Source organism: Phyllobates terribilis, unplaced genomic scaffold (assembly GCF_046119375.1).
Source record: "Phyllobates terribilis strain yellow unplaced genomic scaffold, ASM4611937v1 Scaffold_1__5_contigs__length_1240528914, whole genome shotgun sequence".
In the NCBI taxonomy this organism is placed as follows: domain Eukaryota; kingdom Metazoa; phylum Chordata; class Amphibia; order Anura; family Dendrobatidae; genus Phyllobates; species Phyllobates terribilis.
Window position 1 is genome coordinate 354,013,461 of NW_027362761.1, and position 121,896 is coordinate 354,135,356.

Here is a 121,896-nt window from a genome sequence, read left to right on the forward strand (position 1 = left end):
CAGTGATGCGGCTCCTGGCACAGCACATTATGTGGGGCTCCTGGCGGGGACCTGGTCTACACTATATGATAAGTATGCACTAAACTCCAAATCCCTCCATTACCCCGCCCCCATATGACCAAAGCCCCGCCCACCCCACCCCCTCCTTGCTGGGCCATGGAAAAATGATCTTGCTTCAAGCCGGTCCCTGGTGCAAAAAAGGTTGGGGACCACTGCTCTACACCACCACCGCAAGTATCTGGTAAGGTTCGGACCATAAGACGCACCCCCCATTTTCCTCCTAAATTTGGAGGGAAAAAAGTGTGTCTTATGGTCCAAAAAATACGGTAATTGCGGGCTGCCGATGGTAGTCATGTCAACCGGAAGTCAAATGACAACTTCCGAGTCTGCCAGCTACCGTGGCCTGTTAGACAATGCCAAGAGCTTGGTCTAAAAGGCGGAGTGTAACACTGAAAGGTGTAATGCAATTTCAGTACATAAGCATTGAAATACTTTATACCAGTGATCAGAGTAATAAAAGTTCAAGTGAAAAAGTTTTAAAAAAAAGGTTAAAAACTTGTAAACATATTATAAAAAAACACAAAATAAAGACCAAAAACAAATGAAAAAATATTCTACCAATAAATCCATATATTTATGTAAAGAAATAAACAAAAAAAGTACACATTTTTGGTATCGCGGCATCCAGAACAACCTGACCTATAAAACTGTCACACTAGTTACCCCCTTCAGTGAACAATTCTTTTTGATATAAAATTGTTCATATTGTGTAAAAGTAGCAAAACATTAAAAAACTATATAAATGAGGTATCACTGTAATCGTACTGACCCAAACAATAAAGCTGCTTTTCCACTTTTACCACATGGTGAACGGCATAAAAAGAAAAAATAAAACAATTCCATACTTGCTAGTTTTTGTTCATTCTTCCTCCAAAAAGCTGGAATAGAAAGCGATCAAAAAATATTATATGCCCAAAAATGGTACCAATAAAAACTTCAATTCATCATGCCAACTCTGTTGGCAGAAATATAGAAAAATTACAGCTCTCAAACTATGGCTTTCCAAAAACTTTTTGAGGTAAAAAAAGTGTTTTTTAGTGTGTGTGATAGTAGCCAAACATAATAAAATTAGATAAATCTGGTATCGCTGTAATTGTACTGACCCAAAGACTGAAGTCATCTAATCACTTATACTGCACCAGGAATGGCGCAAAAAATAAATAAAACCAATTCTTCACCTGCTGTTGACTTGTTAATTCCGCCTCCCAAAGATCGCAATAAGGCTCGGTTCACATTTATCCTGCGCTCTACGCTGAGCAATTACACCAGGGTTTCCATGTAAATCTCTGAAATATGTGATGGAACCCTCAACAGAAGATTCTCTAAAATGAGGCAGATGGAGTCACTGTGGATGCCGTCTGGCCTACGATCCGGCAGTATCCGTTTCTTTAAGCATGTGTGGCACCCCAGGGGTCTGGTTGCCACAGTAATAGAAATATTATGTCTGAGAGCAAGTGGGAGGTTTCACTGGTCAGGAGCCCTAAGCATGCAACACTGCCCGCCCAGACCTGGGAGGGAAGGAATCTGACCTTATAAACTGGGTCTGGGGCGGGATTAGGGGAGTCAGAGTCTGGGAGTCAGAGCCTGAAGAGGGAAAGCAAGAACTAGGAGCTCTGTAGGAGCAGGAGCGAGTGCCAGAGGCTGGAAGCTAGAAAGCTCGCCTTGGCTGAAGACACTAAACCCGGACACGGAGTCTGAGGCTGTGGGGACATCCAGGTCCAGCAGCAGAATCCAACCAGAATCCTCTGGCCATAGAAGCCCGGAGGCACGGTCACAAGCAAGGGACCAGCACCGCCATCGTGAAGCGGAGGCTAACGGAAGGCCCCAAGTCACCGGCCATACGGGTGAGCACCACACGGTATACTCAGGGACGTGGGCTACTTCTACCCGCATACAGCAAGGTAGCCAGGAAAGAGTGCAGATAGACGGGGAGGCCAATAACTCCACCTGGCCAGGGGAGATCCTACTTGCTCACAGACTGACCAGGCCCCTACTGCTAACCAGTACTCCCGGGAGGGTCTGCCTTATAACACCAGTAAAGACCCTGAACTGCACTGCACGGACTCTGAGTTATTCCTGCTGCGCTCGTGCACCATCACTCCCATCATCCACACTAACTGCCCTGAGGCTATACTCCTCCCGTGGGGAGTCATCCCATTCTAAGCTGCACACATAATACCAGCCTCAGCGGTCTGCCCTGCAGCGGCGGTCCCCACTGACCGCAATCCACGGGTGGCGTAGTCGGACAATTATCACAATACTAAAACTGTCACTGAATTGACCACCCTGGGCACGGACCGGGTCAGCACCACGGAGACTTCAACTCCCAGCGATCCGGCTCCGGGTATCCCATGCACAACACAGGCCCTGGGGGCGCGTCAACTTTGGCTTGGTCGGGAGGATTCAAAACAACCCGCCCCAACGGGTATTGCGTGCCTGAAAAAAGACTTTTGCGCTTACCTGAGAGAAGTTTCCCGCCGTCTGGAGCCGTTTTCCGCCATCGGACGCCATCTTGGGTCGTTTCCCGCCGTCTTCTGCCGTCTTCCCGCCATCCGCAGCTGCTTCCCGCCATCGGACGCCATCTTCAGGATGCCGCACGGGAAGAAGAGGGGCGTGGACACCGAAAGCGCGCGAGATCCGAAGCTCCGCCCCATGCACTGACGCTGCGCAAGGTCCTGGAAGGGAGGAAGAGCGACGCTGACGTCATCGGAGCGTGACGCCAGGTCCTCTACCCCGACGATTGACTGCGGAGCCGCGGCCTATGGAAGAAGAGCATCGCAAGGTAGGCCACGGTCCACTAGGGGGGTAGAAGGATGTCGGACACCGAGGGGAGCTCCACCGCCACACCGGCCGCCAGCGCAACCGCTGCAGCGGTCATGCCATTCACCATGCCCTATATCCCGGGGGCAACCTGGCTACCCCAGTACTCAGGGGAGTCACATACTCTGAGTGACTTTAGGGAAAAACTGGATAGCCTCTTCCAGGTATACCCCCTCACGGAAGAGCAAAAAGTAAGCATCCTGGTGGCCCAGTTAATCGGGGCAGCCCAAAGGGAGGTAAAGTCCTGGTCACCTGGGAAGAAGAGGACTGTCAGAGAAATACTAGCCCGGCTGAAAGACACATTTGACACCCGCACCTCAGCCGAGACAAAAATTAAGATTTTACGGGTGCAAACAACGGGCACACGAAAGTATAAGAGACTATGCTCTAAACCTACAAGAGGCCCTGAGAGCCATTAAGCAGGCAAACCCTGACAGCGTGGGAAATGAAGACAAGCTGTTGACCGAACAATTTATTGAGGGTCTACTGTGCAATGCCCACCGAACCCAGTTGTGAGCAATGGCCTTACAGGACCCTGACCTGGACTTTGCACAGTTCAAGGACAGAGCCATCCGGGTGCTCCGAGAACCGGCACCAGGTGGCGTTGTGACCCACAGGCGCCCTGCTATCACTTATCACCAGGACGCGGCGCCCTTGTCTGCAGGGCCTGTGGGAGCTGATGCGCAGGCTTTGAACAATAACCCGGCTACAGACCTGCACCATCAGGTCCAAGAGCAGACTAAGAGCGTTGCCGCGCTAACCAGAACTGTGCAGTCTTTACAGGTCTCTTCTCCAGGAAAGATCCAGCTGGCATCCGGACCGGAGGACGTCCCGTGGCGCCGACTGAGGAGGACCCCACCGGCCAGAGGGAGACCCAGCGACAGATACAACAAGGACGGACGACCCATCTGCCGCCGCTGCAATCAACCCGGACATATGGCAAGGTACTGTCATTTAAACAGGCACAACCTGGGGTAGAGGGCCAACCCCTAGGCATAAGATCATCAGGCCCATCGAACTGGCGTGATAAATACGTAGGGGGACATCCGGTCTTGCCTGTGGTACTGGACGGCATTCCTTTGAGTGCCCTACTTGACACCGGGTCACAGGTCACCACCATCCCGTACGTGCTCTTTAAGCGGTACTGGAATGACTCGGACATAACCCGCTACCCAGATGACGACCTGAGCATTATCGCCAGCAATGGTCAGCCCATCCCACAGATAGGATTTAAGGAGGTGACCATCAAGGTCGGTAAACTGCCGGCACAAGGACTGATCATTGTGGACATTGACCGTCGCGAGAGTCACCCAAAAATAACCCTACGTACTAACGTAATCGAAAACTGTCTTGCAGAGGTGATTTTTATTTTGCAGCAGGTTGCCAAGAACGCCAGTTCCAGCCAGCAGCGTGTGCTCCAAAAAGAGGTCCGGGCACTGATGAAGCGGCAACAAGTGGAACTATCTGGTGGTGAGATAGGTAGCGTGAGAATGTGTGACCCGTTCCCTATTGCCATGCCCCCAAAAAGTGAGATGATGATTTGGTGCCGGGCAGCTATTGGTCTAAGAGGTAGAGACTACCAAGCAATGGTAGAACCCGTCTACCCAGACAGTAGGCCCACCATTTTGACAGCACGGGGGGTGGTCGATGTACGTCATGGGAGGGTGCCCGTCCGCATCATAAATATCGGGGAGAGAGAAGTATACCTGCCCCGGTATGCCACGCTAGCCAAATTGTTCACCATCAGCCAGAACTCTGTACAGGCCGTGGAACCCTTGCCTCCATCTCAACCAGAGGAAGGTAACGGCTCTAAGAAACCAATGGAGGACTGGTGTCAGCAACTGCATTTGGGTACTGACTCCACTCCCTCACACCAAAAACAGGGAGTCTATCGGGTGGTCCAAGAGTACGAGAGAGTGTTTAGTAAACACCCGCTGGACTTCGGGCGAGTAAAGGGGGTAGAACATCACATCCCCATGGGAGACCATCCTCCCATAAAGGAGAGATACCGACCCGTACCCCCGGCACACTATCAGCACGCCAAGGGGATGTTAAAAGACATGAAGGAGGCTGGGGTAATCAGGGACAGCTGTAGCCCCTGGGCAGCTCCACTAGTCTTAGTGAAAGAGAAAGACAACACCATGAGAATGTGTGTAGACTACAGGAAGGTCAACCGTATCACACACAAAGATGGGTACCCGTTACCAAGGATATAAGAGTCCTTAGCTGCATTGAAATCTGCTAACTTCTTCTCTACTTTGGATCTCACTAGCGGGTACTGGCAGGTTCCTGTAGCAGAGGCGGACCGGGAGAAGACCGCATTCACCACCCCGATGGGACTCAGCGAATTTAACTGTATGCCGTTCGGGCTCTGCAATGCACCAGGAACCTTCCAACGGTTGATGGAATGCTGTCTGGGACACCGGAACTTCGAGACGGTCCTATTATACCTGGACGATGTCATCGTCTATTCCAAGACCTATGAGGACCATCTGGAACACCTGGCAGAAGTGTTTGAAGCCCTGGCACACTATGGCCTAAAGGTAAAATCCTCAAAGTGTCATCTACTGAAGCCAAAGGTACAGTACCTGGGACACGTGGTGAGTGCTGACGGAGTAGCCCCCGACCCTGACAAGATCACCGTGATTAAGGACTGGCCAAGACCATCCAGCATAAAGGAAGTGCGGCAGTTCCTCGGGTTGGTAGGCTACTACCGAAGATTCATTCCCGGTTTTACCAAGAAGGCAGCTCCTATGCAGGACCTCCTGATAGGCCAGTCCAGGAAGGCCAAAAACCAGAAGCCACCCTTCAGATGGGAAAAGCTGGAAGAGGAGTCATTCCGCCAGCTGAAGATGGCCCTCACGGGGGATGAAATCCTGGCGTACCCTGATTACAGCCAGCCCTTTATCCTCCACACGGACGCAAGCAACATCGGGCTAGGAGCCGTACTGTCCCAGATCCAGCAGGGGAGAGAACGGATAATTGCTTACGCCAGCCGAAAACTGCAACCCACGGAAAGAAACCCTGAGAATTTCAGCTCGTTCAAGCTAGAGTTCCTGGCAGTGGTGTGGGCGGTAACCGAATGTTTTAAGCATTACCTTGCCTCTTCCAGGTTCACCGTGTACACGGACAACAACCCGTTGACACACCTGGACACTGCAAGACTGGGTGCCCTGGAGCAGAGATGGATGGCCCGCCTGTCCAATTATGAGTTCACGATCAAATACCGGGCAGGACGCTCCAATACCAACGCGGACGCCCTGTCCAGGATGCCAAACCTACCGGACGGAGGGGAAGATCCAGAAGAACTGGAAGAGGTCGAACTCCCTGCGTTCCACCGTCATGGGATTACCCAGTATTCCCACCGTGTGAGGGGCCAGCGATCCGCTACGTTCAACCCCTTACCCCACTACAACTGGGTGGAGACGCAAGACAGTGACCCCGCAGTCCGTCTGGTGAAGGAGATGCTGACCCAGGCTGACGCCCGCCTGGACCCAGACGCTCCGGAAGAGACCAAGCAACTGTGGACGGAGAAAAGCAGACTGTTTCTCTACAAGGAGAAGTTGTGCCGCAGAATGGTCAATTCCCGGACACATGAACTGATCTGGCAGGTTGTGGTACCGAGACGGGACGCAGCTATGGTGCTGGAGGCCTACCACAATGGGGCAGGGCACTTCGGATGGAAGAAGCTGGAGTTCCTGCTGCGTGAACGGTTCTACTGGATAGGCATGAGAGGAGCCATTGAGCGATGGTGTAGAGACTGTGGCCCGAGCAATCTAAGAAGAAGGGACCGCGCCAGCCAGAGGACTCCCCTGCAGCTCATCATCACCAGGCAGCCGCTGGAACTGGTCGCTCTGGACCATGTTAAATTGGCTCCAAGCAGAAGCGGGTATGTCTACGCCCTAACCATCGTGGATCACTACTCCCGGTTCCTGGTGGTGGTCCCTGTCAAAGACTTGACGGCTCAGACAGCAGCCAGAGCCTTCCAGCTGCACTTCTGCCGCCCACACACGGGTACCCGGACCAAGTGCTGACGGACCAAGGACCAGCCTTCGAAGTGGAGGTCTTCCAGGAGTTCTGCAACCTGTATGGCTGCAAGAAGATAAGAACAACGCCCTATCACCCCCAAACCAATGGACTCTGCGAGAAGATGAACCAGGTGGTGATACATCTGCTAAAAACATTGCCCCTGGAAGAACGCAGTCTGTGGCCTGAGAAACTGCCCGATCTGGTGGACCTGTATAACCACATCCCGGTAGGTTCCACCAACTGTACCCCAGCTTACCTAATGCAAGCAAGACCTGGTAAGCTGCCTGTTGACCTGGATATGGGAGTCCTGACCCCCGAGGACACCTCGCCAGAGGCAGACTGGGATACAGAACGGCAGCAGCAGTACCGGAAAGTACAGGAGAGCGTCGAGCAAAGTCTCTGTCAATCAAGAGAAAGGCAGGAGAGGACTTATAACCAACATGCTCCCGCTGTTCCCCTGGTACCTGGAGAGCAGGTCTTGAAGAGAAAAAGGCGGCTCCATAAGTTGGACAACCAATGGGAAAAGGACCCGTACATCGTACTGCCCTCAAGCCACAATAATCCAAAGGTGTAAGTCATCAGCAAGGATGGAGGAGAGACCACAGCCACTGTCTCCAGAGACCACCTGAAAAAGTGCCCCGAGAAGTTGCAAAGCACGGATGAAGATCAGGAAGACCCTCAACCCGTAGAGGAAAAAGAGGAAATGATCAGCACCGTACTCGGAGACTTTCCCCGGTCCTGGACACAAGTAAACAACGCTATCGTGGTGCCCGTCCTCACCTTTCTCCAGCCAGCCCCTCAAGTGCCTCCAGAAGACCAGGTAGAGCTGGAAGAGCAGCCGGCCCAGGAGGCAGAAGAGTCCACACCAGCAGCGCAGGAGGATCAACCCTCTGCTAGTAGTGAGCCAGCCGTGCCCCTAGTGAGCCAAAGAGTGCGCAGACAGCTGCCCAGCTTACCCATAACACCTCCTATACCCTGTAGTGCAGGACCAGTTAGTGAGCTCCGTAGGTCCACTAGAGTCACTAGAGGTCAGATGCCCGCTCGCTGGAAAATATAAAGTAATGCACTGTAAATTTACCTGTTTCTTGAAAATGTTTGCGTTTTTTGTTGTTGCCTGTTATTAATTATGTTTCTCAGTTACCCTGCAGATTTATTTGGACTAACAGGTTATGGACGATGGATAGCCAGAACAATCTTGTAGATAGTTGCACATTGTGCCTCTTGTGAAGACGGCCTCGGAAGAGAAAACCTGTCTGGCGTGGCCTCCTTGCGGCCCAAAGTAGCTAGCTTCAGCCTTGCAGCCACGCCCAAGGCCAACGCAAGGGGTTTTCTTTGGACAGGTCCCCTACCTCGCTTAAGACTTCACCTTGGGTGACATGGACGCCCTCTTGTTTCACAAACTTCACCTTGGGTGATATGGACACCCGGTTACGGAAACGCCGTGACCACAAAATGTACTTTTTTCATGTTGACTTGTTATTGTTATGCCCTGCATTTATGTTTCTTTAAAAATGTGCTTAGTCCCGGAGTACTAAATTTTACTAGGGGGGAATGTGGCACCCCAGGGGTCTGGTTGCCACAGTAATAGAAATATTATGTCTGAGAGCAAGTGGGAGGTTTCTCTGGTCAGGAGCCCTAAGCATGCAACACTGCCCGCCCAGACCTGGGAGGGGAGGAATCTGCCCTTATAAACTGGGTCTGGGGCGGGATTAGGGGAGTCAGAGTCTGGGAGTCAGAGCCTGAAGAGGGAAAGCAAGAACTAGGAGCTCTGTAGGAGCAGGAGCGAGTGCCAGAGGCTGGAAGCTAGAAAGCTCGCCTTGGCTGAAGACACTAAATCCGGACACGGAGTCCGAGGCTGTGGGGACATCCAGGTCCAGCAGCAGAATCCAACCAGCAGGGGATTCCATGTCCTCTGGCCATAGAAACCCGGAGGCACGGTCACAAGCAAGGGACCAGCACCGCCGTCATGAAGCGGAGGCTAACGGAAGGCCCCAAGTCACCGGCCATACGGGTGAGCACCACACGGTATACTCAGGGACGTGGGCTACTTCTACCCGCATACAGCAAGGTAGCCAGGAAAGAGTGCAGATAGATATCCCCTGGACAACACAGGCCCTGGGGGCGCGTCACATGCATAAAACCGCGGACGACCACAGTTTTGTGCACATCCGAAAAGACATCATTCAGAGATTTAGAAGAAAACCCCGATGTAAGTGCTCAGCGCAGACCACAGGATATATGTGATCCAAAATGTTATGTAAAATGTTCCCAATTTAAGCTTCAACTCAATCCACAAAAAACAAGTCCATCATCTATCAATAGAAATATTGGGGTCTTACTGGTAGCACAAAGGCTCTGGAAAAGTGAAATGGCTCCTCGTCCCCCAAAAGAAATCCAGCAAATTCAGATCCAAATGCCCCCCTCCCTTCTGAGCCCCACAGTGTGCCTAAACCACATTTAGCGTCCACATGTTTGGCATTTCTGTAGCGTTGAGAGTCCGCTTAATTTATGGGTACGTGTCTCCAGAAGCATGAGCTGGGTACAATATATGAGCACTTCAATGTACGGGGCACTACAATGGCAGATTCACACAGTAACATCCATTCCTGCTTGTCCCTCGAAAACATCAATGGAGTCAGCAAAATTATCACTACAGCTGTAGATAAATTCCCAGAGAAGTGTAATTTTCAAAATGGGCTCACCTAAGGAGGGTTTCTGCTCTTCTGGCAATTAGGGGATCTGGATATGTCGTCCTCAAACTATTCTCCGAAAAATTGTTCTTCAGGAGTCAAATAGAGCTCCGTCCCTCCCGAGTCTCGCCGTGTGGCTAAGCAGTACTGTACAGCCACATATGGGGTATTGTCACATTCAGCAGAAATTGTGTGACAAACTTTGGTGCCATTTTTAGCCATTTGCCTGTGTGAAAATGTAAACTCTGGGGCTAAAACAAAATTTTTGTGGTAAAAATGGGATTATTTTTACTTCACTGCCCAATGGTATAAACTTCTGTGACACATCCGTGTCAATATTGTCACTGCACCCTTAGGTGAATTTATTGAGAGGTGTAGTTTGTATAATATGGTCACTTATGGGTTTTTCTGCTTTTCTATCACCTCAGGGGCTCTGCCAATGCATCATAGAACCCGCAAACCATAACAGCAAAATCTGCACTATAAAATGGCGCTCCTTCCAAGAAATTGGTTTTGTATATTTTATTGGAGAAATGAAAAATTGCTGAGAAATTTTAATCCTTCGTCCTAACAAAAAAAAAAATTATGTTTAAAAAATTATGCTGATGTAATATAGACATGTGGTAAATGTTATTTAATTATCTATTTTGTGTGGTAAAAAATATCTGGTTTTGAAGTTTGAAAATTGAGAAATTTTCACATCTTTTGTCAAATTTTGGATATTTTCGTAAATAAACACAAATCATATCAACCAAAGTATAACATTACCATGAAGTACAAAAGAAAAAACATTCTAAGAATCACTTTGATATGTTGAAGCGTTCCAGAGTTATTACCACATAAAGTGACACTGGTGAGAATTGTAAAATTTGGCTTGGTCAGAAAGGTGAAACCAGGCTTGGGAGTGAAAAGGTTAAAAGAAACCACATCTATCCTTTACAGCAAAACTAGACCATACTGAACAGTTGATGTTGTCACCACTACTTTCTTATCTGACAATACTCTCACAAGCATCAATAAGGAGACGTCACACATTAGATACATTTCTGGTGACAATTTAATGTGCAATGTGACATTTCAGTAGCAGACACTAAGGAAACAAGAATCCAACATGATCATATTATCATCTCCTCAGTAAAAAAAAAAACATGCAGGCTTATTTGGGTGGATCATGCATGTTTATGTAAAGGTGCTTACCAATTATTATGGTCACACTGTTTTACAGTTTTCTCACATTTTAAATTAAAAAACTGATTTTTTGGGGGTTATAGACCCTGGACAATGTGTCCCCAGCTCAGGAAGACCATAAAAAGTTCTCAGTTCCTGGGACAACACCACTACTTCCTTCAAAATCTTCACGTGAAATCTGAAGAAGTTTGTACCTTAGAGCAGTGATTTTCAACCTTTTTTGAGCCGCGGCACACTTTTTATACTTAGAAAATCCTGGCGCACACCACCAACCAAAATAGCACAAAATGACACTAAAACAGTCATATTATACATATAGTTTATAATATAGATTCTAAATTTATTTTACTCACTCAGTGTGAAACCTGGGCCTGTTTCGATAAACACAAAAGGGATATCCTGGCAGGAATGGTGGAAAGACACACACGAAGCTCTTCCTCAACAGTTCTCAGTTTCTCCCTGTTTTTAGTTTTTATCGCAGTCAAGCTTGAGAAGCCCAGCTCACATAGATATGTGGTTGAAAATGGGAGCAATGTCAAAATAGCTTTGTTGGCCAGAATGGGGAACTCCTTGGCAACAGATAACCAAAAACTGTCCAAAGGAAGATCAGCAAACTTTATCTTTAAACCGCGATCTTGCTTCAGTTCAACGAGTTCCTCTTGCTCCTTTAAAGTCATGTCCTTTCCAGCAACGGATAATGAGCTGTATGGGTCCCTAACCCAGTCAAGGCATTCTGTGAAGGCTGAAGAGAAATAGAACGATAACTTCTCCTCAAGAGTTTTCAAATGTCTGCCAATCGCTTCGCACATTGCAGCAGTATTGTCATCATGCAGTTTCTCGGTGAGTGAGAACATCTGAAGGTTGCCACCCTGCACATGTTGTTCCAGAGCTGCACCTTTAAACGGAATCCGTTCATTTTATCAGTGCTTGTAAGCAGGTTTTCATTTCGACCTTGCATCCGTGTGTTTAGTTCATTCAGATATTGAAATATATCAGCCAGGTATGCCAGCTTTGCACACCACTCAATACTTGCAAGCAGCTTTGAATAATCGGACCACTCGTTTGTAAGAAATATTTTAAGTTCCTCTCGCAACTCATACACACGGGCCAGCACTTTGCAGCGTGACAGCCACCTGACCTCCATGTGGAGCAATAAGATTTTATGTTCCACTCCCATTTCTGTACACAAAGACGCAAATAAGCGACATCTCAAAGGTCGCATCTTCACAAAGTTCACTATGCGCACAACATCATCCAACACAGGAGCTAGAGCTGCTGGTAAGGTCTTTGCAACGAGGGCCTCACGGTGCAAGAAACAGTGGGTAGCAAGAACATCTGGGTTTCTTTCTTTAACCCTACTTACAAAGCCTTTGATGCGCCCGACCATGGCTGCGGCTCCATCAGTGCAGACACCTGTGCAGTTTTCCCATGTAAGTCCACTTTTATCAAGATATTCCGATGTGACTTGGAATATTGCCTCTCCTGTTGATTTTTCTGTCAGTGCCTTGCAAAATAGGAAGTTTTCTCTAATGGCTTCACCATCCACAAAACGCACAATGGCTAACAACTGACAATGTCCACTGATATCCGTCGACTCATCAAGTTGCAAGGCAAATTTCTTACTGATGCGCACCTTTTCCAAAACAACTGTTTCAATGTCCGCAGACAAGTCATCAATCCGTCTGGCAATTGTGTTATCAGAGAGAGGCACTTTAGCTATCTCTTTAGCTGCTTCAGGGCCAAGCATCTCATTTACAATAGCTTTACAAGCTGGTAGTATTAATGTTTCTGCCACAGTGTGGGACTTTTTTGATTTAGCTATGAGTTCAGAAACAAGGTAGCTAGCTTTGAGGGCTCTCTCATTTACCTTTGTGCTTTTTCTCAAAAAAGCTGCCCCTTTCTCATTGTTTGTACGTAAGCGTACAAAATACTCCATCGGTTTATTTTGAACGGAAGGGTGTTTCGTTTGGAGATGGCGTTTAAGTTTGCTTGGCACCATAGCGCTATTGGAAAGCTTCTCACCACACACCAAGCACAGTGGTGTTGGTGCTGTCACATCCCCAGTGGAAGTAAATCCAAATGAAAGATAGCTTTCACTGTATTGCCTTGAGCTCACCGTCTTGTCTTTTTTCTTTTGTCGAACTCTCATACTAGGGCCTTCATTTGGGTTAGAATTGTGTCCAGGGTCCTGTTCGGCATTTGCCTTTTCCATTCTCAAATACTTCTCCATCACTGCTGAGATAGTGTGCGCAGCCACACACTAAAATAGAAGAGTATTACATTATCTGCCACACTTAAAGGACCTCTGCTAGGCATATTTCATTCATGAGGGCTTAAAAAGCAGCTCTCGTGGTGACAAGAAGCTGATTTAAACCCCCCAAGAGTGAACTTCGCGAGAGCTGTATGTGTGTGATAATAACTTATATTACTACGGTCTGCATTTCCTGCTTGAATTGACACTAGTGACGTAGCACTCAGCTTTCTCTATAAGTAGAATAGAGCCGGCTGCCAAGTGCTACGCCGCTAGAGTCAATTCAAGCAGGACATGACTGCTGAAGAACGGTACTAATATCATTTATTATTCCATACATACAACTCTCACGGAGTTCACTCTTGGGGGTTTTAAATCAGCTTCTTACCACCACAAGAGCTACTTTTTTAGCCCTCAAGAGTGAAATCTGCCTGGCAGAGGTCCTTTCAATAAATTATTTATTTTAAAAAAGTGAAATAAAAAAGGATAACCCCCTCATATATTCAATCCCATGTAACCTCATAAATACAGTCCCACGTATATGAGCACATGATTATCAGCATCATATACTGTGGTGATGCGCACTGTACAGCGCCACAGTATATGGTGCTGATTATTATGTGGCTCATATACTGCAATATAAAGGGGTACAATGAGAAGTACTATGGCCATGAGGCCAGAGTACAAGTGCCAGCTCATATGCTCAGCATATGAGCTGGTACTTGTAGTACTCCAGCCTCATGACTATAGTATTTCTCATTTTACATTTCTCATTGTTATATGCAGTATACTGCTGGAGTACTAAAAGTACCAGCTCATATGCTGAGTATTCTGCCAACAGTTCATATACTCAGGCAAAAGCTCATATAGTCAGCATTATTGGCGGGCATTACCTTGGTGGCGGGCAAATGCAAGAGTCTCTCCGCTCTCAGGATGACGCGCCGGCCTCGGTGACGTCATTAAGTCGCGCGAGGTTCAAAGCTTGCGCATGTGTTATTGTACACGTCTCCTACATTGTAAGAAGGCGTGACTGTGCATCGAGCGCATTGCGGGGAAACAAAACACAGGGGGCACCATAGTTTGGGGAACTTTCCCCGCGGCACACCCGACCATGTGTCGCGGCACACTAGTGTGCCGCAGAACACTGGTTGAAAATCACTGCCTTAGAGGATTGACTTAAATATAGATTGTATATGAGATCAGAAAAGCCATGTGTTTTGCTTTGTATTTTGCCTGTTGTCACCTTATTTAGTGCACATACTGATAGCAATCATCTCAGCAGCTGTGACTATGTATTCTCTAGAACCACTTTACACAGTAATGTACTTTGAAATACTGGTATATTTTAAAGCAGATTTAGTTTTATTTTATTCATGGTTGTTTGGGTGCTGTGCATTTTTAGGCTCTGTTCACATGTGCATGTAGAAATTCTGTTTTTCTGTTGCATTTTAGAAACCTCATCTGTTTAATCAGTTATGCAAATTGAAACAGAGGGACCCAATTGATTATTATTGGGTTTATTTTCGCGTCTGTTTTTTAGAACGGAAAATAAAAGTCTTTCATGCAGAACTTTTTCCTCTATTCTAAAAACAGAATCCAGATGAATCCCATAATAATTAATGGGGCCACTCTGCTTCCATATGTATAGCTGATGAAACGGATCACTTATTCTATTTGTTCCTAAAAGCTGATATGTGAACACAGCCTTATTTTTTTTTTGCTTTTTAAGTATAAAAATGTAGTTGTGTCACAGATACAGGAACTTTGAATTTCAATTTAACTTTATACTTGGTAGCTCATATTGTTCAGTGCGGATACAATAACATTGTGCTTCTACAATTAAAACATAACATGTCAATGACATTCTGATCAAGACAAAGGGATCCACAACAGTAAGAGTGTTGTCTCATCACAGAAAATGTTTTTAATATGAAAGATGCCACAGTGATCAGCAGATTGCTGCAGGTCCGGATTCTGAGACTCAAAGATGAAGGCTCATTTGTAATACCACATGGCGGCTATAAATACACCATATTTTGTGGATTATAAAATGCACCGGATTATAAAATGCACCTCAAATTGTGGGGACAAAAATAGGGAAAACATTTTTTTTTTAAAAATGGTGGTGCGTCTTATAGTCCGCTTTTACGGTAGCTTACCTTGGGAGAGGTGGCGGTGGAGCGGGATCCCAGGAGGCAGGGTTGCTGCTGCAGAAAGCTGACGGCGAACACTGAAGTGGGGCGATGCTGCAGGCACAAAGCTGGTAGGAGGGGTTGTTCGGAGGTGCGATGCCGTGGCTCCCAGACTGGTAGGAGGGGGTGTTTGGTGGTGCGATGCTGCGGCTCCCATGCTGGTTGGAGGGAGTCTTTAGCGGTGTGGGGGCTTCGCTGACATTTTTTTAAATGTCGCAGCGCATGCGCAGATTGAGATCTCGGCACCGAGATGTTGTCTCCCGAGATCTTGGCTTCCGAGATCTCAATCTGCGCATGCACCGCCTCCGGCGACCATTTACCTGGAGTCTGCCACATTAAAAACCATGGAAAGTGCGGGGACTCTGGCTTTTCACAAAATGTCGGCGGAGTCCCCGCACCAGCCTGGGAGCCGCATCATCGCCCCACTACTGCTGCTGCCGCCACCGCCAGCAGCTTCCTGCAGCAGTGACCCTGGGACCCGCTCCACCCCAGCCGGTAAGCTACATTTGGATTATAAGACACACACCCATTTTCCCCCCAAATTTGGGGGGGGGGGTGTATTTTATGATCCGAAAAATACGGTATGTCATGAAATATAGATTGGCAGTTGGAGTATTCCAAAAGTAAGAGCAGCTGCTTGTTATTGGCCTTCATTAAAAGGGTGCAAAGCAGGAGATGCTCTTCTATGATGTCCATATAATAAAATGATATATGAGCAGGGGTTGTTCTAATTCAACAACACTTTACACACCATTCTAAAATGCATTAAAAAATTCACAGCAGTATTGTGCCCATGTTTCACAGAAGTATGGCAAGCTCCCACCTGCTATAACTAATGTGTAAGTACAGAGTACCATGCTCAGGATACATAGTCGTAAAAATAGTGGGAATATGTCCTGCTGATTCACTATTTATTTGTGGGGTGGAGGGTATTTCCTCTACATACTAATATAATGGCATATGGCATGTCTATGGAACAGGAGAACTTAAGGTAAGATTTTGGTATTTGGAGAGGGTCCTTTAAACATATGAGCAAGGCTGAATTTACACTAGCGAAGTGTTTTTTATGTATTCCTTTATTTCTTTTTAATTAAGCGAGAAAGGTTGAGCTCGATGCCTTTGCCTTTTCTCATCCTTTGTAAATGTGTACAAATGTATCTGTTTCTCTTGGAGTTTTACATTATTTGCATCTTGTGGAAATACCATACAATAAGGCCTTCTTGTTTTTGTGTTGTAAAATACAATGTAGAATAAAAAGACATTATAGTAAATAAAAAAATGCCAATGTGACCCAAACCTATTATATTTGCCTGAGATGAATGGAAGAGCAGAGCAGAATACACAAGAAGTTCTGGGAGATAGTAAAATAGGATTTGGTTGGCTCAGAATACAACACCAGTGTTAATAAAGAACCCAGTTGGAGAGATTCAGATTCTCGCTCATTAAAATTCCAGTTATATGAACCACTGTCTTAAATGAAGACAAAAATGTACATTGAGGTAAAGGTCCCGTTTTCCTTGATGTTTCCATAGAATGGATGAGTCTCAGACTGCCTTTTATAAGCAATTAATGGAGGATAAAACAGGATGCTTTGAAGTAACCACTTTCCCTTTGAGAGTCAGCCAGTAGCATGGAAATAATTAATTGAGAAGAAGTTGGTCATTTGTGTTCCCTATCTTGGTGTGACTAATGTGTTGGTGCATATCAATGCCAGTTACTCAAATCCAAGTTAGACACAACAGAACTGTGCCTGTTTACTTTTATTCAATCTGACCGGAGGACAATATGCTCTGAATTGTAGAACCCGAAAATTCAAGCATTCCTTTTAAGCACTTCCATGTTTTACTCAGGAGAGTGATAGCATCACTGGAAGTTACATATGGTCTCACTTATCCTTTAAATGGTTTGCTTTTTGTCTTTTTTTAACAACACAAATGTTAATTTAATTAAAACATTATTTTCAAAAAACAAGTTATGCTGCCCTTTCCGTAGGAGAGAGTATAACTTGTTGATCGCTGGGGCTCCAACTGCTGGAATCCCCAGCAATCCTGAAGTCAGGGTTCTGGGACTCAAGGAGGGGGCTGTGCAGGACCCTCCTGAATAGACAGGAGGTGTGCATGCCTCTGATCCACTTATTGTCAATGCCAAGCCTATAGACAATGAATTTAAAAGAAACCAAGCATGCACATATCCGCTTCATTTAGGATGGGCTGCAGGGGGTTCCAAAGTGCCGATCTTGGGATCACTGGGGCCACTGAATTCTGTAGAAAAACATATTTAGGCCAGATTCACACATCCGACATTCACAGTCACAGTGAGTATCACAATGTATACATTAATCACAGGTCTCCTGACCCAAATGGAATGGCCTTATATATGTCTATGAGGCTGTAAAATTTGGGTAATGTTCAACTTCGATTTACTGAATGTCAACTAACAAAAATCTGACATTGCTTTTGAAATGTCGTTCAACAGAAAAATGTAAAAAAAACATATTAATGAAAATGGCTTGGGCAAAAATGATAGCACCCCCAAGCAAAATTGCAAATAATTTAATCATAGGGACATATTAAACTATCATGTGACCTGTAATTAACATCACAGGTGTCTACAAACTTGTAATCAGGAAGTCTGCCTATCTAAGGGTTGAAAAGTAGTCACTGAGCTGTTTGGTATCATGGTGTGTTCCACACTGAACATGGACTAACGATAGGTAAGGAGAAAGTTTTCTCAGGAGATTCGAAAGAAAATTATAGAGAAACATGTTAAAGGTAAAGGCTATAAGACGATCTCCAAACAGCTTGATATTCCTGTTGCTACATTTGCGCACATTATTCAGAAGTTTTAGATCCAACCTCACTAGAGGTGGTCACAAGAGGAAAATTGATGACAAATTGAAGAGATAATACAAATGGTAACCAAAGAGCCCAAAAGAACTTCTTGTCATGCTTCTGGGTTCAAACCCTTGAGCCTGTATTTTGTGGTCGGCTTCTCTGTCTGCCGAGCCACAACAGACACACCTTTTCTCCGGGTGTTTAGATTCTGTTATACTGTATTGGCTGCAGTCTGTTTAGTATAACACAGGTCTTTTCATTTGTCTGCCCTATCACCTCTCGGGTTTTCTCCCTGCTGGTGTGGCGCCCCTGCGGGTCCAGTTGCGGGTACTGCATCTCAGCCAGAGGTGTGGTACCCCACTCTCAGGTAAGGAGGGAGCACTACCCGGGACCCAACCACTCACATCCAACACTACGTCACTCCTTAGGGAAGGTCCAGATAGCTCCTAAGGGAGAGCACAGGCCCGGTCCCTGTCAGGAAGGTGGAACTAAGTGGAGGAGGTGGGTGGAGGAAGTAGTTCAGGGGAGCACTGAGAGAATAGTATAAAAAGAAGGGTGGAATCATCTAGAGGGGTCCATTCCTGCTTCCAGTCCATGGAGCAGGAGTTCAGTTCAGTCTGGTCCTAGGAGTGAGAGAGGAAGGGAGGACCATGGAGGAGTAAGGGGCCCAGTAAAAGGGGCCCAGGAGGAGAGTGAGGAGAGAACATCGGAGAAGTGGGAAAGGCTCCAGAGATAGAAGGGATCCTAGGGGTACGGCGAGTGCGGGATGCCACCTGTGCACCCGAATTCACGCTGAAGTGGAGGGATCAGGCCGCAGTAGGGGACCGGCCCCAGCCTAGTGGAGTGCTTTAGGTCTAGCTAGCAAACCAGTGGTTGCAGCATTTCAGGTGCTGCATCCACACTCCACACTTAATCGCCGAAAAGGTGGCGATAGAGGACCAAGGGGACAAAGAGGACGTCGCCCGACAAGGCCCGCGGCCACTGGCTTGGGACACTGAGTGTGAGGCGCAGGGCAGGAGGGTGAGAACCAGCGCAGAGAGACAACCGGGAGAGGTACACAGAAAGGGGTCCCATTCGAGTGCACCTAAGTTATCTGGGAGTTGGCTGGGTCACTTCCCCGGAGGACACAGGATGACATGGGCGGTTATAATCTGGCAGTTGTAACCTGGAGCAGCTTGATAACTGTGAGTAAATACTTGAAGACTGCACCCCACTGTGTCCTTGACTAATTGCTGCGCCACCTGCCTTGCACTACACCAGCAACATCTACCTCATCAATCCTATATACTGCCCTGGGGCTTAGCTCTGCCCGTGGAGAGCTGCACTATCTCTGCTGCGTCACCATCAGTCCCAATAGATCTGCACCGCAGCGGCGGCCCCCTATAGCCGCATACCACGGGTGGCGTCGCAAGCTTTATCCCCAAACACTTTATTCACCAAATTGATACTTTTCTTTATTTGACCGCCCTGGGCCACGGACCGGGTCACTGCCACCGTGACTACCCTAATAGAAGAGGACCGGCCCGGCTACCGAGTACCCCATGGCCCCAGGGGGCGCATCACTGGCATTTCCTGCTGGTGGTAGTCTAATTTATATGTTCAGCCATTCTACTGTAATTTAAAGCCAGTCAGTGAAATTCCAGCTAGGGTTTATCTCTTTGCTGTTTCTGTTTTTTTACTCTGTTTCTTTTTGGGAAGTAGACGGCACATTATCTAAATGTTCGTACTTTATACTTTATTTTGTATTTAGTGGGTTATTTTACTCACTCTGGGTTCTCTACTTTTTTCAGCACACTTTCCCTTTTGTCTCTTCTGCCCTGGGGCTCGACAGCCTTTAAGGCAGCGTAGGTCCGAGTTGCCATCGTCTAGACTGTGGTTACGGCTATCTCAGCTCACGCAGGCACCACTAGGGAATGCTGGGTCAGGATCTCTAGCCTGTACAGGAACCGGCAGGTTCACTTGTAGTTTTTAGCTTTAACTTTTATCCCGAGTGAGTTGCTACACTAGCATAACACTTCCAAAGAGATTAGAGTTGATCTCCAAGGTGAAGGAACATCAGAGTCAGATTGCACCATCCGTCGCTGCCTAGGCCAAAGTTGATTTCATGTATGATGACATAGGTGGAATCCACTGTTGAAAGCAAATCATAAAAATGTGAGACCGGAATTTGCCAAATGCATATTGACTAAACACAAAGCTCCTGGGAGAATGTTCTTTGGACAGATGTGACAAAACTGGAGCAATTTGGCAAGTCACTTCAGCACTATGCTTACAGAGTCAAAAATGAAGCTAAGAAAGAAAAAACATTGTACCTAATGGGAAACATGAAGAAGGCTTAGTTATGTTTTGGACCTCCTTTGCTGCTTCTAGCAGGATGTCTTGAATCTGTGCAGGATACAATGAAATCTGAAGTCTATCAAGTCATTCTGGAGCAAAATGTGCAGCGCAGTGTCAGAAAGCTTGGTCTGAGTTGCATATCCTGGGTATTAAAACGGAACAATGATGCAAAACAACAGCTAAAATTGATTAAGTTCCAGTCAGTAGGACCTGCTAAATCAAAATGGAAACATTCATTTCTGCACATAGTTAAGTTAAACCCGACTCTTTTCTAAGGGTGACATGCCTGAAATTGCTGGGAACAATTGCTAAAAATTCTGGATAGATTTGGGACTAAAGCAGTGTCCATTTTCTAAAACAGGCTTCTGTACCTACTGTCCAGCAACTCAAAACAAAACATAGTCCCTACCAAACCCTTAGGTATTGATGACTCCCACAGGCCTTGGCACAGCTTTCCTTAGAAAGATGGCATTGTGTGATTAAATCAGACTCAAATGACTGCTAATGAGCCTAATTAGAAAGCTCAAAACATGGATGGGTGGAGTGGGAGCCCGCCCTTCTCAGGCCCAGTTCCAACAAGGTCCTATTCTGGACTTTAGACTAAACCCATTTTAGAGAAAGGCGTCCTTTTCTGCTGAACACACCCTGTTTGCCTGTAATATTACACTTAAAGGGAACCTGTCACTAGAAATAACGCTGTTAACCTGCAGATATGCGGTTAATCTGCAGGTTAAAAGCGTTATTATGCTGCCCGGCGCCTGCAGGGGGAGAAAATTAACTTTATTCTCCCCGCCAGCATTCGTCATTCAGTCATGTGGGCGGGGAAGCGCCAGTTCAGTCACTGCTCTGACTATACAGAGTGGCCGCTGTAACCGCGCCCATGGCCCTGACTGACACTCCCTCTGCCACATCCCTCTGTCAGTCAGGGACAGGAGCGCGGTTACAGGGGCCGCTCTGTATTCTCAGTGACTGAACTGACACCGCACCCGCCTCCATGACAGAATGCCGAATGCTATTCAGAAGAATAAAGTTAATTTTCTCCCCACTGCATTCGGCTGCGTGCAGGCGCCGGGCAGCATAATAACACTGTTAACCTGCAGATTAACCGCATATCTGCAGCTTAACAGCATTATTTCTGGTGACAGGTTCCCTATAAATGGTATAAGATGCCCCTCCAGCAGCTGCATTGCTATCCCAGCAAGCAAAGAAGCAGCAGGGATTTATATTACACACTGCTTTTCTGAAAGCCCATCACCAGCTTCATCGTTCAATAAGTATCTCTGGATAAATAGTACATAGTTAATGTATACCTGTTACTTTACCCAAAACCATAGTAAAAACATGTTCTGCCCTCATGACTGAAGTTAAACCCGCTTTTAGTAGCTTAACTACATCTACTCTTTTCAGTGTGCCCCTTAATGCTCCAGTGGGTGGGGATTCCGGAGACTGGACTCAAAAGTGATGGTGACAAACCAGAACTTTAAAAGAGGATAAAACCTCTTGAATAGCAATTATATTTTCAGCTATAGCATGTGCTAGTATTGTCATTATATTTTAAAATAGGAATATTAATGCAACATTGTATGGTATTTGAGCAGAGCTTTAGTTTAAAAAGAACCTGTCACCATGAGGCTGCGTGCACACTATGCGTTTTTCAAGCATTTTTGCCACGGAATTTCCGCAGCAAAAACGCTTAAAAAACGCTTGTTAATAAATGCCCCATGGTCCCCAATGATAATCCGCATTGCGGAAAAATAAGCAGCATGTCCATTAATTTTGCGGACACGTAATTGGCGCCATTGAATTGCATTGAAACGCTTGATATCCGCATCACTACATGTGCACACGCGGATATGAAGCGATTCAATGTGCGGATGGTACCCAGGCCTGGAGAAGAAGAGACTCTCATCCAGACTTCGGGTACCATAGAAACTGTAAAAAAAAGAATTTAAAATAAAAAATAAAGATTATACTTACCTTCCGATGGCCCCCGGTCTCCATAGCGATGCGTGCGGTGTGTTGGGCGGCTCGCGGTGGTGTGAGGACCTGACATGACGTCATTGAGTCATGTGACAAGTCATGTGACCGCTGACGTCGGCGGTCGCGTGACCTGTCAAATGACTCAATGACATCATCGCAGGTCCTTCAAACCACTGCGAGGCACCGGGTAGACTGGACGGAGCGGAGAAGGAGACTGGGGACCATCAGAAGGTAAGTATAATCTTTATTTTTTATTTTTCACCATTCTTATACTTTTTTTTTTTAACTATTACTTGGTCACACTATATAAATCCATGCCGGTTGCATGGATTTATAGAGTGTGACCAAGTTGTCAAGCACTTTTCCAAGTGATGCTAAAATCACTTGGAAAAGCGCTTGATAACCCGCATGCAGAAATGCATGCAAAAACGCTTGACAAACGCTTCTACCTGGCGGGAAAAACGCATGTAAAATCCACATGCGCTTTTCCGGCCAGGGAGAAGCGGAAAAAATATGCAGCATTTCTGCATCGTGGGCACATAGCCTGAAACTGGAGTGCAATCTGTAAGTCCCATGTTATAGAGCAGGAGGAGCTGAGTAGATTGATATATGGTTGTGTGAGAAAAGCTTCAATATAACCTGTATTTTATTCATTTAATCCTCTGTTCTTTCTATGATATTGGTCCAGTTGGCGGTCCTATCAGTGGCTGACAGCTTTGTTTTATAAGTGTATATATAGACAGCTGTCAATCACTGATAGGACCGCCAACTGGTCTGAAAATCTCAGAAAGAACTTTTTTTTCCCAAAGCTATACATCAATCTGTTCAGCTCCCCAGGCTCTATAACATGGTGCCTGCAGATTAGACTGCATTTTCATGGTGACAGATTCCTTTTAAGACCAAAGATTGATATCTGAGGCGCAAAAAATGTAGCGTGTTACAGTTCCAGCAAAGTGAATGGGATTTATAGAAATCTCATGCCCACTGTGCTTTTTTTAAGTAACGTGACCTGCAGTGCATATATAAATTGCACAACATGTCAATTACTCTTGCAATAAATATGTGTTTTATTTGCAGATTTCTGCCATAGACTTGAATGAGATGAGAAAAATCTGCAGATAAAAAACTCATATGTATTATTATTGCGTTTCCGTGGCAGAAATGCAATAAAAATGCAAGTCATCTGCACCTAACTTTATCAATAAAGATTTAATAAATAGAAAGGATCAGAAACACTGCAGTTTTATTTAAGACATGACATACCTAATGGAGACAAAAAACGAAAGCATTAAAAAAGCAATAAAAACACATGTAAAACACTCAAACACGCAAGTTACCTAATGTAACTAATTGGTGCAGAAAGGCTGCAGAAAATCTGCAACATCATAAATGCACTTTGTGTTTTGGGGCATTTTGTGTATATATAGCTTTCCATGGGAAGGTGTCTGAACATTCAGGTCAGGGTCCTGCTCTGCTCACATCTATTTTGAGCTCTGCTGACACATAGTGACTGGTAAACTACAAGAGTTAGGGTCTGTCCCAATTGGGTACACCTTGTCTCAGTGGGATGGCCTTTACGCTTTTTTGATCAAAATAGTGTCAACTAAGTCCCCTATATTATTTATATGTACTATTACTATTTATTTACTTACTGCAGGGTATTTGCTCATTTTGTTTTTATCTCTGTTTTTTTCTAATACATTGGCCACAGTGTGAATATGCTCGTTCATTGAACTTATACCAGCATATGTGTAGTAAAGTGCAATAAAGGAGGATTCTTGCAGGATGTGTTAGAGATGAGGAAAGGTTGCCATCTGCTGGCCAGAAGAAATAAAGCAGAACCAAGTTATGCCAGAAGAGTTGGAGGGGGAAGAGATTCAGATGCTGCACCTGATCAGGTGACCTCCAGGAAGGATTTCCTGGATATAAAAGCCCAGCACGCCAAGACGCAGGGAGATTTGGCGCCAGGCTGCAGAGTGGAGCAGACGGGTTCCAGAGGGATCCCAGCGCGGCAGGCCCCAGCCAGAGGCCTGCGCTGCATCAGAGTCAGACGCCGCCTGAGAAGTTCTGGACTCCTCACTGAGCCCTGCACGTGTGGCCCAGAGTCAGGACCTGTGCCCCACACAGAGTAAGTTCCTGGGACCCGACGCCGCCTGTCAAGAGCCAAGGTCTGGATCCCCGCTCCCCAAGCATGAGAGACTACCGTCGACGGTCAAGCCGAGAAGAGCTGAGGACTGCAACAGGAGAGATGCGCCAGCAGTAGCGGAGGAATGGCACAAGTGAACAGGGCAGTCACTTCCAATTTCCACTCATGGAAACGGGGACAGTTGGGATTAGGATTTCAGGTTGGGAGGGAGCCGTTTGATGCGTGGGAGGCTAAATGGGAGCTGATAGACGTTATCCGGAAGAGACTTGCGGCCTAGTGGAAAGAGCCGGTGACCCCCGCTAGGGCCATACAAAGAGAACTCACGTGGTGACTCCCACGACTGGGTGCATCACATTTATGCAGAGAACTTGACCTCTATTCGCTGAAACTGTTTCTCATTGTTATTCCAAGTTGTTGTTTATTACCCCTGTTACTAACCCCCTTGCATAATACTTGTTATACATATAAAGTGGTTTTATCAATCCCTGACTGTTCCCGCCTTCTGTCTCTGTGCGTTGCATCAGGTCACCTGCATTACATATGTTCCGGCTCATTTCTTTGGTTTTGCTTTAATTTTTTGTGCTTTGTACAAACAGGGGTGTGTCTCTCCCTTTTTTGGGCTGGGCATTTTGTATATATATAGCTTTCCAAGGACAGGTGTCTGAATAGTCGGGTCTGGATCTTGCTCTTCCCCCATCTGTTTTGATGTCTGCAGAACTAGTGAGGTGAACTACATGAGTTAGGGACCATCCTGATTGGTACACTTTGTTGCGTTGGGATGGCTTCTATGCTTTCTTCATCAAAATAGTGTCTACCAAATACCCTATGTTATTTACATGTACTATTACTATTTATTTACTTACTACAGGGTATTTGTTCTTTTTTTGTTTTTATGGCTGTATGCCCACGATGTGTTTTTTAAGCGTTTCCGCAGTGGCAAAACGCTGCAGAAAAGCTTAAAAAACGCTTGGTAGAAGGCCTGTCATGTTCCCCAATGATAATCCGCATGTGCTGTGCACATGCTGTGGAAATTTCCGCTGCGGATTATCATTGCGGAAAAATACGCAGCATGTCCATTAATTTTGTGGACACGCAGCGTAATTGCCGCCATTGACTTGCATTGAAACGCATATTATCCGTGTCAGCACATTTGCACACACAGATATTATGCGTTTCTATGTGCGGATGGTACCCGGGTGTGGAGGAGAGCAGACTCTCCTCCGGATCCGGGTACCATAGTACCTGTAAAAAAAAGAATAAAATAAAAAATAAATATTATATTTACCTTCTGATGGCCCTCGGTCTTCTTGTCTTCACTTGCCGGCAGATCGCGGTGGACTGAAGGACCTGCGCTGACGTCATAGTCCTGTGACAGCAGGTCCTTCAGTGTAGTGTACCGCAAGCTGCCGGCAGCCAGGACGGAGCGAAGCAAGACTGCGGGGGCCATCGGAAGGTAAGTATACATTTATTTATTTATTTTTTTACATTCTTTGGGGTCACACTATATAAATCCATGCCGTTTGCATGGATTTATATAGTGTGACCAAGTTGTCAAGCACTTTCCAAGTGATGCTAAAATCGCTTCACTTCCGCATATCCCTGGCAGGAAAAACGCATGTACAATCCGCATGCGTTTTTTCTGCCAGGGAGATGCAGAAGTGCTCAGGAAAAAATCCTGAGCATTTCTGCATCGTGGGCACATAGCCTATCCTACATTTACGATATTGCAGAACGATCTGGATAAGATGTCTGAATGGGCACACATTTGGCAGATGAGGTTTAATGTGGATAAATGTAGAGTAATGCACCTAGGATGGAGTAATCCTGTTGCTGCATGCACATTAAATGGGAGTATACTCGGGACTACAGAGCAGGAGAAGGACTTGGGTATTCTGGTTACAAGTAAGCTGAGCAGCAGTACTCAATGTCAAGCAGCAGCCACAAAAGCAAACAAGATTTTAGGATGTATAAAAAGAGAAATAAAATTCTGCGATCCCAACGTATTGTTACCCCTTTAAAGATCACTGGTGAGGCCACATCTGGAAAATGGAATCCAGTTTTGGGCTCCACATTTTAAAAAGGATATTCAGAAGTTGGAGTCAGTTCAAAGTTGGCCAACTAGATTATTACAAGGGATGGAAGGCCTCTCATATGATGCGAGGTTGAAAAAGTTGAGCTTGTTTAGCTTAGAAAAAAGACGTCTCAGGGGAGATCACATTTACACGTATACATTTACACGTATAAGTATATGTGTGGTCAGTACAAAGGACTTGCACATGACTTATTCCTTCCAAAGACCATACTAAGGACCAGGGGGCACTCATTACGGGTGGAAGAAAGGCGATTCCGGCACCTAAACAGGAAAGAGTTCTTTACAGTCAGAGCAGTCAGAATGTGGAATGTCGACCACTAGAGGTAGTAATGACCGACACTATAACAGCTTTCAAAAAAGGGCTGGATGATTTCCTCAATACACATAACATTGTGGGCTACAGTTAAAAGGGTTTTCCCACGAAAAAAAGTTCATTTTAAAAACTGTCTGTGTCTGACCGTGTACGGAATATACCACAGCTCCTGGGCAGGGGAGGAAGCAAAAGACAATACAGATATTACATCAGGGGATCACAGAGGATTCATTTTGTGAGGTAAAATATTGTTTAAAAACAGGCAGTGAAATGTTTTACCTCACAAAATGAATCCTCTGTGATCCTCTGATGTAATGTCTGTATTGTCTATTGCGTCCTCCCCTGCCCAGGAGATGTGGTATGTTCTGTACATGGTCAGACACAGACAATTTTTAAAATGAACTTTTGTTCGTGGGAAAACCCCTTTAAATTAGACAAAGTGTTACACCTATAGTAGTACATTTAGTACGGAAATAGTAATTACATAACCAGTATTATAATTAGGCTTGATCCAGGGTTCTAGGACTGATCGCCTTTTCTCGGGGTCAAGAAGGAATTTTTCCCCTGTGATGCAAATTGTCTGAATGTATCCTGTTTTTTTTGCCTTCTTCTGGATCAACAGATTTAGGCATAGGGATTTTAGTAATACGATTACAATCACAAGAGTAATACAAAATCTAAAACTAATTTAAAAAATTAAATTATAAAGGGGTACATTTTTAATTGTAATAGTGCATAAATAATAAAAATGGTAATAATAATAATAATAATAATACATTGGTGAGGCCTAGTCCCAGTTAGTTAGTAAGTTAGTGTAGTGTTAATGTAGGGAGTACAATTGGGGGAGGAAGGTTGAACTTGATGGACGTAGGTCTTTATGCAACCTACGTTATTATGTTACTATGTATTTTAATATCATAAACGCACCAAATACTTATTGTGGGAACTTAGCCTAAGGAAACATTTTTTGCAGTTGTTCAGTGATGCGAGTCCCTCTATAAAGAATCTACTGATGAACTGATTTGTGAGGTTAATGATTAGAGAGAAGACACATTTTCACTGCTGAAATGGAATATTTTCTTGAGATTCCTAGCAAGCAGAGACAGGCCCGGCCTAGCTTCTACAGGAAAATACTATGCAAAGAATTTATTTTATCTACCGAGGATGAGCTGCTCGGCATTAGGTGTGAATGAACGCTTTTCTGCCAAAAGCATCAGTTAATCGCAGCCAACTGGAAAATGATACTGTGGAACAAGCCATTTATTACCTTTTCAGGTTTCTAGAGTTCTTTTCTATTTTCCATCCTTTTTCCAAGTACAGTGGAATATTCTATATGGGTTTCACTTTAATCAATCCATTGCACTGAGCAGCCAGTTTAACAGACTGTGAAATATCTATATTGCATTGCAGCCTTGAATAATGCATGTCATTTTCTTCTGTGCAATATGTGGTTTAAAAAATCTAGAGTGCCCCCATCTGGTGAAAGTAAGACATACAATCATGAAAGCCATCATGTACCTTACAGTACTAGTAATACATGAACTCAAGCAAAAATAATTAATGTGTTCTCCATTGTTAATGAATGTTCAGATATAGCTTTCTCAATGAATTTTTTTTTTTGCATGAAAAATGCAGACTATGACCAGAAATTTTACTTTTTATGCATTTTTATGCGTTTTTGGTACATTTGTGGGTGTTTAGTTATTTTAATCTCATTAAGAAAGTCGCTGAAAGAACAGGACTGCTATACTTGAAGAAGGAAACATTCCACAGGAAAAAAAGACAAGGAAAAAACTGCACCGTGTGAATGATACTTAAAGGGAATCTGTTAGCAGGACTTCATACCACAAACTATTTATATGCGTAGATCTTTCAAACACAAGTCCACCAATATCTTTACATGGCCAGTCTGTTCCTCAGTTACTGCGAAATCAGCATTTGAATTGATATGCAAATGAGTCTGCAGTTTTATATACTCTGTCACTCCAGCTCTATTCCTTGCCCAGAGATGCCGTTTGACTAACAGCTCTGTCAGTCAAGCAGGAGGAGTTGGCGCTGGGAGGGCAATAGAGCTGGAGTGACAGAGGCTTCAAATCTACAGCCTCATTTGCATATCAATTCGAATGCTGATTTCTCCATAGTGGAGTAATAGACTGGCCATGTAAATAGATTGCTGGACTTGTGTTTGAAAGAATTATATGCACACACAAATAGTTTTGGTGGTGAAATCCTGCTGACAGACTCTTTAAAAAAAATCTTATTAATTTTATTGCTACAGCATGAAAAAACACAAGGGAAAAATTCATAAAAATTCTGTGTGTGAAAAACATTTGTTCAGCTACTGCTAATGACCTCTTTATAATGGTATTTTTTAAGCAAGTAGACTATCAAAAATTAGATGCTCGTGGGCTCTAATCAAAATTGACACCGCATAACTGGTACTTGCCTATTAATATTGACTATAGCAACCCCTATAGTTACCATCTCTTATTAATTAACAATTCACAATATTGGCTTATTAAAAAAATATATATATTACATTTTCAGCAACTTACGTAAAAAAAAAAAAATCCAATATGTAAAGAAAGACTAAAACTACAAAAAAAATTAATAACAATTATGGCTTGCCTTTTTCACTTAGCAGGAAAACACTTTCAGCAGTGGGGGCTAAAGAAAATTATATGTGACGTCAGCGCCCTCTGGAGTTTATTTTTCAAATTGACCCACAGTCACTGACAGATCAAGCCTTTAATCTGATAAAGCACTTTTCTACATGGGCTATGATTAAAAACTTCATCAGGGGAACTGAAGCTGGCCATCTTCAGAGCGCTAAAGCACACAGATTGCCAGTAGCGTACGCTCCTTACCTAGGTAACAAGCCTCACTATGTCTGCAGGGTGGCTGTTAACTTAGGTATCGAGCTGTATACTTTTAAGATTAAAAATCCCTACTTTCTTGAGAGTAGAGAGGATATTAATAGATGGCAAATTGGAAAGTTGCTTGTTTTTACCAGTACTTTGCAAGTTTACCCACTTAAGAACTTGAGACATCTCCTTTAATGAGGTTTTCCCAAGATGAATCTTCAGGAGCACAGCGCTCCCAGACAACGACTTCCTCCTTTTGTGGGGAGAGGCACACTGCAGAAGATTGACAGTTCAGACCAGGGACATGGTGGCACTATGCTCTCTTCTAGGCTGCCAGCAACGGCAGCTTTAGCAAACCTGAAATTTACACGCAGCAAAATGGCCACCGCTGCCCGCGCATGCGCAGTAGCATCTTTCTGTTGCCGAGAGATGCTACTGCGCAAGCGCAGCAGGCGGTGCCATATTGTTGCAGGCAAATTTCTTTTTCCTCCAGTAAAATGGCAGCGGCGCTTGCGTATAGCATCTAAGAGCAAGCGCGGGCGCCATTTTGCTGGAGGAAAAAGAAATTTGCCTGCAACAATATGGCACCGCCTGCTGCGCTTGCGCAGTAGCACCTCAGAGAGATGCTACTGCGCATGCGCGGGCGGTGGTGGCCGTTTTGCTGCATGCAAATTTCAGGTTTGGAACACAATTACACATGCAGCATTTAAAATAGGAGGCATTCACTGAAGGCACAGTGACCTGTCAGAAGGCAGACATAGGAATACATATAATATTCTAATTTAGTGAGATGCACCTGTACCACAATATTACTAATGGCTGTTGCTACATCTTCCTTTCCGTGCATTTACCTACCCACCAAGGTAGCTTTCTTGGTTACGGCTTTTTGTCATGGGTGGAAAATTATATTTAAAATAAAATAAAAATATGATAGATGCATTTTACTGTTTGTATCCTTGTCTGTATACTCCAATTTCGCAACTGTACACCCCACAACTATACTGTCGGTTCTTGCCACATTTGGAAGCCATGTACCATGCATTTGTTTTTACGTCATACTTTTTGGGCATGTGGAATTCATTTGTTTAAGAAAAAAACATTTTAAAAAATTATTTGAGTAAATTGAGAAATTGACTGTGCCGGTTTCATAGAATCATAGAATGTTAGAGTTGGAAGGGACCTTCAGGGTCATCGTGTCCACCCCCCTTCTCAATGCAGGATTCACTAAACCATCTCTGACAGATGTCTGTCCAGCCTCTGTTTAAAGACTTCCATGGAAGGAGAACTCACCACCTCTCGTGCAGCCTGTTCCACTCATTGATCATCCTCACTGTGGAAAAAAAAAATTTCTAATATCTAATCTGTATGTTTTTCCTTTCAGATTCATTCCATTGTTTCTAGTCTTTCTTTGTGCAAATGAGAATAAGGATGATCCCTCTACAGTGTGACAGCCCTTGAGATATATGTAGGCAGCTATTAAGTCTCCTCTTAGCCTTCTTTTTTGCAAGCTAAACATTCCCAGATCCTTTAACCGTTTCTCGTAGGACATAGTTTGCAGTGTGCTCACCATCCTGGTAGCTTTTCTCTGAACTTGCTCCAGTTTTTCAATGTCTTTTTTAAAATGTGGTACCCAGAACTGGACACAGTATTTCAGATGGGGCCTGACCAAGGAGTAGAGGGGGATAATTACTTCACATGATCTAGACTCTATGATTTTCTTAATACATCCCAGAACTGTGTTTGTCTTTTTGCTGCTATTTCACACTGTTGACTCATGTGCAGTCTGTGATCTATCAGTCTTTTTCACACGTGCTGTTGCTTAGTTCTATTCCTTTCATTCTGTAAATGTAATTTCCATTGTTCTTGCGCAGATGTAGAATCTTGCATTTCTCCATTAAATACCATTATATTAGTGGCTGCCCATTGTTCAAGCTTATCTAGATCCTTCTGAATTCTTTCTCTCTTCTCTAGTGTTCTATCCCTCCTAGCTTAGCATCGTCTGCAAATTTGATTAGTTTACCTTCAGTTCCCTTATCTAGATCATTTATAAAAATGTTGAACAACACTGGGGCAGGACAGAGCCTTGTGGTACCCCACTTGAAACACATCCAATTGGTTGTGCAACCATTTATTACCAATCTTTGGGTATGATCACTGAGCCAGTTATGAGTCCACCATGATAGTATGAGATACTTTATTAAATGCTTTGCTGAAGTCGAGATATACTATATCTACTGCATTTGCCTGATCCACCCAGTCAGTAATTCCTTCAAAGAAGGAAATTAGATTAGTCTGGCATGACTTGTTTGCTACAAACTCATGGCATAACTTGTTTGCTACAAACCCATGCTGGCTCTGGTTCATTACTGTATTCTTATCCAAGAACTTACATACATGCTGTTTAATAATTTGTTCAAAGATCTTTCCTGGTATAAAAGTAAGGCTCACTGGCCTGTAATTTCCTAGCTCAATTTTATTTCCTTTTTTGAAGATAGGGGCAACATTTGCCCTTCTCCAATATTCTGGGACTTCTCCTGTTCTCCAGGATTTTTCAAAGATTCTGGCTAGTGCTTCTGCAATTTCCTCTGCTATCCTCAGTACCCTAGGATGTAACTCATCTGGACAAGGAGATTTAAATTCATTTAAATTAGCTAAGTCTTCCCTCACCATCTCTCATGGTATGATATCGACTAAATGTTAGACACCACTACAAATTCAAGTAGACACACAGACCAACACTTTTCAGCAATAAACCTTAATCATGGTATGATACCGACATGGTATGATATCGACGCTTTTCAGTAATAAACCTTAATTATGGTATGATACCATGATTAAGGCTTATTGCTGAATCTCGTCGGTCTATGTTTCTACTTGGATTTCTAGTGGTGTCTAACATGTTTTAATCTATTCTGACTTGGACCAATAAAGTTTATTTTTCGATTTTATACATTTTTTCGCTGGAGGATTTTCCCCTTTTTTTTGCTTCAATTGATAAGAACTGGTCCATTGCAATGGGTGTATGGTCATTTGCAGCCTCCAGTGTTCTGTCAGAGATGATATTCAGTGCAATCTGTGGCTTTGTTGCACCCAAGCAGACCAGGTTGTTCTCTGTAAGCATGGAAAACCTTACATGTGTCAAAATTAATCATGGACTACTTCTGACTTTCAATTTCTCTACGACTGATGCCAATGATTAGATCGGCTATACCATTTGCTTGCCTGTCCATGGTCTTTCACATATTTCGGCCGGTGCCAATGCAGTTAGGCCATGCCAAGCTGGGCATCTAAGCCCTGTTTATCATGTTATCTGTACAAGACTGCTGGCTCCATACTGCTAGACATCCTTGCTTGCCCTATGATGTTTATTTTATGCTGCTCCTGTCACTGTTACTAGACAGCCACGCTAGATACACATGCCCTGGCTGCCCTCTGTGTTTTATAGTGCTGCTGCTGCCACTGATGGCCCTACACTGTCAAACATCTCCTTCCCTCTTCATCATATTTTTTACCGTGTGGCTTCAGGCACTGCCACTGCAGCTAGACAGCCATGCAAACCACACATTTTCGGCTTTCCCACTGTGTCTTGTAGTGCTATATAGTGCTGTGTCTTATACTGTACTGCTGCTGTGAGGGGTGTGTGAAGAATGTCTACTCCACTCCCCTATAGAACTGTACTTTTTAGTAATTATATGTACAGTGGGTACGGAAAGTATTCAGACCCCTTTAAATTTTTCACTCTTTGTTTCATTGCAGCCATCTGGTAAATTCTAAAAATTTCATTTTTTTTCTCATTAAAGTACACTCTGCACCCTATCTTGACTGAAAAAAAAACAGAAATGTAGAAATTTTTGCAAATTTATTAAAAAAGAAAAACTGAAATATCACATAGTCATAAGTATTCAGACCCTTTGCTCAGACACTTATATTTAAGTCACATGCTGTCCATTTCCTTGTGATCCTCCTTGAGATGGTTCTACTCCTTGGAGTCCAGCTGTGTTTAATTAAACTGATAGGACTTGATATAGAAAGGCACACACCTGTCTACATAAGACCTCACAGCTCACAGTGCATGTCAGACCAAATGAGAATCATGAGCTCAAAGGAACTGCCCAAGGAGCTCAGAAACAGAATTGTGGCAAGGCACAGATCTGGCCAAGGTTACAAAAGAATTTATGCATTACTCAAGGTTCCTAAGAGCACAGTGGTCTCCATAATCCTTAAATGGAAGAAGTTTGGGACCACCAGAAGTCTTCCCAGACCTGGCCGTCCAGCCAAACAGAGTAATCGTGGGCGAAGAGCCTTGGTGAGAGAGGTAAAGAAGAACCCCAAGATCACTGTGGGTGAGCTCCAGAGATGCAGTAGGGAGATGGGAGAAAGTTCCACAAAGTCAACTATCACTGCAGCCCTCCACCAGTTGGGCCTTTATGGCAGAGTGGCCCGACGGAAGCCTCTCCTCAGTGCAAGACATATGAAAGCCTGCATAGAGTTTGCTCAAAAACACATGAAGGACCTCCAGACTATGACAAATAAGATTCTCTGGTCTGATGAGACGAAGATAGAACTTTTTGGTGATAATTCTAAGCGGTATGTGTGGAGAAAACCAGGCACTGCTCATCACCTGCCCAATACAATCCCAAAAGTGAAAAATGGTGGTGGCAGCATCATGCTATGGGGGTGTTTTTCAGCTGCAGGGACAGGACGACTGGTTGCAATTGAAGGAAACAAGAATGCGGCCAAGTACAGAGATATCCTGGATGAAAACCTCTTCCAGAGTGCTCTGAACCTCAGACTTGGCCGAACGTTCATCTTCCAACAAGATAATGACCCTAAGCACACAGCTAAAATAACAAAGGAGTGGCTTTAGAACAATTCTGTGACCATTCTTGACTGGCCCAGTGAGAGCCCTGACCTAAACCCAATTGAGCATCTCTGGAGAGACCTGAAAATGGCTGTCCACCAACGTTCACCATCCAACCTGACGGAACTGGAGAGGATCTACAAGGAAGAATGGCAGAGGATCCCCAAATCCAGGTGTGAAAAACTGCATCATTCCCAACCCAACAAGACTCATGGCTGTACTAGCTCAAAAGGGTGCTTCTACTCAATACTGAGCAAAGGGTCTGAATACTTATGACCATGTGATATTTCAGCTTTTCTTTTTTAATAAATTTGCAAAAATTTCTACATTTCTGTTTTTTTTTCAATCAAGATGGGGTGCAGAGTGTACTTTAATGAGAAAAAAATGAACTTTTTAGAATTTACCAAATGGCTGCAATGAAACAAAGAGTGAAAAATGTAAAGGGCTCTGAATACTTTCCGTACCCACTGTATGTTTTAGTCATCTGAAAATCTGTTCTTTTCAGGTACGGCCATTAGATGGCAGCAGAGATACTGTTTGAGATTACATTACCCTTATGTCATTGCGACACAGGGTTAACTAGTTTGGGGGCCGCCCTCAGTGACAAGCTAGGGAATGAGGGATCTCTGGTAGATTAGATTCGGCCATCTTAGTTAAGAAGTAGCAGTGAGTCAGGAAGGACAGAGAAGAAGAGAGACAGGTGTGTGTAGGAGAAACCAGGAGGATTAACAGGAACGGGCACACCACAGTATAATCTATACTCTAAAGGTCAATTTGTGGATCCTGGCCTCTTCCAGACGATAGGCAGTAACGGACGTGCCTGGACTTGGGAGCGTCAGAAGCGAGGTAGTACCTGCTAGAGTCAGGTATTGGGAGCCGTGGGTAGAAGCAGGAACTTCCCCACGAGAAAGTCCAAAGGCAGTTTCCTCTAGGTCCGAGTCACACTGTGATTAGCACCGTGTGGGGATTGAGACTGTGCTTTATCATCTGTGAATGCCGTGTTTTGCAACAAGTGTTGTACCTGTAATTCCCTGTATCTAAAGCCGTGCTGAACAAGTAAACTGGACTGTTGTGTTTTTAAAGAACTGTGTCGTCTTTCATTTAAAGCACAGAAGATCTGCATCTGTCTGAACCGAGAATGAAAGTGAGTAAAGACTCCCACAGCAAACAGCCCCAAGTACAGCACACCACACACACCCAGGGACAAGCACGTCCCCATATTTCTGTAGCGGGCCGGGGTGATGAAGAAAATACTGCGACACTCGCCCATGACTACCACCCTCCCTCCGTTACATTGCTGCCAGGATTTTCAGAGCTGGTCCAATATTGCCAAATATCTCTTTGCCTGTCATGTCCTATTCTATACTGTACAAGTGCTGCCGCTGTCAATTCCACTGCTACTACCCGTAGATGACTATGCACATCTCTTGTGCTTGTCCAGTGTATAGATATACAGTACTGCTGCTGGGAAGCATGCCCTCTTAAGGGTACACAAACATGAACCTGATCCCAAAATTGGGTACATTTTATAAAGGGTTACTGACAACCTATTGCTTCTTAACTTTGAAAACAGTTAGCCTGTTTCTGCTCCCTAAATAAAGGGATACTTTTTAAATAGCTTGATAAAAAGCTATTGTAGTTGTTTAGTGGCCTAAAGAATAGCACACCAAAAAAAGGATAATTTTTTCACTCTTAGTTGAGAAGCCATTACTTTTTCACTTTCAAGACAGTGAACCTATTTATGCTCTCTAAATAAAAGGATCAGTTTTGGATGGTTTGTGAAAATGCTATTGCGTCTTCATTTAGCAAAGAAAAAGCTCTTGGTACTCCGCAAACAGGGATAATTCTTGGATAACCCACTGTGAAAAAGCCACAGCTTCTTTTGTTTGCACCACCTGTGTATAAACATCAGCAAGGCAGGCAACTGCCACAAAAAGTGATAATTTTTTAACCATTTTTACAATTTTTAAGAAGTCTAAAAAGTCGGTTAGTGCTGTGTATTGTTAGTTATCACTAGTCCTAGCCAGATATGTGGAGATCACTTGAACATTTATAAAGCAATTGTTTGCATTAATGAGCTTGAAAATTGTGTTATACAGTCCGAGACTATGTGCACACAGAGTCTTTGATGATTAAAAAGCTGAAACTGCAGTTTTGAGATTTGAAGGAACATTTAGAGCGTTTCTGCTGAGTTTTTACTCCAAAACCTTCTAAAAAAGAAAAAACTCAGCAGACCTCAGAGTGTTGCCTGGCTTTTCCAGGCAATTAGAGGATTTACAATATTGTGATTTGCTGCAAATTGATTCGCTGGTGACTTTTAAATTCAAAAGATTCGATCAACTCTAGTAACACCCCATACGATTCAATGAACACATTATTTACAGTGATAAATACATTTTGTAAAAAAAATGTTGTGATTGTTGTTGTTTTTCTCCACTAAACTAAAAAAAAAAGTTACCACAAATCTAACACATGCTCATCTTGCAAAAAAAAGCAATAACTTACTGTATGTAAAAATTAAAAAGTTATTATAAATGTTACAACAATAAATGTACAATCAAAAAATAAATTGTCTTAGTGCATCACAAAAATGTCACTGTTTATGTGCAGGTGTTTTTCACTGGTGCATATTTTATAAATGTTTGTATATTTTAGATATGTTTGTAGGAATGTGTTTTATATGTATATGTATTTGTTTCGTGTATGTGCTTATTTTATGTACACATGTGTGCATGTGTTTACTATGTACAGTATATACGTCCACAACGTGTTAATGTGTGTAATGTATTACACAATCTACACACAGCGAAGGGTTGAAATGTTATTATCACTGTTGCATTTCTCCCTGCATCTTGATGTCTACTTACATGTCTGCTACACGTCTGCATATGGAATAAAAAACTTTTTTGCATCTTTGAAATAAGAGTGTGCAGTGAATTACTCAATACGTGTGCCTGGGATTCTGTATCCCGTTCCACCAGTACCTCGAAATACCGACTGTGTGCACACCAATCTTCTCTCTTCACGTGATAAATGTAAGGTTGTCGAGGTTTTGCCAAAAATAATAAAGTCAATTATGCACACCTGTTGTCACTACATCATCACTGACACCAGATGTAATACCATTTCCATGCCACAAGACCACTGTGGCCTCTGATTGGATGCAGCAGACAGTTAGCTTGAACGGCGCATCATCAGAAAAACATCCGATGATGCCGCTATTCGATTCACTTGAATGCTTCAGGTGAGGTGTTTTTGGATGTTTAGACAAAAATGGAGCGGAGGAGCCATCAAAAATTCTCACCTCAGATAACAGAAAACAATATTCCCCTCTATTGCTTCCATGAAGTATATTATCCCCCCTTCTGGTCCCAATATAGTAATAATTTCCCCCATTGTGGCCACTATACAGCATAATGTCCCCCATTATAGACCCCACACAGTTATAATGTACCCCTCTGTGGCCCAAATTTATCAATATGCCCCACTCTGTGGCCCTTTCACAGCATAATGTTTCCCATTTTGGCCCTAAAGAGTATACTGCTCTCTATTCTGGCCACCAGGAAGTATAATGTCCAACTATGTGTCCCCCATACAGTATAATGTCCCCTATTATTACCACCATACAGTATAATGTTCCTCTTGATGACCACCATAGAGTATCATGTCCCATCTGTGGTTCCCATTCAGTATAATGTCCCCTCTGTGCCCCCCCCCACAGTATAATATCTCTCTCTGGGCACACATACAGTGTAATTTTCCCTCTCCGGCCTCCATAAAATATAATGTATCCCTCTGTGGCCTCCTTACAGTATAATGTCTATATCTGTGGTGCTCTTTACATAGTAATTAAAAGAAGGATTAATCTCACCTGTCACCACTCCCATGATGAGCAGCAGCTTCTTCTTCCTTCTCCATTGGCTGTCCGATGTGGCAGAATACATCCGAGTACACACATGCAGCTGAAAATAGCACTGGAACCAGCGGGCCTGGTCACGGTCACATAATACTGTGTGGATGAGTAATTACTTATTATTGTGATATACATACAGTACAGACCAAAAGTTTGGACACACCTTCTCATTTAAAGATTTTTCTGTATTTTCATGACTATGGAAATTGTACATTCACACTGAAGGCATCAAAACTATGAATTAACACATGTGGAATTATATACTTAACAAAAAAGTGTGAAACAACTGAAAATATGTCTTATATTCTAGGTTCTTCAAAGTAACCACCTTTTGCTTTGATGACTGCTTTGCACACTCATGGCATTCTCTTGATGAGCTTCAAGAGGTAGTCACCGGAAATGGTCTTCCAACAATCTTGAAGGAGTTGCCAGAGATGCTTAGCACTCGTTGGCCCTTTTGCCTTCACTCTAAGGTCCAGCTCACCCCAAACCATCTCGATTGGGTTCAGGTCTGGTGACTGTGGAGGCCAGGTCATCTGGCGTAGCACTCCATCACTCTCCTTCCTGGTCAAATAGCCCTTACACAGCTTGGAGGTGTGTTTGGGGTCATTGTCTTGTTGAAAAATAAATGATGGTCCAACTAAACGCAAACCGGATGGAATAGCATGCCGCTGTAAGATGCTGTGGTAGCCATGCTGGTTCAGTATGCCTTCAATTTTGAATAAATCCCCAACAGTGTCACCAGCAAAGCACCTCCACACTATCACACCTCCTCCTCCATGCTACACGATGGGAACCAGGAATGTAGAGTTCATTCGTTCACCTTTTCTGCGTCGCACAAAGACACGGTGGTTGGAACCAAAGATCTAAAATTTGGACTCATCAGACCAAAGCACAGATTTCCACTAGTCTAATGTCCATTCCTTGTGTTCTTTAGCCCAAGCAAGTCTCTTCTGCTTGTTGTCTGTCCTTAGCAGTGGTTTCCTAGCAGCTATTATACCATGAAGGCCTGCTGCACAAAGTCTCCTCTTAACTGTTATTGTAGAGATGTGCCTGCTGCTAGAACTCTGTGTGGCATTGACCTGGTCTCTAATCTGAGCTGCTGTTAACCTGCGATTTCTGAGGCTGGTGACTCGGATAAACTTATCCTAAGAAGCAGAGGTGACTCTTGGTCTTCCTTTCCTGGGGCGGTCCTCATGTGAGCCAGTTTCTTTGTAGCGCTTGATGTTTTTTGCAACTGCACTTGGGGACACTTTCAAAGTTTGCCCAATTTTTGACCTTCATTTCTTAAAGTAATGATGGCCAGTTGTTTTTCTTTACTTAGCTGCTTTTTTCTTGCCATAATACAAATTCTAACAGTCTATTCAGTAGGACTATCAGCTGTGTATCCACCTGACTTCTACACAACACAACTGATGGTCCCAACCCCAATTATAAGGCAAGAAATCCCACTTATTAAACCTGACAGGGCACACCTGTGAAGTGAAAACCATTTCCGGTGACTACCTCTTGAAGCTCATCATGAGAATGCCAAGAGTGTGCAAAGCAGTCATCAAAGCAAAAGGTGGCTACTTTGAAGAACCTAGAATATAAGACATATTTTCAGTTGTTTCACACTTTTTGGTTAAATATATAATTCCACATGTGTTAATTCATAGTTTTGATGCCTTTAGTGTGAATGTACAATTTTCAAAGTCATGAAAATACAGAAAAATCTTTAAATGAGAAGGTGTGTCCAAACTTTTGGTCTGTACTGTATATATATTTTTTTTTCATTATTCCTGATAAGCAAAACTAACACACATTATTGGATAGCGTTCCAATCCTCTGACAACTCCTGTTGGTTAAATGTAGGGAAATGTATTTGTACATGTATTTTACTGTATTGTATCCAATAGTTATCCTTCTGTGGCTGCAGTTCCTGTTAGTAGGGAGGACAGGGTTAACTGTAGGGCCAGCCCATATTGGAGAGAAGGATTCAGGATTGTGGGTTAGTGACAAAAATATTAAGTTCAGTTGAGAATCTAGTTTTGGCAAGAAAAGAAGTAAGGACACCCTATGGTTAAGGTGAACTTCACCAGAATGTGCGTGTGAAGAAGACAGCAGTGAAAGAGAGAAAAGAAGAACTCCATTTGTGTCAAGAGGAATACTCTCAGCAGGCGAGTTGGGAAAGGGAACGTGTCGTCAGCACCTTTGTAGAGTCCCTAAGGGTCTCCGGGAATGGGAAAATGTCAGCCATGTCCTGAGAGCTGCGGGTCTGAGAAGAGACGAGTCAGCAAGGATGGGACAGAGACAGTAAAAGTAGTAGCCACAGGTGCTTCATTTGCATGGTTCCCGAAAAGTGGGCTAAAGATAGTGGTCACTGGATGGCTCAGCTAAATTGTTATTTTAGCTATGAAGACTGGAAGTCCCTAACTCTGATCTGCAGATTTCACAAACTGTGACGCTGAAGATGTTTGCTGGAGACGTCACTGTTTTGTAACTTAAAGAACAATGTCAGCAACTTCCACTGTTTGCTATTACAACTGTTAGTAAAGAAGAGTTTGTTTTTAAGGACTGTTGTGGTTTCCCGTTTGTGGGATCGCGGGGAATCACGGCTACGCCAAGCTTGGTGGACCAGTGGAGCTGGGAAGTGTCCACAGTAACAACACCAACACACACACACACACACACACAAAATGGACCGCATTTTTCTGTAGCATGGCGAGGCACAGAAACTGTAGTGCTCGCCCATGGCTACCACCTCGGGCACCGCTACATTTGGGGTAGTCGGCAGGATGTGAGTTCCTCGCATGAAGAAAGAGGGGGAAAAGAAGGCCCTTGGCAGGGATGGGAGAGCGCCGGAATATATGCGGCCCAGGGTAGCGGCCAGAAACATGGATTCTAATATGGTGACGGCGGCGGTGAAGAGAAAGAGAGCAGCCTATCGTGGGCGCAGATGGCGCGAAAATTTGTCCAGCACCACAGGGATGTCGGCCCGGATTAAGATGTGCCCTACAGCCAGGATCCGGCCCAGAGTTGGAGGTGTGTTTTTGAGAAGACGGCGAAGGTTGGAGGCATGGCCATTTGTTGAGTCTCTTATTGTAAAGCGTGACGCAGCAGTCACTTCAGAAGACCAGCTCAGGAAGAAGCAAAGCAAAGGCTACAGGAAGAACGCGGTGAGAGAGAGGCCGGTGCCATTTTCTTTGCAGCACGCATGGTGTGAGGAGCTGGCAGATGAAGCTCAAAAGAGGATGGCATATAGCGGCTGAGAGGCAAGTGAGAGGCAGGACTGGCATATGGACACTAGTGAAGAGGATATGGGGACGGAGCAGATGCCACAGATCGTCACTCCAGGGACCGCGGCGAGAAGTTACTGTTCAGCAGGCGCTACTTCTGGATAGCCACTCCCCACGAATGAAGATGCAGTGGTCAACGACCTCGCAGCCCTAGGTAGGCCCCCTAGTCCATGAGCTGTGGGTGTGGTGCTGGAGTCCGATGCCAGAGGAGAGGGTGTCCGCTGGTGAAGCAGAGGTGCCAGTAACAGCCACATAAGAGGCGCCACCTCCCCGAAGAGACCGAATAGGCCTCAATGTCCGTGGAACCAGCCATAGCGGCAGAGGTCGGGGCACCAGGAAAGGAGGTGAGGGCAGAAGGTCCAAAAGTGCTGGATATAAATTGGTGGAGGATGGAATTTGACTTGCTCAATTCCCCACCACTAAAGGGTCCCTCTAGTACTCCCATGAGAAAACTGTGGAAGCGACCAGCCAAGATGGAAGATGTGGCAGAAGAGAGAAAGTGGGCCGACACTTATCTGAGAGGGTGGCTGGAAGGCTCCAAAATTCCCTGACGTATGGCCGTAGAGGATGCCCAGACAAATGGGCAGGTCCTCAAATTTTACATAAAGGACAGGTTCTGTTTTTGGAAGAAGAGGGGACCAAGGACCGGGTCTACGTTAATAAGAGCGCTGTTAAGAGAAAGTACATTCCCCCATGGTTTCAGAGTCTGTACCCAGGGGAAATAGTGGAGTTCATCAAGTGCTGGTGCCGCAAGAGATGGTATGTGGCAGCGTTGGTCCGGCTCTTCAAGAACACTGATGTGGAACAGTGGGAAGAAGAGAAATCCATAATAAGTGGGGGGAAAATGCCCCAAAGGGGTTCATCTGGTCTTCCAGGGCCAGTGACATGGAGCGGAGAGAGAAGAAGATGGCCCGGGAAAGGCTCATCAGAAGTGGGCTGAAGAGGCCCCTAATGGGTCCAAGCGGGTAAAACCACTCCTAAGAGAGCAGTACCAACAACACCACAGGCAATGTCAAGTCCAGTGGTAGAGGGGGATTGCAAGGGACAGTCCGGACAGGTGATGGGGGGAGAGGCAGCTGGGTGGTCGGGACAGTTGCAGGACAAATTCAACACCATTTCCAGGTGACGAGTTATGGGCTGACTCATATTAGTTGTGGTGGATCATCATCCGGGGCAGTGGATCTGGGCCCAGTTTTCTACCCAGACCAGCCCTGGAAATGGAAGCAGCCATCCTCCCCGAGAGCGTGAATAGAATTTATGAAGGCAAAAAAGAATTCCCTTGAAAGGCCATAAGGGAAGATAAGACAGACATTAAAAGTCTGAGCATAGTGGGTTCTGGAAGGCTCAGCTAAAGTGTCATTTTAGCTAGGAAGTTTGGAAGTCCCCAAAATTGGGGATGTAGCTCAGTGGTAGAGCGCACGCTTTGCATGTTTGAGGCTCTGGGTTCAATCCCTGGCATCTCTATGGCTTGCATTTATCTATGATTCTATAGTGAGGGTGATCAATAAGTGAAACAAGCTTCCACGAGAGGTGGTTCTCCTTCAATGGAAGTCTTCAAACAGAGGCTGGACAGACATTTGTCTGAGATGGTTTAGTGAATTCTGCATTGAGCAGGGGGTTGGACATGATGACCCTGGAGGTCCCTTCCAACTCTAACATTCTATGATTCTAACTCTGTTCAGCAGATTTCACTAACTGTGCGGATGAAGATGTTTACTGGAGACATGTCACTGTCTTGTAACTTGAAGAATGATGTCAGCATCTCCTGCTGCTTGCTGTGTTCTACTACAACTGTTAGTAAAAATAAGTTTGTTTTTGTGGGGCTGCGGGAAATTACGGCCACGCCAAGCGGGAAATGTCCACGGTAACAACGGTAACAACAGCAACATAGGAGCATTGCACGGCAAATAAGCCTCCTTACCTTGACATACCAGCGCTGGTATGTCACTCTCCAGAAGGAGAAACGTTACCCCTTAGACCTCAGTCCAGAGTCTCTCATCTAGCCAAATCAGTTCTCATACTTTGCACTGATGAGAGCCAACAGCTCAAAACACCATGTCTGCAAATTGAGATTCTGATTTGGCTTTTATCCTAAGTCATATTGCACGACTCGTTAAAGGGTTGATTGTGACTTGTAGGATTACTGCTTCCAATAGGTGGCGCTGTAGAGTTCAAGTCCTCTTTTTCTCTGAAGAGGCAATTTGCATATTGAACAGCAACACACACACTGAAAAAGGACCCTGTTTTTCTGTAGTGTGTTAGGGCGCAGAAACTGTAGTACTCGCTCATGGCTACTGTTACATGCACATAACCTTAGGAAAGTTTTAGAGTATGTTCACACTGAGATTTTTAAGGAGTTTTTGGAACAGAAACTGAGCAAAATCTTCTCAAAATATTTCTCATAAACTTGAACATTCTGCTCTGTTTCTGCTGCAGAAACATTCCCTTACAGGAGTTTTTCTTTTCCTAAAGCATTTCCTGAAGTGATTTTGAAGAGGATTTGAAGTCTTTTTCCCCTGAAGAGTTTTTTTCAGCCTTTAATTTGGAGATTTTTCATTCAAGATCAGCTTCAAAAAAGTGACATGCCATTGTTTTTTCCCTAGGAGTTTTTCATACCCACTTCAGGAAAAAAAAGTTCCAAAAACTCCTTGAGGGTATGTGCACACAACATTTTTCACAACAAAGATTTAGCCTAGAATCCGCCTGTAAAAGCGCCATAAAAAATTAATACAGTGCAGAACAATGTTAAAACAAACATAGCCTTACCCTATGTTCACACTGAATTTTATTTTTGATGATTTTTTTTGAGTGTACAGTTAGGTCCATATATATTTGGACACAGACAACATCTTTCTAATTTTGGTTCTAGACATTACCACAATGAATTTTAAACAAAACAATTCAGATGCAGTTGAAGTTCAGACTTTCAGCTTTCATTTGAGGGTATACACATTAAAACTGGATGAAGGGTTTAGGAGTTTCAGCTCCTTAACACGTGCCACCCTGTTTTTAAAGGGACCAAAAGTAATTGGACAGATTAAATAATTGTAAATAAAATGTTCATTTCTAGTACTTGGTTGAAAACCCTTTGTTGGCAGTGACTGCCTGAAGTCTTGAACTCATGGACATCACCAGACGCTGTGTTTCCTCCTTTTTGATGCTCTGCCAGGCCTTCACTGCGGTGGTTTTCAGTTGCTGTTTGTTTGTGGGCCTTTCTGTCTGAAGTTTAGTCTTTAACAAGTGAAATGCATGCTCAATTGGGTTGAGATCAGGTGACTGACTTGGCCATTCAAGAATATTCCACTTCTTTGCTTCAATAAACTCCTGGCTTGCTTTGGCTTTATGTTTTGGGTCATTGTCCATCTGCATTATGAAACGACGACCAATCAGTTTGGCTGCATTTGGCTGGATCTGAGCACACAGTATGGCTCTGAATACATCAGAATTCATTCGGCTGCTTCTGTCCTGTGTCACATCATCAATAAACACTAGTGACCCAGTGCCACTGGCAGCCATGCATGCCCAAGCCATCACATTGCCTCCGCCGTGTTTTACAGATGATGTGGTATGCTTTGGATCATGAGCTGTACCACGCCTTCGCCATACTTTTCTCTTTCCATCATTCTGGTAGAGGTTGATCTTGGTTTCATCTGTCCAAAGAATGTTCTTCCAGAACTGTTCTGGCTTTTTTAGATGTTTTTTAGCAAAGTCCAGCCTAGCCTTTTTATTCTTGATGCTTATGAGTGGCTTGCACCATGCAGTAAACCCTCTGTATTTACTTTTATGCAGTCTTCTCTTTATGGTAGCTTTGGATATTGATACGCCTACCTCCTGGAGAGTGTTGTTCACTTGGTTGGCTGTTGGGAAGGGGTTTCTCTTCATCATGGAGATTATTCTGCGATCATCCACCACTGTTGTCTTCTGTGGGCGCTAAGGTCTTTTTGCATTGATGAGTTCACCAGTGCTTTCGTTCTTTCTCAGGATGTACCAAACTGTAGATTTTGCCACTCCTAATATTGTAGCAATTTCTCGGATGGGTTTTTTCTGTTTATGCAGCTTAAGGATGGCTTGTTTCACCTGCATGGAGAGCTCCTTTGACCGCATGTTTACTTCTCACCAAAATATTCCAAATGCAAGCACCACACCTCAAATCAACTCCAGGCGTTTTATCTGCTTAATTGAGAATGACATAAGAAAGAGATTGCCCACACCTGTCCATGAAATAGCCTTGGAGTCAATTGTCCAATTACTTTTGGTCCCTTTAAAAACAGGGCGGCACATGTTAAGGAGCTGAAACTCCTAAACCCTTCATCCAATTTTAATGTGGATACCCTCAAATGAAAGCTGAAAGTCTAAACTTCAACTGCATCTGAATTGTTTTGTTTAAAATTCATTGTGGTAATGTCTAGAACCAAAATTAGAAAAATGTTGTCTCTGTCCAAATATATATGGACCTAACTGTGTATATAGGTTGAAATCTGTCAATCAAGTGTAGCAGGTAGAGGACAAGCCGGCCGGGAACCCTTCTCGGACTAGTCATCTAACACATATTGTCCATTGACCAGCTGATCAAAGCAGTTTACTCTGAAACAACGCATAATTTCAGAGTAAAACGTATCTGGCAACACTCATATAGCCAATGTTCTGTTTCATGCTGCCTGTGCTTCAGACAGAATTAATAAGGGACAATTGGGTACGGACATGATTCTTTTCCCTAACAGCCATCTGTGTACCCTCCTAGTTTAGCCCCTGACTTTGCAATATAATGTGCGCACTGTAGAGTTTACCGTACATATTTCCAATATTTTCATTTTTTCAGAGTTCTATAACCCTGCTGTGTAATATTACAATGTCTCTGATGCTCCCCTCCACCTAATAAAAATGACCCTGATTATAGCTGTAGCCAGAGGCATCAGTTTTGTCTCTACAGTAAAATCCCAAACTAATCCTATTATAAACCTGCAGTATACCTTTCTATTACCAATGTAATATATTTCATGTGTACACTTCTCAATGGAGTTATGAGATCTGTTCAACACTATATCAGATGCAGGTTGTAGGACTAGCTTATGTTTCACAAGAGTGAAGTAGTAAAGTTTCTAACAGAATTTACCCCTTGTCAGAAGCTTGTTTGCAGCTGGTCATACAGAGACCAGTGCGCAGCAAAGCTGCCATGTGCCTCTTTATTATTGCCATTTGTTTCCATATTTATAAAGATTTTTCTCGCCTTATGCAATGCTTCTAAGGGAGAAAATTTGATGGAGCATGTCTCAATTTTTTTTCTGTTGGATTCCTTATAATAAAAAAAAACACTACAAAACTCAAATATTGCCTAATAGACTTGGATCTATTATGACCATTATGCTGTAATTTATGTTACTTTGGATGCACTAAAATGAATGTAAATTTTGCACCACAGCCTTCTATTATTTGTGATCACAACACTTGTCAATGTACGCATACATATTTATATAGTTAAATAGATCAAGTATCCCAGCTTGGGGTTTAGAATCCAAAGTATCCAATATACTAAGCATGTGTAAACAGGTTCTCATTTTCTTCTGTTACCATAGCTACTGACATCTTACTCCCTAATTTGGTTACAATGTATTGTGTGACAGGCCCTTCCTGCACTGCAGGTCTTACACACCTCTCAGCACTGAGAACGCTCTGCATGGGACCAGCGCTGAACACAAAGGTGACATTGAAGCAAGAGAACAATGACAGCATTAGACTTCCTAGTCTGGATAAGGCTGTGTGCCCACGATGCGTTTTTTAAGCATTTCCGCAGGGGCAAAAACGCTGCAGAAACGCTTAAAAAACGCATGGTAGAAGCCCTGCCATGTTCCCCAATGATAATCCACATGTGCTGTGCACATGCTGCGGAAATTTCCGCTGCGGATTATCATTGCGGAAAAAAACGCAGCACTACCAATTATTTTGCGGAAGCGCTGTGTTTTTGCCGCCATTGACTTGCATTAGAACGCGTGCATTCCGCTTCACTAGATGAGGACATGCGGAATGCACGCATTCCAATGTGCGGATGGTACCCAGGTCTAGAGGAGAGGAGAGTCTCCTCCGGACCCGGGTACCATATAAACTGTGAAAAAAAAGAATAAAATAAAAAATAAAGATTATATTCACCTTCTGGCGGCCCCCGCTCTCCTTGTCTTCACTTGTCGGCAGCTAGCGATGGACTGAAGGACCTGCGCTGACGTCATATTCATGTGACGGGTCACGCGACGCTGACGTCGGCAGGTGCTTCAGTCTACCGCTGCCGGCAAGGGAGAAGGGAGGGAATCAAGACACCGGGGGCCATCAGAGGGTAAGTATAGATTTATTTTTTTATTTTTAACCATTCTTTTCGGTCACACTATATAAATCCATGCCGTTTGCATGTATTTATATAGTGTGACCAAGTTGACAAGCACTTTCCAAGTAATGCCAAAATCGCTTGGAAAGCGCTTGTCAACCCGCATGCAGAAATGCAAGTGAAGAACGCTTCACTTCTGCATGTCCCTGGCAAGAAAACCCATGTACAATCCGCATTAATTTTTTTCTGCCAGGGAGATGCAGAAACGCTCAGGAAAAAATCCTGAGCATTTCTGCATCGTGGGCACATAGCCTAATTTTGCTTTACATGGCTCTGCTATAATTTAACTTACCATACACATAAGATTAGAATCTGGACAATCAGCCATACCGTACTTCTGATTCAGATATGAACAATCTGACCATCGAAATCCCAGATTCAATTAATAACGTTGCAGAGACTGAAACAGAGATGGCTGTGCACTTTGAACCAATTATTGTTTTTCAGTTGCAAATTTGATAACAACTCCCGTAGGTACTAGCCATAGACCTCTTCATTCACAGCTACCCCGAAAATGCATATCACCATGTCAGTCACCAACTGTGAGACACAGATGGGAAAAAGCATAGCCCTCGTGATTTATTAGGCAGTGGGCCTTTTTCTTCATGGCTCCTGTGCAGCATCACAGGTTGCACACATGGTACGTTTGCCTCTGTACAAACGTCTCCCAAAAAAGTGATCTGTGATGTGGAATTTTTTCAGCAATTGTTGGCTAAAACTTGGCAGTGTATTGCATAATTGGCTAATTATCGCTGTGCAATTTATCTTGCAGCTTTCCTGCGCTATCTCATTCCATTGTCCGGTGAGTAAAGCTGAGAGCGGAGGGGGTGTACCAATGTGAACTGCTGAGGGGCTTGTCCTGAGATGATCTTCAAAGGGGCCTTAGGCTACAAAGCTGCAGTCACTCTATGTGACTGTAGACTTGTGAATCCTTACAATTCGCGCACAACGCGAGGATTCTTCGGTGCCAGCACCAGGCGGTCATGTGACCACAGGTATGCGATTTGCATACTTCTGGCCACATTCTGACTAGACTTGTCCGGCCTTACTCAGTACTCTGTCATTGAGCGAAGCTGTACCTATCTAGTTGGCACCTGACCGCATATGTAAATCACAAATCAGAGTGACTGCAGACTTGTACTTCAAAGTCGGACAACCCCTTTAACCTTTCCTCTTCTGTTGGGCAGCACGCTTGCACCCAGTTGTCCACTCATATGCCCAGGATCGGACTGGGGAACCGGGAGACCGGAGAATTCTCTGGTGGGCCCGGGTACTCAGCGGGCCCCCGAGCAGGACGCACAGGGCCCCTGGTTAACATGGCCGCCGGTGCTCTGCACTGCAAGGGTCCGGAGGGTCAGGAGGGCCCTTGCAGTGTGGCTGATGAAGGCAATCTGGCCTGCTTCTAGGACCCCCAGCCTCCGGGGGGCCCATGGCCAGATTCCCCTCATCCTGTGCGGCGGGCAGGGAGCGATCCCTCCAGCTCCGCTGCTGACAGGAGGAAAGTGGCAGCGAAGCTGGAGGGATCCATCCTCACCTCTGCTTCCTGCTCGGCGCTTCCTCCCTGACACAGACTTGCGCTGCTTGATGACGTCATCATGCAGCGCGAGCCTGTGTCAGGGAGAACAATGCCGGGTAGGAAGCAAAGGACGATGCTCCGGGGGAGCGTGCTGAGAGGTACAGTTAGGTCCATATATATTTGTAGAGACAACATTTTTCTAATTTTGGTTCTAGACATTACCACAATGAATTTTAAACAAAACAATTAAGATACAGTTGAAGTTCAGACTTTCAGCTTTCATTTGAGGGTATCCACATTAAAATTGGATGAAGGGTTTAGGAGTTTCAGCTCCTTAACATGTGCCACCCTGTTTTTAAAGGGACCAAAAGTAACTGGACAATTGACTCCAAGGCTATTTCATGGACAGGTGTGGGCAATCCCTTTCTTATGTCATTCTCAATTAAGCAGATAAAAGGCCTGGAGTTGATTTGAGGTGTGGTGCTTGCATTTGGAAGGTTTTGGTGTGAAGTAAACATGCGGTCAAAGGAGCTCTCCATGCAGGTGAAACAAGCCATCCTTAAGCTGCAAAAACAGAAAAAACCCATCCGAGAAATTGCTACAATATTAGGAGTGGCAAAATCTACAGTTTGGTACATCCTGAGAAAGAAACAAAGCACTGGTGAACTCATCAATGCAAAAAGACCTTGGCGCCTACGGAAGACAACAGTGGTGGATGATGGCAGAATAATCTCCATGGTGAAGAGAAACCCCTTCACAACAGCCAACCAAGTGAACAACACTCTCCAGGAGGTAGGCGTATCAATATCCAAATCTACCATAAAGAGAAGACTGCATGAAAGTAAATACAGAGGGTTCACTGCATATGGTGCAAGCCACTCATAAGCATCAAGAATAAAAAGGCTAGACTGGACTTTGCTAAAAAACATCTAAAAAAGCCAGCACAGTTCTGGAAGAACATTCTTTGGACAGATGAAACCAAGATCAACCTCTACCAGAATGATGGAAAGAGAAAAGTATGGCGAAGGCTTGGTACAGCTCATGATCCAAAGCATACCACATCATCTGTAAAACACGGCGGAGGCAGTGTGATGGCTTGGGCATGCATGGCTGCCAGTGGCACTGGGTCACTAGTGTTTATTGATGATGTGACACAGGACAGAAGCAGCCGAACAAATTCTGATGTATTCAGAGCCATACTGTGTGCTCAGATCCAGCCAAATGCAGCCAAACTGATTGGTCGTCGTTTCATACTACAGATGGACAATGACCCAAAAAATAAAGCCAAAGCAACCCAGGAGTTTATTAAAGCAAAGAAGTGGAATATTCTTGAATGGCCAAGTCAGTCACCTGATCTCAACCCAATTCAGCATGCATTTCACTTGTTAAAGACTAAACTTCAGACAGAAAGGCCCACAAACAAACAGCAACTGAAAACCACCGCAGTGAAGGCCTGGCAGAGCATCAAAAAGGAGGAAACACAGCATCTGGAGATATCCATGAGTTCAAGACTTCAGGCACTCTTGCCAACAAAGGGTTTTCAACCAAGTACTAGAAATTAACATTTTATTTCAAATATTTCATCTGTCCAATTTCTTTTGGTCCCTTTAAAAACAGGGTGGCACATGTTTAGGAACTGAAACTCCTAAACCCTTCATCCAATTTTAATGTGGATACCCTCAAATGAAAGCTGAAAGTCTGAACTTCAACTGCATCTGAATTGTTTTGTTTAAAATTCATTGTGGTAATGTCTAGAACCAAAATTTGAAAAATGTTGTCTCTGTCCAAATATATATGGACCTAACTGTATGTGTTTTTTTTTTTTAACTAATACACTGGACTGGAACTGGGGGGAAATGGGGACAGCAATGGTGATGGAGGAGATGGAGGGAGATGAGGTAGAGCATTGGTGATGGTGGGGGGAGATGAGGGAGAGCAATGGTGAAGGTGGGGGGAGATGAGGGAGAGCAATGCTGATGGTGGGGGGAGATGAGGGAGAGCAATGGTGATGGTGGGGGAGATAAGGGAGAGCAATGGTGATGGAGGAGGCGGGGAGGAGAAGAGGGAGAGCAATGGTGATGGAGGAGGCGGGAGGGAGAAGAGGGAGAGCAATGGTGATGGAGGAGGTGGGGGGAGATGAGGGAAAGCAATGGTGATGGAGGAGGTGGGGGGGAGATGAGGGAGAGCAATGGTGATGGAGGAGGGGGGAAGATATGGCATGGCAATGGGGGAGGTGGGGGGAGATATGCATGGCATGGTGATGGAGGAGGTGGGGGGAGATATACATGGCATGGTGATGGAGGAGGTGGGGGGAGGTATGACATGGCACTGGTGATAGGGGAGGTGGGGGATATATGGCAATGATGATGGAGCAGGTGGGGGAGATATGGCAATGATGATGGAGCAGGTGGGGAGATATGGCAATGATGGTGGAGCAGGTGGGGGAGATATGGCAATGATGATGGAGCAGGTGGGGGGAGATATGGCAATGATGACAGCAGATGGGGGAGATAAGGCAATGATGATGGGAGCAGGTGGGGGAGATATGGCGATGATGGAGGAGGTGGTGGGGGGAGATATGGCAATGATGGAGGAAGTGGTGGGAGAGATATGGCAATGATGATGGATGAGGTGGTGGGCGGAGATATGGCAATGATGATGGAGGAGTTGGGGGATGTATGGCAATGATGATGGGAGAGGTGGGGGAGATATGGCAATAATGGAGGAGATATGACAATGATAGAGGAGGTGAGGAGATATGACAGTGTTGGAGAAGGTGGGGGAGAACAATGATGGAGAAGGTGGGGGAGAGCAATGATGGGGATTTTGAGGGAGCAATGATGGAGGAGGTGGGGGGAGAGAAATGATGGGGATGGGGGAGAGCAATGATGGAGGTGGGGGAGAGAAATGATGGGGAATTATTTGGATGCTATATGCTGTTAATATCTGGTCTGGTCACAGTGTGGTGGTATTTCTCCCTTGTATGTGGTATTATTCGGTAAATATGTTGTGGTAATATGTGGTCTGGTCATGGTGTGGTGGTATTTCTCCCTTGTATGTGGTATTATTCAGTCACTATGTGATGGTAATATGTGGTCTGATCATGGTGTTGTTGTATTTCTCCCTTGTATGTGTTATTATTCAGTCACTATGTGGTGGTAATATGTGGTCTGGTCATGGTGTGGTGGTATTTCTCCCTTGTATGTAGTATTATTCGGTCACTATGTGGTGGTAATATGTGGTCTGGTCGTGGTGGTAATATGTGGTCTGGTCATGGTGTGGTGGTATTTCTGCCTTGTATGTGGTATTATTCAGTCACCATGTGGTGGTAATATGTGGTCTGGTCATGGTGTGGTGGTATTTCTCCCTTGTATGTAGTATTATTCAGTCACTATGTGGTGGTAATATGTGGCCTGGTCATGGTGTGGTGGTATTTCTCCCTTGTATGTAGTATTATTCGGTCACTATGTGGTGGTAATATGTGGTCTGGTCATGGTGTGGTGGTATTTCTCCCTTGTATGTAGTATTATTCAGTCACTATGTGGTGGTAATATGTGGCCTGGTCACGGTGTGGTGGTATTTCTCCCTTGTATGTAGTATTATTCGGTCACTATGTGGTGGTAATATGTGGTCTCGTCATGGTGTGGTGGTATTTCTCCCTTGTATGTAGTATTATTCAGTCACTATGTGGTGGTAATATGTGGTCTGGTCATGGTGTGGTGGTATTTCTCCCTTGTATGTAGTATTATCCGGTCACTATGTGGTGGTAATATGTGGTCTGGTCATGGTGTGGCAGTATTTCTTCCTTGTATGTGGTACTATTGGTGTTGCTATAGTGGATTTTGTTGTGTATGGCGGTCATTTGTTCTCTCTGATATTAATTAGGAGAAGATTCTTTATTTCCATTAGTGATTAAATACCTGTAGTAAAGATGCACTTACAGGGGTTCTCCGGGGAAAACAAGTAATCACCTCCCCACATGATAAGTGATAAATTATTGATTAGTGGGGGTCTGACTCCTGGGACCCGCACCAATTGGTAGAGTGCGGAGCTTTTATCCCCATTAGACTGGAGCTAATGTGCGACTTGACCACTGATCCATTCATTCCCTCAGTGGCTGTTCTTGGTTTTTTTCTGGAAGCCCTAAAGAGAATGAATGAGGCTGCGGTCAGACGTCTCACCTGCTGCTGCATTTTAAAATAGGGATAAGTGTCCTGTCAGGGATAAAACGTCCCCATTTTTCCGATAGGTGCGTTCTCCAATGTTCGGACCCAAACGATCAATCAGTGATCACCGATCCTGTGGATCCCATGGATCGGTGATAACTTGTTTTAACCAAAGAACCCCTTTAATGCAAACTACCGTAATTCTACATCACAGTTATAGTATGTGCACAGTAGATGTGCAGGAGCCGCCTGTGATTTACAGTCGGCGCTCCACTATAACGGGGATATCGACTAACAGTTATTTGCATATTGCTGTAGGGTGGGCCCTGAGGATCAATTCCTCCTGTGGGCCCCAGACACCCCAGTCCGACACTGCATAGGCCCGTCTAGCTGGGGATTTTGCACTTAAAAATGCGACTGCATTTCAGGTTCCTCATAGAGAAAAGAAAGCCTCAAAACCGCACAGTTCAGCAGCGTCTTTAGACGCACAATGGGCAGGAGATTTCATGAAATCACGTCCTCTTTGCTTTGGATAAACACAAAAATAAACTGAATGTTGGAAAGGACAATTGAACCAAGTAAAGAGAGAACTGGAAAGACACAAAGCGCAAAAATAGGGTCTTATCTGGGTAACAATATTGAGAAAATAACTTAATAGTGCTCACTTGGTCGGGTTGTGTGCACACAACCACTAATAACGCTAACGCTTAGGCTGCTGCAGACCCACGAGGGGATGAAAATGCAGGTAATGGAGAAACAAATGGGTTAATTCTGTGCTGCCATGTAGGAAGGATGAAGGATGCCAATCCGAGTGTAGTAAGTGGTTTATTTAGTCAACGCGTTTCAAAGTGTACAAACTTCTTCCTCAAGACAACCACAATGGCAGCGCAGAATTAACCCATTTGTTTCTCCATTACCTGGAAAGGACAATTGAACAGAGCCTACTAGGTTGCTTGTCGGACAGTCTTCCTAGTGATCAGACTGTCATGTCCTAGTGTCAGATAAAAAGAAACGAACAATAAATAAACGTAATTTAAAAAAAGAATAAAAAACACATTTTCCTAAGTAAAAAAATACATGTGGCGCAAAAATAGAATTGAAAAATTATAAAATCATATTTTTGTAAAAGGTGCAAAGTAAAGCTGTAAAAAAAGAACACTTGAAAACAATTGCTGCTTTGCACCACTAATTGCAAAAACAAGAAAAGCTAATAAATTACTAATATGTTCCTCAAAATGGTACCATTAAAAAATGTATTTCTTCTCCTGCAAAAAAACAGCCCTTAAGAAGCCATGACATTGGACAAAGTAAGGAGTTTTACTTCTGTGCTACAACATAATTTTTTTTCTATAAAAAAGCTTTTACTGTCGAAAATCTTAAACTATATAAAAATAAAACCTATATGTAAACGTAATGATTTCTAAAATAAAATTAAAATACGTTTTTCTCCAAAGACATACTGATAGGGAATTTAGATTGTGAGTCCCAGTAGAGACAGTGATAATAATGTCTGTAAAGCGCTGCAGAATATAATGGCGCTATATGCAGTAAATCAATAGTCAGACAGCCGTACAACTCAGGCGAGGACCGCAACGCAAAGCACGGACTGGCATGTATTCCTATGCAGCTGTCACCGTCGAGTCAGGAGTGCCGTCACCCAGTCCGAGCATTACGTTGCGATCCTCATCCGAGTTGTACGCCGTCTGACTGCGCCTTAAGTGAGGAAAATAACTAAAAAAAATAAATATATAAAATATTACTTATACCAGACAATAAATGGCTTAAAAATGGATTGCAGAAGAAGTAGTTATATTCCCTCCCCCAAAACAATAAATAAAAAGTAATCAATTATGTATAGCTCCCCACTAATGCTTCCACTGAAAAAAGTACCATGTTCTGAAAGAAAAAACCTCATACAGCCATATTGAAAAGTTATGGTTCTTGAATGGGAAAATGAACAAAATATGTTTTTTGGGTCAATTTATGCCGTGTCCTAAAGGGCTAAAAATTCAAAGGTTAAATAATAATAAATAAAATAACACATAGTATTACATTTCTGGCGCTTGGGAGCACATCACGTGACACACTGCTCGGTTCTATGTTGTGCTGACGGCTGCAGATAACGCTAGTGAGCCCCTAGCGGCTGCAGGGGTTACTGCAGCGCCTGGCCTCTTCCTGTGTGACCTCGTTTCTATGGTGACCGCAGTGCACCTGAGCCCTGTGCCGTTGTGTTCCACGGTAGGCTGCAGAGAACCCGCTCCAACCGGAAATACTCACCGGCCGGCCTATTGTCGCTTGTCACCAAGACGGCCTGAGCGGCGGGATACCCGCAGACCAGTGTTTGCCGCATCTCCGGAGGCCTCCCGTCATGCATTGCTTTATTGTGGTCGGTAGCTCTGGGAGATAGGAGTGAGGGCAGCTGGACAGGAGCAGGCCGGCGGACATGACCCTGTAGTCGCCTCCTCTAGGTATGTGTGCCCCTCGTGTATGTACTGCAGCCTCCAGTGCCATACTGGGCTGGCATGGGGCAACCTCGTGCATCCAGGTGACAGGATTGTATGTGACCCCCACAGCATACAATGGGCGATAAGTGTGCTTGTCCATGTGATATGCCCGCCGTGTGATGTACCCGGTGTCGTGCCCGCCGTGTGATGTACCCGGTGTCGTGCCCACCGTGTGATGCACCCGGTGTCGTGCCCACCGTGGGATGTACCCGGTGTCGTGCCCGCCGTGTGGTGTACCCGGTGTCGTGCCCGCCGTGGGATGTACCCGGTGTCGTGCCCGCCGTGGGATGTACCCGGTGTCGTGCCCGCCGTGGGATGTACCCGGTGTCGTGCCCGCCGTGGGATGTACCCGGTGTCATGTCCTCCGTGTGGTGTACCCGGTGTCGTGGCCGCCGTGGGATGTACCCGGTGTTGTGCCCGCCGTGGGATGTACCCAGTGTCGTGCCCGCTGTAGGATGTACCCGGTGTTGTGCATAATAAAAGCTTCTGAGTAAGAAAGCGGATTGCACACAGATGTCAAGTGAGAAAAAAAATGGCACCAGAATTGGATGGGAAATTGCTGGGCTGTCATGCACGTGCACTTTTGATACAGTGACCTGTTGTCCAGGTTATTTTGGCTGCTGTCACACATTCTCAGTATGTAATAGAATAACTGTGACTGAGATAGTTACAATTTATCTTTGCGATATAAAATTGCCCAGACATTCACTTACCCTTATCATTACAAAGTGATATATTGGGACTGCGCAATTATAATATTCTATGCTACCTAGGAAACTGTAGGACAATGTACCTTTTAGATATGTGGGTGGCATTTATTTAAAGGGTAAAGTGTTGTGGTCATTCTAATATTTTATCATTGATCACTTATGAACAATACCCGTTGTTCACTCTACCATGCCCCTTCTATGTCTCTGCTCAGCATAGATTGGATTATTGGCCTGTATATATTTATTGGTGACCAGCAAAATTATTGTTGTCGTACACATTAACACTTGGCACTTTGTGTTAATTTTTTTTAATTATCTATAAAAAGTTAGATTTTAATTACCTGATTTTTCGCTATACCGTAGAAACTGTAACTGGTCCCGTAATTGAGTAATAGCTGCTGTAATAAGCAGCTTGCATATGGGCAGCGCACGGATGACAGGTGAGAAAAAAATTGTCCCACTTTTCTGGATGAAACTGAACAATTTTTTTATACGCTCATGTGAACCTGCCCTTATGCTGCTACTGTATACCGCTATGGTGGGTTATGGGAGGTGCTGCGCATTACAGGATCTCCTTCCCAAGAAGTTCTGACTGACTACCTTGGTGAGATTTGTTAGTGACATGTAGGTGCACAACCTGTATTTTATTTAGTTAACTGTCCACTTAGGATAAATTCACACAATGCTTATTTGGTGTGAAGCTACACTTGAAAAAACACGCACGATTTTGAAATCCTCATCATGTCCATTTTTTCTGTGGATTTTCATTGTGTAATTGTAATACATGTATATTTTTCTGCGACAACTCTGTGGAAAATCTGCATCAAATTAATTGTGTGCAAGTATCCACATGACATATGGTTCTGCATCGAATTTACATCAACATCCACATGTTTTACACCACGTATCTAACCCTATCCATTGCAAAGGTTGAAGACCTCTGTGAACATTCACAGAGGGAATTGACATGCTACAGATTTAAAATCCCCACCATATGTCCATTTCTGCACAGTATTTTTTTTACCACAGCATTTGGATGACATTTGTCAAAATCCCATCTATTTTGCTGCTATTGTAACACTTTGAGGATTTTCTGACCGCAAATATAAATTGAAAATCTGCAGTATATCCGACACATGAACATAGAATAATGATAGAAATGCAACATAGAGATGCAATAAACTTTTGGGTGCAAAAATACATCTTATGATGCACCCTACATGGCAGTTCTCTTAGATGAGGGGGTGCAAAACTTTTTTTCTGCCAAGGGCCATTTGCATAATTTGGGGGTCGTACAAAATTATCAGCCCCTAATGTGTCGGCTGAAACTTCTTTTGTTTGGTTTGGCTGTGATGTTAGGTGGTATTGATGATGTTGCTACTTGTAACCGTTTCTCCAGGTTTACGTTGCACTGGAGCTCAGGTGACTCTTTGCAATGATAAGTTTTGTGAAGAACTCACAGCAGTAAATTATCCCAAACACACATGCATGTTACACTGCAGGTCTCTTCACAGTGGGAAATTAATCACTGCTCATGCTACATTTATAGGACTCAAGTCGTGGGAGATCTGCAGTATACATAACATAGGAGACCTGAAACTGTTGTATATACATCACATATGAGACACCGCGACTGCTGTGTATAACATTACAGAAGACATGGGGCTGCGGCATATACAGTGAAGGAAATAAGTATTTGATCCCTTGCTGTTTTTGTAAGTTTGCCCACGGACAAAGACATGAACAGTCTGTAATTTTAAGGGGAGGTTAATTTTAACATTGAGAATATCCAAAAAAATCAAGAAAATCACATTGTATAAATTAGATAAATTTATTTGCATTTTGCAGTGAGAAATAAGTATTTGATTCCTCTGGAAAACAACACTTAATACTTGGTGGCAAAACCCTTGTTGACAAGCACAGCAATCACATGTTTTTTGTAGTTGATGATGAGGTTTGCGCACATGTCAGGAGGAATTTTGGTCCACTCCTCTTTGCAGATCATCTCTAAATCATCCAGATTTTGAGGCTGTCGCTTGGCAACTCGGAGCTTCAACTCACTCCATAAGATTTCTATGGGATTAAGGTCTGGAGACCGGCTAGGCTACTCCATGACCTTAATGTGCTTCTTTTTGAGCCACTCCTTTGTTGCCTTGACTGTATGTTTTGGGTCATTGTCTTGCTGGAAGACCCAGCCACGACCCATTTTTAATGTCCTGGCGGAGGGAAGGAGGTTGTCACTCAGGATTTTACGGTACATGGCTCCATCTATTCTCCCATTGATGCGGTGAAGTAGTCCTGTGCCCTTAGCAGAGAAACACCCCCAAAACATAATGTTTCCACCTCGATGCTTGACAGCGGGGACGGTGTTCTTTGGATCATAGGCAGCATTTCTCTTCCTCCAAACACGGCGAGTTGAGTTAATGCCAAAGAGCTCAATTTTGTCTCATCTGACCACAGCACCTTCTCCCAATAACTCACAGAATCATCCAGGTTTCATTGGCAGATTTCAGACGGCCTGCACGTGTGCCTTCTTGAGCAGGGGGACCTTGCGGGCACTGCAGGATTTTAAACCTTTAAGGCGTAATGTGTTACCAATGGTTTTCTTGGTGACTGTGGTCCCAGCTGCTTTGAGATCATTAACAAGTTCCCCCCCGTGTAGTTTTAGGTTGATCTCTCATCTCCCTCATGATCAAGGATACCCCACGAGGTGAGATTTTGCATGGTGCCCCAGATCGATGTTGATTGACCGTCATTTTGTATTTCTTCCATTTTCTTACTATTGCACCAACAGTTGTCTCCTTCTCACCCAGCGTCTTACTTATGGTTTTGTAGCCCATTCCAGCTTTGTGCAGGTCTATGATCTTGTCCCTGACATCCTTAGAAAGCTCTTTGGTCTTGCCCATGTTGTAGAGGCTAGAGCCTGACTAATTAATTGAATCTGTGGACAGGAGACTTTTATAAAGGTAACTATGTAAGACAGCTGTCTTTAATGCAGGTAACGCATTGATTAGAAGCGTCTAACTGGTCTGTAGGAGCCAGAACTCATATTGGTTTGTAGGGGATCAAATACTTATTTCTCACTGCAAAATGCAAATAAATGTATCTAATTTATACAATGTGATTTTCTTGATTTTTTTTTTTTTTTTTGGATATTCTATCTCTCTCAATGTTAAAATTAACCTACCCTTAAAATTATAGACTGTTCATGTCTTTGTCAGTGGGCAAACTTACAAAAACAGCAAGCGATCAAATAATTATTTCCTTCACTCCATCACAGGAGACAGAGGCTGCGGCATAGACATCACAGGAGACATGGGGCTGGAGCATATACAGTCATAGCCAAAAGTGTTGGCACCCTTGAAATTGTTCCAGAAAATGAAGTATTTCACACACAACCCCAAAAATGAGCTGGACAAAATTGTTGGCACCCTCATCTTGATATTTGGTTACACACCCTTTGGAATAAATAACTGCAATTAATCGCTTCTTATAACCATCAACAAGCTTCTTGCACCTCTCAACTGGAATTTTGGACCATTTGAAAACTGCTCCAGGTCTCTCATATTTGAAGCGTGCCTTCACCCAACAGCAATTTTAAGATCTCTCCACAGGTGTTCAATGGGATTTATATCTAGACTCATTGCTGGCCACTTCAGAACTTTCCAGTGCTTTGTTTCCATCCATTTCGGGGGCTTCTTAAAGGATTTGGGTTCATTGTCCTGCTAGAAGACCCATGACCTAGGACACAAACCCAGCTTTCTGACACTGGGCACTACATTGCTACCCAAAGTCCTTTGGTAATCTTCAGATTTCATGATGCCTTGCACACAGTCAAGGCACCCAGAGGCAGCAAAACAACCCCAAAACATTTTTGAACCTCCACCATATTTGACTGTAGGTACTGTGTTCTTTTCTTTGTAGACCTCATTCCGTTTTCGGTAAACAGTAGAATGATGTGTTTTACCAAAAAGCTCTATCTTGGCCTCTTCTGTCCACAAGACGCTTTCCCAGAAGGATTTTGGCTTACTCACGTACATTTTGGCAAACTGCAGTCTAGCTTTTTTACGTCAGCAGTCGAGTCCTCTTGGGTCTCCTGCCATAGCGTTTCATTTCATTCAAATGTCGACAGATAGTTCACGCTGACTCTTATGCACCCTGAGCTTCCATGACAGATTGAATTTCTTTGGATCTTGATTGGGACTACTTATCCACCATCCGGACTAGCCTGCATTGCAACCTTTCATCAATTTTTCTCTGCCGTCTACGTCCAGGGAGATTAGCTACAATTCCATAGGTTGTAAACTTCTTGATTATGTTGCGCACTGTGGACAAAGGAACATCAAGATCTCTGGAGATGGACTTGTAACCTTGAGATTGTTGATATTGTTCAACAATTTTGATTCTCAAGTCCTCAGACTGTTCTTTTCTCCTTTTTCTGTTCTCCATGCTTAGTGTGGCACACACAGACACACAATGAAAAGATTGAATCAACTTCTCCCCTTTTTATATGGTTTCAGGTATGATTTTCATATTGCCCACACTTGTTACTTGCCATAGGTGAGTTTGAGCGAGCATCACATGCTTGAAATTAAGTTGTTTACCTACAATTTTGGAAAGGTGCGAACAGTTATGTCCAGCCCCTTTTGGAAATAAACGTGTATAACAAAACGTGTGTACCGTATATTCCAGCGTATAAGACGACCTGGTGTATAAGACGACCCCCCTACTTTCCTGTTAAAATATAGAGTTTAGGATATATTTACCGTATAAGACTACCCCTTTTCCAACGCATACCAAACACCGGTAAAAATTAAAAAAAAACAGATTTGAATTTAACATGGTCCTTTTTTAATTTAAATTCTTATGACATGCAGGTATATAGCAGGAAAACTGTCACTCATAAACATATTAAAATAGGGGGGACCCCACGTCATTTTTTGGGGGGGGTCCCCCATTCTAATAGCTAGTAAAGGCTAGGTATTCAGCTGGGGGCTGATATTAGTAGCCTGGGAAGCTCCGTGGGTATTACCCCCTTCCCAGACTTCAAACATCTGCCCCAGCCGTCTGCTTAACCTCCGCTAGAGACTATAATGATGGTGGATCCCACGCCAATTTTCTTTTTAAAAATCCTTTATTTTAACACTAAATGACAATTGAGGGGTTAATAAAGATGCAGTCCCTAAATTATTATTAATTTTGTAATTAATTTTTCCCAAAAATGTTGACGTGGGCTTCGCCATATTTTTGTGTCCAGCCAGGTACAGCAGGCAGGAACGGGCTGCCCCCAACCACCAGCTGCCTATTTGTACCTGGCCGGACACAACAATATAGGGAAGCCCTTTTTTTTTTAATTATTTCATGAAATAATTTAAAAAAAAAGACGTGGGGCTTCGCCCTATTTTTGTGTCCAGCCAGGTACAACTAGGCAGCTGGGGGCTGGAATCTGCAGCGCAGGGAGACCCAAGCTTTCTGGGCCCCCCCCCGCTGCAAATTGCAGTCCGCAGCCACCCCGGAAAATGGCGCGTTCATAGAAGCGCCATCTTCTGGCGCTGTACCCAACTCATCCAGGGCCCTGGTGCGGTGGCTCACTGGGTAATAAAGGGGTTAGGGCCAGCTTGGCATTATCAGCTGGCCCTAAGCCCGAAATTCATGGGGTCACGCCAATATTAGACATGACCACCATGAATTTCTAGTAAAGTAATTAAAAAAAACACAACACCCAGAATAAAGTCCTTTAATTGAAATAAAGACACAATTTTTTAATGTTCTAAATTAAACCATACTTACCGTCACGCCCATTCCAGCTGAAGCCAACGATCTCCTGCAATAAAAGTAAAATAATAAAGCAACCTCATCCTTACCTTTCCATGGTTCCCAGGACCGGTCCAGCTCTGCTACATTCACATGACAGGCTGCACCGCAGCAGAACGCTGCCGTTCAGCTTGCCATGCGGCAGACACTGAGAAGCGTAGGCATGCTTGTGCTCCTCAGTGTCTGACTGTGACGGCATCCAGATGAGCCGAGATCATGTCCAATGAACTCGGCTCACCTCATGCACGTCACTGACAGCGTGGGAAAATTCTCCTGCTCCCCGCATGCGCAGTAGAAGTTTCCCACGCTGTCAGTGACGGACGTCCAGGAGGTGAGCTGAGTTCATTGTCGGCTCATCTGGATGCCGTCACAGCCAGACACTGCAGAGCGCAAGCATGCCTGCGCTTCTCAGTGTCTGCGGGATGACAGACTGGATGGCGGCGTTCTGCTGCGGTCCAGCCTGTCATCTCGATGTAGCAGAGCTGAAGCTGTCGTGGGAACCATGGAAAGGTAAGGATGATGTTGGTTTATTATTTTTCTTTTATTGCAGGAGATCGTTGGCTTCAGCTGGAATGGGCGTGATGGTAAGTATGGTTTAATTTAGAACAATAAAGGATTGTGTCTTTATTTCAATTAAAGGACTTTATTCTGGGTGTTTGTGTTTTTTTTAACTTTTACTATGGGGTTAGTAATGGGGGTGTCTTATAGACGCCTCTCCATTACTAACCTGGGCTTGATGTCAGCTGGCATTATAAGCTGACATCAACCCCAACCCTATTACCCCCTGCCACCGCACCAGGGCAGCGTGGAAGAGCGAGGCTAAGTGCCAGAATTGGCGCATCCTATGGATGCGCCATTTCTGGGGCGGCTGACGGCTGGTGTTTCTAGCCTGGGAGGGGGCCAATATTCATGGCTCCCTTCCTGGGCTATTAATATCAGCCCCCAGCTGTCTGCCTAGCCTTTGCTAGCTATTAAATTAGGGGGGACCCCACATCATTTTTTTTGGGGCGTCCCCCGTTTTAATAGCTAGTAAAGGCTAGGTATTCAGCTGGGGGCTGATATTAGTAGCCTGGGAAGCTCCGTGGGTATTACCCCCTTCCCAGGCTTCAAACATCTGCCCCAGCTGTCTGCTTAACCTCCGCTAGAGCCTAAAATTAAGGGGAACCCCACGCCAATTTTTTTTTAAATAAATCCTTTATTTTAACACTAGATGACAAGTACAGTAACCAACACTATCACTGTACTTCATATATATGTGACTGACATGTTTCTATCTATCTAATCTATGTGTGAAGCTCTATTCTGTCTGTTATAAATTGTCGGGTACCGCTGCTGAATTGCCGGCCGGCTTTTTTAAAGAGACGGTGCATGAAAACACTATTATTTGTTTTAATAAATCCTTTACACTAAATGACAAGTACAGTAAGCAATACTGTCACTGTACTTCATATATATGTGACTGACATGTTTCTATCTATCTAATCTATGTGTGAAGCTCTATTCTTTCTATTCTAAATTGTCGGGTGCCGGCTTATGCCGCTGCTGAATTGCCGGCTTTTCATATATTGTCACAGAAGCGATGCGAACTTCCCAGCTCCGGACACAGCGCAGCGCTTCTGTGACAAGTGAAAGCTGTCGGCACAGAAGCCCTGCGCTGTGTCCGGAGCTGGGAATACGCAGCGATGTGTCAGTTTCAGCACAGAAGCGCTGACTGTCTGGACCTACCGCCGCCGTATTTTAACTCCCTCCACCTTATATTAACTCCGACATGGCAGGGATACGGCCACGGCAGCTTATTAACACCCCCAGAGTATCCCCGCATGTCAATTTCTGAAAGTTCAAAAGCATTACCGGCGTATAAGACGACCCCAGACTAGACAGAAGATTTTTCAGTCTTCAAAAGTTGTCTTATACGCCGGAATATACGGTAATTGCCATAATCTTCTGGGGGAAATACTTCATTTTCTGAAACATTTGCAAGGTTGCCAACACTTTCAGGCATAACTGTACATTGCTGGAGATTTGGGGCTGCCGCATAGACATCGCAGGAGATGCTGCTGTTTTCTACAGTGGGACAGGAGCGCATTGCTTGCTAACTCAGCCAACCAGGATCGTCCTGACACTTGGCAATGTGAGGACGTAATCTTTGATTGCACACACCACAGCATTGGACACTACGTGTGCGTACTCGCAGAGTAAGAAAAAATTAAAGGGGCGGCAGCCATCAAAACACAGCTGCTGGCCCGAGCACTGTGGTCTTCGGTAATCTGCCCGGGGGCTGGAGAAAAGGTCATCTGAGGTTCCCCACCCCTGCCCTATATAGTAAACAGTATTTTTATGGTAGTGTTCAGACTTTATGTAGTGCCTTCAGAGTTTCTCTCTGAATCCATAAGTTCAAATGGACTCTGCTTTTTTATGGAAGTGTTCATTTGCTACATTTTTGTGCCTTTCTGGAAAAACTGACAGTGCTGTAAAAAAGAACAAATTGAGTCCATTTGAACTTTATTTGTGTCATGGTGAATCGGTTGGTGATAGCATAAATTCCCTCAATAGAAAGTCTTTAATGTCAGTAAATAGACATAGGGGAATTATCATTGGAGATTTCATTTAATTAATATTATCTACTGTATTTGTCCTGGTGGACTGTCATATATAGGGCACACTGGATGCAAATTATCACTGACATCATGTTAGAATCGGCCACAATACACACAGCCTATCGACACAAAACCGCACATAATGGCAACCCCTCGGGGTTTTTTTTTTTGGGGGGGGGGGTATAGAAGTTGTTGGGTCCCTTGGAGGAATAGTGATATTGGTAGCAATTTGGATACAATTTTGGGATTTTCTGACTGTGAACTTTGGCTCCCAAAGGTCTCATTTTGGATTTTGATATGAAGTGTTTTCTTAGAACATTATTCACACTTCATTGCTGGGACACATATATAAACAAAATGAATGGGTAGGCATTCTTCACTATCTTTCTATTTTATTTTTGCCTTTATTTTATCATTTTTCAGTGTTTATCCTATTTGTAAATACGAGATCATGTGACCCATCTACAGATTATGTGACATTGATATTTTCCTTATTCCACGTATCTGCTGGGCCGGCTCTATTTTTATATTGCATTATTTCTGGTAGATCGAGATCTCCGCTTGAGATGGGGTTATTACACTGTTACACTGCAATATAATATACAATATGATCATTTTTACTTACTCAGATTCACTATTTTTTACCCAACATTAGGGCCTTGTGCTAATGACGCATCGGCTTCTCATGCGGTTTTTCTATATTCTATGGTTTTAGGTACAATTTTTTTTTTTACTTATATTGTTGTCACATGCTGCATCGTCTTAAATCTTTACATGTCTCCTACATGTAAATGGGGCTAAATTTTTCTTACAAATTAAAGGTTTTTTTTTCCCCACCATGGAATGGGGGGTTGTTACAGAGGAATCATACAACTTCTACCGATTTTGTTGTGTTATGTTTATATTCAGTGTCTATATTGCGCGGTAGCATACTGGCTTTTTAGACACATTTCAGATTACCCCTCCTATAGTATTATTGCTGGCAGATTGAGATCTCCATATAAGATTGGGTTCTTACACGGCACTATAATTTATATTATTTTTTTCTTACATTCACAATTTTTGATATGTGAATTTTTTTTTTTTATCTAATATTAGGGGCTTGTGTCAATGCTGTGTTGGCGCATTGACTTCCCACACAATTTTCATACATCTTATGGTTTTAGGTGCAATTTCTTTTTCCACTTATATATCATCTTCACATGCTGCATCCTCTTAGTCTTTTGCATGCCCCCTTCCCCTACATCCTGAGGTCTTATACCTTTAATTTAGGATCTACAGTGGCTTGCGAATATATTCACCCCCTTGGCTTTTTTACCAATCTTGTTACATTACAACCTGTGTTTTAAATATTTTTGTAATCCGATTTTTGTGTGATGCATCAGCACTAAATAGTCTAAGTTGGTGAAGTGAGAAAAATATAGGCCTAAATTTAATTTATGGGATCAAATAACTAAACATTGGCATGCGCATGTATATTCACCCCTTTTGCTATGAAGCCCCTAAAAATTTCTGATGAAAGCAATTACCTTCATAAGTGACATGCTTAGTGAAAAGAAATCAAGCTGTGTGCATTCTGTGTCAGATGATCTGTCAGTATATACTCACCTTTTCTGAAAGGCCACAGAGGCTGCAACACCATGAAGCAAGAGGCACCACTAACCAAACAACGCCATGAAGACCAAGGATATCTCCAAACAAGTCAGGAACAAAGTTTTTGAGAAGTACAAGTCTTGGTTGGGTTATAAAATATATATATATATATATATATCCCAGTCTCTGATGATCCCCTGGTGCACCGTCAAATCCATTATCATCAAATGGAAAGAACATGGTACCACAACAAACCTGTGAAGAGAGGGCCGCCCACATAAACTCTCAGCTCGGGCAAGGAGGGCATTAATCAGAGAGGCAGCACATAGACCAAAGGTGACCCTGAAGGAGCTGCAGAGTTCCCAAGGCTTGTTTTCAGTTTTCTAAAAGACATGTGGAAGACTCCCCAAATGTATGGAGAAAGGTGCTGTTGTCAGATGAGACCTAAATGTAACTTTTTGGCCACCAAGGTAAGTACTATATCTGGTGCCAGACAACACAGCTTATCATCACTCAGTGAAACATGGTGGTGGCAGCATCTTGCTGTGGGGATGTTTTTCATCAGCAGGGACAGGGAAAATGGTCCGAGCCGAGGGGAAGATTGATGGTGAGAAATACAGGAATATTCTTGAGCAAAACTGGTTTTAGTCTGTCAGTTATTTGAGACTGGGATGGAGGTTCACCTTCCAAGGAGACAATGACCCAAAGCATACTGGTAAAGCAACACTCGAGTGGTTTAAGGGAAACGTGTAAATGTTTTGGAGTGGCCTAGTCAAAGCCCATACCTTAATCCAATAGAGAATCTGTGGTCAGACTTGAAGATTGCTTTTCACCAGAGGAAACCATCTAACTTGAAGAAGCTGGAGCAGTTTTGCCTTGAGGAATGGGCAAAAATCCCAATGGCAAGATGCGGAAAGCTCATAGAGACTTATCCAAAGCAACTTGCAGCTGTAATCGTCGCAAAAGGAGAATCTACAAAATACTGACTTTAGGGAGTGAATAGTTATGCACACTGAAGTGTTCATTTATTTGTACTATTTGTTGTTTGCTTCACAATAAAAAGAAAACCCAATGTTCACAGTTGTAGGCATGTTCCTTACATGAACTGATGCAAACCCTCAAAAAACACAGTGAAATTCCAGGTTATGAGGTAGCAAAACACAAAAAATGTCAGGAGGGTGAATACTTTTGCAAGCCACTGTATATCATAGTTATGCTCCCTTTTCCCATCTCACCGTCTTTCTTGTATTTTGAGGCCACATAACGTTGTTTGTGGCTACGTATTTTTGTACAAAATAACGGATTTTTCTCCACTAAAGTTATTAGGGAGGATTCATTCCAATTTACACTTGTTCTATTGTCACATCAGATTTTGTAGTGTTAGGTTTATACTCAATGCATAATATAATGGCAGGGAAGTTGAATTGGATCTATCTTGTGATTGTGGCTGCGCCTAGTAGTAGACCGTGATTTACCTGGAATTATATTCCCTGGATGGTAAAATGGTGGTAAGTGTTAGGCTGTGTGCCCACGATGCATTTTTTAAGCATTTCTGCAGTGGCAAAAACGCTGCAGAAAAGCTTAAAAAATGCATGGTAGAAGGCCTGCCATGTTCCCCAATGATAATCCGCATGTGCTGTGCACATGCTGCGGAAATTTCCGCTGCGGGTTATCATTGCGGAAAAACACGCAGCACTACCAATTATTTTGCGGAAGTGCTGCGTTTTCACCGCCATTGACTTGAATTGGAACGCATGGATTCCGCATCACTGCATCTGTACATGCGGAATCTAAACGTTTCAATGTGCGGATGGTACCCGGGTCTAGGGGAGAGGAGACTCTCCTCCGGACCCGGGTACCAGAGAACCTGTAAAAAAAAAGAATGAAATAAAAAAATAAATATTATACACTGCTCAAAAAAATAAAGGGAACACTCAAATAACACATCCTAGATCTGAATGAATGAAATATTCTCATTGAATACTTTGTTCTGTACAAAGTTGGATGTGCTGACAACAAAATCACACAAAAATAATCAATGGAAATCAAATTTATTAACCAATAGAGGCCTGGATTTGGAGTCACCCCCAAAATTAAAGTGGAAAAACACACTACAGGCTGATCCAACTTTGATGTAATGTCCTTAAAACAAGTCAAAATGAGGCTCAGTATTGTGTGTGGCCTCCACGTGCCTGTATGACCTCCCTACAACGCCTGGGCATGCTCCTGATGAGGTTGCGGATGGTCTCATGTTGGATCTCCTCCCAGACCTGGAATAAAGCATCCGCCAACTCCTGGACAGTCTGTGGTGCAACGTGACGTTGGTGGATGGAGCGAGACATGATGTCCCAGATGTGCTCAATCGGATTCAGGTCTGGGGAACAGACGGGCCAGTCCATAGCTTCAATGCCTTCATCTTGCAGGAACTGCTGACACACTCCAGCCACATGAGGTCTGGCATTGTCCTGCATTAAGAGGAACCCAGGGCCAACCGCACCAGTATATGGTCTCACAAGGGGTCTGAGGCTCTCATCTCGGTACCTAATGGAAGTCAGGCTGCCTTTGGCGAGCACATGGAGGGCTGTACAGCAATCCAAAAAAATGCCATCCCACACCATTACAGACCCACTGCCAGACCGGTCATGCTGAAGGATGTTGCAGGCAGCAGATTGTTCTCCACGGCGTCTCCAGGCTCTTTCACGTCTGTCACATGTGCTCAATGTTAACCTGCTTTCATCTGTGAAGAGCACAGGGCGCCAGTTCCGACTTTGCCAATTCTGGTGTTCTGTGGCAAATGCAAAGATTCCTGCACGGTGTTTGGCTGTGAGGACAACCCCCATCTGTGGACATCGGGCCCATATACCACCCTCATGGAGTCAGTTTCTAACCGTTTGTGCAGACACATGCACATTTGTGGCCTGCTGGAGGTCATTTTGCAGGGCTCTGGCAGTGTTCCTCCTTGCACAAAGGTGGAGGTAGCGGTCCTGCTGCTGGGTTGTTTCCCTCCTACGGCCCCCTCTCCTGGTGTACTGGCCTGTCTCCTGGTAGTGCCTCCAGCCTCTGGACACTACGCTGACAGACACAGCAAACCTTCTTGCCACAGCTCGCATTGATGTGCCATCCTGGATGAGCTGCACTACCTGAGAAACTTCTGTGGGTTGTAGAGTCCGTCTCATACTACCACGAGTGTGAAAGCACAACCAACATTCAAAAGTGACCAAAACATCTGCCAGAAAGCATTGGTCCTGAGATGTGGTCTGTGGTCCCCACCTGCAGAACCACTCCTTTTTTTGAGGGTGTCTTGATAATTGCCAATAATTTCCATCTATTGTCTATTCCATTTGCACAACAGCATGTGAAATTGATTGTCAATCAGTGTTGCTTCCTAAGTGGACAGTTTCATTTCACAGGAGTTTGACTTACTTGGAGTTATATTCTGTTGTTTAAGTGTTCCCTTTATTTTTTTGAGCAGTGTATTTACCTTTTGATGGCCCGCGGTGCGCTTGTCTTCGCTTGCCAGCAGCTCGCGGTGGACTGAAGGACCTGCGCTGACGTCATTTAGTCATGTGACGGCAGGTCCTTCAGTGTACCGCGACCTGCTGGCAAGCCAGGACGGAGCGAATAAAGACTCCGGGGGCCATCAGAAGGTAAGTATAGATTTATTTTTTACCATTCTTTCGGTCACAGTATATAAATCCATGCCATTTGCATGGATTTATATAGTGTGACCAAGTTGTCAAGCACTTTCCAAGTGATGCTAAAATCGCTTGGAAAGCACTTGTCAACCCGCATGCGGAAATGCATGTGAAGAACGCTTCACATCCGCATGTCCCTGGCAGGAAAAAGGCATGTACAATCCGCATGTACAATCCACATGCTTTTTTCTGCCAGGGAAATGCAGAAACTCTCAGGAAAAAATCCAGAGCATTTCTGCATCGTGGGCACATAGCCTTAGTAGTCATCACCAGACTTTGATATTCCTTCACAGGTTGGTGCTAAAGCTGCAGACTTTTGTAATTCTTTGTATTGACTTTAGGATTTGGGGTCTTATCTCATTTAAATTCACTCTCAGTAGCTCCACTAAAGCTAATGGACTGATGCAACATAACATCTATCTGTAAATCTGATTTATCAGTTTCTACACAGATTTTTTTCCCACAGCACGTGGATGACATTTGACAAAATCCTATCCATTTTGCTGCTATTGTAACACATTCAGGATTTTCTGATCATAAATATAAGTAGAAAATCTGCAGTATATCCGACACGTGTGAACATACCCTTAAAGCAACTCAAATCATGTAGAGGTGCAAAAATAACTTTTATGGTGCACCCCACTTGGTAGTTACTCTAGATCAGGGATGTCAAACTCAAATACACAGAGGGCCAAAATTAAAAACTTGGACAAAGTCACGGGCCAACCTTGAAATCTATTAAAAAAATGTCTACAATTGAGGACGTTTTTCTTTATCAAATATAAAGATGAACCTTTTCATATGGAAGCAAACTTAAAGGGGTTGTCCCATGAAAACAAAAGTACATTTTAATTAATAGATCTTAGAATAACAAATAAATAATCACAAATGGGACATACTGGAATAATATGTTATGTAAGAGCAGCATATGGCCCAATGGACTAATTTAAATATGGATAAAGGATAAAAAACCTTGAATTAATAAATAATACAGATAATACAAGTTTGATGCCAACAAAAGTGCCCCCCAAACACCGTATGATACCCCCACAGTGAATTCCTCCACACACACGGTATGATGACCCTACTGTACCTCCCTAACAAAGTATGGTGACTCCAACACAGTATGATGCCCTAACTGTGATCCCCACACAGACCTCCATAGAGTATAATGGGCCCCACATAGTCCTTCATACAGTATAATGGGCTCCCCATAGTCCCCCATACCGTATAAAGGGCCCCACATACAGTGGAGAAAATAAGTATTTGATACACTGCCAATTTTGCAAGTTTTCCCACCTACAATGAATGGAGAGGTCTGTAATTTTTATCATAGGTACACTTCAACTGTAAGAGACAGAATCTTGAAAAAAATCCAGAATAACACATTGTATGATTTTTACATAATTTGCATTTTATTTAATGAAATAAGTATTTGATGAAATAGAAAAACAGAACTTAATATTTGGTACAGAAGCCTTTGTTTGCAATTACAGAGGTCAGACGTTTCCTGTAGCTCTTGACCAAGTTTGCACACACTGCAGCAGGGATTTTGACCCACTCCTCCATACAGATCTTCTCCAGATCTTTCAGCTCCCTCACAGATTTTCTATTGGGTTCAGGTCTGGAGGCTGGCTCCAGGACCTTGAAATGCTTCTTACGGAGACACTATTTAGTTGCGTGCTTTGGGTCATTGTCATGCTGGAAGTCCCAGCCACGACTCATCTTCAACGCTCTTACTGAGGGAAGGAGGTTGTTGGCCAAAATCTCGCTATACATGACCCTATCCATCCTCCCTTCAATACGGTGCAGTCGTCATGTCCCCTTTTCAGAAATGCACCCCCAAAGTATAACCTTATTTTTCGGACTATAAGACGCACCGGACCATAAGACGTACCTCGGTTTTAGAGGAGGAAAATATAAAAAAAAATGTAAGCAACAAATGTAGTCATGATGCACTGTTAAGGGGGAGTGGGTCTGCTGCTGACACTGTTGTAGGGGTAATGTCCCCCAATTCTGTTAATATCCCCCATCCTGGTATATATCCCCCCCCTTCCTATTATATGTGGCCCCCATCCTGGTATGCATGGCACCCCTCATCCCCATCCTGGTATGCATGGCACCCCTCATCCCCATCCTGGTATGCATGACACTCCTCATCCACATCCTGGTATGCATGGCACTCCTCATCCACATCCTGGTATGAATGGCACCCCTGATCTCCATCCTGGTATGCATGACACCCCTCATCCTGGTATGCGTGGCACCCCTCATCCTGGTATGCGTGGCACCCCTCATCCTGGTATGCGTGGTACCCCTCATCCTGGTATGCAAGGCACCCCTCATCCAGGTATGCATGGCACCCCTCATCCTGGTATGCATGTGACTCGCCCAGGGGGATGGGGATTACTCGGTACCCGGGCCTTTGCCTTGGGGATTTCACGGTGGTCGGCTCTTTAAAAAGGATTGATGCGTTTGTTTATTTTATAAAAGTTCGTGACGCCACCTGTGGCTTCTGGTGAGTATCACCAGCGCTGCGCAGTCCACTGAGGCCGATGATAAGGCAGCTGGATGGTATAGCTCCCCACAGGTGGAACTAGGCCTCAGGGCTGCGTATGAAGGGGGATGCAGGACAGGCGAGACCCAGCCGGGTCAGAGCAAGAACAGGGACAGACACGATAGTCACTTCAATACCTTTTACTGATGGAAATTCAGGCACGTACCGGAGCACTGTAGGGTGAAGGGTGCATATCAGGATCCCCCCCAATGAGCGAGTTTAGGGCCTCCTGTTTCTTGCCTCTGCGTAGTAAGTTTCTGACCTGCCTGGAGCTAGGCCTAACTTTGTCTCTGTCCTGTGCTGGCTGACCTTGTGGTAGGGCCTTCTCTTGGAGTTTACGCTCCCGGTATGCGGGGCCTAAGCGTCTCCCTGCTCTGTTACGTATCAGCACTTTAGCGATCCTGGGACTTTTAGTTCTCCAGGAATTCCGGTTATGCCTTACTGGGTCATAGAGATCCCGGTAAACTTCGGACCCGGTGTCCGGTAAATTCTTCGGGGTGAGCAAGTTAAGCTCCTCTGCCCCCTATGTACTAACTCTCCGCTCGCCTTCGGCCTACTCGGGCCCTCACTAGGCTACTCACACTAGCGGCAGCTTGCCGCGCTTCACCGATCTTATTGCGCCGGCACACCTAAAGCTCACTTCCCTGAGCTACACTGAGTCTTGACTGTGCTCCACTGCAGACTGACCTCTCTCAGGCTTCTTTACTGCAGGAACTCTCTCAACAGACTTGGTTCTCTGTTGACTCCAGTCTAGACTAACTGCTGCCTGGCTCCACCTCCCCTATTTATATCCCTAACGGGCTCCCTCTGCTGGTCTGAGGTGGAAGGTGGAGATGTGTGAATGGTTATGGGGGCCTCTTGTGGAGGAATCCATCAATGCACTCTTCCAGGATCTGTGATACCAAGCGCAGCTGGGCGTCACACATGGCACCCCTCATCCCGGTATTGATTGTACCCCTCATCCTGGTATGCACGGCACCCCTCCATCCTGGTATGCATGACACCCCTCCATCCTGGTATGCATGGCACCCCTCCATCCTGGTATGCATGGCACCCCTGATCCCCATCCTGGTATGCATGGCACCCCTGATCTCCATCCTGGTATGCATGGCACCCCTCATCCCTATCCTGATATGCAAGGCCCCCCTCATTCTTGTCCTGATATGCATGGCCCCCCTCATCCCTCTTCCTGGTATGCAAGGCACCCCTCATCCTGGTATGCATTGTACCCCTCATCCTGGTATTCATGGCATCCCTCCATCCTGGCACCCCTGATCCCCATCCTGGTATGCATGGCACCCCTGATCTCCATCCTGGTATGCATGGCACCCCTCATCCCTCATCCTGCTATGCATGGCACCCCTCATCCTGGTATGCATGGCACCCCTCATCGTGGTATGCATTGTACCCCTCCACCCTGGTATGCATGGCACCCCTGATCTCCATCCTGGTATGCATGGCACCCCTCATCCCTATCCTGATATGCAAGGCCCCCCTCATTCTTGTCCTGATATGCATGGCCCCCCTCATCCCTCTTCCTGGTATGCAAGGCACCCCTCATCCTGGTATGCATTGTACCCCTCATCCTGGTATTCATGGCATCCCTCCATCCTGGCACCCCTGATCCCCATCCTGGTATGCATGGCACCCCTGATCTCCATCCTGGTATGCATGGCACCCCTCATCCTGGTATGCATGGCACCCCTCATCCTGGTATGCATGGCACCCCTCATCCTGGTATGCATTGTACCCCTCATCCTGGTATTTGGTCTGCACCGTGTATGTATGTATGTATATATATATATATGTTATATATACATACATACACGGTACAGACCAAAAGTTTGGACACACCTTCTCATTTAAAGATTTTTCTGTATTTTCATGACTTTGAAAATTGTACATTCACACTGAAGGCATCAGAACTATGAATTAACACATGTGGAATTATATACTTAACAAAAAAGTGTGAAACAACTGAAAATATATCTTATATTCTCGGTTCTTCAAAGTAGCCACCTTTTGCTTTGATGACTGCTTTGCACATAGCAGTTGTTACTGATAAGATTCTATCTCCTATCTCAGTAATGGGAAAGTCTGTCTCCACTGATTATAGACTTTAACCATGAATTGAGAATGACAGATCAGTTCTGGAGGAGAAAGAAGCAGATTTCTCTGATAAGATACATTACAAAGTTGCTTATTTTCATATGTACTATTGATTTAGGAAATAAAAATGAAATGATGGTTACTCTTTAACCACTTCCCGACCGCCCACTGTAGATAAACGTCCGCGCTGCCTGGGCTCTGTGCAGCGCGGACGTTTAAAAACGGTGGGTGGTCCCGCAGCGCTCAGGACCCCCAGGGTCTTGCAAGCACTGCGGGAGCGGTGCAGAGCGATAGCTCTGACAGGGAACATCATCGGGACCTGATTGGATCAGGTCCCAGTGATGTTAACCCTTTGCTGTCTTCTATATGCCGCGATCTATAGTGATCGCGGCATATAAAAGACAGCAGGAGGAGAGGGGGTCGTCCACTTACCTCTCCGGCGGCCCCCTTATACCTTCCAGGACCTGACGTTGCTATGGCAGCTGGAGGTCACATGACCGCCTCCAGATCTACCATATATGGTGTCCTGCCTGGCTCAGCCTGCAGCTGAAGCCAGGCAGGAGACTGACTGTGAAACAGTCAGGGAAGATCTCATGTAATGTAATACATGTCTATTACATTACATGAGATCAGTGATCAGAAAAATAAAAATTAATGTCCCATACAGGGACTAAGTAAAAATGTAAAAAAAAAAGTAAAAAAAAATGTTTTTAAACTGTTAAAAAAAAATTACAAAATAAATAAAAATAAAAAAATAAAATATTAAACCGATAAATCCGTATATTTATGCAAAAATAAAAAAAGTACACATATTTGGTATCACCGCGTCCGAAACAACCCGAGCTATAAAACTGTCACACTAATTAACTCCTTCTGTGCACACCGTAATAAAAATAAATAAAAAACGGAGCAAAAAACTATGCTTTTTCCTCATATCGCCAAACAAAAAGTGGAAAAAAATGCGATCAAAAAGCAAAATGGAAATAAAAATGGTACCGCTGAAAACGTCATCTTGTTCCGCAAAAAACAAGCCACCATACAGCTCCATCAGCCGAAAAATAAAAAAGTTATACCTCTCAGAATAAAGCAATGCAAAAAAAATATTTTTTCTATAAAATGGTTTTATTGTGTAAAAGCGCCAAAACATAAAAAAATATACAGTAAGTGTAGTATCGCTGTAAATGTACTGACCCGAAGAATAACGCTGCCTTATCACTTTTACCACACGCAGAACGGCATAAAAAAAAACCTCAAAAAACAATTCCTGAATTGTTGGTTTTTGTTAATTTTACCTCCCAAAAAACAGAATAGAAAGCGATCAAAAAATGTCACGTACCCAAAAATGGTACTAATAAAAATGTCAACTCGTCCCGCAAACAACAAGCCGTCACATGACTCTGTCGGCCAAAATCTGGAAAAATTATAGCTCTCAAAATATGGCGATGCAAAAACTAGATTTTGCAAAAGAAAGCGTCTTTTAGTGTGTGACAGCTGTCAGTCATAAAAACCCGATATAAATCTGGTATCTCTGTAATCGCACCGACCCGAAGAATAAAGTAATCTAATCAGTTATATCACGCTAGGAACGGCGTAAAAAATAAATAAAACCAATTCTTCACCTGCTACTGATTAGTTTATTATGTCTCCCAAAGATCGCAGTAAGGCGCAGAGCCTTACATTTATAATAATAAGTAATAATAAGTTTTTATTTTTATAGCGCCAACATATTCCGCAGCACTTTACAAATTTTAGGGGGGACATATACAGACAATACAGAATAAGCATATCTCATATCGAAAGGAGTGAGGGCCCTGCTCGCGAGCTTACAGTCTATGAGGAAGTGGGGGAGACACAAAAGGTAAAAAGTACATATATTGTATAATGTATAATGCAGCCTTGATATACTGAATAGGATAAATATTAATACATGGACTGGTCGTCAGCCAGTATGTGTGCAGTCCTGACAGAGGCTATTATGTGCATGGTTGGTATGAACCCGAAGTTGAATTAGATTTTAATATGGGGGAAAACTGGGACGGACAGAGTGTGTTTAGGCGATACGCCAGTCTAAAGAAATGTGTTTTTAGGGTTCGCTTGAAACTGTGGGTATTGGGAATTAATCGAACTGTCCTGGGTAGTGCATTCCAAAGAATTGGCGCAGCACGCGAGAAATCTTGGAGACGGGAGTGGGAAGTTCGGATTATGGAGGATTTTAGTTTTAAGTCATTTGCAGAACGCAGGGCACGTGTAGGGTGGTAGACTGAGACAAGGGAGGAGATGTAGGGGGCTACTGAAGCATGGAGCGCTTTGTGGGTAAGCGTGATAAGTTTAAATTGAATTCTATATTGGATGGGTAACCAATGCAATGACTGGCACAGGGAAGAGGCATCGGAGTAGCGGTTGGCGAGGAATATGATCCTGGCTGCTGCGTTCAGGACGGATTGGAGAGGGGAGAGTTTAGTAAGAGGGAGACCGATTAGTAGAGCGTTGCAATAGTCAAGACGAGAATGAATAAGAGCTACAGTAAGAGTTTTTGCTGAGTCAAAGGTGAGAAAAGTCCTGATTCTTGAGATGTTTTTGAGGTGTAAATGACATGAACGAGCGAGTGATTTGATGTGAGGAGTGAAAGAAAGATCTGAATCAAAAATGACCCCAAGACAGCGGGCTTGTTGCTGGGGAGTAATGGTTGAGCCACAAACGGAAATGGCAATATTGGGCACAGGTAGGTTAGTGGAGGGAGGAAAGACGAGTAGTTCAGTTTTTGACAGATTCAGTTTTAGGCAGAGGGAGGACATGATGTTAGACACAGCAGAAAGACAATCACTGGTCTTTTGTAGTAATGCAGGGGTGATGTCCGGAGCAGAGGTGTATAATTGGGTGTCATCAGCATAGAGATGGTACTGAAAACCGAATCTACTGATTGTTTGTCCAATAGGAGCGGTGTATAAGGAGAAAAGAAGGGGGCCTAGGACTGATCCTTGAGGAACCCCGACAGTAAGAGGAAGTAGGGAGGAGGAGGAGCCAGCAAAAGACACAGAGAAGGAGCAGTCAGAGAGATAAGAGGAGAACCAGGAGAGAACAGTGTCCTTGAGGCCAATAGAGCGGAGCATAGTGAGCAGGAGCTGGTGATCCACAGTGTCGAATGCTGCAGAGAGATCCAGGAGAATCAGCAGGGAGTAGTGACCATTAGATTTAGCTTTTAGTAAATCATTAGAGACTTTAGTGAGGGCAGTTTCAGTAGAATGTAAAGAGCGGAAACCAGATTGTAAAGGGTCAAGAAGAGAGTTGTCTGAGAGATAGCGGATAAGACGGGAATGGACCAGGCGTTCCAGGAGTTTAGATATAAAGGGAAGATTGGAAACAGGTCTGTAGTTGGCCGTGCAGTTCTGGTCGAGGGATGGTTTTTTAAGTAATGGTTGTATGCTGGCGTGTTTAAAAGAAGAGGGAAAGATACCAGATGAGAGGGAAAGGTTGAAAATTTTAGTTAGGTGAGTGGTGACAGCTGGAGCAAGGGACTGAAGGAGATGTGAGGGAATAGGGTCACTGGTGCAGGTGGTAGGGCGAGAAGATGCAAGGAGCCTGATCACTTCATCTTCCGTGACTGGTTCGAAGTCAGAAAATGAGCAAGATACAATGTGGCGGGGGAGAGCATGCATAACATTTGGGGATTTGGAGAAAATTTCCTGTCGGATATGGTCAATTTTTTCTTTGAAATAATTGTCCAGATCGTCAGCGCTGAGGTCGGTGGTCGGGGCCTGTGTTGTTTGATTGAGGAGAGAATGAAACGTGTCAAAGAGTCGTTTAGGATTATTGGAAAGTGAGATTATGAGGTTGTTAAAGTAGGTTTGTTTGGAGAGGTGAAGGGCAGAGTTATATGTTTTCAGCATAAATTTATAGTGGAGGAAATCTTCGGGCAGATTTGATTTTCTCCACAGCCGTTCAGCGCACCTGGAGTACCTCTGGAGAAGACATGTTTGAGGCGTGTGCCAGGGTTGTCGCAGTCTATGCCGAATTTTTCTTTGTGTAGGAGGTGCGGCTTCATCCAGGGCACATAGCATTATTTTGTTATAATGCTTCAATGCAGAGTCGGGACATGAGAGGGAGGAGATTGGGGCCAATGATGATTGCAACCTTTTTATAAATTTCTGGGTGTTAACGGCGCGTAAATTTCAATAAGTGTGGACGGTGGGAGTGTCTTGAGTAGAGTCACAGTTCTTGACAGAGAATGAAAGAAGATTATGGTCAGAGAGTGGAAGGGGAGAGTTAGTAAAGTCATGTACTGAGCAAAGCCGGGAGAACATCAGGTCCAATGTGTTCCCGTCCTCATGTGTAGGAGAATTAGCAAGCTGTGAAAGGCCGAAGGAGGAGGTTAGTGATAAAAGATGCGTGGCAGATGGGGAAAGAGGATCGCCAATTGGGATGTTAAAGTCTCCCATGATTATCGTGGGGATGTCGCAGGATAGAAAATTTGGAAGCCAGGCAGCAAAGTGATCCAGGAATTGACGGGGGGGACCTGGAGGGCGATAGACAACCGCCACTCGCAGGGAGAAGGGCCGGTAGAGTCTGACTGTGTGGGCCTCAAAAGAAGGGAAGGTACAGGGGGGATAACCTGAAAAGTACATTTTGTTGAAAGAAGCAGACCAACACCTCCACCTGATCTGTTGTCAGGTCGTGGAGTATGAGAGAAATGTAGGCCACCATAGGAGAGAGCTGCAGCGGCGGTGGTGTCCGACTGCTGGATCCAGGTTTCAGTGAGAGCCAGAAGGTTGAGGGAATTAGAGAGGAAAAAGTCATGGATGTAAGAGAGTTTATTACATGCTGAGCGTGCATTCCAAAGGGCACAGTTGAATGAGACAGAAGATATGCAGGGAATATTAATGAGATTAGCAGGGTTTCTGAATGTAACAGGGAAAGAGTTAGTGTTATTATTACTGGAGGGTCCTGGGTTGGGAGAAATATCACCTGCGACTAATAGAAGGATGATACAGAGAGTGAGCAGATGGTTGAGTGATTTGTGAGAGCGTTTCCTGCGTTGTATGGTGGGAATGAATTGATCTGCGTGGTATAACATTGTGAAGAGAGCATGACAACTGTACATAGGAGAAGAGAGGAGTGAGGGATTAATATGGATGAAGTGTGCCGCATTTGTGGGAGAACGCTGAATGTGGATGATTGTAGCAACCAGAGTATAAATGGCACAGATACAAATGGTGAATACTGTTTGCCAAAAAAGATGACCTGGAAGCAAGTTTGTTTGTTTGTCTTGCATGTCTTACCTGTCTCCTGCCCTGTCCAACTGCCATTTTCTAACTGCCAGGGCACTTTGATAAATTATGGCTCTTCGATAAAGTATGCATAAATGCTATATGCATAAATGCCCCCGCATAAATGCTGCCCCTTAACTAAGTCTCAATATATAGGGACGTATCTGCTTAGATCTACACAGATTTAACTCATTAACAATCAATCACTAGCTTAAAAGACAGCAGGAGACCATAAAGTGCACTTACTCCAGAGTTTCCGTGTAAATCTCTGAAATATGTGATTCAGCCGGAACCCATGACGGAAGATTCCCTGTAATGAGGCAGATATAGGCCACTGTGGATGCCGTCTGGCCTGGGATCCCACGGTGTCATTTGTTTTAGGCGTGCATAAAAGTGCGGTTGGCCACAGTTTTGTGCACTTCTGAAAAAAAGGACACCGCTAAACAGAGGCCAGACGGAGTCCAGAGTAACTCTGCTGCCTCATTACAGTGAATGGATCCCACAGGGGTTTCATCTGAATTACATCACTTGGAAATTTAGATGGAAACCCCCGATGTAAGTGCTCAGCCTAGAGCGCCGGATAAATGTTACGTAAAATGTTCCCAATAAAAGCTTCAACTCAGTCCTCAAAAAAAGCTAGTCCCCACTCAGGTCCGTCATCTGTTAAAAATATAAGGGACTTCCAAGTTACTGGTAGCAGAAAGGCTCTGGAAAAGCGAAATGGCCCTTGCCCCCCAAAAGAAATTCAGAAAATTTTGTGCTCCCAAATCCAAATGCCTATTCTACAATAATTTGTTCTCCAATTGTCAAATAGCACTCCGTCCCCCCCAGATCTCGCCGTATGGCTGAGCGGTACGATACAGCCACATATGGGGTATTGCCACTTTTAGAAGAAATTGTGTGACACATTTCGGCACCATTTTTACCCATTGCCCTGTGTGAAAATGTAAAATCTGAGGGTAAAACAATTTTTTGTGGTAAAAATATAATTATGCTTTTTTCACTGCCCAATGGTATAAATGTAAAAATTAAAAAATACTCACTACTTCCCTAGATGAATTCCTTGAGAGGTGTAGTTTACAAAATGGGGTCACTTGTGGGGGTTTCGGCATGTCAGCGACTCTTCAAATGTGACATGGTGTCTGCAACCTATCCCAGCCAACATAGCGCTCCTTTCTCTTCCGAACCCTGCCGTACACCAAAGCAGTGGTTTGCCTCCACATATGGGGTATCGGCGTGTTCAGGAGAAATTGCACAACAAATTTCATGGTGCAATTTTTCCTATTAGGCTGAGTTCACACGATGCGTATTTCATGCGTTTCCGCGGCGTTTTTGCAGTTGCGTAAACGCCGCGGAAACGCATGAAAAACGCATGGTAGAAGGGAAGCAATGTTCCCCAATGGAAATCCGCATGTGCTGTGCCCATGATGCGGATTTTTCCGCAGCGTAAACGCTGCGCTCAAAAATCCGCAGCATGTCATTTAATCTTGCGTAAATGCGGCATTTTCGCCGCCATTGACTTGCATTAGAACGCGCCAATACCGCAAGACTGCATCTGTACTTGCGTAATTGGCGCGTTCTAATGTGCGGATGGTACCCGGGTGTGGAGGAGAGGAGAGTCTCCTCCACACCCAGGTACCATTAAAAAAGCTGTAAAACAAGAATAAAATAAAAAATATATATATACTTACCATCTGTCGGCCCGCGCAGCGCTCCTGCTTGCTTCCCGGCACTTGCAGTGAGTTGTAGGACCTGCGGTGACGTCAGAGTCATGTGACGGGTCACGTGACGCTGACGTCGGCAGGTCTTTCAATTCAAAGTTGCCGGCAGCCGGGAGAACGGAGTGAGCAGGACAGCGCGGGCCATCGGAGGTAAGTATATACACTCTCTCGGGTCACACTATATAAATCCATGCTGTTTGCATGGATTTATATAGTGTGACCTAGTTGTCAAGCACTTTCCAAGTGATGCTAAAATCGCCTGGAAAGCGCTTGTCAATCTGCATGCGGAAACGCATGTGAATCTGCATGTGGATCCCCATGTATTCTGCAGGAAAAACACATGCACAATCTGCATGCGTTTTTTCTGCCAGGGAGATGCAGAAATGATGCAGAAATTTTCTGCTTCATTTCTGCATCGTGTGCACATAGCCTTACCCTTATGATAATGCAAAATTAAGGGATGAAAAACGTTTTTGTGGGAAAAATGTGAAAATTTTATTTTCACAGCTCAATATTATAAACTTCTGTGAAGCACCTTGGGGTTCAAGGTGCTCACCACACACACATCTAGATAAGTTCCCTAAGGGGTCTAGTTTACAAAATGGTGTCACTTATGGAACACTGTTTAGGAACATCAGGAGCTCTCCAAACGCAACATGGCGTCTGCTAATTATTCAGACAAATTTTACATTCAAAAAGTCTAATGGCGCTCCTTCCCTTCCGAACCCTGCCGTGCGCCCAAACAGTGGTTTTCCCTCACATATGGGATATCAGCGCGCTCAAGAGAAATTGCACAAAAAATTTTGGGGTCCATTTTTTCCTGTTACCCCTGTGAAAATAAAAAAAAATGGGTCTAAAGTAACATTTTTGTGAAAAAAGTTAAATGTTCATTTTTTTCTTCCACATTCCAAAAATTCCTGTGAAGCACCTGAAGGGTTAATAAAGTTCTTGAATGTGGTTTTGAGCACCTTGAGGGGTGCAGTTTTTAGAATGGTGTCACTTTTGGGTATTTTCTGTCATAAAGACCCCTCAAAGTCACTTCAAATATGATGTGGTCCCTAAAAAAATGTTTTTGTAAATTTGTTGGAAAAATGAGAAATCGCTGGTCAACTTTTAACCCTTATAGCTCCCTAACAAAAAAAAATTTTGGTTCCAAAATTGTGCTGATGTAAAGTAGACATGTGGGAAATGTTATTTATTAACTATTTTGTGTGACATATCTCTCTGATTTAAGGGCATGAAAATTCAAAGTTTGAAAATTGCAAAATTTTCAAAATTTTCGCCAAATTTCCGATTTTTTCACAAATAAACGCAAGTGATATCAAAGAAATTTTACCACTATCATGAAGTACAATATGTCACGAAAAAACAATCTCAGAATCAGTGGGATCCGTTGAAGCCTTCCAGAGTAATTACTTCATAAAGTGACAGTGGTCAGAATTGAAAAAATTGGCCCGGTCACGAAGGCAAAAACAGGCTCTGGTGCGAAGTGGTTAAGGAAAAGTTGGGAAGAATGTAGAAAATTTTTACTATACTTTGTTTTTTTTCTTTAGACAAAATTTGTTCTCTTGACAATAAAATGCTGTGTTCAAAACTCCCATTTTTCAGTGTTTTCACAGGGCTTTTCGTGGCATTGATGCTTCTTTTAGGTGCAAATTACATACTTTGTCCAAAGTACATGTTTGATGAAGTTTAGTTTTACTCATCAAGAACACTGCGAAACACTTTCTCATTGCTTTCTATGTGTGAAAAACCACTGAAAGAGTTGACATGCTGCAGATTTCAAAAAACACTAAAATTCTCAAATTCTTTTGGAGAAAAAAACAAGTGTGTGCATGAGATTTCTGAAATCTCATAAATTTTACTTGTACTTTAATAAAAAAGCCTATACTCACCTTCCATGCTGGCGCCTTCCCAGCAGTGTCAGTACTCGCGGTCCCGGGGCTCTGGTGTAGGAAATGACGCCGGTGCCCAATCAACGCTGACGTCACTGTCTCCCCCTTCGTACCGATTGAACATGAAGAGGAAGTCCGAGCAGCTGCAGCCTGGACTTCCTCTTCATGTTCAATCCGTACGTAGGCGGGGACATTGACTCTAGCGCTGATTGGGCGCCGGCGTCACGTGTCACAACAACAGCACGAGAGCCCGGGACCGTGAGTACTGACACCGCTGGAACGGCACCAGCACGGGAGGTAAGCATAAGCTTTATTATTTTATCAGAGTCAAACAATTAGTTCAAGAAGGGGTTGTCCTAGTAGTGGACAACCACTTTAAAGGGTTTGTCCCATGATGTCTTTTCAGGAACACCCCTCTCCACTGCTTCCCAGCTTCAGTTTTGCTGAGGTAGATGTGTGCCCTTCTTTGATTGACATCGCGGACCAGCTGCACCGTCTTGCCGCTGGCCTGAATTGTGCGCTCTCCAATGCTGCTATATGAGGCAGCTTTGCCTCTGCGGCATCCGAGGAGCATGGTGGCACTAAAGCTAGCTGGGTTTGGGAGCTAAAAGTATGCTCCGTAATCCTGACCAGCTTCAGAGCAGCACTTACAATCTATATTGGGAAGAGCTTGTAAGCACTGCACATGTTTGGCTTCAAGTACTAGACTGCAACAATGGCCGATAACCTAGACAATGAGCCATAAACAATAACATTAAAAACCCTTCCGTAGAGTGAAGAGGAATTTTCATAACAAGTAATTGCAAAAATTGCTTATTACGGCGAATAAGCTTCTTTACCTTGGCATGCCAGAGCTGGTATGTCACTCTCCACAAGGCGAAACATTACTCTTCGACCTTTGTCCAGAGCATCTCATCTAGCCAAATCATTTCTCATACTTTGCACTGACAAGGGGCAATAGCCTGAAACACCATGACTGCAAATTGAGATTCTGATTTGGCTTTTATCCTAAGACATATTGCACGACTCGTTAAGGGGTCGATTGTAACATAGTTTTTAAGGTTGAAGGAAGACTAAGTCCATCTAGTTCAATCCATAGCCTAACATGTTGATCCAGAGGAAGGCAAAAAAAAAACGTGGCAAACACCAAGCTCCACATTGGGGAAAAAAATTCCTTCCTGACTCCAGACTAGTTCCCTACGCCTCAACGCCCTATCAAGGAATCTAGTATATATAACCTGTAATATTATACTTTTCAAGAAAGGCGTCCATGCCCTTCTTAAATTTTAGTAGTGAATCACTCATTACAACATCATGCGGCAGAGAGTTCCATAGTCTCACTGCTCTTACAGTAAAGAATCCACGTCTGTGATTATGATTAAACCTTCTTTCCTCCAGACGTAGAAGATGCCCCCTTGTCCCCGTCTCAGGCCTCAGAGTAAAAAGATCAGTAGAAAGGTCTTTGTACTGTCCCTTCATATACTTGTACATAGTAATAAGATCACCCCTAAGCCTTCGTTTTTCCACAGTAAATAACCCCAAGTGTAATAACCTATCTTTGTATTGCAGACCCCCCCAGTCCTCTAATAACCTTGGTCGCTCTTCTCTGCACCCGCTCTAGTTCAGCTATGTCTTTCTTATACACCGGAGACCAGAACTGTACAAAGTATTCTAAGTGTGGTCGCACTAGTGACTTGTATAGAGGTAAAATTATATTCTCCTCATGAGCATCTATGCCTCTTTTAATGCATCCCATTATTTTATTTGCCTTTGCAGCAGCTGCCTGACACTGGCCACCAAACGTGAGCTTGTCGTTCACTAATACACCCAGGTCTTTTTCAGTGACAGTTTTGCCCAGTGTTTTACAATTAAGCATATAATTATACATTTTATTTCCTCTACCCAAGTGCATTACTTTACATTTATCCCCTTTAAAGCTCATTTGCCATTTATCAAGCTTCTAGTTTACATAGATCCTCCTGTAATATAAAATTGTCCTCCTCTGTATTGATTACCCTGCAGAGTTTAGTGTCATCTGAAAATATTGAAATACTACTCTGTATGCTCCCTACAAGGTCATTAATAAATATGTTAAAAAGAAGCGAGCCCAATACTGACCCCTGTGGTACCCCACTGTTAACTGAGACCCAGTCTGAGTGTGTTCCATTAATAACCACCCTTTGTTTCCTATCACTGAGCCAGTTCTTAACCCACATACATATATTTTCCCCTATCCCCATTATTCTCATTTTATGTATCAACCTTTTGTGTGGAACCGTATCAAAAGCTTTTGAAAAGTCCATATACACAACATCCACTGTTTTTTCCTTGGTCCAGTCCGGAACTTACCTCCTCATAAAAGATGATCATATTAGTTTGACAGGAACGGTCCCTCGTAAACCCATGTTGATATTGGGTCATGAGGTTATTCTTCTTCAGATACTCTAGTATAGCATCTCTTAGGAAACCCTCCTGGATTTTACCCACAGTAGAGGTTAAGCTTACCGGCCTATAATTTCCAAGTTCGGTTTTTGTCCCCTTTTTGAATATTGGAACCACATTTGCTATACGCCTGTCCTGTGGTACAGACCCTGTTATTATGGAATCTTTAAAGATTAAAAATAATGGTCTATCTATGACATTACTTAATTCCTGCAGTACTCGCGGGTGTATCCCATCCGGGCCCGGGGATTTGCCAACTTTAGTGATTTTTAGACGCCACCGTACTTCCTGCTGGGTTAAGCAAGTGACATTTTAATGGAGAATTTTTGTCATCACTAATCATGTTTTCTGTCATGCGATTTTCTTGTGTAAATACTGTTGAAAAAAAAAATCATTTAGCATATTGGCTTTTTCCTCATCCTCATCCACCATTTCACCCAGACTATTTTTAAGGGGGCCAACACTATCATTTTTTAGTTTTTTACTATTTATGTAGTTAAAGAATATTTTGGGATTATTTTTACTTTCTCTAGTCTCTCTGTCTCAATCTTTGCTGCCTTGATTTGGTTTTTACAGAATTTATTTAATTTTCTGTATTTATTTAATGCCTCATCACTACCTCCTTGCTTTATTTCTCTAAGGCTATGTGCCCACGTTGCGGAAATGAAGCAGAAAATTTCTGCTTCATTACCGCATGTCCTCTCCCGGAAAAACGCATGCGGAATTCCGCAAGCGTTTATCGCGCGTTTTTCATGCGTTTTCGACATGCGGAATTGCCTTGCGTTTTTTATTGCATTGTATAAGGCAATTCCGCTTGCGGAAACGCAAAATTAATGAACATGCTGCGGATTTTTGAACGCAGCATAAACGCTGCGGAAAAATCCGCAGCATGGGCATAGAACTTGCGGATTCTCATTGGGGACCATGGGGTGCGGATTACCAAGCGTTTTACAAGCGTTTCCGCTGCGGAAAATCCGCAGCAAAAACGCTTGTAATCCGCAACGTGGGCATGCAGCCTTAATGCTTTTTTTTTGTCACTTATTGCGCCCCTTACAGCTCTATTTAGCCATAGTGGTTTCCTCCTATTTCTAGCATGTTTATTCCCATAGGGTATATATTGTGCACAGGTCCTATTCAAGATGCTAATAAATGTCTCCCATTTGCTTTGTGTAGTTTTATGTCTCAGGATATCGTCTCAGTTTATTGCACTAAGATCATCTCTCAACAGTTGGAAATTTGCCTTCCTGAAGTTTAGTGTCCTTGTAACCCCTCTACTACACATCTTATTAAAGGATACATGAAAACTTATTATTTTGTGATCACTATTACCCAAGTGACCCCCTATTCATATATTTGATATGCGGTCTGGCTTGTTGGTTAATATTAGGTCTAGCAGTGCCCCCCTTCTTGTTGGGTCCTGAACCAGTTGTGAAAGGTAATTGTCTCTCATAGTTGTCAAAAACCTATTACCTTTGCTTGAACTACAGGTTTCTGTTCCACAATGTATTTCAGGGTAGTTGAAGTCCCCCATAATAATGACTTCTAATTGAGTCGCTGCTTCATCTATTTGCTTTATGAGGATATTCTCCGCTGCTTCCATTATTTTTGGAGACTTAGGCTGAGTGCCCACGTAGCGTTTTTCAAGCGTTTATGCTGCGGAATTTCCGCAGCATAAACGCTTGTGAAACGCTAGGTAATCCGCACCCCATGGTCCCCAAGGGGATTCCGCATGTTCTATGCACATGCTGCGGATTTTTCCGCAGCGTTTATGCTGCGTACAAAAATCCGCAGCATGTCATTTAATTTTGCGGAAGTGCAGCGGAACTCCCGCCATTGACTTGCATTGAGACGCATAGAAATCGCGACTGTACATTTTTACAAGCGGCTTCTATGCGTCTCTATGTGCGGATGGTACCCAGTTCTGGAGGAGAGGAGACTCTCTTCCAGACCTGGGTACCATTCTACCTGTAAAAAAAGAATAAAATAACAAATAAAGTTTATACTCACCTTTCCGAAGGCTTCTCTCTGAATGCCGGCATCGCTTGAGGACCTGCGGTGAAGTCACAGTCATGTGACCGCAGGCCCTTCACCGCTCTGTCTCGCGATATGCTGATAGCCGGGAACCAGCCAGGAAGCAGCGCTGCAGCCACGCCGGGGCCTCGGGGGTGAGTATAGCTTTATTTGTTTTAATTTTTACGGTTCACACTGTATAAATCCATGCTGTTTGCATGGATTTATACTGTGTGACCTAGTTGTCAAGCACTTTCCAAGTGATGCTATCGCATGGAAAGCGCTTGTCAATCTGCATGCGGAAACGCAAGTGAATCCGCATGTGGATCCGCATGTATTCTGCAGGAAAAACGCATGCACAATCTGCATGCGTTTTTTCTGCCAGGGAGATGCAGAAATGCTGCAGAAATTTTCTGCTTCATTTCTGCATCATGGGCACATAGCCTTATAACAAACCCCTATCAGTAATTTATTATTTTTTCCCCCTCCCCTTATCTCCACCCACAGGGACTCTACATTTTCATTAGATTCACATATATTCTCACACAAGATGGGTTTTAAGGATGATTTTACATGTAAACACACACACACCCCTCGCTTGTTTGTACGGTCATTTCTGAACATACTATAGCCCTGTAAATTAACTGCCCAGTCATGGCTCTTGTCCAGCCATGTCTCAGATATCCCCACCATGTCATAATTATTTTCCAACAAAATTAATTCTAATTCCTCTATTTTGTTGGTGAGGCTTCTGGCATTAGTGTACATGCATTTTATATATCTCTCTGTACCTCTATTCCTTCTTACTATATTGACTCTTCTAACCCCACCCCCAATTTCTTTATTTGTGCCCAGGTCACTATCTGCACTATCTTCCCCACCTATAAAATGAATACCCTCCCCCCCAATCCCTTGTTTAAACACTCCTCCAACCTTATAGCCATTTTCTCCCCCAGCACAGCTGCACCCTCCCCATTGAGGTGCAGCCCGTCCCTAGCGTAGAACCTGTAGCCAACTGAGACGTCGGCCCAGTTCTCCAGGAACCCAAACCCCTCCTTCCTACACCAGTTCCTGAGCCACTTATTTATCTTCCTAATCTCCCGTTGCCTCTCTGGCGTGGCACGTGGTACAGGTAGTATTTTAGAGAATACCACCTTCGAGGTCCTTGCTTTAAGCTTGCAGCCTAATTCCCTGAAATCATCTTTAAGGACCTTCCACCTACCTCTAACTTTGTCATTTGTGCCAATGTGCACCATGACCCCTGGTTCCTCACCAGCCCCTCCCAGTAATCTGTCAACCCGATCAGCGATGTGCCGGACTCGAGCGCCAGGTATGCAGCACACTGTTTGACGATCCCTGTCTTTGTGACAGATTTCCCTATCTGTTCCCCTAATAATTGAGTCCCCCACTACCAGCACCTGCCTGGCCTGCCCTGCTCTACTATTTCCCCCCTTACTGGAGCTGACACTCCTCCGGCTTTCAGAGGACATACCTTGCTGCAGCAGTGCTACCCCTGTACCGACACCCCCCTCGTGCCAACTTTGCAAACTTATTGCGGTGTGACTTGTAGGATTGCTGTTTCCAACAGATGGCGCTATAGAGTTCAAGTCCTCTTCCTCTCTGAAGAGGCAGTTTGCATATTGTTTTTTACATGCCTTTTTCAATTTTACCATTTAAGATGAGAATAACCCTTTCAGTATAACCACTGTGAAACATACTGATTTGATTGTCTGATCCAGCATAATATAAAAATGTCTAATAATAATAACACATTACGTCTTTGGGGCTGATTTATGCCTATTTGGTCCATAATTAATATCATCCATTAATAAACCCATGAGTTTGGTATCTTCAGCTACAATATGGTGCATCTACTTCTCTCTGCATTGTTTTTCCTACTTTTAATATTTTGATCTGAATTATTTGATGGAGGACCATTGGGCACCAGCTGGCACATCAGTATGCTGTGAATATAATGGTTGTCCTATGACATCATCACTGCATTAAGTCTCTTCACTGTATTCGGCGTGGGTTTGGATGGATGGTCTGTAGATGCAGTCATGAGACGGCTTGTATTTTTAGCACTGGGTAGCAATATATTTGATCTACTTCTGATGTGAGGGAGGGACAGAGCTTCTTTTTTTTTCCAGCCTCCCATCTTTCGTCATCAGTATGCGGGGCATTGCCTGGGAATAAGCGATCCATATCATACCCCCGGGATGTGAAGGGCGTTTTCTTTCACTGATCACTGGAGGACAAGGGGCTTGGAGCATCTGGCTGTGCTCTGTACATGACAGGGTGGGGACACGTTGCAGTCTGTGTCTGCGCACATCCAGTGTCATCCTTCCCAAGTGTGTACTGTACAGCAGTTCTGCACTTCCCCATGAGCTGACCCTTTTACACGTGGTGCTGAAATCTACAGGAGGCGAGGATATTCCCCCCAGGAGGTAATGAGTCTGATCTCTGATAATGCAATGAAGATTTCTTTGCTGCAGGTTACAGAAGGAATGTAAGTGGAGATCTGATGATCCGCATTGCAGATGGAAAACTATGTGTCCAGGCTGGTAGCATTGTGATTTATTCACTTTGATGTGAGGTGATACAACCGCACATCTTTGTGACTTGCTGCAATATAATGGTGTTTTATGTGTCCCTGCCGCACCTCGCAGTGTCCAAAAATGATTGATGGCTTCTAATTCTAACCTCCCTCCAGGGCTCCAGTACCTGATCCTTCCTAGCATTGCCTCTCTGTACCCAGCAGACAGCCACTCAGTGCCACCTTCTTATTGGCTTTGTTAGGGGCACTAAGTAACGCTGCCAGGCATCCTGTGGCTTAGAGCATCCCGTCAGAGGAATGGCTGCACTAGGAACGACTGGCTCAGCCTTTATATCTATTTTGCGATTAATAATGGAAGTTCCAGGAGAAAACAAAGGGTGTTAGGATGTGCCCATATGACCTGCCCTGGGAGGAGGCGCTGAGATCATCCATGTTACCTGCCGTGGATTATATCAGCAAGCAGCAGAAAAAGAAAAGTTTCACGCCACAATGAAAAGTTGTTCCACATTATTAAGAAAAGGGGATCATATTGAGAGTTTTTAAAGTAAGTATACAGCGTGGACCACATAGACTTCATTTGATATCTCCTGCTGAGATCACTTACTTGATTGCTTCATCTTGTTTGGCAAAAACAAAAAAAATACCATCAAAGCAGCTTTTTCTTTCTTTTTCCTATTTTTGTTCATGGGAAGATTCTCTGAATTTGCAGCTGTAGCTACAAGATGAAGGCTATTTGCACAATTAACCTTTTCTTAGTCACATGATGTTTATAATACAACACTTTGCAATGTATGAATTAGTTTACAATTTCTGATATTTAGATTGCGGCACAATACGCCACAGCATAGCACACAACCCTCATACCCAGCGTCGCTTACAATGTAATTCAAGATGTTTAATGCACAAACTATCACATGCAAACACTATATACATATACAGACACTATGTATGTACACACTCTACACTAATACACATTATGTACATATAAACACTATATTCATATACACGCTATGTACAGTACAGACCAAAAGTTTGGACACACCTTCTCATTTAAAGATTTTTCTGTATTTTCATGACTTTGAAAAGTGCAGTTGCAAAAAACCATCAAGCACTACAAAGAAACTGGCTCACATGAGGACCGCCCAAGCAAAGGAAGACCAAGAGTCACCTCTGCTTCTGAGGATAAGTGTATCCGAGTCACCAGCCTCAGAAATCGCAGGTTAACAGCAGCTCAGATTAGAGAACAGGTCAATGCCACACAGAGTTTTAGCAGCAGACACATCTCTACAACAACTGTTAAGAGGAGACTTTGTGCAGCAGGACTTCATGGTAAAATAGCTGCTAGGAAACCACTGCTAAGGACAGGCAACAAGCAGAAGAGACTTGTTTGGGCTAAAGAACACAAGGAATGGACATTAGACCAGTGGAAATCTGTGCTTTGGTCTGATGAGTCCAAATTTGAGATCTTTGGTTCCAACCACCGTGTCTTTGTGCGACACAGAAAGGGTGAACGGATGGACTCTACATGCCTGGTTCCCACAGTGAAGCATGGAGGAGGAGGTGTGATGGTGTGGGGGTGCTTTGCTGGTGACACTGTTGGGGATTTATTCAAAATTGAAGGCATACTGAACCAGCATGGCTACCACAGCATCTTGCAGCGGCATGCTATTCCATCCGGTTTGCGTTTAGTTGGACCATCATTTATTTTTCAACAGGACAGTGACCCCAAACAGACCTCCAGGCTGTGTAAGGGCTATTTGACCAAGAAGGAGAGTGATGGGGTGCTACGCCAGATGACCTGGCCTCCACAGTCAACAGACCTGAACCCAATCGAGATGGTTTGGGGTGAGCTGGACCGCAGAGTGAAGGCAAAAGGGCCAACAAGTGCTAATCATCTCTGGGAACTCCTTCAAGATTGTTGGAAGACCATTTCCGGTGACTACCTCTTGAAGCTCATCAAGAGAATACCAAGAGTGTGCAAAGCAGTCATCAAAGCAAAAGGTGGCTACTTTGAAGAACCTAGAATATAAGACATATTTTCAGTTGTTTCACACTTTTTTGTTAAGTATATAATTCCACATGTGTTAATTCATAGTTTTGATGCCTTCAGTGTGAATGTACAATTTTCATAGTCAAGAAAATACAGAAAAATCTTTAAATGAGAAAGTGTGTCCAAACTTTTGGTCTGTACTGTACATATAATCACTATATTCATATACAGACACTATGTACGTACACACTCTACACTAATACACATTATATACATATAAACACTATATACATATACACACGCTATGTATGTACACTACACTAATACACATTATATACATATAAACACTATATACATATACACATGCTATGTATGTACACACTCTGCACTAATACACATTATATACACATTATATACATATACACATTATGCATTCACACACTCTATACTAACACACATTATATACATATAAACACTGTATACATATACATACACTATACATATATATACACACTCTATATATGCACACATATACATATATGCACACACTATATCCATATACACACTATATACATATATATACACACTACATATGCACACATTATATACACACACCCTACATATGCATACACTATATACATATAGGCACACACTCTACATATGCACACTATCACATATTTCACTGCTTGTTTCTGATGACTTTTTGGAGCACTTTGGTTCCTGTAGCTCCACGTGGTCAGCTAGACCTCAGCATTATAAATCAATTTAGCTGATATTTTATCGATATTTTATAGAAAAATACAAAGAGCCATCAATATGCGGTGCCTGTGTGCCGGGAAGTATTCTGTCAGCTGTCGGCTCACCATTGTTCTGAGACACACCCAGAAGAGAGAGCTCAGGTCTTGTGATCTTTCTTGTTCTCATACTATAGCAGGAGACCATATAACGTGTGTCTTCCCCTGTGTCCAGTAAATGCTATGAGAAGGGTACAATGGTTAGAATTTGTACAGTACCCATAGAGATAACACGACGGGCAGGATTTGTACTGTACACACATAATACTATCGTTATGGTAGTGCCACATAATGCTCATGGACATAATATTATTAAGGCCATAGAGTTAATACATGGTGCGCTGTCCAAACTTGTCCACTGTGTCCACTGACATGCTGGAGGTGTGAGGTCCAACAGATCCATCACATCAACTAATGCAAAAACTACGTCAATGGGACTCGTTTATGAAAACCATCTAGAAGAAAATCTTTTTGCCTCGTCCTGTCCAGTATAAAGCAGAGATACATAAGCCGTAATTCTCATCAAGTGTACATTTACTGATTACCCCAGGAAATCTTCTGCCATATGTGTTAAAGATGTCCGTTGGTTTGAAGACAGCGAAAAGTGTGTCCTTTTGACCTCTGTTTAGCTGGTATATGTCCGTGTATAATATAGGTGTGGAATAGCTTGGTTAACTCTCCATCACAGCCTCCATTGAACATATCTGTCTGGAGCTTTATCCTGCGGAGAAGCAAGAGGCCAAAAACACAGTCTAAATGATGTGTTCACTGCAGCCATATTGTACAAATTCCAGGTTTTTCTGATGATTTTGTCCCTCTGAATCAATTTCTGAAGCTCTGCAGTGGTGATATAGTACACCGATGAGTAAACTGCAGTAGTGTACTGATAAACCAATGTGATATGTTATCATTACTGACATGTGGAGCAGACGCTCATCCACCAGATATTTATACATAGATTACATGGTAATCCTTTTCCTAGGAAATATCTAAGCAGGATTGGGCCAAGAAGACTTCAAGAAACTATCTGGAAAGATTGTGGCCACAGGATTATTAGGAAATTAAGTAAATAAATTAGTAAAATTGTCAAGAAGAACTGATTTTGCTAATGTCATCCGATGCTCATAGTTGCTGCTGTTTTGCACATGTCCAAAGAGTCTATTGGTTAGATTTGTGGCAATTCGCAGGTGGTGCTGACATTAGCTGTAGAGATCACACAAATTATCTAAATAATGCGCAATGTATCTACCTAAAGCCATCTCATAGACGTCTAGGAAGATGCGATTGCATGGTCTTAAGATGAATAATGACATGTTAGAGTTCTGGGCTAGGAACACGCAGGAGCCGTCTCCCTAAAATTTTAATTGTCTAACTTTTTGTGTTATTTTCTATTGATTTGTACTGCATTTTTCCAATAAGAGTCATCAATGTTTTTGTATAAATATATACTTTAATTTTATTTTATAAGGCTCTATATTAACTGGGGAGTTAAAATTTACTATAATTGTCCCCAATGTGATCAGGATTACTGACTTTATTTTTTTTCCATCGCAGGCTCACACCTTCCTCTCTCCTTAAAAGCGAATAAGATGGCCACTTCTAACCTGGAAAATCAATTGCAGAGTGCCCAAAAGAACCTGTTGTTTCTGCAGCAGGAGCATGCCAATACACTGAAAGGATTACACACCGAGATCCGCCGGCTACAGCAGCACTGCACAGGTAATAATGGAGCTTAAGAGAGCTATATTATAAAAGAGGGTGAGATATCTGTGAGTTTACCCCCTCCAGCTCGATGCATGGACTGGGCGCAGATCTCCTAACTCGAACTCGACAGCATAATGCGCATTTATAAGGCCAGTCCACATGCAAAAAACTGACCAGCACATCCAAACCAGTGTGTACAGGTGCAAGCTAACCGTGTCAATAGAACGAAGAAACAAAGCCGCACTCTGAAATGTCAAAAATAGCAAATTTGGAAAATAGAAGCTGCATTACTGCCATAGAAAATGGGTAAATGCTACTTTTTGTACATATGGAATAGCCCAGGAGAGGTGTCATAATCAGGTTAGGTCCCCAACAATGAGGTATGCCTTGTCGATGAATGTTGGGCTCCCATGAATTATGTGCTAAGTACCTTCTTTCTTTTTTCTGTTATTTTTGTAGCAATATTGCAGTTTCATTTTTCCAATATTCCATATGTACATAAAGTAGCATTTACATATTTTCTATGGCAATAATGCACTTCCTATTTTCCAAATTTGCTATTTTCAACATTTCAGAATGCGGCTTTATTTTCTTAGTTCTATAAAGCCAGTCCAAACGTCATGGTCTGTACTCAAACCATGGTACACAGATGTGTGAAATCTGCCTTAGTGAAAAACCTGTCAATCTAGCTGAGCCTAGAGGAGAGGCCCACTTAGGCCAGTTTCACACATCCATGTATCACAGTCTGATACTGTGATGCGTGGGCCGGCTGAGTCTCCTGGCCTAAATTCAACAGCCTCATGGGCATATGTGAGACTGTCGAGTTCAGGTTCATTCCGTACAGCACAGTTTATACTATGTTTGTGATACACAACCGGCCTTAGAGCGAGACTTATTAATCAAGCCAAGCCTGGAGCGGAGACACTCGGAGGACACTTCTCCCCATGCCAAGCAATCTTTAAAACTGTGGCCCCTGCTCATATAGACTAGTGGTTTGTGTGGCAATCTTCATGAAGAGAAGCCTGCAGTAGGGCACAGCAATTTGATTAAGAAGCAGGTGCCTCTTAATGAATTTGCCACATCTTTCATCTACCATGCTGCACTGCCATAAATGTTGCTCCAGTTAGGGAAAGGAGTACATTTCTGACGTAATTTGACAAGTTTGTAACATAATTTATGATGAATTTGTTGGCACGCCCTATCACGTCAGAGCTCTACTCACTTTTCAAAAAGTTGTCGCAAGTGGCTGTTTTGATATAAAAACGTCAGAAATTGCTACTTTTTTTTTGCACAACTTCAAATTTTGAAATATTTCAAGCAGTTTTACTCCAGAAAACTGACAAAAACTGCTTAATGAACCAGGGCCTTTGTTTTCTCTGCAATGGCATAGTATTTTAAAGTTGATTATGATTCACTGTCATGAGGGGTCTGATGGTTTTTCTGCTGTCATAAGTGATGGAATTTTGCTAGCGTATGCCTTCACCTACTGATTAGTGGGGGTTCAGCTGCCAGGACTCCCACCAGTCCTGACAATGAAGCAGGAGTGCTTGTTAAGTGCTTCATCTCCCTCAGATATTTTCCCTGCCCAGTGACTCTCCTGGACACGTTTTGTATAGGGCACTAATACACGGACCTGATCACTTGAAAAGAGTATTACTCTTAAAGTGCCCCTGTCATCAGGATTGTGCTCAGTAAACTACATAGACTGTCAGGTGGGTGACATTACACTGATTAAAATGATACCTGGGTTGATGAAATCCTTCCTGTGGTTGTTGTGTAAGCTTTACTTTCAGTTTGGAGATAATGATATGCTCATGCTTCGGTTGGCCTGTAAGGGGGGGGCTCTATCTGGTGCTCTGCTTACATATTCATTTGTATGCTCTTATGACAGCTCACTGTGCTTTCACTGACTTGCCTTCCATTTTACCTAGCCCTGCACTACTAGATGCATTATGTAAAATAGGAGGCCGGTCAGTGAACGATCAGTGAGCTGTCAGAGCATACAGATGAATATGTAAGCAGAGCACCAGATAGAGTGCCCCCACAGGCTGCCCCGGATCACAAGCATATATCATTATCTCCAAACTGAAAGTAAAGATTACACAAGAACCACAGGACGGATTTCATCAACCAAGGTATCATTTTAATCAGTGTAATGTCGCCGACCTGACAGTGTATGTAGTTTACTGAGCACAAACCTGCTGACAGGTGCGCTTTGAGTATTACGACTATTACAGATCCCTGCACATCAGGTGGCTGGGAGGACATAGTGTTATGTCATATCCCAGCTATTTTTGCAAAAAATCATAGTGACACGTCATTAAGGCTTATGCCCATCCAAACACATACAATCAGTTTTTATTTATAAACTCCACAATAGTGAAATTGCAACACCAGGAAAGAAAAATTATATTATTGATGGACAATGCACTTGGGTACACAAATCATCAAGATCTGCTAGTGGCGGCTCCTTTTGCAATCTCCTACCACCGATGTTCCAGATGTGTGCAATGGAAGACAACTCCAGAGACGCTACAGGCCATGGTAGCACGTTTAGGCCAAGTAGGCTGCTCACAATATCCTGAGTAATATGCGTCCTGATGTCATGTTAAAAAAACACTGAGACACTTTGGAGAAATGATTGTACCACTGATTCCACCACCAAACCAATATAATGCCAAGCTTGGATATCATTAACATGTCTCTTGATCCTGTGATCTCCATAATTCCACAACTTTTCTTTCTTGGTGTTGTAATTTCAGTGCTGAGGAGTGTAGATGATCTAACAAGTACTAGACACATCACACCAACACATGATTAAAATCATATATATAAACTCAGGATGCACAGACAGACACTTGAGGAATCTGTTGGAACCGCAAGACATGTGGGGAGCCTTGCCGGCAGAGTACATCTCTCCAATTCTTCCCATCTACATACCTTTACTCTTAGTTTACCTGTGATATAAATTGGGTATATGGTTGCCTGTTTCTTTCTTTGTATTTTCGGCTTTATTGTACACTCTTGAATTGAGACGCTTTTGTTCCAGGGTTTAAGCTATTAATACTTCCTTTCTGTTATCGTATTCCTCATCTTTGCACTTGCACTTTTGCACTCAGTAGCACTTGCACTTTTTCTTAGTAACTTGGGGTCTTTACTGGGTGTGGGAGGGTAGGTGAGTGAGCATACTGCAAGTGGAATGAGATATGTCTGTGTGTTCCGAGTTTTTATACATGCCCTTTTTGATGTGTTTGTATCATTATACATGGATAAAGACTGTTTGCCTGTTTGTGAATGTGTATTAGCTGTATGATGGGTCACTTTGCTGTTCACAAACTATAGTATTGGTTCCACATCTGTACCTCTTCAATTTGCCATGTACATTATAAATCACATCAGGAGATGAACATGCACTTTATGGGAAGTAAAAGTTTAAAGTAATTTCATGACTTTGATTCTCAACCATCTTCTCTGTATTTTTATTTACAGATCTAACGTATGAACTGACTCTTCAAACTTCTGATCAGACAGGTAAACACTATAAAGCTTCATTAATTAATATGGCATTTCCTTTTTATGCTTTTTAAATGTTTTATTTCTTTTTACCAATGGAGGATTTTACCAGTTGTTCATGGTCTCTTATGCACCTATTCAGCAAAGGAAAGAACAAGAAACCTTTACTGATCCAGTAGGTGCCTTCAAGCTGAATCTGATACACAGGTAGAATGTATGAAAAGGCTGTGGACTGTGCCAGCATGGACACCACTCACTCACACTTCTTTCTTTGTAGTTATTATCTATCACAGCTCCTCTAACTCCTGCTCCTGTCTGTGTAGAAGAGAGCGGGACTGTATTGGAATTGTAAATGTAGTATTGGTAACTACTGTTAAACAGGTAACAATGGCATTTCTGTAAGTATAAGATTCTTAAAGGGATTCTCCGAGAGTTCATGGAATGAAACTGGCAGTAGGAAATGGAATAAATAAAACAAATGTTAATTGTTAAATCCCCCACTGCTCTGGTGATCCTTGTAGGCTTTTATTTATTATTCGGTAGCTATAACGTGCCATATAATATATATGCCACTGCTGCCAATCACTGGTCTCACTGCTATTATGTACAGCCAGTGATTGGCTGCAGCAATTTTGTTGATGTGCAGCATGTCTTCACCGCAGAAAACTGGAGCAGTTGGGATTTAACAGGTCTTCAGTGTTACATTTCTTAAACTCCCGGACAACTCCTCCTAAGTTTGTTCTTTTCAGCAAGAAATACTAAGATAATAAGATGTTTGTTTGTTTTTTCATATAGGTCCCCCACCCTTTTGCCATTAGAATGGTCCCTGTATATTGTGGCAAGAGTAAAATATAATATACAATGTTAATGTAATGGTGGGGTCATTTTTAATTTATTGGCCCTAAAAAAATGTAAGGAAAATATTCACTTCATCATGTGACAAGGCACGGAATGGGGTCCCAGGAGTTGTTGGAAATTCAATCATTAACTTGCATTACCAGGATGCAGAACTGGGTTATTCAGGACACGTGATCCTTGTCTGGTCCAGTCTCGGTAATCCGCGAGGCGCGGTTGGAGGTCACTGGACATTGGTGTTCCAGATTTACTTTGGAAATGAGTTGTTGTTTTGTCCAGACCACAGCACGAACTCATGTCAAAAGTAACAATAATAAAATAATTCTTATTGTCCTGCAGGAAAACCTTTGTGACAGAGTCACTGGCAAAGTACTAGAGGGGAGATATGTAGCATCGAGATTGTTAGCTCCAGTAATATAAACTTAGGAAAAATGTTCCAGCACACAAAGTGCTAAGAGGGGTTAATAAGCCATGTTTAGTGCTAGGGTGATTAAACACCTGTAGAGAGGGAGGAGGTCAGAGGATAAATTCTGAGCCTTTTAGAGTATTTGTTGTGGGGTGGGCCTGGAGGTGAAAGCTCTGGAGCTATATTGTGATGTGTCACGGTTTCCCGTAGCAGCAAGGACTGTGCCATATGTTATGTTTTTGTCTTCCTGTTAGGCTGGGAAGTCCTTGTTTGTCTTGTTAACGTTGCCGTGGTTTATGCAGTACTTTTAATAAACCAGCGGAAGATTTAAAGATACAGTGTTCCTGTGTCTACCTCTATGTGCAGCCGAGTGAGCTACCACACCTTCTTTTGAAGAGGTGTTCACTTGTAGTATTTTTTGCTGGATGATTTTATTTTTTGGGGCACTGTCATTTACATATTCATACCAGTATTATATTCTATTAATATATAATAGTATATATTAGATTATATGTGCACAAATTAGAACTGGAGGATGCACAATGTTAATTATTTTCACTTATTGTGCATGAAATTTGTCATAGAAAATGCTAAAAAAATGTTCACGCCTCTTCTGTCCTCCACCATATGGGCTTTAAGGCTGTGTGCCCACGTAGCGTTTTTCAAGCGTTTATGCTGCGGAATTTCCGCAGCGTAAACGCTTGTGAAACGCTAGGTAATCCGCACCCCATGGTCCCCAAGGGGATTCCGCATATTCTATGCACATGCTGTGGATTTTTCCGCAGCGTTTATGCTGCATACAAAAATCCGCAGCATGTTCATTAATTTTGCGGAAGCGCAGCGGAACTCCCGCCATTGACTTGCATTGAGACGCATAGAATCCGCATCTGTACATTTGTACAAGCGGATTCTATGCGTCTCTATGTGCGTATGGTACCCAGTTCTGGAGGAGAGAAGACTCTCATCCAGACCTGGGTACCATTGTACCTGTAAAAAAAGAATAAAACAACAAATAAAGTTTATACTCACCTTTCCGACGGCTTCTCTCTGAATGCCGGCATCGCTTGAGGACCTGCGGTGACGTCACAGTCATGTGACCGCAGGCCCTTCACCGCTCTGTCTCGCGATATGCCGGCACCCGGGAACCAGACAGGAACGAGCGCTGCAGCCACGCCGGGGCCTCGGGGGTGAGTACAGCTTTATTTGTTTTAATTTTTACGGTTCACACTGTATAAATCCATGCTGTTTGCATGGATTTATACAGTGTGACCTAGTTGTCAAGCACTTTCCAAGTGATGCTATCGCATGGAAAGCGCTTGTCAGTCCGCATGCGGATACACATGCGTTAGCGCATGTGAATCCGCATGTGAATCCGCATGTATTCTGCAGGAAAAATGCATGCACAATCTGCATGCGTTTTTTCTGCCAGGGAGATGCAGAAATGCTGCAGAAATTTTCTGCTTCATTTCTGCATCGTGGGCACATAGCCTCAGGAGTTGAGCAGCGATGCCAATAGTATGGCACAGACATATCATTGGTGCAACCTGTGCAGCCACAAAGGGGGCCCAGGGGTAAGGGGGGGGCACTTCTAGCTCCAAAACAGGTGGAATTGTGCAGTATGAGGAGCTATTGAACTGCAAAGGGCCCATATATTGTTCTTGCACAGAAGCCCTCTTATTTATTTTCCTCAGTTATATAGCACCATTAATTCCACTGCGCTGTACTTTCATCATCATTGCGGACACATTGGGGCTCACAGTCTACATTCCTTCTGCCTGTGTCTGTCACTGGCCACACTCAGCACAACATTGCAAGGCATTTGCTGTGGATCGTGGAGACATATGAGAAAGGCTCACTCCTTCATGCTCATTACTGTGAAGTGCTCCATGCTATCACTTTAAGTGTCACTAAGCAGCTGATCTTTTGCTCTCGGCTGCATCTGTGCCATCCATACAGAGTGTCCCCTGTGGTTTCAGTGGACAGGAGATATAAATGTTTCATGTAATCTTGTTACAGTCAGCACTGATGGGTCACATGTAAATGCAAAAAACTGGACCCTTAAACAGCAAATGACCTCTCTGTATTGATTCATCGGCCATTAGCGCCCTTGAGCAGATGCAGCCGTCCATGTTGTTCGCTGTGGGCAGACTGAAATCTGAGCTCATACTAGAGGGATACAAATAGTGCAGCTTCATAAATGGTTTATTGTTTCTTATGGTGCATGGACTAAACCATTGTACAGAGAAGGGGAGATGAGTGCTGGCAGGCCGGATATGTGTCTACATTTCGCTTTCTATGCATTTCCCCAATTTCAGTTTCCAAGTGTCTTTTTTTAATTCATTTTGTCAAATTAGAGCAAAAGTTTGTAATGTTCAGATCAGAGCTTTCTTTATCTTTTTGTTGATAAATATAAGATAATTGATTAAAAACCATGGGTCTGTAATAGTGCGTACAAATCCGTGGGTGAGCCTATACTGTACCTTCATTTGTCTCTAAATTTATATAAATCCAGGGGCAAAAAAAAGAACGTGATTTTCCATCAGTTGAATTGCTTCATACGGAGGTGCTATACTACATTACACCAGTGCTCTGTTCACGTCACATTTACAGCTTCTATTTAGAGGGGATATCCACCTTCTTTTTCTTTTTTTTTTAAATGCATGTATTTGGATCTAAAAGTTATATTTGCGATTTGGATTTCGGCTTCAACATGTGTTTTGTTTCCCTATACATTGAACTTTTGTTGTGGTCTGCGATCATAAATCGGCTGAGAGAAGCAAAACAGATAAGCGGGGAAGAAATCCTCCCATTGGACTGTCAGAACAAGCTCACTGACAGATTCTCGGTTAACTCATTCTGCAGCCATCAATAGACCTTTTAAAGAAATATAGATATATAATCTATCCTTAAAGGTGGACAACTCTTTAAGGTATACAACAGCACATTATATACTCCAATCAGTACCGCCATTGCCAGCAGACCACGTGGCCACAATGGGCCCTGCATGGAATGCCGATACAGTTGAAAACAATGAAGGGAGAGCAAGCAGTCAGCTGACGCTCCCTCTCCCATCATTCCCCCTCTGCATCTGAGCTCTGTGACATCTTCATGCAGAGAGCACAATGACGTCACTAGTGCACGCCTTCTGTACTAAGCAGTGCAGAGGGTCAGAAGATCAGAGACAGGAGCAACAGGGAGAGGGGAGTATGTGTTTATTTTTTTATGTATGGAGCACTATATGGGGCCCATTTTACTGTATGGAGGACTATATGATGCCCATAATACTGTATGGAGCACTGTGGTGCCCATAATACTATATGGAGGACTACCGTATTTTTCGGACTATAAGACGCACCGGACCATAAGACGCACCTAGGTTTTAGAGGAGGAAAATAAAAAAATAAAAATTTAAGCAAAAAATGTGGTCATGATGCACTTTTAAGGAGGAGGGGGCCTTCTGCTGACACTGGTATAGGGGTAATGTCTCCCAATTCTGACAATATCCCCCATCCTGGTATATATGCCGCCCCCCTTCCTTTTATATGTGGTCCCCATCCCCATCCTGGTATGCCTGGCATCCCTCCATCCTGGTATGCATGGCACCCCTCATCCTATCCTGGTATGCATGGCACCCCTCATCCCTATCCTGGTATGCATGGCACCCATCATCCCTGTCCTGGTATGCATGGCACCCCTCATCCCTGTCCTGGTATGCATGGCACCCCTCATCCCTGTCCTGGTATGCATGGCACCCCTCACCCTGTCCTGGTATGCATGGCACCCCTCATCCCTGTCCTGGTATGCATGGCACCCCTCATCCATATCCTGATATGCATGGCACCCCTAATCCCTGTCCTGGTATGCATGGCACCCCTAGTCCCTGTCCTAGTATGCATGGCACCCCTCATCCCTGTCCTGGTATGCTTGGCACCCCTAATCCCTGTCCTGGTATGCATGGCATCCCTAATTCCTGTCCTAGTATGCATGGTCCCCCTAATCCTCATCAGGCTTCATATTAAAAAAAAATAAACACTCCTACTCACCTCTCTTCTCTCCTCCAGCACTGCGTCCTGTCTGCCCGCACTGATCTCTCCTTGTGATTCGCGCATGACGTCACTGCCATGCGCGGCTCACAAGGAGAGATCAGCTGCCGGAAATTACTGCTCCCCACGCCGGGTCTGTGTGTGCGGGGAGCAGTGACTTCATTCTCCTTCATAGCCGGCACACAGCAGAGCCACACTGCGGCGGCTGCTGCTGCTGCCGGCTATCTCCTGTGCCCGCTAATTAAAGGCCATGAATACTCACCCCCTGCCCACGCCCGTGGGCGTGGAGAGAGGTTGAATATTCGTGCCCTTTAACAGCGGGCACAGGAGATAGCCGGCAGTAGCAGCAGCCGCAGCGCGGCTACACTGTATACCGCTATTAAGGATCTTGAATATTCAGTGCGGAGCAGTGAATATTCATTTTCTTTAGCAGCGGGGACCGATACCGTTCCCCCCCACACCACACATAAATATACACCCCCCCCCCCCCAACATTCGGACTATAAGACGCACCCCCCATTTTCCTCCAAAATTTTGGAGGAAAAAAGTGCGTCTTATGGTCCGAAAAAAATATGGTATGTGGCGCCCATAATACTGTCTGAAGGACTATGTGGTTCTCATAATACTGTATGGAAGACAATATGGTGCACATAATACTGTATGGAGGAGTATGTGGTGCACATAATAATGTATGGAGGAGTATGTGGTGCACATAATGCTGTATGGAGGACTATGTGGTGCCCATAATACTGTATGGAGAACTACAGCACAGACCAAAAGTTTGGACACACCTTCTCATTTAAAGATTTTTCTGTATTTTCATGACTATGAAAATTGTACATTCACACTGAAGGCATCAAAACTATGAATTAACACATGTGGAATTATATACTTAACAAAAAAGTGTGAAACAACTGAAAATATGTCTTATTTTCTAGGTTCTTCAAAGTAGCCACCTTTTGCTTTGATGACTGCTTTGCACACTCTTGGCATTCTCTTGATGAGCTTCAAGAGGTAGTCACCGGAAATGGTTTTCACTTCACAGGTGTGCCCTGTCAGGTTTAATAAGTGGAATTTCTTGCCTTATAAATGGGGTTGGGACCATCAGTTGTGTTGTGCAGAAGTCTGATGGATACACAGCTGATAGTCCTACTGAATAGACTGTTAGAATTTGTATTATGGTAAGAAAAAAGTAGCTAAGTAAAGAAAAACGAGTGGCTATCATTACTTTAAGAAATGAAGGTCAGTCAGTCCGAAAAATTGGGAAAACTTTGAAAGTGTCCCCAAGTGCAGTTGCAAAAACCATCACATGAGGACCGCCCCAGAAAAGGAAGACCAAGAGTCACCTCTGCTTCTGAGGATAAGTTTATCCGAGTCACCAGCCTTAGAAATCGCAGGTTAATAGCTCAGATTAGAGACCAGGTTAATGCCATACAGAGTTCTAGCAGCAGACACATCTCCTCAACAACTGTTAAGAGGAGACTTTGTGCAGCCGGCCTTCATGGTAAAATAGCTGCTAGGAAACCACTGCTAAGTACAGGCAACAAGCAGAAGAGACTTGTTTGGGCTAAAGAACACAAGGAATGGACATTAGACCAGTGGAAATCTGTGCTTTGATCTGATGAGTCCAAATTTGAGATCTTTGGTTCCAACCACCGTGTCTTTGTGCGACGCAGAAAAGGTGAACGGATGGACTCTACATGCCTGGTTCCCACCGTGAAGCATGGAGGAGGAGGTGAGATGGTGTGGGGGTGCTTTGCTGGTGACACTGTTGGGGATTTATTCAAAATTGAAGGCATACTGAACCAGCATGGCTACCACAGCATCTTGTAGCGGCATGCTATTCCATCCGGTTTGCGTTTAGTTGGACCATCATTTATTTTTCAACAGGACAATGACCCCAAACACACCTCCAGGCTGTGTAAGGGCTATTTGACCAAGAAGGAGAGTGATGGGGTGCTACGCCAGATGACCTGGCCTCCACAGTCACCAGACCTGAACCCAATCCAGATGGTTTGGGGTGAGCTGGACCGCAGAGTGAAGGCAAAAGGGCCAACAAGTGCTAAGCATCTCTGGGAACTCCTTCAAGATTGTTGGAAGACCATTTCCGGTGACTACCTCTTGAAGCTCATCAAGAGAATGCCAAGAGTGTGCAAAGCAGTCATCAAAGCAAAAGGTGGCTACTTTGAAGAACCTAGAATATAAGACATATTTTCAGTTCTTTCACACTTTTTTGTTAAGTATATAATTCCACATGTGTTAATTCTTAGTTTTGATGCCTTCAGTGTGAATGTACAATTTTTATAGTCATGAAAATACAGAAAAATCTTTAAATGAGAAGGTGTGTCCAAACTTTTGGTCTGTACTTTATGTGGTGCCCATAATGCTGTATGGAGGACTTTGTGGTGCTAATAATACTGTATGGAGAACTATGTGGTGCCCATACTACTGTATGGAGGACTATGTGGTGCCCATAATGCTGTATTGAGGACTTTGTGATGCCGATAATACTGTGTGGAGGACTATGTTGTGCCCATAATACTGTGTGGAGGACTATGTGGTGCCCATAAAACTGTGTAGAGGACTATATAGGAGGAGAATGACTTTGTAAGAGCTACAAGGTTGTGGGTTATGCTCTTCTGTGACTCCGCCACATATTAAGGTTTTTTTGCTGTTTTTTTGAGGGGGTGGGGGAAGCCCAAATAGAACTTCTGCTTAGGCCCATGATTTCTATGTACGCCTCTGACTCCAAACAATACTTAATAATGACATCCATTACCAATAGGGTCCCATTGTTTGTTTGTTTTAAACTTTATACTCTTGACATGGTTTTTACAGAATACCGTTGTATGGTAAGTGGTAAAGTGGTGAACCAGCCAGTTAAAGGCCCACCAAAGTTAAATTCTTTGTGCCTCCATTGAACTAATGTACCCCTATAGACACATTTATGCTATATACTGGAAGCTTTTCCAGGGTACATGATAAAAGTGTATTACAAACGTGAATATACTAGGGTACGCTAAGCTGCTACCATGTAATACCTGAATATGGAAAGCTTGGCACACTTTCTTTAATAATCAGAATGATAATGTTATTTTTAATTCATTTCCAGGGGATAGTTTTTCAAGAAGTGATGAGCTCAGGAGAAAATGTGAAGAACTGGAAGCTCAGCTTAAAGACAAAGAAACGGAGAACAATGAGCTAATAAAGGAGCTTGAGCAGAAAAATGCAATGATAATGGTGCTGGAAAATACAATAAAGGAAAGGGAGAAGAAATACTTGGAAGAACTGAAAGTTAAAAGCCATAAGCTCAACATGTTGTCCAGTGAGCTGGAGCAGAGAGCAAGCACTATTGCCTATCTCACATCACAGCTGCATGCAACAAAGAAGAAGCTGCTCAGTACAAGTGGAGCCGCAGAAGCTGCAGCTCCAGGGAGCCCAGTAATGTCCACCTACAAGCCATCTCCTCCAAAAGAAAAGCTACCCGAGACTCCGAGAAGAAGAATGAAGAAGAGCTTATCCACACCCCTTAATGCTGACTTTGCAGAGGTCTATAGGCTTGGGGCAGATGGCCGTAAAATAATGTTACGTGAACCTGTAGATGCCATGCCTGATCCCACCCCATTTTTACTGGCAAGACAAACGGTGGACACACAGATCATCAAAGAGCGCCCACTTGTTATCCCTCCGATACGCTCTGACTCTAGTAGTCCAGCTAAAGAGAAGAAGCAAAAGGCCCATGTTGGGGTTGCCCATAGGATCCCACATGCAACCTCTGTCCAGAGTCAACATGTGCCCCAGCCAGAAGTTGAGACCCTAGCAGTGGACCAAGTCAATGCGAGCAAAGTTGTTAGGAAGCACTCAGGAACTGACAGAACTATATAAATATATTTATACACTAGTAAAACTCATGAAGATGATGCTTTTTATGCACTGTTACCATATCCGGTAAATACAAACACTACATTTTGATTTCCTTTTTATTTTTACAATTACTTGATTTCCCTGCATGCCAAATATGAACAGACACTTTGTTAATAAGTAATACACAGTCCTAAGCTCCTAATGGAAAATGACTCTCTCTCTATCCGCCTGTGTAAAGCTCGCTCCAATCCCTCCAACAATAACCGACTCCGCTGACAAGAGCGCAGACCTGCAGCACTACTGCACAGCAATACTAGTGTGGCAAGCAGCACCGCTGTATGAGGCTGTTCACACATACTGCTCTACTCTGTACACTGTATAACAATGCCATCACTGGCAGAACGTCAAATCACGCAGATAAATGTATATGTCTGATCAATTTAATAAGACAATTTACTGAAAGTCAATGGTGGTGTTTAGAGATTTCATTTACCCATAATTTCACTTTCTAGTTTTTATTCTTGGTGATCTTCTTATAACTCTGAATTGAGTCGTTCTTCTGTTATTCCTCCTGAATATTTATAAATAAATGGACAACTGGGTGTCACCGTTTCCTTTGTCAAAGGTGTATGTCCCTACATAGACTGACACAGATTGGCTGGCTGCACAGATTGGACATGGTCAAAGTGCATGGACAAAACCTCTAAATGGTGACACCTCCTGTCAGTTTGTTCAGAAATTTGGAGCAGAAACAACGGAGGATTGGCTTACTGGAGAGTTCTAAGAAAAGATACCTCAGACTCCTGTCTTGGGCATCATAAAGATCCCCCTATCATGAAGAATACGTGTATTTGACAAGTCCTCTTAAAATGTTGTATCCTTAAAGAGGTTGTCCACTACTTTATCATTGATGACCTATCCTTAGATAGGTCATCAATGTCTGATCTGTCAGGGTCTGCACCCAGAACCCCTGCAGATCAGATTCTATTGGTAGCAGCAGCAGCTGCCGGCCGGAATGACTCCCTTGCGGAGCTAGCCGTCTTCTGATAGTGGCCACCTCAGAGTACTACACATCCGCCTCCTATTGATTTGAATAGGAGGTGTAGTACCAAGCCTCAGCCACTATCGGAAGACTGCCAGCTCCACAACTGAATACTTCCGGCTGGCGGCTGCTGACACTGATAACAGCTTATCGGCGGGGTGCCAGCTGTCAGACCCCGATCGATGAGACATTGATGACCTATCCTAAAGATAGGTCATCAGCACTAAAGTAGTGGACAACCTCTTTAAGTGGGTATTCCTATCTTTGAAAGTCATGGCATTTGGCATGGATATACCTTGGCATTGTGATCACTGGGGGTCCAACACTTCCACTCCCATCACTGGAGAATATAACGAGAGATTCATTTGGGTTTTTTCCTGCACGGGGGTACTTCAGATCCATAGCTGTGCAGGGGGACTTGCAGCAGAGACAGATAGGGACAGACTGTTTTCTTCCATCTCTCTTTCACTTACACAGACAAAACCACAGACTGTGAACCAGGGCGCTTTACTTCAAATGAGTGCTGCTTTCTGAAAATTGCAGCCAGAGCTTTGTCTTTATCTAAAGCTAAATCTAAACAGTTGGGGCTTTAGCATAGTATAAGATCTAAAAGCCTTAGCCCATAGATTTTTTGTTGTGGCATTTACTTAAAGTCATGACCTGTTACGGTACATATGTTCCTGGCAATAAACGTGAAACCATAACTCCACATTCAGGGATTCCCCTATGCAAGCTTTAAAAAAATCACAAAAGTTTGTACTGTTCAGATAATAAATAATGAATGAAAATGAGGTATAATGTTTTGTTTCCACATCACAGAATTTTCTTAAATTTTTGGTTGAGAATGTTAGCCTCAGGCTGGTTTCATATGTACGTTACTCCTGGTCCAAGCATGGATAGCGATATGCAGACCAACCACGGGTCTCCTGACCGACACTCAACAGCCTCATTTATGCGAGGACATCCGTGACTGTTCTGGACATTGTGGTCCATACTTTTACAGCAAATGATACATAGCGTAGATACCGGCTGCCAGCGCAATCTAAAAGGCTTTACCATGGTGGCCATCAGAAGTTCTGATGTCTATTGCCTTGTTTTACCCTTCCTTCACACACTATGCAATCGTAGTGTGCCAATAGGTTGCCATTGCAGGCGGGGGCCTACCTTAGGCCCCTGTGTCTGCCATGTAACTGCTGCTATGAAACCCAACAAGTGGCTGGACTTCATAGGACAGTGGCAGTTTCATAATACCTTGGTATTGCAGCATATTGTATAGTCCATCAATAGAAAATAAAAATTTAAAAAGAAAAATTAAGTCAACCCTTTTTTTCCTTAAATGTAAATAGTGAAATGTAAAAAAAAATAACATAATTAGTATTGCTGCATGCGTAAGTGCCAGAACTGATAAAATATTTATTTATCCCATAAGGCGAATATTGAAACAAGAAAATATCAAAACGACACAACTGCCATTTTTTTGTTACAGCACATACCCCAAAAAAACAAAGTTAAAGTCTCAGAAAATGGAGACACAAATCATTTTTGTTTTTTGTATGCAGGAATTTTTTTTATCCACTAAAATAGAAAAAATTATATATGTATAATTACACCTTTGACATCTGAAGAAACATCTTGCCAGGTGGGACTGCATTTGCTTCACCACACTTCCTGGTTTTCACTACATGATATAGTAATTGAATGGCGTTATTCAAGACTAGAAATTGTACCGCAAAAAACAAGCCCTAGTTCAGCTATGTCAACAGAAAAATAAAAAAGTTTTGACTCTTGGAAGAAAAGTAAGTAAAAACAAAAGTGCAAAGATGAAAAATTGCCTGCATCTTGAAGGGTTAAAGACCATTCTATAATAGCATTATTGACTGCTGGTTTCATACACACAGATTTAAGATTAATATCTCTATTGTGGGTCTGGTAAAGAAATTTAGGCTCTGTTCACATTAGCATTATGGCTTCATTTCTTTAAAGGGAAGTGAATCTGTTAGCAGGATTTTGCACCCCAAACTATATATGGATGTAAATCTTTCCAAGACAAGTCCAGCAATGCCTTTTACATGGCAAGTACCTTACTCAGTTACTGTAAAATCAGCTTTTACATTGATATGCAAATGAGGCTAAAGAACTAGGGTAGATTTGAAGCCTATGTCACTCCAGCTCTATCCCATGCCCAATCACTGCCTCTTCCTGCTTGACTGACTGCTTCTCTGCCTGCTGTCACACAGCATAGAGGCCGTCAGTCAAGCAGAAATAGGTGACGCTGGGCGAGGAATAGAGCTGGAGTGACAGAGGCTTCACATCTGCAAATAGCTCTTCAACCTCAATTCAAATGCTGATTCCTCAGTAATGAAAAAACAGACTGGGCACATAAAGGTATTGCTGGACTTGTCTATGAAAGAGTTACATACGGGTATGAATAGTTTGTAAGGTGAAATGCTGCTGACAGATTTTCTTTAAGAGGCAGAAGCTTTTCCTATGGACTGTATTATGGCTCGGTCCAAGTTCTGAGCATACATACAAATCTATGGGTCCAGTCTGAACTTTCATATGTTTTGAAGAAATCTAGTAGAAAGATATTGCTTCATGCAGAGATGCCATACTTCAGTGCACCAAAATTTTGTTCACATCCATTTATGTGAAATGGATGCCATTGGAGGCGCAAGCTACAAACTATTATTTTTTCAGCTGTACTGTTACAGACTGGAATCCTTTATTCTGGGTCCCACAAGCATTCGAGGGCCATGGACACTGCCTGAGCTGATCACTGAACTGCTTCAGTCTACAACTATGAATGTAACCCCCCGCCTGCCTGCTTTTTAGCTACAACTTGGTCCCCATAGGACACCAAAATAGGAAAAGTTTCTAGGACCATTGTCTTTTTTTTCCCATGAGCTTTCAAGAGTCATATTAAAGGGAATATCACGTAGATGACAAATGAATGATTGCTGGGGATCTGGCTGCCGAGACCCCATGATCCTGAAAAGGGGAAGGAGGAGGGCCTAAAGTTCCTTGTGTGAATGGAGTGGTAATGAGCCTGTGTGACCACCATTACATACAGTGGTTGCATATGTTCACCACTGCTCCATAAGCACAGGAAACTTTGGGACCCCAATCAGACTGATCCATGTAGATGTCAGTGTTGGACCCCCACTGATCATAAATCTATCACTTAGGTGATATATGTTGTTTCTGGGAAAACTCCTTTATTGTAGAGAAAAGCCATATTCAAATATAGTCAATTATGAAGTTTCATGAACACTGTTGTGAAACTTTGCTTTGTCCTGATGTGATCCAACACCATTCTAAATATCCAACTGTTGCATGAGGCCATATTACTGTTGTCTGCAGTGAGGTTTTACTACATGCTGCATTGTTAAATTACATCAAGAGGAAAAAACTTTCTGAAGCGGAAAGAGTGCCTGTCACCCCCTATGCTACATCACGAATGTTGCCCATAGTCCTAACTGATCAAAGTTATGACCAAATGATAATCCTCTTCACTATTAAACAGAATTAGTCCTGTACAAGAGTTGACTGCTGCACGCCTCATTCATACTTACAGGTGCATCTCACTAAATTAGATTATCATCAAAAAGTTAATTTATTTCAGTTCTTCAATACAAAAAGTGAAACTCATAGATTATATAGAGTCATTACAAACAGAGTGATCTATTTCTAGTGTTTATTTCTGTTAATGTTGATGATTATGGCTTACAGCCAATGAAAACACAAAAGTCATTATCTCAGTAAATTAAAATAATTATCAAAAAACACCTGCAAAGGCTTCCTATGCGTTTAAAAAGGTCCCTTAGTCTGTTTCAGTAGGCTCCACAATCACGGGGAAGACTGCTGACTTGACAGATGTCCAGAAGGCAGTCATTGACACACTCCACAAGGTCTCTGAGTTCCAATTTTCATTTAGAAATCAAGGTCCCAGAGTCTGGAGGAAGAGTGGAGAGGCCACAATCCAAGCTGCTTGAGTTCTAGTGTGAAGTTTCCACAATCAGTGATGGTTTGGGGAGCCATGTCATCTGCTGGTGTAGGTCCACTGTGTTTTATCAAGACCAAAGTCAGCACAGCTGTCTACCAGGAAATTTTAGAGCACTTCATGCTTCCCTCTGCCAAAAAGCTTTTTGGAGTTGGAAATGTCATTCTCCAACAGGACTTGGCACCTGTCCACACTGCCAAAAGTACCAGTACCTGGTTTACAAGCGACAGTATCACTGTGCTTGATTGGCCAGCAAACTCGCCTGACCTTGTCAAGAGGAAGATGAGAGACACCAGACCCAACAATGCAGACGAGCTGAAGGCTGCTATCAAAGCAACCTGGGCTTCCATAACACCTCAGCAGTGCCACAGGCTGATCGCCTCCATGCCACGCCGCATTGATGCAGTAATTGATGCAAAAGGAGCCTCGACCAAGTATTGAGTGCATTTACTGAACATACATTTCAGTAGCCAACATTTCGGATTTTAAAAACATTTTTCAAGCTGTTGTTATAAAGTATTCTAATTTACTGAGATAATGACTATTGTGTTTTCATTGGCTGTAAGCCATAATCATCAACATTAACAGAAATAAACACTTGAAATAGATCACTCTGTTTGTAATGACTCTATATAATATATGAGTTTCACTTTTTGTATTGAAGAACTGAAATAAATTAACTTTTTGATGATATTCTAATTTAGTGAGATGCACCTGTACCAGTAATGTTAGACATGAAATCTGTCATCTCATCATTTACTATTCTCGAATAAAATGGCATGTAATGTAAATGCACTATATTTCACATGATATGAACACTTATCCATTTGGTAAAATTGTTCATAACTTGAGAAATATTCCTAAATTTTACTTATTTTTCAGTGTTCTAAATATGACATCAAATAGGCAAGTCATACCAAGCATTTTTGGGTATAAGCAACCCGTAAACAGATTACCGGTAAATGCTATATCTCATGAAGGGGTTTCTGTATTTCGAAATTTGTTGTGTTGAGGGTCTTGTTTAAACTTTTATATAGCGCCATTAATTCCACAGCGTTTTACAGACATCATCATCACAGTCCCCATTGGGGCTCACAATCTGGATTCCCTCAAACAGAGGCAACGTCAGTTCACCCAGGGTAGGATCCTCCATGCACAGAACCTTGCAGTGCGTCAGGGGATAATTAGCAAAGGAAGAAAAAAATCCAGCAAAGTGAGGAGATCCATAAAAGCTTGAAGTTTATTGAAAAATCTACAAATCCATAAAAACCTGTAAAGTAATGAATCGCAGCAAACACGTTTCAGACATAGTTGCAGAAACATACAAACTCCTTGTAGATGTTGTCTTTTGGGAGATTTGAACCCAGGGCCTCAGCACTGCAAGGCTGCAGTGCTAACCACTGAGCCACCATGCGGACACTCACTTCTTTTTATCTTTATTTTCTGGCTGGTATTTGGTTATAAAAATTATTAGTGTTACATTTTCCAGAATATTCTAACATTTTAGGAGCTTTTATTTTCTACAATGCTCTGTAAAGTTGTATTTATGAGTTGTTAGTTGTGCTGCACAGATCAGCATGGCACCTCAAAATAACGCCCACCCCCAAAAATATGTGTTCTAATACCTTCATAGTTTTGTAGTTTTATTAACTCTGTAGTCACATTGGTAAGTAGTTGAAGCACTAGAAATACTTCCTTCGGCTATGTGCACATGAAGCGTTTTTGATGCGTTTTCGCGGTTTTTCCCGCCACGGAAACACTGAAAACGCTTGTTAATTGGTCTGCCAGCTATAGCAATGGTAATCCTTATGTGCTGTGCACATGATGCAGAAATTTCCGCTCAGGATTACTATTGCGGAAAAAAACGCAGCATGACCATTGTGCGGCCGTTTCTGCCTCGAATTCGCGCCCATTGACTTGAACCGCAGCAAAACCGCAGGTATAATATCTATACCTGTGGATTTGCTGCATTTCAATGAAAGCGAATGGGTGCGAATTTGCGCTGGAAATGCGCTGCGGGTGGTACCCGGGTCGGGAGAGGAGAACTACTACTCTCACCCGCTCGCTGGCTCCCAGCAGTGTACTGAGCTGCCAGGACCTGCAGTCACGTGAGCGATCAGCTGATGTTCACGTGACCTCACCGTGGGAACATTCTCAAGAATGCTACCATGGTGGTGAGCTCACCTGGGCTCATAAGCTGATCTTCAGCTGATGAACCCCAGTGACCTCCTGCACAGCAATGTATACTGATAGGAGTGATTTTACACTCTGTCAGTATACAGTGCTGTCTTCTACTGCAGTGACATCAGTGATTGCTGATGTCACTGCTGTAGAAGTGACCCAGATCATCGAGGGACAATCGGCGGTAATCGTTGTCTACGTCGTGACGGCGGACAGGTGAGGTATAAGGTTGTTTGTTTTTTTACTTGTTTTCAGAAGATCGAGGGCTTCACGAACAGCGTACAATAAAAAAAAAAATAAATAAAACTGTGTGTTTTTTATTTCATTAAAATAATTTATTCTGGCCGTGTATTTATTGAAAAGGCGCTGACAACTTTGCTATGCGGTTAGTAATGGGGGCGTCTTATAGACGCCCTCCATTACCAACCTGGGCTTCACATCAGCCGCCAATACAAGGCTGACGTGAACCCTAACCCCATTACCCCACTCGCCACCACTACAGGGCATACCCCACTCGCCACCACTACAGGGCAGTGGAAAGAGTGGAGGCTAAGCGCCATCTTATGGATGTGCCATTTCTGGGACTGCTGAGGGGTGATGTTAATAGCCGTGGTGGGGGCTAGTATCCATAGCCCCTTCCCTGGCTATTAATATCAGCCCGCAGCTGTCTGTTTAGTCCTTTCTGGTTAGATTTTATAGGGGGACCCTATGTCAATTTTTTTCTGGGGCCCCCCTGTAATCTAGCCAGTAAAGGCTATACAAACAGCTGTGTGCTGATATTAATAGCCAAGGAACATTGTTGACTAATGGCCCCTTCCCCAGCTACTAATATTAGTCCCCAGCAGTCGGCTTTCCCTCTGCTGGTTATAAACATGTTGCGGGAGCCCACGCCATTTTTTTTTTTATTTTAGGCTCTGTGCCCACGATCCGGACGTAGCAGCGCTTTGGACGTATATTTTTTTAGCGCCCAAAACGCAGAACGCAATGTGTTCACTAAACCATGCGGATTTACTGCATTCTATACTTTCTAGTGGTCAAATTTCTGTTACGGAGACTAGCAATTCTGCAAGAGAATTTGACATGCTGCGGTACTGAAAGATGCGCCACAAGTCAGTGTCCGCTGGTGATTCGCAGCCTCTGATGCACGCATAGTGGACATGGGATTTCTAGAAATCCCATCCACTATGCTGTAACATCTGGACACCGCGTGTTTGACGTTGTATATACACGCAGCGTCAAACCTGCAGCGGCTCCTGACCCACGTACCCAAACTCGCCTGCAGCATGTCAATTTCTGTAGCATACACGCCAGTCTCCACTGCAGATTTTGCCTGATTGAAGTGTCATTATATACGGTGGATTCACATGTACCGACACCATAAGTGCGGCATTAGAAAACAGCGATTTGGACGCACCAAAAATATGCTGCGTCCAAAGCGCTGCTTCTTGCTGTTCGTGGGGACGTAGCGGCTAAGGAAACAGCTGTGAGCTGTTATTAATGGCCAGGGACCATGTTTGCATAGTGACACCTTCCTAGGCTAAAAATAGCAGCTCACAACTGCTGCATAAATTACATGAATGGGAATGCTAATGACATGAATAGAAATGCTAATGAAAATTGGGTGAATGGGATCAGCTGACAAGGTGATGCAGAAACTCTCAGGAAATTTCTGCTTCAAATCCTGATCATGCGAACATAGCCTTAGGGGGCTGGAAACACAATTCAGGCATTTGTCATAAATGTCTGATGGATGTGGAACCCACCTCTAGGACTTGACCCTTTCTTCAGAATGGGATCCTCAGCTCTTATTCATGCTTATTAGACTGAAACTAATCAGCAACTGAACAACTACAGGCCACTAGCTTTCTAATAGTTAGCAGTACAGGCCGATGGGTCTCTGGCGCTCCATATAAGAAGTATGAAAAAGCTTATATTAGTAAAAATATCTGCACATCTTCTTCCTAAACATTTTAATATATTTCAGACATCTGATTATTTGGAAATCCTTAAACATCAGTATTTTCTTTTAAAACAAGCTTAAAAGGAATCAGTCACCAGGCTTTTGCTACTCCATCTAAGAGTATCATGATGTAGGGGCAGAGACTCTGATTCCAGCAATGTATCCCTTACTAGGTTTGTGATGAAATGGCAGCAGAAAGAACCCGCAGAATCCCACCGCTGCCACCACTTCTGATGGATCCTCGCCCCGCCACCCGCCTGATGTCACTATTATGTCAGACGGATCACGTTATACGGATCTGCCCTTTGCACCAACATGACGTTCCGCACCACCATGAGTATGCATAAGGTCAGATTGGTACAGTTCTACACAGACTCCCCCTGTCCACACGGGTACAGGAAGGCACCAGGGAGTGAGAAGAAGTGGCCCACTCAGTCACTGACATGGCACCACACTCGCTCACACCCCTGACAGGCTGAGAGGCTCCTTCAATAGCTCCAGTGAAGCAGAACCTTGATGGCCTGGGAGAGCTGCCACCAGTTTCTGTTAGATATAACATACTTATATCGGGCTATAAACAAGCCCGGTAGCGTGTTCGTCGGACCGAACAATGGACGTGATAGTTCGTGGATCGAGATAAAAGAGCCGCCCAAGGTTAAATTATATAATTAATCACCTTAGGGGCACACTAGACAATACACTATATACATAAGGGTTATACATACTTAATGGTCAGAGATGCAAACGCAATAGCAGTGGTACAAAAGATATAAGCCGAACTTAAGAGTCAGTTACCAGTCAGATGGAAGGCTTGGCTTTTGGGGAAGGGGCTGCCACATGGGAGGCTTATGGGGCCCTCGCTCTTTATTGCAGGACTTCCCCACGACGAGTTGTCACGACCTCCCAGGGAAAAGGGCACTGAGCTAGCTGTTGCTGGAGCTCTTAACCCCTCTGGGTCACTCCCCTTACTGCCCCCTGGTTAAGCCTAAGTCTCCACCCCTGGTCTCTCTCAACTAAAAACTCCCAAAAAATTAAAACAGGCTATACCTCCTTAATGGACGGTCCTAGCGAGCCGGTTCTGGTGTCATCAGAGCCAACCGGGCCCCTGCTACACATGGATGCCAAACACCAAGATTCTAGGGGCCCTCGCAAGGCTGTGCCTTGTATCTCCCTTTCCCTATGCACTGGACTGTGCTGAAAGCCAGGGTGACATTCCCAATTCTCTTGGGTTTCCGAAAATCTATTTGGTGTATCACTGGGTTGTATCATATTCCCATAACTCAGTGTTGAATTATAATATCTGACACAAAGAACATGCCTCATGGCTTGGAAACCATAGCGGGTCTTCCTATGGCAGCTCACAGCTGCTGGTGGGGGGGATTGTCACTCACTGTGTCTCTCAGCCCCCTCTCTTCTTCTTTAGCTGCAGAAGTGTCGGATTACAGCTGACACTGTAGCCTTCTATAATCACCCCGCCAAACAGGGCACAATGCTTGACATGGGATTATATCTTGAATATTCTTCACAAGGCTGCTTGGTGAAGTTTTGTTAAAATCCCTGATTTATCTGCTGCAGATCTACCAGTACTCTGAATACTGAGCTGTGTATAACCCCGCCCACACCACTGATTGGCTGCTCATAAGCAGATAATTGTCAATCAGTGATGGGGGCATGGTTGAACTACCTGGCAGCAGATTTACTAGTTCTCTAGTGATAATCTGCTGATAGAACCGTGATTTTTATAAAAACTACACTAAGCAGCCCAGTAAGTGCCCAAATCACTGGAATCAGGGTCTTTGACCCTACATTATACTGCTCTCAAATTACGTAGCAAAAACCTGGTGATGGATTCCCTTTAATAATCTTAAATTGAAATTGAATTAAAAGAATCTTTCTTAAAGAGGACCTTTCACCAGTTTTAGCATTTTAAACTGGCCACATCATGGCCAGAGGTAAATAACACATCTTTTTTATTTTTCATCTCCATGGCGGAGATTCGCTGTCAACTCATCCCTCCCTTTACTCTGACTGCTGCATGGGTATAATCACAGGAACTAACAGCATCATAGATGTCTATGATGGTTGTAGTTCTTTTAATTAGAGCTGCAAAAAATTGCCCGTATCATACCATCCTTAAATGGGCATTGTCAAGTTATTATATTTTATTTTACTAGACAGCATGACAATAAGCAAGTTTTCAATTGACTTGCTTTTTCTATCTGCTGTCATTCTCCAGCAATGAGATCTTCTTTCATAGAGTACAGCTGATTTCAATGGCGCTCATCCAGTAATGCCTGTGAGAGTAAGCAGTAGTTAACAGGGGTTAACTCTTAACATACCAGTCAGCTGATTTTTATACAGCAGTTAGCTGCTCAACTACTACCTCAGATTCTGAAGATCTGCTGTTAGAAAGATTTCTATAAATTGCTCCTATCAATGCTGTGGAATCACAATCCTCAGCACCCAGCCTCATGGTTCTCACTGCCCTTTCCTAGCTGTGCATATGCTGTTCAAATGCCCTGTTATCTCTATATGCAAATAAAGTGTAGACTCCGGAACAAACCAGTGGTGGCTGAATGTATTACAGGAGAACTTGTGCTGAGCTTTATAATTCTACTAACACCACAGTTCTATTATTCATAATTGTCACTGAAGAAGGAGAGCTCGCCCTGCCAAAAAAAAAGAAGAAGTACGGAGACTACAGAGCTATGAGCTTCTCATGGGACAGCCCTTTAACCCCTTCACAACATCCGCCTTATATGTACAGCGCCGCGGGGGGTCCATTACCTCAAACCACTGTACATGTTTGGTGTGGCGATCTCGGGGTCTCTCTCCGACAGCCTGTGCGATCAAAAGTGGGTGTCAGCGCTATATAAGAGCTGACACCCTGCACCAACGCCCATGATCCATGCTAGTGCCAATTGCGAGTGTTTAACCCCTTTGATGCCGACATCATGATGAGACATCAATCGGGTTGCAGTGGGAGGGAGCTCCCTCTCTGCTCCGATCAGCACAACTCGATTGCAATCAGGTTGTGCTGATGGTAAAATGTTATGAAAAGTGTTCCCAATAAAAGCTTCAACTTATTCCACAAAAAAACAAGTCCCCACTCAGGTACATCATCCGTCAATGGAAATATAGGGGTTTCCACGTTACTAGTAGCATAAAGGCTCTGGAAAAGTGCTATAGCTACTCATCCTCCAAAAGAAATCCAGCAAATTCCCCTCTCCTATCTGAGCCCCACAGTGTACCTAAACCACATTTATTGTCCATATGTTTGGCATTTCTGTAGTGATGAGAGCCCGCTTAATTTACGGGGTGCATGTCTCCAGAAGCACAAGCTGGGATCTATAATGTATTTGGCACTACAATGTACTGGGCACTATAACGTATGGGCACTACAATGGCTGATTTGCAATTTTCACTCAGCAACATCCACTGCTGCTTGTTTCTGGAAAACACCCATGAAGTCAAAATTATCATTACACCTGTAGATAAATTCCGAGTGGGGTGTAATTTACAAAATGGGGTCACTTGAGGAGGAATTCTGCTCTTCTGAAACTACGATATAATTTGTTCTCTAAGAGTCAAATAGCGCTCCTTCCCTCTCGAGTCTTGCCATGTTGCTAAGCAGTACTGTACAGACGCATATGGGGTATTGCCACGTTCAGCAGAAACTGTGTGACTACACCCTTAGATGAATTCATTGTGTAGTTTGTAAAATGGGGTCACTTATGGAGGGGTTTTGCTACCTCAGGGGTGCTGCCAATGTGACATGGCTCCCGCAAACTATTCCTGCAATATCTGCACAATAATATGGCGCTCTTTCCCTTCTGAGCTTTCTACTGTGCCTGAAAAGTAGTTCCCAATTACATGTAGGGTATTGGCATGTAAATGTATTGAGAAATTGCACAAAAAAACTGTGTGGTCCATTTTTTCCTATTAGCCCTTATAAAAATTAAATGTTTGGGGCTAAAACATTTTAGTGGTAAAAATGTAATTATTGTTTCTTTACCGCCCAATGGAATAAAATTCTGTTTAGCCACCTGTGGTGTCAATATGATCACTGCACCCCTATATGAATTCATTTGGGGGTGTAGTTTGTAAAATGAGGTCACTATTATTATTATTTTTGCTGATTTGGCACCTCAGGGGCTCTGCCAATGTGACATG

At 43.7% G+C, this 121,896-nt stretch overlaps 1 protein-coding gene across 3 annotated transcripts; it reads left to right on the forward strand.

Annotated features, from left to right (window-relative positions):
* Positions 1–56,021: 56,021 nt before the first annotated feature.
* CCDC92 (coiled-coil domain containing 92) lies at positions 56,022–109,007 on the forward strand. Of its 3 annotated transcripts, none has more exons than XM_073676171.1 (4): positions 56,022–56,141; positions 95,710–95,874; positions 99,349–99,390; positions 107,789–109,007. In XM_073676171.1, the coding sequence occupies exons 2-4, from the start codon at positions 95,745–95,747 to the stop codon at positions 108,559–108,561; spliced, it is 945 nt and encodes a 314-aa protein (XP_073532272.1). In that variant the 5' UTR covers positions 56,022–56,141; positions 95,710–95,744; the 3' UTR covers positions 108,562–109,007. The 3 variants fall into 3 exon arrangements, with proteins under 3 accessions (XP_073532272.1, XP_073532270.1, XP_073532271.1); XM_073676169.1 differs by having other exon boundaries at positions 56,039–56,371; XM_073676170.1 differs by lacking the exon at positions 56,022–56,141 and adding an exon at positions 90,950–91,261.
* Positions 109,008–121,896: the final 12,889 nt, after the last annotated feature.

Coding starts and splice junctions, on each gene's coding strand:
- CCDC92 (XM_073676171.1), top strand. CDS start 95,745: ATGGCCACTTCTAACCTGGAAAATCAATTGCAGAGTGCCCAAAAGAAC. Junction 95,875..99,348: donor GCTACAGCAGCACTGCACAG/GTAATAATGGAG, acceptor TTTTATTTACAG/ATCTAACGTATGAACTGACT. Junction 99,391..107,788: donor TCAAACTTCTGATCAGACAG/GTAAACACTATA, acceptor ATTCATTTCCAG/GGGATAGTTTTTCAAGAAGT.